Source organism: Amphiprion ocellaris, chromosome 8 (genome assembly GCF_022539595.1).
Source record: "Amphiprion ocellaris isolate individual 3 ecotype Okinawa chromosome 8, ASM2253959v1, whole genome shotgun sequence".
NCBI lineage: Eukaryota > Metazoa > Chordata > Actinopteri > Pomacentridae > Amphiprion > Amphiprion ocellaris.
The window spans coordinates 1-110,252 of record NC_072773.1 but is presented as its reverse complement, the minus strand read 5'-3'; the positions used below and the strand labels follow the sequence as shown (position 1 = coordinate 110,252).

Sequence of the window (110,252 nt, the reverse complement as noted above, 5' to 3'; positions counted from 1 at the left end):
AACAGGTCCAGGTTAAAATAAGTTACAGTCAGCTTAAGGTTCAGTTTGGATAGATTATGTTTTTAAGTCCAGTTAGCATATAGTTAGCCTCTGATCCATTTAGAGTTAGCTTAAAGATAAAGTCAGTTGAGAATTAGCTTCAGAAACAGTTAGCTTAGAGTTAGCCTGTGGGTTATAGCTCACTTTGAGCTTCAGTAGACTTCATTGTAGCTCCATAGAGTTATACAATAATACAGTTTAGTGGAGAACTACTGAACTACTGTGTGTCTTCTAATGGTCTCATGGGTAATGTAGTCTTTAGATCAGCTTTATGTGACAGTTTATAAAGTTCAGTAGAAGTGTGAGCATGAGTTTGTCCTGATGCTGTCTGATGTCAAGTGGATTACCATTAAAATATAGATTTATAAATAGTTTTATTTTTAAGTTGTTTTATGTTGTTTCACATGTAATGGATTTGATGTAGCGAGCTTTGTGGCTCCGCCCTCAGGTGTGATTTCTGGCTCCGCCCTCAGGTGTGATTTCTGGCTTTGCCCTCAGGTGTGATTTGTTGCTGTCAGGTGTATAGAAGTGAACAGCAGAAAGCAGCATCACTTTATTGACTTTATTTTTGAGTTTCAGCACAGATAGATGAATCATCACCATGACAACAAGCTGAAGTATATGAACACAATGAGAACTGACCAATCACAGAGCTGATGAGCCGTTGCTACGGTTACTGTCCATCACGTGTCTATATTTTTTCTGGTGGAGGGAAGCTGGACTCAGCTTGAAGATGGTTTTAGTGCTACTGCTGCAGGAAACCAACCAATCAGAGAGCTGCAGACTGTGATGTCAGAGGGGTTTTGGTTTAGAGGCTCGGTGACGTTTGATTAGAAATTTTCCACAAAGCAACAAAAGAGTCGTGATTTCTGACAGCTTCCTCTCCTCTGTTTCTCCTGATTTCAGCAATAAGCGACTGATCAGGTACATTTTCACAACAGCAGCAAAAAACAACAAACGATACAAAAACTGAACGGTGACCAGCAGAAATCTACTCCCTCAGGTACTGAACGATCTGATCCAGCAGCTCCTGGGGGTCGTAGTTCAGGGCAGCTCTCCTCTGGCGCCTACGGCTCCCATGATTCAGTTCATCGGCGGTTGCCATGGTGTCGATGCGTTTCATCCTCTGCAGCCCGGCGGCGTGGGGGCGGAGCTTCTGCTCATCCTCGTCGTCCTCCAGCCTCTTCACCCTGAGGAGAGGGGGGTCGTTGCTAGGTGATGGGGAGGGCACATCATCAAGGGAACGGCGGGTTCTCCTGTGGGCGGAGCTAACAGGTTCACCTGCTGACAGGTCCCGCCTCATCCTGCGACCAGAGACCAGCGGGGCGTCACTAGGGCCAATGCTGGACAGTATCCTAGCAACCAGGTGTCTGGAGAGGAGACAGCCATCTTCAGTAATAAATAAATTAATTGACATTTTACATCGAGAAATCAGCACTTCAAGAAGGACTCACCTGAGCATCATTAGTGTCAACTATTAATTAATCCTGAACTTTTTTATCCTCTACTGATGAAGCTTCCAAAGACAGATAAAGTCTGAAGAAGTCCAGAAAAAATGGTTTATTGACAAAAGTAGCAGCAAAAGTTGAAATATTTGGTGGAAAAGTTATGATTAAAAAAATGACATGATGATGAGAAAACAATGAATTTAATACGTGTGTATTCTTTCAATCCAGATCTTATTTTTGCTCTTTTTCTTGCTTTGTTCTTTCCAGTGGTGCTTTAAATCTTTTGAAACTAGTTTTTCTGTGTTGATCAGATGTGATGGATCACCTGAGCATGTCCTGCTCTCTGCTCATCACTCGTCCGTCCTGCTGGAGTCTCTCCTGTCTCGCTCTGTCCAGCAGCTTCTGGACCAGCTGAGGCTCCATCCTGACAGGTAACAGGTGAGTGTTCAGACCTCCACTTCCTGCCTGATGCTCTACATGCACCTGAACAGACTCACCTGTCCAGCAGAGCCTGAGCCAGCTGTGGCTCCAGGAGACCCCACCACAGCGCCGGGGGCCTCCCCATGCTCAGCCCCCGTCCCGTCTCATCGTAGTCCGGAGGTTCAGGACCCTCATCCTCCTCCTCCACCACCTCCACCACCTCCACATCACCTGGACCCACCAATCCTGCGTTCTCTGCCTCGCTCAGGAGGCGGAGCAGAGCGGCCAGGTAGGCTGTGGATGCAATTGATTGGTTTCTCTAAACAAACATACTGATGATGACAGTAGAAGAATAAAGACAAAATACTGGAATGAAAAAAACAATATTTCTAAAAGTCCTGATGGCAGAAAAAACCTTGAATTAGTTTGACTGTAAAGATCATAGAATTTACAGTTACAGATGGAGGAAGGCAATAATCCACATAAACTCAAATATTTTCTCTAAATGTTCATTTTTCAAGTAAAAAAATAAAATTAGTTTTTTGGAAATAAAAATATTGGATATGTTGAATCTTATAAATCTAGAAACTCAGAAAAACATGTAATATTTTTAAAATCATTCTGACAGAGGCCATTAGATTTAAATACTCTGTTTAGTTTAAACCTTCTACCTGCTCGCTGTTCCTCCTCCTGTTCCCTCCGCTGGTCTTTTTCCACCAATCGGTGCAGAGCATGATCTAAGCCCCTCCCCCTCCAGTCGTCTGATTGGTAGTACAGGTCATTGGCTCCGCCTCCTCTCTGATCGTCATAGGGCAGCAGGTTACGGAGGTCTCCGCGCTGACGTCTGACTCCGCCCACTGATAGATCCAGGCCACGCCCCCCATCACGGTCTGCAGGTAGAGGCTGAGCAGAAAGGTGGAGTCAGAACCCTGCTGTTCATAAACCCCACCACAGGGAGGCGCTCTGGAGCAGCTAGTTTCAGTTTCTGAACCATTTAGGAAGAACGGGGACGCGTAATATTATTATTATTATTATTATTATTATTATTATTATTATTATTATTATTATTATTATTATTAGAATTATTATTATTAGATAGATAGATAGATAGATAGATAGATAGATAGATAGATAGATAGATAGATAGATTAAACCTTTATTGATCCCACAGCGGGGAAATTTACAATGTAACAGCAGCAAATGGAACAGAATAAAAAGGAGAGCAGCACACAATGCACACAATGCATAGATATAAATATTTTCTCCTTCCAGAAGAAAAAAGTACAATATTTACAGCAACATTCTTATGAAATTGCACAGCATCATTATGTACATTTTTATTGCACAGTTTGTAAGTGGGTGAACTGAACTACTGGGAGCTTGATTGTAAAGTCTGACTGCAGCAGGAAGGAAGGACCTGCAGTATCTCTCCTTTAGACACTGCAGGTGAAGCAGTCTGACACTGAAGGAGCTGCCAGTGATGATACTGTGTCCTGCAGGGGGTGGGAGGTGTCCTCCATGGTAGACAACAGCTTTGTCTTCATCCTCCTGTCTCCCACCACCTCCACAGGATCAAGGGTTCAGCCCAGGACAGCGCTAGCTTTCTTTACCAGTTTGTTTAGTCTCTTCCTGTCTGTAGGCGTGATGCTGCTGCTCCAGCAGACCACTCCATACATGATAGCTGATGCCACCACAGAATCACAGAAGGTCCTCAGAAGTGCTCCCTGCACCCTGAAGGACCTCAGTTTTCTGAGCAGGTGGAATCTGCTCTGACCTTTCTTATAAAGTGCGTTGGTGTTTGTAGTCCAGTCCAGTTTGTTGCTTAAGTGAACACCCAGGTACCTGTAAGAGTCCACAGTCTCAGTGTCCGTTCCCTGGATGTTCACTGGTGAAGGAGAAGTGTGTCTGTTCCTGCTATAGTCCACCACCAGTTCCTTGGTTTTCACTGCATTGATCTGGAGGCAGTTCAACAGGAACCGGTCCACAAAGTCCCGGTTAAGTTCTCTGTAGTCCTCCTCATCTACGTCCATGATGAGGCCGACGATGGTGGAGTCATCAGAGAACTTCTGAAGATGGCAGTTAGTGGTGTGATGGGAGAAGTCTGCTGTGTAGAGGGTGAAAAGAAAGGGGGCAAGGACAGTCCCCTGGAGGACCCCGTACTGCAGACCACAGTTTTGGACACACAGTCCCCTGTAGGACCCCGTACTGTAGACCACAGTGTGGGACACACAGTCCCCTGTAGGACCCTGTACTGCAGACCCCAGTGTGGGACACACAGTCCCCTGTAGGACCCCGTAATGCAGACCACAGTGTGGGACACACAGTCCCCTGTAGGACCCCGTACTGCAGACCACAGTGTGGGACACACAGTCCCCTGGAGGACCCCGTACTGCAGACCACAGTGTTGGACACACAGTCCCCTGTAGGACCCCATAATGCAGACCACAGTGTTGGACACACAGTCCCCTGTAGGACCCCATAATGCAGACCACAGTGTTGGACACACAGTCCCCTGTAGGACCCCATAATGCAGACCACAGTTTTGGACACACAGTCCCCTGTAGGACCCCGTACTGTAGACCACAGTGTGGGACACACAGTCCCCTGTAGGACCCCCTACTGTAGACCACAGTGTTGGACACACAGTCCCCTGTAGGACCCCCTACTGCAGACCACAGTGTGGGACACACAGTCCCCTGTAGGACCCCGTACTGCAGACCACAGTGTGGGACACACAGTCCCTTGCCCTCACAAACTGTGGCTGGTTGGTGAGGTAATCCAGCAGCCACATTGTGAGGTGGGAGTCTACTCCTGTCTGCTCCAGCTTGTCCCCCAGAAGCGCAGGCTTGATGGTGTTGAAGGCACTGGAGAAATCATAAAACATGATTCTCACAGTGCTCTTCGTCTTCTCCAGGTGAGAGAGACATCTGTGCAGGAGGTAGATCAGTGCATCATCAACCCTGATGCCGGGCTTGTAGGAGAACTGCAGGAGGTCCAATGATGAGCTCACCAGGGGTCACAGATGACAGAGGACCAGCCTCTCCAGGGTCTGTCACCGGCCTGTAGTGGTTGAGGTCCTTGGGGTGCGAGATCTTTGGTACCATGCAGGACATCTTCTACAGCTGTGGTTCTCTCCCCAGTTTCAGGCTCAAGTTGAAGACGTGCTCCACAATCCTGCTCAGCTGTTCTGTGCAGCACTTGAGGAGCCTGGAGCTGATGCCATCTGGACCCGTAGCCTTCCTGATCTTCAGCCTGCTCAGTTCTCTCTTCACCTGGGATGTCGATAGGGACAAGTTGGTGCAGGGGGGTTGTGTGCAGGTTGTGAGTGTGGGGCCCTGTGGGGGAAGGGAGGTGTGATGGTAGGAGAACTGTGGTGGAGCCGTAAGGAGGGGGGATGCAGTGGGGGTGGTGCAGTCAGCACGGGGTGCAGACAGATGAAATGGTGGCCGCTGCCGGGTGGACTGGTCCGGGGGAGGGGTGGCTGCCTGTTCAAACCTGTTAAAGAAGGTGTTCAGGTCATTCACCCACTCCTGGTCCTGTCTCAGTTCAGTCTTGGGATCATTGTGGCCAGAGATGGTCTTCAGGCCCCTCCAGACCCCACTGACATTGTTCTGCAGCAGCTGACCCTCCATCCTCCTCCTGTAGCTGCTTTTCCCCTCCCTGATCTTCCTCCTCAGCTCTCTCTGTGCAGACCTCATCTCCTCCTTGTCTCCTGACCTAAAAGCCTTCCGTTTGTCCTTTAGGAGAGCCTTTATGTCAGGAGTAATCCAGGGCTTGCTGTTGGCAAAACAGCGTACAGTCCTGGTGGGCACAGTGGAATCCACACAGAAGTTAATGTAGTCCATGATGCAGTGAGTGAGGTTGTCGATGTCCTCCCCATGATCCTCACAGAACACTTCCCACAAGGTCGTTTCAAAACAGTCCTTGAGAGCCTCCTCAGCTTCCTCGGACCATCTCTTGACTGTGCGGGTGACAGCAGGCTGTCTGTGTATCAGAGGTTTGTACACAGGAAGGAGGTGAACCAGGTTATGGTCGGATTTGCCAAGTGGTGGAAGAGGAGATGATGTATATGCCTCCTTGGTGTTGGCATAGAAAAGGTCCAGTATTTTTTTGTCTCTGGTGTGGCAGGTGATATATTGTGTAAAGGTGGGTAGTCTGGACGATGTAGAGGCATGGTTAAAGTCCCTGGTAATAAGGAAGAGGGCCTGTGGGTGCTGTGTCTGCAGCTTGCTGCAGCTTGCTAGTTACTGAGTGTAGGACATCACAAGCAGAGTTAGCGTTAGTGGAGGGGGGAACGTACGCAGCTATCACGATAACATGCGAGAATTCCCTCAGCAGGTAGTATGGTCTCATGCTAACAGCTAACAGTTCAGTGTCCTTGCTGCAAAGTTTTTCCTTGATAGTGATGTGCCCAGGGTTACACCATCTATCATTAAACAAACACAGCCAGTCCCCCTCCTTTCCTCTTACCGCTCTCCTTCGTCCGGTCTGCCCGCAGCAACTGAAAGCCGTCCAACGCAGCGTTAGAGTCCGTTGTTACCTCCGTTAGCCAGGTCTCCGTGAACAGCATGATGCTACACTGCCGGTATTCCCGCTGGTGTCGTGTTAGCGCCGTAAGCTCATCCATGTTGTTGCCGATGGATCTTACGTTCCCGGTGATGACTGAGGGGAGGACGGGTGTGTACCGTCTCCTCCTGTTGCGGCGTTCTGCATAGTGATGGTCCTCTGACACCCGAGGCTTCGACACATGCGCTGTAGCTCATGAAGCAAACGTATCGAGCCACTGTGCTGAGGCGTGGTTTGGTCACGTGACTCGTGATGTTTGAATCACTTCAGTGACGTTTGAAGCACTCAAATGCTTCGAATCACCTGATTGGTTCGGTTTGTTATGTGAATCTCTCAGCGGGATCGAGTGTCCCGGGATAGGAGATCCCTATTTTGTGTTGCTCATTTGAATTGTTTTTCGCAGAGTAGGTTGGTTTTTTTGCTGTTGTTGCCGTGATTTGCTTTGAGAGAGTAGTATGTCAGATTTAGTATTTCGTAGAGAATAGATAGATAGACAGATAAATAGATACTATATATATATATATATAAATATATATAAACATATATATATATATTTATATATACATAAACATGTTTTTATTTTATATATATATATATATATATATATATATATATATATATATATATATATATATATATATATATATCCCAACTCACACCCCCATGACACAACACCTGGCACAGAACCTTGTCAGGTGCTTAGCTGACAGACTACAAACCAAAGAAAAAACAGTTCACTGGCTGTTGCTACACTTGTGGCTCTGCAGTTCAAAACTTTTGGATTCACCAATCAGAGTGGCAGCCAGTGTGAAAGAACGTTTAATAACAGAATGCACAACAATTAACATAAAGAATGCCAAGCAGCAGTCATCTACATCACAAGCACCACCGCAGCCTCGTCCTCCATCACCAGCAGCACCTTCCACAGGTATTTTTTTTCTCTTCTGAATAGGGAATGACTGACATTTCTGGTGATGATGATGATCTTCAGTATTTTTCAGTTCAACTGTGGAGCCTATTGGACGAAGACGCAAGTAGAGCCTGGCAAATGCAAAGCGCCACAGCGAATGCAATTGTAGAAAGAATGGCAGACCCACTGGCAACCCACAAAACCGCTTACCCAAACTTGTACAATGGAGCCAAACATTTCCTGTGTACCTCAGCCTCATCTGTGCCGTGTGAACAGGTTTTTTTTCTAAGGCTCCATAATAATCCATATAATCTTTATTTGCACCAGCCCCATGTGAAAATGACATCAGTCTGTATTTGTAGAGCATCTCATGAATGTAGCAGCACCGTTTAAATGTTTCATAACACAGAATATAAGTGAAGAGTATATAGGGTTACAGACAAACATGGCAAATAAGAAACGTGCTCTTCAATAGTTATTGTCATTATTATTACTAGTAATATTATTTTTGTGTCCACTAGAACCCATACAATCATCTAGTGTAGTCAAAGAGGAACGTGTGCATGGCGAATCAAATCCAAAACAATCCATGAACCGACCACGTCTTGATTGCACTTCATTTTATTGACCACTAGATGTCCTACTCGAGCACTCTGTGTCATTGAGGCCTCGAGTAATGAACCATGTTTTGAATGAAGTGTTGAAGCTTCAACAAAGCTTCGATCAGCCATCACTAGTTCTGCCCCCGCACGGCTTCCCCTTCTCCTCCTCTTTAGCTCGGGGGGGACATCAGGCCTCTCAGCGGTTAGCCTCGCAGTGCTACGGAGGGCTAACAGCTGGTCTCGAGAGTAAACAACGGGCTCACTGCTGCGCGCTGGGTCTGCTATCACCGATGTGGACAGCAGATTCAAAAACAGAAGAAAAATCAGAGCAAACTGCGCTAATTTCATGTCCATTATTGACACTAATTACTAGTGCAACTTCCAAAAAAGAAAAAAAAAGAGAAGGCAAGAGGAAAAGAAAGTAAACAGAAAAGAATACAAAACGAGCGAGAGCTGCTGTAACTAGCTGCCACTAGAGCGACGCCATCTTGAATGGATAATATTAATAATAACTATAATTATTATTATTAATATTATAGTAGTAGTAGTAGTAGTAGCTGTAGTAGTAGTATTAGTAGTAGTATTCTCAGAAAAATACCTGCATGGGCTCCAGTTGAAGTATTTCAGATTTCTTGATAAAAACTGTATTTTACTTATAAATGAAACGTTTCTCTTTGATGCACTGATTCTAACCGATGAATCGTCTGTAATTTTATTTGCATTTTATCTTTAATTTCTTAATTTAAATGTGAATGTTTTTGCTCTGTGTAAACATTTTTATTTTATTGTACCGGTGTGCTGATTCTGATCACAGGTCTGCTAGAAACAGCTTCTATTAGATTCCACATGTATTGATTCTGTTTGTTGTGTTAAAACACAATGTTATATGGAATAACACAACATTTTATAGAATAACACAACAATTTATAGAGTAACACTACACAGCCTGCTGCAGCTGTTCTGTCCTTGTGTTCAGCAGTGATTCCAACAGTAACGTGATAAAAGACATGAATGTTGGACATCAGAGTTCAGCTCAGCAGGAAACCAGCAGCTGTGAAAAACCTCTGGAGAAACACAACCATCCATCTGATCATAGATTTATGTCCACATCTGTATCTGATCACAGATTTATGTCCACATCTGTATCTGATCATAGATTTATGTCCACATGTCCACAGATGTGTGTAAAAACCTCCTTCCATTGATTTCCTGTTCTTAGAGATATTTTACCTTAATGTCACCAATAAGTGCTGCAGAATCTGTAGTGTTGCTGTCCAGATGTGGTGAGTACTACAGTACCAAGTCGAAGAAGGAAGTGACAGTATTATTCCATCTACACTCAGCGGCCACTTTATTAGGAACACCTGTTCAATAACTTGTTAAACAAACAGCTAAGCAGCCAATCACACGGCAGCAGGTCAACACATTTCGTCATGTAGATGTGGTCCAGACGACCTGCTGAAGTTCAAACGGAGCATCAGAATGGAGAAGAAAGAGGATTTAAGGTGCTCTGAATGTGGCTGTTGGTCTGAGTATTTCACAAACTGCTGATCTTCTGGGATCTACAACCATCTCCAGAGTTTACAGACAATGAAAAAGAGAAACTCTCCAGTGAGCAGCTTGTTGATGTGGAGGTCAGAGTGTAACGGTTAGAGTCCATATAGACACTGACTTCACATGTCCAAAAGAAAATAATGTCCACAGAAAAAATAAGGCCTAGTTATTGTAACATAAATTTCTTAGAAACGCAGAAAGAAAAAGGCTGAGGATGAATGGGCTGGGATCTAAGTTATGGTCAGACTGTCTCCTCCTGGTGGGCCACACCTTCCTCGACATATTTATATCTGCTGAGGATTTTTAGTTTATTTCTATATAGAGTGCCTTTTTCTATTTTCTATCTACAGCTGGGAGTCACCAGTCAGAATCTCGCTGTGAAAACATAGTGACAATAAAGATTCTTGATTCTCCCCGACAGCCTCTCTCGGTTTTAGCCTCATTCTTCAGCCATGAGATGTTCTTCGCTCAAGAAAAACAGAAATGAATGAAAGGAAACAGTCCTCTGGCTTCTACTGGAGAATGGACATACTGGTGGAGATGATAGAAAGACAACAGGAACTCAGATAATCACTGGTTCCAACCAAGGAATGCAGAATACCATCTCTGAAGGACAACAACCTTGAAGAAGATGTTCTACAGCAGCAGAAGACCACACTGTGTTCCTGTCAGCTAAGAACAGCAAACTGAGGATACAATTCACACAGACTCAAAACTGGACAATAGAAGATTGGAGAAACATTGCTGGTCTGATGAGTCTCCATTTCAGCTGCGACATTCAGATGGTCAGAATAAACACCATAAAGCATGGTGGTGTAACCATTACAGCTGGTGTAATGGTGTGGAGGATATCTTCTAGATATCTTCTGCTGGTGTAATGGTGTGGAGGATATCTTCTAGATATCTTCTGGTGGTGTAATGGTGTGGGGGATATCTTCTAGATATCTTCTGGTGGTGTAATGGTGTGGGGGATATCTTCTAGATATCTTCTGCTGGTGTAATGGTGTGGGGGATATCTTCTAGATATCTTCTGGTGGTGTAATGGTGTGGAGGATATCTTCTAGATATCTTCTGGTGGTGTAATGGCGTGGAGGATATCTTCTTAGTACCAACTGATCATAGTTTGAACTCCACAGTCTACCTGAGTATTGTTGCTGACTATCTCCATCCCATAATGACCACAGTGGACCATCTTCTGATGCTACTTCCAGCAGGATAATGCTCCATGTCACAAAGCTCAGATCATCTCAAACTGGTTTCTTGAACATGACAATGAGTTCTCTGTTCTCCAACGGCCTCCACAGTCACCAGATCTCCATCCAGTAGAACCTTTAGATGTGGTGGAACTGGAGATTCACATCATGGATCAAATCTGTGTGATGCTATCATGTTAATATGGACCAAAACCTCTGAGGAACGTTTCCAACACCTTGTTGAATGTATGACACCAAGAATGAAGGCAGTTCAGAAGGTGGTAGGAGGTCCAACCTTTTACTAGCGAGGTGTACCTAATAAAGTCGACAGAGAGCGTGTGTACAAAGAAGAAGAAGAATTCTACAGTTCTACAGTTTCATTTGTCAGGAGCTTTTATCCACAGACGTCCATCTGAGAGCAGATCCACCACATGAAGGATCTAGTGAGGAGGAACCACCTGGAGAAGATAGACCTACCAGGTGTGCTAACAGGACATGGAGTCTACAGGAAGTGTGGGACCTGACAGGAAGTAATTGGTTTATTCTTTGCTTCCTGCAGTCTGTCATGTTAAAGGTGTTCAGTGAACATCTGGTTTTAGTCTTAAAGACTGAACAGAGTTTGGTAACTGAAGGACTTTAGAGTTTTCTGCAGCGATCTTAACAGTGGGGTGACATTCAATTCAATTCAATTCAGTTTTATTTATATAGCGCCAATTACAGTCAAATTGTCTCGAGACGCTTTACAGAACCCATATGCCTGAACCCCCAGAGCAGCCCTAAGGAGACAGTGGCAGGAAAACACCCTTTTAACAGGGAAAAAAACCTCGAGCAGAACCCGGCTCTAATGTGGGGGAACCATCTGCTGCTGGCCGGACAGGTTGAGAGGAACAGAAGAGGTAGAGAGGTAGAGATAGAGGGGTAGAGGTAAAGATAAAGAGGTGGGGGGGACACAAGGACCATAAAACACACAGTTTAATACATGCATGATAAGACAGATGATGCATGCAAAGTACAACTAACATGGAAACTGATTATAGTTTACTGCTATGGTGTACGGCTCTGACATTAAATATACTACATATATAGCTGGTGATAAATTCAAAAATATGTAGATGAGCAAATCAAGTATAGTGAGGGTGATGCAGAGTAGATTGGTGGAAATGGGCAGCTGGAGTTGGGAGAACAACCACAGATCTGAAGCATCCAGCTCTGGGACCAGGGACACTTGGAGAAAGGACTCAGGGAGAAACAGAGTGAGTGTAATGCAATAATGGTATATATAGTAAATACATAGGTAGATAGAGAAGGGCTCAGTGCATCCAGAGAGGTTCCCCAGCAGTCTAGGCCTATAGCAGCAGAACTAGGGGCAAACTAAAGGGACGTCAAGAGGGGAAGTCAGTTGTGCAAATGAAAACACCAGCTCACCCCGTCAGGGTCCCCCAGTCAGCCCTAACTATAAGCTTTGTCAAAAAGGAAGGTTTTAAGCCTGATCTTAAAAATAGAGAGGGTGTCCACCTCCAGAACCCAAACTGGGAGCTGGTTCCACAGGAGAGGAGCTGATAACTGAAGGCTCTGCCTCACATTCTACTTTTAGAGATTCTAGGAACAACAAGTAAGCCTGCAGTCTGAGACACGAGATGTTTCTGGATGGAAACCAGACATTCTGCTGCGTTCTGGATCATCTGCAGAGGTTTGACCTCCATCAAGGTAAGGAGCTGATCATAGAGACCTGGACCAGGAGCTACATGTTCAGACTGGAAGGGTCTGATCTTCCTGATGTTCTACAGGATGAACCAACATGACCGATCAGCAGAGGACTCATGAACCTTGGAGGTTAGATGGTCATCCATCATGATGTCAAGTTTCTGGAGGACTTTGTGGGTCTGAGTTGATTCCAGCTGGAGGTTGGTTTCTGGTTGAATAGAGGGACTGGCTGGGAGGACCAGGAGCTCAGTCTGGGAGAGGTGGAGCTGAAGGTGGAGTTTGTTCATCCAGATATCTGCAAGGATGATGCGATCCATGTGGTCTTTTGGGGGAACGTCAGGAAGAGCTCAAGAAGAAGAAAATGGTGCAAACACGCCAACATGTGACATCTTAAAGAGCAGAATATCTACCTGTTGACACAGATCCTAAAGTGTGAACATGGACTGAGTGAGTTACCTGTCCAGGTGAGGTCAGCCTGCAGAAACAAACCACACCTGAATGAGGTCCACTGATGTCAGACTCACAGGTGAGTTTACCTACTGGCTGTTCTCACCTGCACACTTCCTAATGGAACCTGAGCAGATCTAGATCTAGAACCATCTGAGCAGGTCCAGGTGTGTTTGTTAAACCTTTTAGATCTAAATTCAGGTGTGAATGAAAGAGTTTTATATTCTCTCAAAATCTCACCTCCATTAACCACAAACTGCTGACTCACTGCTCAGGACCAGTTAAACCACAGGAACAGAGCAGATTGTTTCCATGGCAACAGCATCACACAGCCAGCTTTCTTTGACTTACTTTCAATGAACTGGTGATTGAACTACGCCAAACCTAAATGCAACCACAATCTAACCGTAACTGAACCAAGCCTAACCAAACTCAGCCCAGAATGTAGCCTACATCTAACCCAGAACAGGGACCACTAGTCTGGAACTGTTTCCTGAACTGATTTCAGCCATAATTGTTCAGTAAATGAGTCCAGTGGAGACGTCCAAATCTGTTTGTTTTGATCCTTGTTGTTCTTTGGTTCCATCAGGAACCTGAAGAACAGATAAAGAGCAGGTTGATGAATTAGGCTGAAATGTAATCTTCATTAGAGGAGAAGAACATAAGAAGTTTCCATGGATGATGATCCAGCTACATCACAGCTAGATCTCCATGGTAACTGATGCTGAGGAGCTCCATCTCCAACCTGCTGATCTGAACGTTCCTAGTGTAACCCAGGCCATGTAGGGCTCCACTTCCGGTGCCGCTCTTATTTTCCCGGGCCAAGTTCCTTTTACATAGCCCGGTCCCATATGCCACTTCCTGTCTGTCACTGCTCTGCACTCAGCCCTGTCACAGCACCACGCTGTATCTGGCGATTGTTTGACTTTCCAAAACTGCTCCGAACTCCGACTAAAAGTAGCAATTGGGCTAAAACAGCTCCACGAAACTCTTCATCCTCTCATCTACCTCTCTGGCGATCGGTGAGTGCGTGCGTCGCATAGTTTACTTTAAATGATTTATCAATACAATGTGTTGCGCTGACTTTCACCCTAACAATTGCAGATACATCTCCCCGTATCCCGGCGGATCCTCATATTAAACCCCCCCCGTGTTCGCACTACTCACCGGTGAGTCCTCGATTCTTGCGGTTGTGTGATTTACGTTTGTTTATACCGTAAATCTTAATGCTGCTCTGCAGCTAGGTTAATGCTAACGTAGCATGTAGCTTCAGCCGGCTAGCGCGGCTATTTATGTGCATATTCTTTCAGTTCTAGCCTTATTTGTTAATCTACTCCGGCCGAATCGTAGGCAACATTGTAAATACTTAAAGCAGTGCCTCACTTTCTGTTAGTTTAGACTTTTAGGTCACTTTTTGTTACTTTTGAAACCGGGTGCCCCCGCAGCCATCTTTGTTTTGAATGGATGCGGATGCATTCACACGAATGAGATTTAGACCTGTTGCGCAACAATACTCCCAATACTTGAAATGAAGTAATTGTATATTTAATACAATTTAACACAAGGCCCGAGGCCTATTTGAACTTAAAGTGCACTTTTATACATTTGACTTTATACATTTGACTTTACACCTTTGAAATTAATTCACATTTAGATATTAAACTTGTAATGAAGCTTCATATTAGATCAATGGATGTAATGTCTATTCACATTGAATAGAGTATCTAAATGCTGTGCATTATAGCATTTCAGTGGTTTTGGTTATTTAAAACTGTATTTATTTTGGTTATTTATTTTGTAATTTACTTTTACTGATTTATTGTCAGGGCTGCACAGTGCCGTAGTGGTTAGCACTTTTGCCTTGCAGCAAGAAGGTCCCTGGTTCGCGTCCCGGCTTTCCCGGGATCTTTCTGCATGGAGTTTGCATGTTCTCCCTGTGCATGCGTGGGTTCTCTCCGGGTACTCCGGCTTCCTCCCACAGTCCAAAAATATGCTGAGGTTAATTGATTATTCTAAATTGCCCGTAGGTGTGAATGTGAGAGTGCTTGTTTGTCTTTGTATGTGGCCCTGCGACAGACTGGCGACCTGTCTAGGGTGTCCCCTGCCTTCGCCCGAGTCAGCTGGGATAGGCTCCAGCACCCCCCGCGACCCTAGTGAGGATTAAGCGGTGTATAGATAATGGATGGATGGATGGATGATTTATTGTCTTGGTTTATTTTATTGCTTTACTAATTGGGATTTTTTCTTCTGACTTCTGTTTTAGGTCAGGTTTTTTTTTTTAGGTTTTTCTTGTTTGTTTTTTTCCCCCCCCTCCCTTCTGGAATTAATTCTCTTCGATGGAGAGCTATCCCGTCCCCTACCTCCTGCTGTGGTAGGACACCTTTTGTTGTTTCAACGAACCTGGATCAAGGATTGTTTTGTTTTGGACACTGAACTGAAAAAAAGACTTTGAATTCCGAACCTCTCAAAAAGAGTCTTTGAATTGAACTTTGAGCTGTAATTCCCGACCTGGTGATCTTTTGTTTGGTTTTGAACTTTCGAACTGTATTGGTTTTTGTTTATAATTAATATACATAATATAATATTAATACCATAACTAATATTATATTATACTATATTAATTGATTATACCTGTTTATTATCTATATATTTATATTATACATACCTCATACTATTTCACCCTTACTATTGTTATTCTGGTTATTATACAATACCTTTTATTTATACGCAAATCCAACTACAAATTTTGGAAAAAATATATTTACGAAACTTAAATCAACTGTGTCTGTCCATTTTTCATACCCTTTGGCTCCAGCAGACGAACCTGGTCTGATCACTTATTATAACATCTACTTGCAGTCAGTTCCCTAGCCCCTAGGGCGTTACACTAGCTCTGATGTGTCAGTGATCAATAATCAGCTGTATTGATCAGTAAATCAATATATTAACATGATGATCAGTTTTCTAGCAGCATTCCTGTCCTGCATCATTTACAGCAGCAGAACTTTAAAGTCCTCATTTTATTTTCCTCCTGGCTCTACATTAAACTACCTGCTGACTGAAGGAGGAACCTGATTGGTCCATTTACTGCAGAAGAGTCACATGACTCCTTAACCTGCTTTAATGTGAACAGAGTGAAGCAGAACACCTGGAGACCAGGTACAGGTAGAAACACCTGATGTCTGACTGGAGTTCAGCTTTAGTTCAGCTGCTGACAGAGAAAGTCTGGATCTGCTGGACCTGATCCTGGTTCTGGTCTCTGGTGGTTCTGGTCCCTGGTGGTTCTGGTCTCTGCTGGTTCTGGTCTCTGCTGGTTCTGGTCCCTGTCCGTCTCCATCAGGTTGGACCAATCCATAGTAATAATGTGGAGGTGTTCACAGACTGAAATAATGAATGAGTGGTGGAGGATGTTTTCTGACAGACTGGTTTTGTGGAACTGATGGTTCAACTTCTCACTGCGTTTCTTCTCTGACCTTCTGTCTGTTTTCACTGAAAAAGTCCAACAGTTTAGTTTTCCAAAGGCTGGTTTGTCGTCAGCTTTATGTTTTTATTGATTATGAATGACCTGCTGAGATCAGCCATGTCAGTGTTTTTACCTTTTGTTCTAAAATGCTTCAGATTGTTCAAACAAATGTTTTTTTTTCCTATTTTAGTCGCTGAGTCATGATGTTGGTGTTTTCTGCTCCAGTCATTGGTCGGCTGCTGCAGTTTATAAAATGGTTCAGGCAAGTTTCCATAAATGATCAGAACATGAAACTGGTTTTTACTCCAGAACACAGCAACAACATGGACAGAATCACTGTTAAAATCTGTTAGCTTCTATTAGCTTCTGTTTGCTTCTGTTAGCATCTGTTAGCTCCTGTTAGTTTCTGTTAGCATCTGTTAGCTCCTGTTAGCTCCTGTTAGCTTCTGTTAGCATCTGTTAGCTCCTGTTAGTTTGTTAGCGTCTGTTAGCGTCTGTTAGCTTCTGCTAGCTTCTGTTAGCTTCTGTTAGCATCTGCTAGCATCTGTTAGCATCTCTCCTGCTCTCTGTGCTCATTAAACTACATCTTAATCCAGCTAAGCTACATTAAAGCTGCTCTCATTTCCAGATGTTTCTGTTGTCAGGCAGCAGAACCAGGATGAAACAGAGAAACTCATCCAGACCACATGCTAACATGCTAACCAGCATTAGCTTCATTTAGATTTATAATGTTGATAACAAACACAAGAGTTAAAGATGACGGCTGGATTCAGGCGAATTTACAGAAAAGTCAAAGCTGCTACAAAGTCAGAAAACAGTCAGAAGTTTCTGTAGCGACTCTGAGCTCTAAAACATCTAAAATATCTAAAACATCTAAAATATCTAAAATATCTTAAACATCTAAAATATCTACAGTGTCTAAAATATCTAAAATATCCTCCAGATCCAAGTTGAACTTTTTCTCTTCATTCATACAAACTTCAGTAATAATTTAATAAATCATTTATTTCATCCTGTTGGACTTTCAGTTTAACTCTGGTCTTTAATAACTTTAATAATTAGATTAGTTCAGTACTCATGAGAATAATTAACAGAAACGTACTGTAGTAGTAGTGTAGTAGTAGTAGTGTAGTAGTAGTACTGTAGTAGTAGTATTGTAGTAGTCCTGTAGTAGTAGTACTGTAGTAGTTCTGTAGTAGTAGTCCTGTAGTAGTAGTGGTACGGTAGTAGTAGTCCTGTAGTAGTAGTACTCTAGTAGTAGTAGTCCTGAAGTAGTAGTACTGTAGTAGTAGTACTATTGTAGTAGTAGTACTGTAGTAGTCCTGTAGTAGTAGTCCTGTAGTAGTAGTCCTGTACTAGTAGTAGTACTGTAGTAGTAGTACTGTAGTAGTAGTACTGTAGTAGTCCTGTAATATTAATCCTGTAATAGTAGTCCTGTAGTAGTAGTACTGTAGTAGTCCTGTAGTAGTAGAACTGTAGTAGTCCTGCAGTAGTAGTACTGTAGTAGAAGTACTATTGTAGTAGTAGTACTGTAGTAGTCCTGTAGTAGTAGTCCTGTAGTAGTAGTACTGTAGTAGTACTGTAGTAGTAGTGCTGTAGTAGCAGTCCTGTAGTAGTAGGAGTACTGTAATAGTCCTGTAGTAGTAGTCCAGTAGTAGTAGTCCTGTAGTAGTAGTCCTGTAGTAGTGTAGTAGTAGTACTGTAGTAGTACTGTAGTAGTAGTACTGTAGTAGCAGTCCTGTAGTAGTAGTCCTGTAGTAGTAGTCCTGTAGTAGTAGTCCAGTAGTAGTAGTCCTGTAGTAGTAGTACTGTAGTAGCAGTCCTGTAGTAGTAGTAGTACTGTAGTAGTAGTCCTGTAGTAGTCCTGTAGTAGTAGTCCAGTTGTAGTAGTCCTGTAGTAGTAGTACTGTAGTAGCAGTCCTGTAGTAGTCCTGTAGTAGTAGTCCTGTAGTAGTACTGTAGTAGTAGTACTGTAGTAGTAGTACTGTAGTAGTAGTAGTACTGCAGTAGTCCTGTAGTAGTAGTACTGTAGTAGTAGTCCTGTAGTAGTAGTCCAGTAGTAGTAGTCCTGTAGTAGTAGTACTGTAGTAGTAGTCCTGTAATAGTAGTACTGTAGTAGTAGTCCTGTAGTAGTAGTCCAGTAGTAGTAGTCCTGTAGTAGTAGTACTGTAGTAGTAGTATTGTAGTAGTCCTGTAGTAGTAGTACTGTAGTAGTCCTGTAGTAGTAGTAGTCCTGTAGTAGTAGTAGTCCTGTAGAAGTAGTCCTGTAGTAGTAGTACTCTAGTAGTAGTAGTCCTGCAGTAGTAGTACTGTAGTAGTAGTACTATTGTAGTAGTAGTACTGTAGTAGTCCTGTAGTATTAGTCCCGTAGTAGTAGTCCTGTAGTAGTAGTACTGTAGTAGTCCTGTAGTTTTAGTCTTGTAGTAGTAGTACTGTAGTAGTAGTCCTGTAGTAGTAGTAGTACTGTAGTAGTAGTAGTAGTACTGTAGTAGTCCTGTAGTAGTAGTCCTGTAGTAGTAGTAGTACTGTAGTAGTAGTATTACTGTAGTAGTCCTGTAGTAGTAGTCCTGTACTAGTAGTACTGTAGCAGTAGTACTGTAGTAGTAGTACTGTAGTAGTCCTGTAATATTAGTCCTGTAATAGTAGTCCTGTAGTAGTAGTAGTACTGTAGTAGTCCTGTAGTAGCAGTACTGTAGTAGTAATGTAGTAGTCGTACTGTAGTAGTATTGTAGTAGTAGTCCTGTAGTAGTAGTCCTGTAGTAGTACTGCAGTAGTAGTCCAGTAGTAGTAGTCCTGTAGCAGTAGTACTGTAGTAGTAGTAGTGTTGTAGTAGTACTGTAGTAGTAGTCCTGTAGTAGTGGTACTGTAGTAGTCCTGTAATAGTAGTCCTGTAGTAGTAGTAGTCCTGTAGTAGTACTGTAGTAGTCCTGTAGTAGTAGTACTGTAGTAGTCCTGTACTAGTAGTCCTGTAGTAATAGTAGTCCTGTAGTAGTACTGTAGTAGTAGTACTGTAGTAGTAGTAGAACTGTAATAGTCCTGCAGTAGTAGTACTGTAGTAGTAGTACTGTAGTAGTCCTGTAGTAGTAGTCCTGTAGTAGTAGTCCTGTAGTAGTAGTACTGTAGTAGTACTGTAGTAGTAGTACTGTAGTAGCAGTCCTGTAGTAGTAGGAGTACTGTAATAGTCCTGTAGTAGTAGTCCAGTAGTAGTAGTACTGTAGTAGTCCTGTACTAGTAGTCCTGTAGTAGTAGTAGTCCTGTAGTAGTACTGTAGTAGTAGTACTGTAGTAGTAGTGGAACTGTAGTAGTTCTGCAGTAGTAGTACTGTAGTAGTAGTGGAACTGTAGTAGTACTGTAGTAGTAGTACTGTAGTAGTCCTGTAGTAGTAGTCCTGTAGTAGTAGTAATGTAGTAGTACTGTAGTAGCAGTCCTGTAGTAGTAGGAGTACTGTAATAGTCCTGTAGTAGTAGTCCAGTAGTAGTAGTCCTGTAGCAGTAGTACTGTAGTAGTCCTGTACTAGTCGTCCTGTAGTAGTAGTAGTCCTGTAGTAGTACTGTAGTAGTGGAACTGTAGTAGTCCTGCAGTAGTACTGTAGTAGTAGTACTGTAGTAGTAGTACTGTAGTAGTAGTGGAACTGTAGTAGTCCTGCAGTAGTAGTACTGTAGTAGTAGTACTGTAGTAGTCCTGTAGTAGTAGTCCTGTAGTAGTAGTACTGTAGTAGCAGTCCTGTAGTAGTAGGAGTACTGTAGTAGTCCTGTAGTAGTAGTCCAGTAGTAGTAGTCCTGTAGTAGTAGTCCTGTAGTAGTAGTGTAGTAGTAGTACTGTAGTAGTACTGTAGTAGTAGTCCTGTAGTAGTAGTACTGTAGTAGTAGTCCTGTAGTAGTAGTACTGCAGTAGTAGTCCAGTAGTAGTAGTCCTGTAGCAGTAGTACTGTAGTAGTAGTAGTAGTGTAGTAGTAGTAGTACTGTAGTAGTAGTACTGTAGTAGTAGTACTGTAGTAGTCCTGTAGTAGTAGTCCTGTAGTAGTAGTCCTGTAGTAGTAGTAGTACTGTAGTAGTAGTACTGTAGTAGTAGTACTGTAGTAGTAGTAATACTGTAGTAGTCCTATAGTAGTAGTACTGTAGTAGTAGTACTGTAGTAGTCCTGTAGTAGTAGTCCTGTAGTAGTAGTACTGTAATAGTAGTACTGTAGTAGTCCTGTAGTAGTAGTAGTACTGTAGTAGTAGTCCAGTAGTAGTAGTCCTGTAGTAGTAGTACTGCAGTAGTAGTAGTCCAGTAGTAGTAGTCCAGTAGTAGTAGTAGTAGTCCTGTAGTAGTAGTCCTGTAGTAGTCCTGTAGTAGTAGTACTGTAATAGTAGTAGTACTGTAGTAGTCCTGTAGTAGTAGTACTGTAGTAGTAGTCCTGTCGTAGTCCTGTCGTAGTCCTGTAGTAGTAGTACTGTAGTAGTACTGTAGTAGTAGTACTGTAGTAGCAGTCCTGTAGTAGTAGTAGTACTGTAATAGTCTAGTAGTAGTACTGTAGTAGTAGTTCTGTAGTAGTAGTAGTATTGTAGTAGTAGTCCTGTAGTACTGTAGTAGTAGTACTGTAGTAGTAGTAGTACTGTAGTAGTAGTCATGTAGTAGTCCTGTAGTAGTAGTCCTGTAGTAGTCCTTTAGTAGTAGTCCTGTAGTAGTAGTAGTACTGTAGTAGTAGTCCTGTAGTAGTTCTGTAGTAGTAGTCCAGTACTAGTAGTCCAGTAGTAGTAGTACTGTAGTAGTAGTACTGTAGTAGTAGTAGTCCTGTAGTAGTAGTCCTGTAGTAGTACTGTAGTAGTAGTACTGTAGTAGTAGTCCAGTAGTAGTAGTCCTGTAGTAGTAGTACTGCAGTAGTAGTAGTCCAGTAGTAGTAGTCCTGTAGTAGTAGTAGTAGTCCTGTCGTAGTAGTCCTGTAGTAGTACTGTAGTAGTAGTACTGTAATAGTAGTACTGTAGTAGTCCTGTAGTAGTAGTACTGTAGTAGTCCTGTAGTAGTCCTGTCGTAGTAGTCTTGTAGTAGTAGTACTGCAGTAGTAGTACTGTAGTAGTAGTAGTACTGTAATAGTCCTGTAGTAGTAGTCCTGTAGTAGTAGTCCTGTAGTAGTCCTGTAGTAGTAGTCCTGTAGTAGTAGTCCTGTAGTAGTAGTCCTGTAGTAGTACTGTAGTAGTACTGTAGTAGTAATAGCATTGTAGTAGGAGTCCTGTAGTAGTCCTGTAGTAGTACTGTAGTAGTAGTCCTGTAGTAGTAGTAGTCCTGTAGTAGTAGTCCTGTAGTAGTAGTCCAGTACTAGTAGTCCTGTAGTAGTATTACTGTAGTAGTAGTACTGTAGTAGTAGTAGTCTTGTAGTAGTACTGTAGTAGTAGTACTGTAGTAGTAGTAGTACTGTAGTAGTCCTGTAGTAGTAGTACTGTAGTAGTCCTTTAGTAGTAGTACTCTAGTAGTAGTAGTACTGTAGTAGTAGTACTCTAGTAGTCCTGTAGTAGTAGTACTGTAGTAGTAGTCCTGTAGTAGTAGTACTCTAGTAGTAGTAGTCCTGTAGTAGTAGTACTCTAGTAGTAGTAGTAGTACTGTAGTAGTACTGTATGCTGGACTACTGGAAGTCTGTCAGGTTTCCCATCATGCTTTGTGCTCATCAGCAGTTTAAAGAAAACAAACGTGACGGAAATCTGTGATAATCTGTTTCTGTTTCGAACAAAGAAGAAGGTTAGCATGTATACTTTGTGTACCGCAGGTACAGGTGTGTGTGTACCGCAGTTGTGTGTACTGTGTGTAGATTATGTAAATATATTTTGCCTAAAACTAATTTCCCCTCAGTTCAGTTTAATTAGTTCTGGAAGCTTCACACAGAGAAACCAAAATATAGACATTTACAGTGTTTATGCTGAGCTAACACTGTCCTCACACACACACACACACACACACACACACACACACACACACACACGCACACACACACACTCAGCAGTGTGTCAGGAGACCTGCTTCATCCTGGACATATGGTCCTGTTGCCATAGCTACCGTCTTCCATCGCCATGGCGACAGCAGCTGAAATGAAATGATCTCTGATTGCAGCCTACACACACATACTCATGTTGCTATCTCTGTGAGGACCGAGAACAGTATCTCCTGATCAATACCAATAATAAACAACTAATCATTAAAATGGAACAGAACACACACACACACACACACACACAAACACACACACACTTGCAGATACGTGTGTGATGTAACCGAGATGACAAACATCAGTATGAAGTTATCGGGACAACAAATCCATGATTTAACATGTGACACACATGTAAACTAGTGTGTGTGTGTGTGTGTGTGTGTGTGTGTGTGTGTGTGTGTGTGTGTGTATCTTACCTGGGCGTTGTGGATCAGAGCCGCACTGAGCAGCAGGAGGCTGAGAGACGCCATGATGATGATACACAACAGCAACACAAACACTGAGGCTGCAGTCAGAGAGGAGGAGGAGGAGGTATGAGTCAGGACAGGAGGAGGAGGAGGAGCTATGAGTCAGGACAGGAGGAGGAGGAGGAGCTATGAGTCAGGACAGGAGGAGGATCTGAGCATCAGGACGGAGAGGACATTTGAGGAGATCAGGGACTAGATGAGGACATGAGGGAGAACTCAAGGGGATAAAGACCCACTGGATTAGACCATAAAAAAGGTGATGAGGAAGAACTGTTCACTCATTCATTCATTCACTTCTCTCTAGATTCATTAACACATTACTGAACCCATTCATAGATTTACCCATTTAGTCATACATTCATTGATTCATACATTCATTCATTAATATACTTTCAATAGCTCTGTGATTCATCCAATAACATTTATTCATCCATTCATTGATTCATCCATTCATTTATTGACATTCATTAATATACTGTCATTAGCTCTGTCACTCATCCATTAACATTTATTCGTGTTCATTCACGCTGTCATTAATTAGAAATGCATTCAGACTGGGACAGTTTTTTGTTGTTTATTGAAACTTTGCACTGAATAAACATGGGATGCTGGGGGGTCTCCATAGCAACAAGTTACACACATCATCATTGTCATCAACACTGTCAACACCGTCGTCATGGTTACAGATGCTGAGCAAGATACATAGAAAGGTAGAGCACAGAGGCCGAGAGGAGAACCACAGAGAACAAAGAAATAAGAAAAAAGAGGATGAAAGATGACAAAACAAATTCAAAAGAGCATGTGTTAGAGAGAGAAGAAGAATAGACAGGTAATGACCAATCACACACACACACACACACCTGTACAGGTAACAGGCAGAATCACACTGATCATCAGGTACTGAACAACACGAGCAGAAAACACGTCAACATGCGAGGAAGATACCAACGCTAAAACAGCTTCACTGTCCAGAAAAACATCCCAGAAGAAAAAGAGCAGGAAGTTACTGATGCAGAAAACATCCCAGAAGAAGAGTTTTTTTTCAGACCTTCCCAGAAAGACTTTTTGATTGGCTGAGAGTTGAAGACACACAACAACAATCTGACCCAAACATCCGTCTTGACATTGAAACTGAAGGTTTTATTTTATTTTACATGAAGGTGGCCAATTTGTTTCCAGTTGTTTAGTTAATCTAATGTTAACCACTGACATGAAAATGTAGCTAACAGACTGCAGGAACCTACATTTTAACAGACACAGTTTGATGATTTAGTTTTATCCATTTTGTCCTAAACTTGATAAGGCCTGCTAAGCTGTGTTGGCTAATGCAGTCTTCAGTTGACAAAAGATGAGTTCATTTGAATGTTAGTGGCTAGCATAATTCAGGAAATCTAATAATTATATAACATAATTCAGGAAATGTCAGGGCAGCTGGACAAAGCCTTGCTAAGTTCACTAACACTCACTAACCACAGTGACTACAGAAGATAAGCGTAAATTTCCACCTCATTTAATTATAGATGTGACTCGTTTTGTTGAAGTAGCCCAGCCATATTTAAAATGATTTTAATGAAGTTATTTATTTAACTCAATCATTCTAAATGATAAATAAATGTATTAATTATCAGCAGGTGAATATTTTATGTGTCTACGCCCAGCTCACGTTAGGATTGAAATGTAAAATTTACTATGTTGCTTCTAGGAACATTTGTTGTCTTTGCTTCATTTCTGACTGGAATTAATTTCAGCTCAACTTAGTTTTATTTCTAAAGCACCACAGTTAGCTCAGGGCACTTCTCGTAGTTATTCAAAGAAACTCAACTAATTTGAAGTTTCTTTTTGATTCCCTCTGAGCAGCAACAGTGGGAGAAAAAGTCCCTTCAATAAAGAGAATATTCCAGAAGAACCAGGCTCAGAGACAGCAGACATCTGCCTCCACCAGTCGGGGTGAGGGTAAAGGTGGAGAACAGATCGGGATCTGATAACTTTCTTTAATAGTTGGTTTCTGCCTGTTTTCTGCATCTGGTGATTTTTTTCTTTTCTTTTTACAGTTTTATTGTGTTAGTTTTGCTGCATTTTTAAATGTTATTCTGGTAGTAAATCCAAAAGCCGGATTGTAGTCTGAACTTGTGGATCATTAGTCTATCAGCCTTACCATCAAGTGTACGCTATACAGTATATAGAGAGTACCAACTATATACTATATATATACTACAGTATTGTTCATTAAGTCAGTGCCCTGAGATGACTTCTGTTGTGAATTGATGTTTCATAAATAAAGTTCAGTTGAAGTGAACTCAGTTTTGACCAGATGTGCTGCAGGTTTTATTATTATTATTATTATTATTATTATTATTATTACTATTATTATTGGGTGTAAATGTTGGGATGAATCAGTAGAAATGAGTTTCTGATAAAGGTTCAGATGGATGTTGGATGGATGTTGGTGCAGCAGGAATGGAACAGACACAGACTGGAATGACCAGGAGCCATTTTGGATCCAGTTTCCACCTGGCATCACTGTGAAGCTGCGGTCCAGAGTGACATCACTTCCTGTCTGGATATTTACATGCAGCAAGACATAGGGCAGATGGCGAGGAGGTGATGCCACACTGGATCTGGTTTGAATGTGATTTGCTGTAAACCCAGAATGAACAGCTTCACGGCCTGCAGGTGTGAGAAGGGGTGGGGCTTATAATAGGAAGCAAGAAGAAACAGTTGAGTCTATATTATATATTTGTTCAAAGTGATATCTATACAACACAAACATACACTCTCTCCACACATTATGTACTTTAATATGAATTACTCTTATCAACATGAATTTAGAGGGTTTCTGTTTGTCAGCGTTGTTGTTTGTTGTTTTGGTGGTTTATTCAAGTTGTGGCTTTGTTATTTATAACTCTGTTTTTAATCATTGTAGTGAACATCTAACCCTCCCTCACCCACCCCACCCACTAGCTCTGCTGACTGACAGGAGTGGTGCATTGTGGGTAGGTTGCAGACGACCCACAGTTGGTTCATTCCGATGCTTCCTGTGAAAGAAAAACAAACATGAATTTATCAGAATCATCAAGAAAATATGGATAAATAAATATATTTGATCATGTCTTTGAAAACAAAGATGTTTGATTTACAAAGTTGATTCAAGAAAGTGCATCATATGAACACAACATCTGTAACACTATAAAGTTATTAAACGACTTCCTGTGCAGGAGCAGCAGCGCCCCCTGGAGGCCTCTACAACCTCTACTTATTGGTCTATTAGTTACATCCATCCATCCATTATCTATACACCGCTTAATCCTCACTAGGGTCGCGGGGGGTGCTGGAGCCTATCCCAGCTGACTCGGGCGAAGGCAGGGGACACCCTCGACAGGTCGCCAGTCTGTCGCAGGGCTACATATATAGACAAACAAGCACTCTCACATTCACACCTACGGGCAATTTAGAATAATCAATTAACCTCAGCATATTTTTGGACTGTGGGAGGAAGCCGGAGTACCCAGAGAGAACCCACGCATGCACAGGGAGAACATGCAAACTCCATGCAGAAAGATCCCGGGAAAGCCGGGACGCGAACCAGGGATCTTCTCGCTGCAAGGCGAAAGTGCTAACCACTACGCCACTGTGCAGCCCTCTATTAGTTACACAGAAAGAAAAATGTATGTATCAGATTATAGAAAAGTATTATTACAGGCAAAAACATTGTTTTTCATGATTTCAGAGATATTTTGCTTTAATGAAGATACACTTTTAGGAGTTTATTGTGCTTTCATAGTAAAAAAATAACTGTCTTGATGTCAGTTCATTTGCTTCCATGGTGATATGGTATCTGTTGGTTAACAAAGCTAACTGATCCACAACACAGGAGGTTTTCCTTCTAGTGACCCAGAAATCTTCAGCAGCTTTTCCACAAACCAAACATCACAGTTCTAATTCTGTCTCGTCTCTCATGGCTGCTTATAGAACAGTTCTTTGAAAAAGGAATGCAGAAAATATGTACTTTTTGTGGTTGTTGACTGTTTTCTGATTTGTGAAGTGATAGAAAACAAAACTCCTTCTTCCAAAGTCGGTGATTTTAATATGAACAAAATTTAACAAGAAAGTTGAAGCTGGATTTTTGTAATGTTGATATTTCTGTTATGGAAGTGAGTGACTGGAACATCTGCCTTTGGGCTCACCTGTTTGGTGTCAGCTCACATCTGATTGGAAAAGGAGGTGGGCGCCCCCTGCTGGCCGTAGCCCTGACTGTAGTCTGCATCCTGCAGGACACAAGCAACACAAGTCTTATTTTTGATTATCAAGTCATCTGCTGACTATTTTTTATCGAATAACTTTCTGAACTCCAATCTTTACTGGGTATTTTTTGCCCCTGAGGGAAATTCTCAGGTCTGAATGCAGATGAAATTTTCTAAATTTAGTCAAAATATTTTCCAGAGCTTGTTTTTGGGTCCTAAATAACAAATAAATTTTGAACTAAATCTCAGATGAGGCAGCAAAATATTTCTAAATTCAGTTTTCAGACAGTTCTCTACTTAAAAATTGCGAGGTTGTCTCCATACTATAAGTGTTGTGAATTGGCACTATATATATAAAAAAAATATCAGAAATGACATGGACCGACCCAGTGCCTTCAGTGCAGTCTGACAGAACGGCAGAAACAAAAAAGCTTGTTATTTTCAAAAAGAATGTAAAAAAAAAAAAAACACAAAAAAAACAAAACAAGAAACAACATGTTGATATGTAACATCATAGTAGCTAAAACACTAAATGATGCAGAGGAAATGTGAGCTGTGACGTTCTTGGAACCTCAGTTTGTTGTTGAAGGTTTGAAGTCTTTAGAAGCAGCTCTGCTAGCAGTTTTCATTTCTTTCCAGCATTTGTGCTAAGCTAAGCTAATGCATTCCTTTTTAGGATCTGATTTTTTTTTGTAATTCTTTATTTTTCTTAAGTGGAGCAGAACATAGAGTACATTATACATACAGTGTTTCAATTAGTATCCACTTTTTTTGTTTTGTAAACTAAGATAATAAAATAAAATAGAATATAAAAGAAAAGAGAAAAGAAAAAAAACAAAGTGCAAAAACTTAGAACAGATTGAGAGAGATAGAACATTGTGCACAATGAAATTTCAGAAGTAAGAAAACATAACATGAATCACTAAGCTTAATAGTCCAAATAGATCATGTGATCTCAACAAAGTCTGCTTGAATTAATTTTACATGTCTGACCCAGTTTCTCCATAATTTTACAAATAGTTTCTTTTAAAGTCTGATTGAAAATGTTATTGACTCCATGATATATACCTCTTTTACTATATTTGTCCACTCTGATATAGTGGGGGGCTCAGGAAGCAGCCACCGCCTTGTAATGGCTTTTTTAGCTCCTGCTGTCAAAATTAGAAAAAGGTATTTATTTATTGAGCTGTGTAATTTGTTATAGTTTCCCATAAATACTGTGGAAAACTGAAAAGGAAAATTATTTACCCTGAATATGCTAATTAATTCTTTGTGTAAGTCAAGCCAGAAGGACTGTAACTTTGGGCATTCCCAAAAAATATGCCAATGTCCAGCCTCCTGGGCCCCACACCGTCTCCAACAGCAAGCTGAACCTGTACCAAAGTGAGCTGATTGCTTTGGAGTTATAAAAAAGCGCATGAGGCATTTCCAGTTAAATTCTCGCCATTTTTGCGAATTCGAACATTTCCACTGTAATTTACAAATGTCCAACCAGTCTTCATTTGTAATTTGAAAGTGACCTTCGTTCTCCCATTTCTCTTTAATATAATGTGTTGAGTGTGGCTGCTTTGACAAAAGCCCTTTGTAAAATCTACCGATCATCCCTTTGATTAGAGTATTTTTATAAGCCTTCAAAAAAATATTCAATACTGGATCGTGTAAATCTGTTTTGGGGACAATATTATGTAAAAAGTAATTTCGCAACTGAAGATATCTAAAAAAGTCAGAATTACAGAGCTGATATTGGTTTTTCAAGCTTTCGAAGTCCTTCATTTGTCCGTTGTGCGTAAGTGAAAAAAAGGTTGTCACACCCTTTGGAATCCAAAGTTTAAAAGAGTTGTCAATTAGGTTTGGTTTGAACCCAGGGTCAAAGGCACACCATTGTATTATCTGCAGTTTGTCATCTAGATTATATTCCCTTTTTATTTTGCCCCATATTTTTAATTGGCTAATTATCCATGGGTTTTGAATTGTGTTGATATATTTATCTAAATTTGTGTAAGCCAAGACAGCCGACATTGGGGGTTCTTTGATTATGGAGAGCTCTATTTCTTTCCATCTAGCATGATAATTTGGTGAACACACATAAACAAGGGGCTTTATTTGGGCAGCATAGAAATATCCTATTAAGTATGGTAGACCCATGCCCCCCTCTTCTTTTGGGAGTTGTAGTGTTTTATATTTGACCCTGGGTCTTCTGCCTTGCCAGATAAATCTGGAAATAATTTTATCGATTTTTGAAAACTCTTTTTGAGAGATTTCCACAGGAAGTGCTTGGAATAGAAATAAGTACCTTGGGAGAAGGTTCATTTTCACACAGTCAATTCTGTGGCTCAGGCTGAGAAAAGAGACAGAATTCCACCTTCCAATGTCATTTTTAATTCTTGTTAATAAGGGGCCATAATTTAATTCTGCTGATAGAGAAAGGTCCTTTGGCAAGTGGATACCTAAATACTTCAGGGATTGTTGATTCCATTTAAAGGGAAATTTCTCCACTAATTGTTTTGGTGGGGAATAGTTGAATGTCAAGAGCTGAGTCTTTTGTATGTTTAGTTTGTAACCGGAGTATCTGCCAAAATTATGTAAAATATTCATTAGTTCTGGAAGTGTGTTAGTGGGTTCTGATACATAGACTAAAACATCATCAGCATATAAAGCAGCTTTATGTTCAACTCCGTTTATTGAGATACCCTTAATGCTTTCTGCCTGTCTTAACCATTGTGCAAGTGGTTCTATATATATTGAAAACAGGAGAGGGGAAAGAGGGCAGCCCTGCCTCAAACCTCTTTGCAGTGTAATGGGATCTGACAAATGTCCATTAATTTTAATTTTAGCAGTTGGTTGTGTATATAGTGTACGGATGACTTGAACAAAATTATTATGCACCTCCAGGCGACTCAAAACCTTAAATAAAAAGGCCCAACTCACTGAATCAAAAGCTTTTTCAGCGTCTAGACTCACCAGAAGAGCCTCTAATTTATTTTGTTGAATGTGATTGAGAATATGTAAGGAGCGCCTAATGTTATCATGAGTTTGCCTCTGCAGAACAAAACCAGTTTGATCGGCGTGTATGAGAAATGGGAGTAAATTCTCTAATCTTTTTGCAAGGATGGCTGTAAATAATTTATAATCGACATTTAACACAGAAATAGGTCTATAAGACCCGCATTCTAACTTATCCTTTCCCTCTTTTGGGATAATTGAGATGACTGCTTCTTTCCATGAGGGTGGCATCAATGAATTTTTAAGAACAGAATTAAAAGTTTTTAAAAGAATTGGTACTAATTCTTTTTGGAATGTTTTGTACCAGTCTGAAGGAAATCCATCTGGACCAGGTGTCTTGTTGGCTTTAAGCCTGGAGATGGCGCTGTTAACTTCCTTCTCTGTTATCTCAGCAGTCAACCTATTATTGTCCTCTATTGATAATTTAGGTAAATTAAGGGAACCAAGAAAGGTCTCTATTTTTAAATCATTTTCTAAAGGTGGTTGTGTATATAAACTTTTATAGTATTTTACAAATGCTCCTTGTAATTCCTCTTTATTATAAAGAACATTGCCTGAATCTGGGTCTTTAATTTTATAAATTGTACTATCTGCCCTTTCTTTTTGCAATCGTCTAGCCAAGATTTTTGCTGCTTTGGGTCCGGCCTCATAATATTTTTGCTTTACAAAGACCATTTTCTTTTCGACATCTTGTGTATACATCAAATTTATTTCATTCCGTACTTTCTTAATCTCATTCAATAAATCACGGGACTGTTTATTTTTATGTTGGAGTTCTAAATCTTTTAGTTTCCTGTTCAGGTCTAAACGTCTTAATTGTTTTTTTTTCTTATCAAACGCACACCACGATATTATTTTCCCCCGAACTACTGCTTTCAAAGTATCCCAAACAAAAGAGGAATCCACCTCTCCTGTGTCATTAATTTCCAGAAACTGTATAATGTCATTTCTCACCTGAGCCACAAAACAAGGGTTGTTTAAAGCACTTGTGTTGAGTTTCCATAGAGTGTTATGCCAAGTGTCCTCAATACGTAAAGTGCAAATCACAGGAGCATGGTCAGACAGATCAATAGAACCAATATCACAATTGGTAATCCTGTGGCGATCTCTCTTGAACACAAAAAAATAGTCTATTCGTGAGTATGTGTCGTGTGGGTGTGAGTAGAAGGTATAATCTCGACTTGAAGGGTAAAAATCTCTCCAGAGGTCTAATATACCCAATTCTGTTATTAGATGATTCACCTTCTTATGTATAGCCGTTGTAGTTACATTTTTTGATGTGTCTAGGTCTGGATTAAGATGAATGTTCCAGTCACCCCCACAAATAACTAATCCTGGCGCTCCGACCATTAAATCAAACACCTTTCTGTAAAAGAAAAAGTCACTCCCGGGTGGCGCGTAAACATTACAAATGGTTATTATTTGATTATTAATCTTTCCCGAGACTAGAATGTATTTTCCTTCCTTATCAGACTGCTCTGAAATATATTCAAATGGTATTTTGTGTGATATTAATATTACAACACCTCTTCTGCGGCCATTTTTATATGAGGAGTAATACGCTCTAGTATAACCCATTCTTTTAAGCTTCTCATGTTCTGATACAGAGAGGTGCGTCTCCTGTAACAATACAATTTGAGCATCTTCGCGCTTTAACTTTGACAATATTTTACTTCTTTTGACTGGATTAGAGATGCCCTTCACATTAAAAGAGGTTATCTTAATGTCCTGTGTGTTCATGTCTTGATACAAAGTAGAATGTGCACAAAAAAAATCTCTCCCATAGAACGAGTAATGAACAAAACATTGAAATCAAATAAAAATGAAAAACCGAAATGTCATTCCAAGGTTGAGGCTCAAAAAGGGGAGCCCTGTATGGCCTTAAGATGTTTAGGTCCAAATAGGGAAAAATCTCACCTCTAAGAGGGAGGGCCCTAAAAGGATCTGATTTTAAGTTGATGAAATTTCTAGATGTGTGAAGCTCAGAGAAAAATGAACATCTTACATGTCTAATGACATCGGTCATTTTTAAACAGTAATCCAAACCAGCAAATCACAGCCCTTCTGCTGAACTCCTCCCCTTTAGAAATTACCTAAGCAGCAGTTGGTCAGCTCACCTGGTTGTATCCTTGCTGGCTGTAGTCAGGCTGGTAGCCTCCCTGGTTGCTGGTGTATGGGTCTTGTTCATACGCCCCCTGTTGGCCGTAGGCATCTGGGGCAGCAGGTTTAGGCTGAGGAGGCGGAGCCCGCATGAAGGGTGCAATGATGCCGGTCTCCTTAAAGACGAACCACAGGTTTCCAGCCCACAGCACCAGGTTAATGAAGCCAAATGCCTGTGAGACAACGTGATGACTGTTGTTCATCTCATCAACATGCTGTATTCCTCTCTAATGTTTCTAAACAAACATCCTTTAAAAATTCAGATGTAATATGAGACTCACTCATGTTCAGGGCAACCAAAAAGATACCTACAGAGAATGCCTCTTGGAAAGTGAGGACGTCTGTTTGGAAAGTGGGGCGTTCATTAACGTGATGCCACAGTGAGCAGGTGGACATCACCAAGAGGAAACACAGCAAACACACCACTACTATAAACAACAGGACCAACCTCATCCCAGCCTGCTGAATCTCTGCCTGAACACCACTTACTTCCAGTGCAAACTCTAGCCGCAGGTTCAGATGTGTGGACAACGCCTGGGTCAGAATCAAAGCCCAGAAGTAGAAGCCTTCACAGAGCATCAGATGCAACAGCAAGTTCACTAGGGAAGGTGTAAGTAGTAACAAAGTGCCTTTTTGGACGAAACCTCAACACTGAAGTCTACAGAAAACCTAAAACACAGACCAATATCTACTGTTTGATTTCCACCACCCACTGGAACATCAGCAGATTTTGTCAGAACCTTAAACCACTGGGCCGAAAATGTTCAGAGGCAGAAGGAAATGAGAAGGAACCCACTCACATTAGGAAAGCACTGAAGAATCGTGGTTCCTCCCAACTGGATAATAGGGCTAGTGCTATGGTTGGCCCTAACCCTGCTGCTACTGAAAGATTAGCATCACAGCAAGCATAGACTAACAGGAGGAACAACATCATGATTCCATATGTAGCTGGAGTATCTGAGAAACTATAGACAAACCCAACATACCAGCAACACTCTGAGACACAAACTGGTACATCCTGAAGACAAAACACCAATCAGAGGCTGAGGAGTGATGTATCTGCAGACTTTCATACAGGAGAACAAACTACCGGAGAGCCAGTTTCTCTGGACCACATTCAGCATCCAGCTACATTTGAAGTATCAGAGACACTCTGAAGACAGTAAAGTCCCATGCTGGACCGAAAAGAAGGGTTGAGAGAAGAATGAAGGAAAACATCTGACTGGAACAGCATCTTTAAACAGAGGAGGATCTACAGCTCCACCTGAGTTCCATCATCGTTGACATCATGGCAGATTCATTCATTATGGAAGCTGGTAGCTCTACGACCATTACTGCTGCTGTTACTGTTGGACCACCTGGTTTCACAACCATTCACACCTGGAGACAGGTGTCCTGGATCATCTATGGCCATGTGAACTGGAGCATCTGGGATGAGAGGTGAAACGTCTTCAAGAACCTAAAGGAGAAGTCCAGTTGCTTTCTGCTGAAGCTTGTAGGAGCTGCTTCACTTGGGGGTATTTTTGATTTATTTAGTTTTAGTAGCACCCACGACCCTAATGAGGACCAAGCGGTGAATAGATGATGGATGGATGAATAGTTTTAGTAGCTCTTGTTCGACTGCTTGTGTTTAAGACTGGGCCCAACACTATCGTCACAATATCTAAGAAACACAATGACAATGTAAACTCCAAAGTGCAGTGCAAGGGTAATGTTCTCTAGTGAGTTCATGTATTGTTTTGTTTCTTTATGGTGGAAATACCTTTAATAATAAAAAGCAAAACCAGTTGACAGTTCCAAATATAATGGAAAACACCTGGCTCGGTAGTACTTGGAGCTCATACTTCATATTTTAGAGTTAAAAAAATTAACACTCTGATGAGACAGTCTTACCACGGAGGTGTTGAGTCCGGACATGACCGGGTCATGGACTTCACGGCAGCTGTTCGCTGTGCGTTCCGGATCACAGGCAGGGATCATCGTAATGACATTGTCGGGGTCAGTGGCCGTCTTTACGTCGGACAGACCTTTGGCCCAGGCAGCCGAACTCACCAGCCACATGAAGGTAAACACTCCGGTCACTCCAAGGTCCTGAAGCAACAACACACAGCATGTTAGGGAGGAACATTTCCCAGAATGCAGCTTGGCGTTAAGGTGGCTGCACTTACGATCAGCGGGCCCTTGTTGTTCTCCTTGTACTTTTCAAAGAAGAAGATGTAGATGCTGAGAGCCGCCATAGAATAGAGGAAGGCAAAGACGCCGATAGTGACAAAAAACTCAGCGGAGGAGGAGTAGTCACCAACGAGGAAGAAGCGCTTCTTGTTCCCATCCTTACAGGTGGGTGCGTTAAAGTACACCTGGTGAAGTCTGACAGGAAGAGTTGAGTTGTGAGAGCATCTCAACACCTGTTAACTGTCAGGTAAGAAGGACAGGAACCTGCTACAAGCACACACGTGAACTGAATTGTTGGTACCCCTCAATTAATGTAAGAAAAATCCACAATGGTCACAGAAATAAGTTGAATCTGACAAAAGTAATAATAAGTAAAAATTCTATGAAAATTAATCAATGAAAATCCGACATTGCTTTTGAACTGTGGTTCAACAGAATTATTTTAAAAAATAAACTCATGAAACAGGCCTGGACAAAAATGATGGTACCCCTAGAAAAGACTGAAAATAATGTGACCATAGGGACATGTTCAATCAAGGGCCGTTTCTCAACTCTAAGTACGCAAGTTCGTACTCGCGTACTTGGCGAGAACGGACTTGCGAGAACGCGAGAACACATCAAGGCTAAAGTGCATTTGGAATACCAGCGTACTTGATGACGTCACCGCCTCGGTTCATCCATAGACAGTCTATGGGTTCAGCTGCTTCAGTTATTTTTACCGTGAAAAACAACCAAATGGAACAGAAATAATAACACAGCCTTGCATGTTCAAGTTTTAATATTAAAACAATTACTGTATATATATATATTCAGGGTTGTGAGATTGTCATAAATCTTTTTTTTTAATGTTGTAGAGCCGCTGTTTTATTGACAGCTGTAGTTTGTGATGAACTGAACCGTCTCATTCTCAGTTCTATCAGTGGATCCACTAAAACTTTTCAGAAACTCATTGCTGAAAAAATATTAAACCTTCACAAGGACACCTCCTAAACAGGGTTGGATGGTTTAGTTTTATTATTAACATTAATAAAATACATTAGTCTACGTTCTACATCCAGAGCTGCTGTTTGTCCTCCAACATCCAGAGGTTTATAGTCTGACAGATACACAAACATCACTACACTTTAATGTGATCACCAGGACTTCTGTATGCTGAACATCACTGATTAATGGGAGAATATTTCATGTCAACTACTGTACTCAGAACCTGAATACAGGTGAGCTCTTCTTCTGCCTGTCAGGTAATAAAACAGAAACCTTTTCAAACATCAGCAACATCTGATCAAACAATTCTGATGTTAGAGGAACATTTACTTCTGGCTTCAACAATTCATTTTTTGAACACAGTTGAATAATATTTAATTGCAAAATGCTTCAATACAATTCAGCATTTTCTATCCTTCAGTTTTCATGAACAGCATCATGCTGGTCCAGATGCTGAAGATGGAGCTGCTGATGTTCTGTCTGTGGAGTCTCCCAGCAGTCAGTGAGGATCCGGGTTTCTTCAGATGTCCCTGGAATAAAATATTGCTTAAATGTTATTTTTACTGCACAGTAACAGTCATAAGAATAGAACAAAGTTGTACTACAGGTAATGAAGACAGACAATAATTCAGAAGAACACAGTCAGCGATCGCGTAAAACAAGAACAATATTATGTTATGAATATTAACTTTAACTTCTTTCAAGCCCATTTTTCTCTGAACAGTGAAAAAATACACCACGAGGCCAAAGTGTGACCATTAGATGATCACAAAACTACTTATATCCCTGTTTAACAGCTATAGAACCGTCAGAGAACCACTATAGAACCGCTATTGAACCGTCAGAGCCAGCGGCAGATTTCTAAAAGTCTTGCCGATATCAGGCTGCTCTCTGACCGGCCGCTCATAGCCGTCTAACCTGGACGGTCACATCTCTGAAACTGTTGGAGTAAAGTTTTAATCAGGCATTATCTGGATAAACTGACCACATATTTGATGTTTACACAACTACTTTCTCGCCTGAAATCATCGGAAAACTACATTTTGTATCATAATAACAGTAGTATTCCCAAAAAAACTTGTTACCTATGTAAGTTTCCTCCTCGGTCTTACCCGCTGGTCGGCGCGAAATGCATTATGGGTTATTTGGCCGCCCTAAGTTCACACAATTCTGGTCCGATGCAGTCTCGATAAATGTGGGCGGAGCCAGAACAAGGCACATCATCTCTATGTTCACAGACGCAAAAATGAAGCATATGAAGAAAAGAACACTGTCCCTACTGTGGAACATGGAGGAGGTTCTGTTATGTTCTGGGGCTGCTTTGCTGCATCTGGTACAGGGTGTCTGGAATCTGTGCAGGTACAATGAAATCTCATGACTATCAAGGTATTCTAGAGAGAAATGTGCTGCCCAGTGTCAGAAAGCTTGGTCTCAGTCACAGGTCATGGGTCTTGCAACAGGATAATGAGCCAAAACACACAGCTAAAAACAGCCAAGAATGGCTAAGAGGAAAACATTGGATTATTCTGAAGTGGCCTCTATGAGCCCTGATCTAAATCCTATTGAACATCTGTGGAAGGAGCTGAAACATGGCGTCTGGAGAAGGAACCTTCAAACCTGAGACAACTGGAGCAGTCTGCTGATGAGGAGTGGACCAGAATACCTGCTGAGAGGTGCAGAAGTCTCACTGACAGTTACACAAATGGTTTGATTGCAGTGATTGCCTCAAAAGGTTGTACAACAAAATATTAAGTTAAGGGTACCATCATTTTTGTCCAGGCCTGTTTCAAGAGTTTATTTTTTAACATAATTCTGTTGAACCACGGTTCAAAAGCAACATCTGATTTTCATTGGTTAATTTTCATAGAATTTTTATTTATTATTACTTTGTCAGATTCAAATTATTTCTGTGACCATTGTGGGTTTATCCAGCAAGATCGTGAGCCTAAACACTCCTTAAAGCTTTGACTGGGAGACCAAAGACGACAAAGGGGTGTTGACTGTCCAATTTAAGTCTTTACTAAAATTCTTCAGCTGATATTTTAATTCATAAAGAAGCAGTTTGAATTCATGGGCAACAGCAGTTGACATTAAAGGATCATTTCAGCCTGACCAAGTGAACACATTTCAGGAAGCTTCTCTGCATTTATCTCTGTAGCCGGGCAGCATTTGTTTTCTTTCTTCTTTCAGAAGACTTCACTATTTGATCAATATGAAATGAGTAACAACAAAAAAGTGAAAGTTCTAGTGTTAAAGTTTTTCTTTCATAACTAATGTGTAGTGATTTTTTGATTTTTATTCTTGTGTGTTCTTTAGACCTATTTGTGTGTAAAGCTTTAACACACATCGTATTAGCAGATTTTATCCAGTAGCTGTGATATTTCACATTTATGATACCTATGTTTCATAAAACCACGATAAAATGTTTGTATTGGAAAATCTTGCAAAAAAAAGAACTTCAAAAAGTCAAAGTTTCAGTGTTTGCAAAGATGATTTGTGTTCTGACCTGAATGGATACTCAAACTCCACGTCTATACTCAGATCACTGTCTGTTCGGTTCTGACACTCCACCGCCATCCGGAACATCCCAGAATAACTGCCGCAGGTGGAGAAGGCAAAGATGGCAAAGAACTGGAGGAGGAAGAACAACTAAAACAGTCAGTAACAGTGCAGAGATTATTTAAGGATCCTTCTGGCTAATTTCAGCCTCCAAAAAAAATCAGTTTTTTTGAAAAATAGTTGGAGCGTGCACCTTTTGTTCCCATTTACACTTATTTGTGTTTTCAGTTGCTGTTTTCTGTTGGTTCACATGTTAACACAGATCAGTATGTCAGTTACCACATGTAGATCTCCAGTTCTCTAAATGTCTGTTACTGATTTCTGTGTTTCCTTTCAGTCAGACTAACTTGTTTTATCCTGAATTTCTGCATTAGACGAGGAGAAATTAGTGTGACTCATGTTGAGAAACAACAGATGAACAGAGAAAACACAGCGGGATGAAAAAATACCACGATCATCTGTTTATGTGATAACATCCTATGAGGCATTTCAGGCTTTTCGTCGTGGATTCTGCAACATACAAAATGGTTGTTGGTGGAGGTTTGTGAGGAAGCCTGTAGACTACTCCAGGCTTTGGCTTTTTAGTTAATAAATTATTTATTCTACACATAACTCTGCTAAAACAAACTATAAAAGATCAATCAATCATAATGCATCACCAGTGTAATTATGATTTATTCTTCATGCCAGGTTCTCAGGAAGCTGCTCTGAGTGTGACTTCAATCAGATGAGGTGTTCGCTCCTGCAGGAAGATGACTCATCCTCACGTCTATCTTTAGTGTGAAGCTGGAATCAAACCCACACTGGCTCCGCCCACCTCTAATGCTGACTTAGCAGGCATCAGTAATGTCGTTCAGATTTGTTGATTTTAGTGATTTAATGGCATTTGAAAAGTTCACAACATAGACGTCTCCAAACGCTGGGTTTGGTTCCTGGTGATGTTCTACCAGACCCATATTGCTGATGTCTGCACTTCCTGCTGCTTCTTGGAGCATTTTCCCCTCAGTTCTGTCTTCAGCAATTGAAATGCAGCTGAACTGGATTCAGGTCAGGTGACTGACTCGGCCTCTGCAGAACCTTCCACTTCTTTGCCTTAAGAAATTCTTTTTTTTTTGGCAATTTGCTTCAAGTCGTCGTCCATCTGCATCGTGAAGAACCGTCCAATGAGCTCTGAAGAACCGTCCAATGAGCTCTGAAGAACCGTCCAATGAGCTCTGAAGAACCGTCCAATGAGCTCTGAAGCATCTGGCTGAAGATGAGCAGATAATATTTTATGAAATACTTCAGAGTTCATCCTGCTGCTTTTATCTGCATCAACATCATCAGTAAATATCAGAGAACCAGGTCCTCTGACAGCCATACATGACCACACCATGATACTACCTCCACCATGCTTCACTGATAAGGGGACCATGATGCTACCACCACCATGCTTCACTGATGAGGTCATGATACTGCCACCACCATGCTTCACTGATGAGGTCATGATGCTACCACCACCATGCTTCACTGATGAGTTGGCCATGATACTACCACCACCATGCTTCACTGATGAGTTGGCCATGATACTAGCACCACCATGCTTCACTGATGAGTTGGCCACGATACTAGCACCACCATGCTTCACTGATGAAGGGACCATGATGCTACCACCACCATGCTTCACTAATGAAGGGACCATGATGCTACCACCACCATGCTTCACTGATGAAGGGACCATGATGCTACCACCACCATGCTTCACTGATGAGGCTATGATACTACCACCACCATGCTTCACTGATGAGTTGGCCATGATACTACCACCACCATGCTTCACTGATGAGGGGACCATGACATTACCACCACCATGCTTCACTGATGAGGGAACCATGACATTACCACCACCATGCTTCACTGATGAGGGGACCATGACATTACCACCACCATGCTTCACTGATGAGTTAGCCATGATACTACCACCACCATGCTTCACTGATGAGGGGACCATGATGCTACCACCACCATGCTTCACTGATGAGGCTATGATACTACCACCACCATGCTTCACTGATGAAGGGACCATGATGCTACCACCACCATGCTTCACTGATGAGGCTATGATACTACCACCACCATGCTTCACTGATGAGTTGGCCATGATACTATCACCACCATGCTTCACTGATGAGGGGACCATGATACTACCACCGCCATGCTTCACTGATGAGTTGGCCATGATACTACCACCACCATGCTTCATTGATGAGGTAACCATGATACTACCACCACCATGCTTCACTGATGAAGGGACCATGATGCTACCACCACCATGCTTCACTGATGAGGCTATGATACTACCACCACCATGCTTCACTGATGAGTTGGCCATGATACTATCACCACCATGCTTCACTGATGAGGGGACCATGATACTACCACCGCCATGCTTCACTGATGAGTTGGCCATGATACTACCACCACCATGCTTCATTGATGAGGTAACCATGATACTACCACCACCATGCTTCACTGATGAGGGGACCATGATACTACCACCGCCATGCTTCACTGATTAGTTGGCCATGATACTACCACCACCATGCTTCACTGATAAGGGGACCATGATGCTACCACCACCATGCTTCACTGATGGCCTGGTATCTTTGGATCTTGAGCAGTTCCTTTCCTCCTCCAGACTCTTCTCTTCCCATCATTCTGGTCCATGTAGATCTTTGTCTCATGTGTCCACAGGATGTTCCAGACCTGCTCAGGCTCTTTCAGATGTTTTTGGTGAACTCTAATCTGATCTTCCTGTTTTGAGACTCACCAATGGTTTCCACCTTGTCTTGAACTCTCTGGATTCACTATGGTGAAGTCTTCTCTTAGTTGTTGACTTTTACCTCCTGGAGAGTCTCCTGGATCTGACCAGATGTTGTGAAGGGTTCTTCTTAACCAGGAAAGGATTCTTCTGTCATCCACCACTGGTTTTCTCGGTCTTCTGGGTCTTTTGGTGTTGCTGAGCTCACCAGGTCCTTCTTTCTTTTTGAGAATGATCCAAACAGTAGATTTGTCCTCACCTGATGTTCCTGCTCTCTGATGGGTTTGTTTGTTCCAGCCTAATGACGGCTTACTTCACTGACAGTGATGCTCTTTGGACTTCATATGGAGAGTTGATCTTATCAGATTCCACACTTGAAATGAACTCTAGACCTTTAATCTGCTCCTTGTAGATGAAATAATGAGGGAATAACTCACACCTGGCCATAGATCAGCTGAGCAGCCAACTGTCCAGTTACTTTTGGTCCCTTCTAAAGGTGGAGGGTTCGTCTAGAATGTGTTGTAGCTCCTCCACCGTTCACCTGATGTGGATGTAAATACTCAGATTAAAGCTGAAAGTCTGACCTTAAAGCACATCTGGATGGTTCCATATAAATCTACTGTGGTGGTGCACAGAACCCACAGGATGATAACTGAGTCAATGGCCACATATTTATGGAGCTGACTGTATGTGGGAGGAGGAACTCATGCTTCTGTGCTGTGTTTGTGGGTATTTGTGGTGCAGGTGTTGGTAAGATGAACTCACCCATTCTAAGACCTTAATGAAACCCAGAGGAACCTTCAGCACCCTGAACTGACCCTGGGCCACCAGCTGAGGACAGAAAGACACGGTTATTTTCACTTAAACAAATTCAGCAAATATAACAGATGCTGGTCCTCAGGATCACTGATACTGACAGCAAAGTGAAAATCAGAGGCAGTGGCATCAGTGATCACAAAGCAAACACAAACACACAGCATCAGTGCTGAATTAGAAGGTTTAAAGCGGCAAAGCAAAGCAGGAGGTCAGGGGACAGAGGGAGGAGCTTGGGGTTGATGGGTGGACTGATAAAACATTAGACTTTAACATTGACTGCTGTTTGTTTCCTGTTTCACAGTGAGAGTCAGCATTGTTTCTTTTAACCTTAATTCCCTGTTTATTATCGAAACCATGACAACAAAGGTCCTCCAACATGAACAAAGTCCTAATAATAATAATAATACATTTTATTTGTAAGTGCCTTTCTTGAAACCCAAGGTCACTTTACAGGAAAAACAAATACAACAGAACAGATAAAAACCATACAAAAGATTAACTGTTTGACAGATATTTTCATCTCCAGGCCATGCAACAACAATGAGACATTCTAAAAAAAACAAACCCTTAAAAAACATATTAGAAAAAGTCACAATGCCATAAACAATGAGGGAGAGATCTTAAGCTAAAGTACAGTGTGTGTGTGTGTGTGTGTGTGTGTGTGTTGTGTTTGTTATACATCAGTGTGTGTTTTAAATTGTGTTTTATTGTTTTTCTTTGTTTATTGTGAATTCTTGTGTAACTGCTGCATAACAAATTGCCCTTCAAGGGACACATAATAAAGTTGAAGTTGTAGATTTGAGCTGAGGTCAGAGTTCAGTTCTGAGTACTTGAGGAAAGAAGCTCCTCTTGAGTCCCTCCGTGTTCTCCTTGATGTTCCTCAGGTTCCAGCCACTCAAAGAGTCCATTGCTGGATGCTGTGGGTTCTCCGGAATCCTGTTTACCCTGCCCTGATCTTCTGGTGTAGCTGTCTTCCAGGTTCCCTCTGCTGACCTCAGAACCATCTGCAGGGTGTCCGGTCCAGTCGGTGCTGTTCCTGAACCACTGGGTGATATTCCCAGTCAGTGTCTCCACCACTCCATTAAAAAATGTCCTCAGCTGTCTGAGGTGATGAAGGCGCTGCCTGATGGCCGGTATTTGGACCAGACAGATCCTCAGAGATGTTCACTCCCAGGTCCTGAAGCTGCTTATCCTCTCCACAGGGACCCGTTAATCCTCAGTGTAGTTCCTCTGCTGGTTTCTTCCAAAGTCCTCCATCAGCTCCTTGGTTTTGCTGACGTTCAGCAGCAGGTTGTCCTTCTGATTTCACCATGATGGGTCCATCAGAGCCAACCTCCTCCGCATTCGTCTGATCATCATTGGTTCTGATCCGACCACAACTGTCATCAGCAGATCTCCAGTGATGTTAGAGCTCCTTTACATGACCACACGGCCATGGAAAGAAGAAGATCAGAGGGCTGAGGACTCACCTCTGGGGGCTCTGGTGTTCAGGTCTGGAGATGTGTTTACCCACTTGGACCACCTGGGTTCTAATGGACAGGAAATCCAGAATCCAGTCCCAGGGAGGTGCTCAGACCCAGACTGGACAGCTTGGAGTAGAGTTTAGAGGTGCAGTTGTCCTGAAAGCTGAACTGAAATCCACCAACAGCATCCTCACATCATCCCCTCCACCTGTCCAGGTGGGTGAGGGTGGAGACCAGAACCTGAGAGATCATCATCAGTGGATCTGTTTGGCCGGTAAGAAAACTGAAGGATTCAGGGACTCAGGGAGCAAAGACCAGATCAGCTTCCTGATTAGTCTCAGAACACTTGATGACTTCAGAGCTACTGATCACTGAAGCTGGAGAGACATTTGATGGTAGAGGACCAATAGCAGCTCTTTTAAGACAGGTGGGAACCAGTCAGTGATCAGGGAGAGGTTGGACAGAGGAGGAGTGAACACTGGAGCTGGTAGGACTTCAGCATCTTCCTGGACACCATCTGGACCTCCTGGTGCTGACTCTCCTCAGTGTTCTCCTCACATCTCCTTCTGAAACAGTGACTTCCTGTTCTGCTCTGGCAGCTAATGACCTGTTAGCCGTATTTAAAACACACACACACACCCCAACACACACACACACACACACACACACACACACACACACACACACACACACACACACACACACACACACACACACACACACACACACACACACACACACACACACACACACACACACTGGCTGTCCTCAAACTAAACCTGGTTCTGATGGAGTTTGTTTCTGTCACTGAACATCTGCTCTGGAACAATCTTTGAATTTGTTGTTTGTTTTCTGTACCAGTCCAGGATTTTCACCTCACTGCATAACGTACCTTCAGATAACTTGTGTTTTTTGTTGCTGTATAAATAAATCTGAATTGAACTGAATAAAAATGTGTCATGAAGAAGCTTTTTACATAATAAACAGACAGACAGAAATGGCATCATGTCCTGTGTTCAAACAAACAGATCAATGATTCCTGTCAGGTTTTAGTCTGTTGTGATATTTAATATTCACGTTCCACATCAGTGGGTCTCTTTCTGTCCATGACACCAGAGTCGATTAAAAGAATCAATAAACAAACCAGCAGACTGTAGCTATGCTGAGTATAAATTATTAAATATGCTTCACATCATGTGGTTATTATAGAAACATTTTTACTATAAAATCTACCAGCTGGCACATTTCAGCACGAGTGAAAGTCATTGGAATAGATTTGATATGTATCTGATACATACTTATCTATTATTATATTATATTATATTATATTATATTATATTATATTATATTATATTATATTATATTATATTATATTAAATTATATTAAATTATATTATATTATATTATATTATATTATATTATAGTATATTATATTATATTATATTATATTATATTATAACCATAAACACCAGTTAGTATTTACAGCAAGATTTCAGAACCTTCTTCCTCCTGGGTCTGGTTCTGGTTCTCCAACAGGGAAACATTGAGAGTTTTCAGGTTGAACTGCAGGCAGTGTTTCCTCAGAGAGGAGAGGAGATGAGGATGGAAACTAATTATAATTTTAACAGTTAAATATCTACTGTATGTGTAACAGCTGTGGAAACATGGCGGACATGAGGATTCCAGTTTTTTGCTTTTTTTTTTTTAACCTTTTTGTAAAATACATTTTCAAATAAACCTTTTTAAAGACATTAAACTTTTTTTTGATTTCCATCCTTCTAGCTGTGTCTTACTAACTGAATTCAGGTTCTTCTTGTTTGGCTGCAGCCTGATGAAAACTAGTTTTTCCCTCAAAACCTTCAGGTTCCTTCAGCTAGACTTCAATGATAATTCTAGTTTATTTCATCCTGTTGTCTTTCCCATTAATGTTTCTGTATTTTTCATGTTAACGTTGACTTTCCAACTCCCAAGTAGAGATTCAGGAAGCATTAGTTTTCATTCCAAAAAGCCCTGCAGTTTTCCAGAACACCAGGCTTTGTTGTCCATCTGGGATACCTGCTGCCTGTAACATTTAGCAGCTTGTAAGTTCAGCTTCTATTTGGTCATAAATGAAAGTGTTCTGTTGTTATTACAGCTGAGAGCATCATGTAGATATTCAAACCTCAGTACTGAGCTACATCTAAAGATAACAGGAGCCTCTTTAAAGAATGAAAGCTATGTAGTTCCTGTGTGACTGAGTTGAAGCCACTGGTCCTGGGATGTTACCTGGAGAACATCTGGAACACTAAATTCACCAAAAGCTGCAAAACAACCATGACGAGAAAACAACAGAATATTGTAGAAAAAATAACGGAAGACAAGAGCAGAGCTGCTCTAAGAGTGAAAAATAAAACTAAGAGCTTTTCTGTTGGTCTCCATCTTACAGCAGCTGATGAAGAGGAGGAGGAGGGAGAGGAGGAGGAAGAGGAGAAGGAGGAGGAGGAGGAGGAAGATGAGGAAGAGGAGGAGGAGGAGGAGGAAGAGGAGGAGGAAGATGAGGAAGAGGAGGAGGAAGAGGAGGAGGAAGAGGAGGAGGACGATGAGGAAGAGGAGGAGGAGGAGGAAGATGAGGAAGAGGAGGAGGAGGAGGAAGAGGAGGAAGAGGAGGAGGAGGAGGAGGAGCAGGAAGAGGAGGAGGAAGAGAAGGAGGAGGAGGAGGAAGATGAGGAAGATGAGGAAGAGGAGGAGGAAGAGGAGGAGGAGGAGGAAGAGGAAGATGAGGAAGAGGAGGAGGAGGCGGAGAAGGAGGAGGAGGAAGAGGAGGAGGAAGATGAGGAAGAGGAGGAGGAAGATGAGGAAGAGGAGGAAGAGGAGGAGGACGATGAGGAAGAGGAGGAGGAAGATGAGGAAGAGGAGGAGGAAGAGGAGGAGGAAGATGAGGAAGAGGAGGAGGAAGAGAAGGAGGAGGAGGAGGAGGAGGAGGAAGATGAGGAAGAGGAGGAGGAAGAGGAGGAGGAGGAGGAAGATAAGGAAGATTTTTATTTTATTTAACCTTTATTTAACTAGGAGAGATCCCATTGAGATTAAGAACTTCTTTTTCAACAGAGTCCTGGCCAAGATAAGCAGCAGCAAATACAAAACACAGTTATGAAACTACACAGTTAAAACACGATTAAAATACGGAGGAAAAAAAATAATAACAATAATAAGTTTACAAACAAGTTATAAAAAACACGTGCAAGTTGTGGAGATGGCCTCAAGAACTCGCAGTTTTGATTTAAAGAGGAGGAGGAGGAAGAGGAGGAGGAAGAGGAGGAAGAGGAGGAGGAGGAGGAAGAGGAGGAAGAAGAGGAGCAGGAGGAAGATGAGGAAGAGGAAGAGGAGGAAGATGAGGAAGAGGAGCAGGAGGAGGAAGAAGAGGAAGAGGAGGAGGAGCAGCTGAACTCAGGTGAACCCTCATACCATCGGGTTAAATAACGGATCAGTTCAGCAACTAAAGCGGCTCCAGTTCTACATCAGGATGAAGCAGGAAGAAGAACAACTCCTCCTCTTCATCATCATCATCATCCTCCTCCGGCTGCCATTTTACACACACACACACACACACACACACACACACACACACACACACACACACACACACACACACACACACACACACTATGTGATGAATTTGACGCACGCGCAGCTGCTGAAATATTCACGTTTACAGTGTTTTTGTTTGAGCCTTCAGGCAGCGCGAAGGGCTCCAGTTGCCCACCGACCTCCTGCAGTCCGCCTGAAAACACCGCTATCCTCCCTCCATCCTCTCCTCCATCCTCCCCTCCATCCTTCCTCCTTCCTCCATCCTCCCTCCATCCTCCCCTCCATCTCTCCTCCATCTCTCCTCCTTCCTCCATCCTCTCCTCCATCCTCCCCTCCATCCTCTCCTCCATCCTTCCTCCATCCTCTCCTCCATCCTCCCTCAACACAAACATGGATCTAGTTTCGGGTTCGGCTCGGTTGGATTCTCCGGTGCCTCCTGAAACCGAGCATCCTCCCGGAGCCGCCTCCTGCTGCCCGGACGCGGCCCGACAAACGGATGCTTCACCGGGACACAAACACCACCGAACCGCTAAACGGACCCAGCCCGAACCCAGAGAGGAAAACCGAGCCGAACCCGGAGCTAACCGGCAGAACCAAAGCTGATGTTGACGGAGTTCGTACCTGATTTACGACGTCCATCCTGCCGCCCGTCGAGAGGAGAAGATGGAGGGAGGAGGGGGGGAGGGGAGGAGACTAGACACGTCATTTATTTATTATTTACTGTTGACGCCGGAGAGTGATGCTCCGACAAACCAACAAACAATCGAACAAACAAAGAAAACGTAAATTAAAGTAATTCAGCAGATTTAAAGTACTGCTGTATAGTGAGTGGTGACGTCACGTGTTGATGATGACTGGGACCAGTAAATATTTATGTAGATATCATGTGACCCGAACAAATGAGATGCGTAAAAATCATTTATTTATATTTTCGAGCTTGAAAATGTTTACAGAAATCAGAAAGTGTTGGGTTGAAACCTGAAAATACACACGCACAGCACAGGAAGGAAAGACAGTACTCACGAGCTCAGATCTTTTACTTGCAGCAAGGGGAGATAGAGACTGTATGCACTGCTGTATGCACCGCTGTATGCACCGCTGCATCCACCGCTGCATGCACTGCTGTATGCACCGCTGCTGCAGCCTTCCTTCTCCGAAGAGTCTGTATCTCCTCTGCGTCTTTTATTTAGTTTCAAACAGTCATGTAACATGGGGCGGCATCATACGTCAGCATAAGATGTATTAACAGAGAAAGTGTCAGAGAAAGTGTCACATGCATTATCTTATCATATGGAACACGTTAACCCTGTTCTCTACTGTGAGTACATACAGGTTACAGTTAAAATATACATGTACTTCTCAACAAGAAGTGCTTACATATGCATAGAGATACCTTTACAGTCATTCAGTGATAACCACAATGAACCTAAATATAATTCTTCCAACAGAAAATCACACAAACACATCCAGCTATCTATCAACATACATTAATGCACATACATGTAAAAATAAACACACATGAAACTTTATTGATTACCTGCTGAAGGACATTTACAAACCAGTAATAATCCAGTTACATCATACAGACTTTTTATCCACTGTGCATTAGCACCTTCACTCTTTGCACTTCATTATTTTCATTCATTCTTGTATATTTTTCAGAATCACGCTAAATCTACTTTCAGTTTCTGCTGTGGATTTTTTCAGTTTATCAGAACATGTTTGTTTTAATTTTTTTCCTTCTTTTGCTGTGAGGTTTTGTAAATTGTTGGAGGATTCTTGAAGCAGATTTTTTGACATATTTCGGCTTTACTTCCTTCATAACGCTGTGTTTTTGCCATGACGGAGCAGAGGAGATGAGTGACGCAAGTCAGCAGAGAAAAACCAACAAGGAGGTGATTTCTGATAAACATCCAGTCGATCAGTGAGTCCAGCATCCACCGTGTCTGAGCAGCATTCAAGATTCAACAGAGGAACACTGCACAGGTAGACCTCATAATTAGAATATGGTGGGAAAGGTTCAATATTTTCCATCAGACGTTGTGTCGTGGTTTCTCTTAGACCTCAAAGATGTGCAGATGTTGAAGAAAACATCCGTTGACACTGTTGCTTTTATGATACAATTTATTACATAAATAAGAGAGCATCTGAACAGGCACCATGGTCTGCCTGTGGAGTTTCCCAGCCAATACGGAAATCCTGCAGAACAATGGGCTAGTGGTCATTCTATAACCTTTGGTGACGTATGAAGTCACAACATCTGGTCTCTGTTAGAAGACTTGGTAAAAACAGGAAACAGGATACCCCCCTTCGACCAGCCTGTAGGCTCTGTAGGGTCCATCCATACAGTGGGCCCCTAAGTCAACACTACATTAGGTTTCTTGAGCAGAGAAACACATTCCAATGAAATTAGTTTCTTATGTCTTTAAGTTCCCTTTGTGGTAAACAACTCCTATCAGAACTCATATCCGATCAGACACTTCAGTTGCTCAAAGTTAAAGTGAAATTTGTTCTGGACTATTACTACTATATATATATATATATATATATATATATATATATATATATATATATATATATATATATATATATATATATATATATATATATATGTATATATATATATACACACACACCATATTCAGACATATTTCAAGTCTTGATTTGTTTGAACTTTGATGATAAGAGGACCTGGGCCAGCCTTGATGGGGCAGGAGGTGAGGAGCTGGCCGCTGTTCTGCCCCCACACTATGTTAGGGTTAGCTAATTTAGCTAACTGTAAAAATGCTTTAATACACAAGAAATATATATAATAAATATAAAATTCATAAACAGTACCATACTTTCTTTGAAAGATTTCATTTTTTAAGAGGACTAAATTTCCTCACAAAACATGAACAGATGAAAAACACAGTGCCTCTCCTCCTCCTGATGTTCTTCAGTGGAGCTGATCAGCTGCAGGTCCCATTAACAGCACCATGCCGGTCCAGATGTTTCAGGCTCTATTAACAGCACCATGCCGGTCCAGATGTTTCAGGCTCTATTAACAGCACCATGCCGGTCCAGATGTTTCAGGTTCTATCAACAGCACCATGCCGGTCCAGATGTTTCAGGTCCCATTAACAGCACCATGCCGGTCCAGATGTTTCAGGTTCTATTAACAGAACCATGCCGGTCCAGATGTTTCAGGTCCCATTAACAGCACCATGCCGGTCCAGATGTTTCAGGTTCTATTAACAGCACCATGCCGGTCCAGATGTTTCAGGTTCTATTAACAGCACCATGCTGGTCCAGATGTTTCAGGTTCTATTAACAGCACCATGCCGGTCCAGATGTTTCAGGTCCCATTAACAGCACCATGCCGGTCCAGAAGCTGCAGGTCCATGGATGGATGCTGATGTTCTGTCTGCGAGTCATCAGATGCCCCTGGAATAAAATGTTGCATTAATATTATTTTTTATGCACAGTAACAGTCATAAGAATAGAACAAAGCTGTACTACAGGTAATGAAGACAGACAATAATTCAGAAGAACGCAGTCAGTGATGGAGTAAGACATTTATTAATGATATAAAGTTCTGAACATGAACTTCTTTCAAACCAATTTACCTGTGAACAATAAAAAAAATACATTGAGGTCAAAGTGAGACCATAAGATAAAACGTGAAACTACTAATATCCCTGTTTAACTGCTATAGAACCATCAGAGAACCGCTATAGAACCGTCAGAGAACCGTCAGAACCAGTCTGGACCAGATCAAATGCTCTCATTGGACTACTGACTGTCCAACCGGAATGCTCACAGCTCTGAAACCGCTGCAGCACATTTTTAATCAGGCTTTATCTTTATCAATCGATTAGAGATTTGATGTTTATACAACTACTTTATCAAAACTATGTTTTGTGTCACAATAAAAGCAGTATTTACAAAATATTTGTTACCTCTGACAGTTTTCTCCTCAGCCTTTGCCGCTGGTCTAAATGGATTATGGGATACCTGGCTGCCCCTGATGATCCTCCATAATGTGGGCGGAGCCAGAACTCATGCAGGTATTTCATCCTGATCAGATGCTACTTAGAGCTGGATCAGTTCTTGGTTTCCAACTGATGACGTTTCACAACAACACAAGTATGGACAAGTAGAAAAATGTCTGGTGACAGCATAGACTATATAAAGATGGACGTAGCTCCTGGCTCCAAAAATGAAGCCTACCCAGAAGTGTCAGAAACTTGCAATATCACACCGTCCGCCAGGAGCTGGCTCCAGAAAGCTCCATAGACCCCAATTCATCACAGGAAAGACTAAAATTTGACAGACTGCGTTTCTACGGCTCAGGATTTTTTTTCGTTAGCTGTTATGGTCAAAATGAGAGATCAGGTGGCCGATCTTAAAATAATTCAATATTTAATTTTATACAGAGCCTTAAAGTTTGCAAAGTCAGGGGGCGGGGCTACCTGGTTGACAGCCTGGTCTGGAATGATTGACAGGTCCTATGGAGGAGGCATCTGAGACGCTCATTCAGCTCATGGGCCTCAAACTCGTGGCATCAAGGTTTGGTGTTAGCGCGACCCGCCCGCTTTTCTGATACGCTTTCACCTAATTGCTGAGACAGCACTGAAAATGAGCGGCAAAGCGCCACTAGCTGGATTTGAACTCATGACCCGCTGTACCGAGGTCAGCCGCTCAACCTGTTGAACTACCGGGGAGAGCGGCCAATCTGCCTTTCTGCAGAGCTCTTCAATGCTGCGCTTGCCCTGGGCTTTTTACATTATCTGCAGAGGTCCCTCCTCTGTGGCGGGGGTTAGGGTACAGAATCCCTGCGACTTTATATTTATTTTATTATGTATATATAGGAAAGGAGGGAAGGGATCAAAACTATGCGCATCGACCAGACGTCTCTGTGAAATGGACGAAGCGAGATGCCGAGCTGCTAAACATGGAGACGGAGGACACTCACGCTACGGGCTCTGAGCAAATCAGAGCCCAGTGCTGTATTTATTTCGATTTGATATTCTTTGAATATGTTTTCACCCTTTAAGCACCAAAGTCGCAATATTGCGTCAAGCAACATTGCTGAACATTGCTGCAAATATGGTGCCTCGTGTAGTTACTACTTTACACCAGGAGATGGCAGACATCTGGGAATTCAATCTGAGCATCATTTGTGGGCGTGTTTTCATTCAAAGTTTTGGAGTTTATAGAGTTTGAAAACTGCCCCCCGGTCGAGGAGCTGAAGGTCGCAGTCGGCGCGTAACAGAGCACAAGACAGCGCGAGAAAACTCACCATGCTGAGAGGTCTGTTCACCGACAAAGTACTTCATCAAGTAATGGCTGACTCAGATTCTGAAGAGGGATATTCACCCTCTGATGAAGATGTTCAGTCGTCCAGTGAGACAGAAAGTGACGCTGCGTCTGTGCTTAATGGCAGCGAGTCCGTGCGCCATGACAGTCCACAAGCAGCACATACTGGAGCCGATGCTTTGCTTCACTGTGTCCAGGGTGGCAGGAGGGGACGTGGTGGGTGTAGCAGGGGTGGCAGGAGGGGACGTGGTGGGTGTAGCAGGAGGGGATGTGGTGGGTGTAGCAGGGGTGGCAGGAGGGGACGTGGTGGGTGTAGCAGGAGGGGACGTGGTGGGTATAGCGGGGGTGGCAGGAGGGGACGTGAGGGGACGTGGTGGGCGTTGCGGGGGTGGCAGGAGGGGATGTGAGGGGACATGGTGGGTGTAGCAGGGGTGGCAGGAGGGGACGTGGTGGGTGTAGCAGGAGGGGACGTGGTGGGTATAGCGGGGGTGGCAGGAGGGGACGTGAGGGGACGTGGTGGGCGTAGCGGGGGTGGCAGGAGGGGATGTGAGGGGACATGGTGGGTGTAGCAGGAGGGGACGTGGTGGGTGTAGCAGGAGGGGACGTGGTGGCCATAGCGGAGGTGGCAGGAGGGGACATGGTGGGTGTAGCGGGGGTGGCAGGAGGGGACGTGGTGGGTGTAGCAGGAGGGGACGTGGTGGGTGTAGCAGGAGGGGACATGGTGGGTATAGCGGGGTGGCAGGAGGGGACGTGAGGGGACATGGTGGGCATAGCGGGGGTGGCAGGAGGGGACGTGAGGGAACATGGTGGGTGTAGCAGGAGGGGATGTGGTGGCCATAGTGGAGGTGGCAGGAGGGGACGTGGTGGGTGTAGCAGGAGGGGACGTGGTGGCCATAGCGGAGGTGGCAGGAGGGGACGTGGTGGGTGTAGCAGGAGGGGACGTGGTGGCCATAGTGGAGGTGGCAGGAGGGGACGTGGTGGGTGTAGCGGGGGGGCGTGGTGGGCGTAGCGGAGGTGGCAGGAGGGGACGTGGTGGGTGTAGCAGGAGGGGACGTGGTGGGCGTAGCGGAGGTGGCAGGAGGGGACGTGGTGGGTGTAGCGGGGGGGGCGTGGTGGGCGTAGCGGAGGTGGCAGGAGGGGACGTGGTGGGTGTAGCAGGAGGGGACGTGGTGGGTGTAGCAGGGGGGCGTGGTGGGTGTAGCAGGAGGGGACGTGAGGGGACATGGTGGGGGTGGCAGGAGGGGATGTGGTGGGTATAGCGGGGGTGGCAGGAGGGGACGTGAGGGGACGTGGTGGGCGTAGCGGGGGTGGCAGGAGGGGATGTGAGGGGACATGGTGGGTGTAGCAGGGGTGGCAGGAGGGGACGTGGTGGGTGTAGCAGGAGGGGACGTGGTGGGTATAGCGGGGGTGGCAGGAGGGGACGTGAGGGGATGTGGTGGGCGTAGCGGGGGTGGCAGGAGGGGATGTGAGGGGACATGGTGGGTGTAGCAGGAGGGGACGTGGTGGGTGTAGCAGGAGGGGACGTGGTGGCCATAGCGGAGGTGGCAGGAGGGGACATGGTGGGTGTAGCGGGGGTGGCAGGAGGGGACGTGGTGGGTGTAGCAGGAGGGGACGTGGTGGGTGTAGCAGGAGGGGACATGGTGGGTATAGCGGGGTGGCAGAAGGGGACGTGAGGGGACATGGTGGGCATAGCGGGGGTGGCAGGAGGGGACGTGAGGGAACATGGTGGGTGTAGCAGGAGGGGATGTGGTGGCCATAGCGGAGGTGGCAGGAGGGGACGTGGTGGGTGTAGCAGGAGGGGACGTGGTGGCCATAGCGGAGGTGGCAGGAGGGGACGTGGTGGGTGTAGCAGGAGGGGACGTGGTGGCCATAGTGGAGGTGGCAGGAGGGGACGTGGTGGGTGTAGCGGGGGGGCGTGGTGGGCGTAGCGGAGGTGGCAGGAGGGGACGTGGTGGGTGTAGCAGGAGGGGACGTGGTGGGCGTAGCGGAGGTAGCAGGAGGGGACGTGGTGGGTGTAGCGGGGGGGCGTGGTGGGCGTAGCGGAGGTGGCAGGAGGGGACGTGGTGGGTGTAGCAGGAGGGGACGTGGTGGGTGTAGCAGGGGGGCGTGGTGGGTGTAGCAGGAGGGGACGTGAGGGGACATGGTGGGGGTGGCAGGAGGGGATGTGGTGGGCGTAGCAGGAGGGGACATGGTGGGCGTAGCAGGAGGGGACATGGGTGTAGCAGGAGGGGACATGGTGGGCGTAGCAGGAGGGGACATGGTGGGTGTAGCAGGAGGGGATGTGGTGGGCGTAGCAGGAGGGGACATGGTCGGCGTAGCAGGAGGGGACATGGTGGGTGTAGCAGGAGGGGACGTGGTGGGTGTAGCAGGGGTGGTCAAAACACCGCTAATGGTGAGGGGGGTAGCAGGGATGCAAAAAAACGTGGAAATAGCAGCAGACGTGGGAGAAGCCGCAGGAGAAAATGCACTGATAATAGCGGCGGAGGCAGCAGTGGCGTTCATGGCCCCGCCGTAAATGACGGTGATGATGGCTGGGTTTGCTTGAGAGATGAGAAAGAGTATCACAAGTGGCTCAAACATTTAGATGAGCCTGTTGGGTATCGTGGAGACAGGAATCTGGCAAATTCCGAGCCAAGCAATGCCATCTTGATCGATAAACATCTGTAAAAGTTATGTAATCCATATGTCCGCTGCCTGGTGATGTCATAATATGCAAATTAGATGAGTGAATTTACTTCCATCACAAACTTTGGGTCTTACTGATGATTTTACTCATTTACAGTTTTCCTTTATCTCTAATCATTTTCAAGTTACAACCTTTCGAAAAAGTGATATCAAAACTGAATATTTTATTGAAAAAACTGTGGTGCCTAAAGGGTTAATTACTATTTTTTATATTGTTTTCAATTTGTTTGGCTAGAAAATGCTTATTTTACCGCAAAAATAATTTAAATAATAAATATATAAAAAGACATATACTGCAAAATAGCTCAGGCTCATGACAGCTTCCGGTGGCGTCTGTGGTCAACTTCGCCAACGCGAATTATGGGTCTTGTCTACAAATGCTACATAATACTGGCGGGCCAGAGTTTGACACCTATGTACTAGCGTAACCTCCTCTCAAAATCCTACAGTTTGAGGAGTGAATCAGAGCCCATTCAGACACACTGAAATGTCCAACCCCTTGATAATTCCCTCGAAGTACCGTAACACACGTGACATAATGAGGCTTTGCTCTCGGTAATCACGTGATTGTGGGCGTGCCGAAGCAGGTGTCTTTAGCTTAAAAGCAGCACTGTCAAGCAAACTGGCTGGAGCGGCATCAGGAATAAATTGTGAGTGTTTTCAGCTGAGGTAAGTGGTAAATGCAGGAGGATAATCTAGAAAATTATGCTTTGCAGTGTTTCATGTTTACATGTTTTGTGTTGTCTTCGTCCTCTTATGTGGTGGAAGCAGACTTCTTCTTCTCTAGTTTATCACTAGAATAGACCAGGTAGACGTGTGTTTGGGATACACTACCCCCTGCAGTTTTGGAGCAGACGCGCACGGAGTATGGATTTCCGTGCAGCTGATTTCCGCGCGGCTCGTTCGTGCGGAAAGTATATTCCAGCCTAAAGGCTGGCCTAAAGGCTGGAATATACTTTCCGCACGAACGAGCCGCGCGGAAATCTGCCGCACGGAAATCCATGCGAGAGAAAGTGTGTGTGCATTTATACTCCGTGCGCGTCTGCTCCAAAACTGCAGGGGGCAGTGTATCGCAAACACACGTCTACCTGGTCTACTCTAGTAATAAACTCGAGAAGAAGAAGTTTGCCATGGTTTACACCACTTACAACACGGCATTTTACCGAATAAAAGCATTTCAGCAGTTAGTTTTAATTTCACACCATGAATACTTCATAACCCGGTTACCATGGTGATCTCTGTGTGATGAATTGTATAAGTTCACGTATTTCTAGACTTCAGCTACGAGTAGATCCTGGCCCTCCGCCATGTTTTTCCATGCGGCTCTGTCCGCGTTGGTTAGAAAAATGTGGAGGTGCGCGGAGCGGAAATTTTCCGCACGGAAAGGCCGCTCGAGGGGGCGTGGGTGCGAAAATGACGTAATTTTTCTGCACGGAGCCGCATGGACCTCGCGGACGCGGTAAGCATAAAACAAGCTTTAAGCGGGTGTTGTTGTAGCGCGCGTGCGCCTTCCCCTGTTTGTTTTTTTTTGTTTTGGTTCCCACGCTCTGGGGGGGTTGTCATTAAAAGGCCAGACCGGTTACTGCCTCTGTTCGCCTGACAATAAACGGAGATCTGCCATCTTTTCTCCAAGGAATATTCAGTCTCTGCATCTTTCTCAGCTCACCACGCTACATTGGTGGCAGCGGTGCTGCGACTGGACTCACTTTTCTGCTTATTTTGATGGAGACTATTTGTTCGGACAATATGTTTGGAGGCCCTAAGGACGAGGACGACTATGGGAAGTACGGAGCTGCATGGACTGAGGAGGTCTGTAACATGAAGGTAGACCTTCCCACTCCGTTTTGCGGAGATGGACGTAAGCTATTCGCCACTTGGATAAAGCAGTTTGAGGCCGCCGTGAGCGCTTAGACCCGGGGCGGGATGAGCCGGAGCTATGCCGCTACCCTGGCTGCTGTTTTACCGACCAGGCTGGATGGTGCTGCATTCCTCCTGTGGGACAGCCTTCCCCCGTCCGTACAATGTGACTTTGAGAGTATTAAGGAGAGACTCAACGAGGCCTTTGAACAGAAGCAGTTTCTATTGTATTTTCAGACGTGTGTTTCGGCTCGTCCCTGCCAAGCTAATGAGAGTTTGGAACTTTATGCGGCGGACATTTCAAGGCTGGTTGCTGAACCATTCCCAGAATATGACATGGCGGCACAAAATGGTGAGAAGTTTCGGCGGTTTCTGGCTGGACTGGACCCGGGTCTGCGTGCCAAGTGCCACGAGCAGGGAGCGAGTGATTTGGAAGAAGCCCTCATGATAGCGGGGCGGTGTGAGCGGGCTAGAATGGCTCTCGGTGTGGGCACACAGACTAGCCCTTATTCCCCTGCGACCCCCCCGGCTACACATGCGGCTGTGGCCTCGCTCTCCTCGGCTGAGGAACCTGGACTAGACGACGCTGGTATGGCGGGCAAGCTTCTCAGTGCTGGGGAGAGTCTTACTGCTAGGATGGATAAACTGCAGACTGATATGGCGGATCTCAGGGCAACGTGACAGGACTGCTACGGGCCACGCGTGGACCGGCGTATTTTCTGTGCATGTGATTGTGGTGGAGTTGGCTGCAGATCTGCCACTGAGGAGCCTCCAGGAGCCCGCTCTCCCCGTGACGGCCCGTGGAATGCTGAGGAGTGGTCCCCCAGGTCATCTACTTCTGCATCGCGTCGCGGGAACAGGAGTCTACAGCGGGGGCGTTTCTCCGGTGAATCACCGCAGCGGACGTGGCGTCCGGTTCCTGTCGCCATCCCGGCGTTCACCTTCTCCTTCCCCTCTTGGACAGAACCAGGGAAACTTCCAGTAAGTGATGCTGAGCCCCGACCATCAGTTACGTCTTCTCAGGGTCACGGAGGACACCCCACAGCTGTGGTAGATACTCCTACTGTGGACTGCTGCACTGCTGGTGAGTCAAAATGTACCTCTCATATCAGAGGGTCGATTGAGAATGTTGACGTGGTTATACTGATTGACTCTGGTTCTACTGTGTCTTTGATATCGGAGGACTTTTTTTTTTTTTTTTTAAATTTTTTTTTGGCCTTTTTTATCAGCTTTTTATTAGATAGGCACAGTGAGAGAGAGACAGGAAACAGGGGAGAAGAGTTGGGGAAGACATGCAGCAAAGGGCCGCGAGCGGGAATTGAACCCGGGCCAGCTGCGTCGGGGACCAGCCCTTGTACATGGGTCGCTCGCTCAATGCGTTGAGCTATACAGGCGCCCGATATCGGAGGACTTTAAGATGTCGATCCCATCTCTGCGTAAATGTGTGTTAAGCAATAACTACATGTTTGGACATGCCGTGAATGGACAGTTGTTGGACACACTTGGGACTATGACTGTTTCTATCTGTCTGGGGGACATCAATGTGGAGCAGACTGTGCGTGTTGTCAGAGGAGCTACTCAGAAGGATCTGTTGGGTTTTGATTTTCTGACTGAATTTAACGCTGTCCTGCATGTTGGCCATAGTTTGCTCTGTCTGCGTGAGGTGGACGTTCCGTTATTACATGCTAATGATCTTATCCCTAAGTGCTGTAATATCACCATGTCTGCTGATGTCATTATTCCACCCTACAGTGAGATGGTTGTTCCTGTGCAGGTGACGGCTCCTCGGTCCACAGAGCCCCACATTGACTCGTATAATGGTTATGTAGAGCCAGAGCCTCGTGACAACATGGAGTTGGTGGTTGTACGTTCAGTGGCGCCGGTTAAAGATGGGCTCACTGTCGCGCGGCTGCTGAACCCAACAGACCACGAGCTGCAGATGCACTCAGGTTCACATCTAGGGGTTCTTTACCATGTTGATGAGAATGACATTTATGTGCCTGCTGACTGTGTTGACTCTGACCAGCAGCCCGTGACCCTACCTGACCTTACAGACGGTCCCCTGACTGATGACCAGAGACAGCAACTGCGCTCCTTGTTGGGAAAACACCAGGATGTTTTTCGTCCAGGGCGTGGTTTTACAGAGGCTTCGGGTGTGATAAAACACATTAACACTGGTGACCACCCACCTGTTATGCGACGTGCTTATCGGACTTCCCCTGACAAACGTAGGGAAATGGACAGGCAAGTGCAGCGGCTTTTAGCTGATGGAATCGTCGAGGAAAGCTGTAGTCCCTGGTCCTCCCCTGTGGTGCTTGTGAGGAAGAAAGAAAATACGTGGCGGTTTTGTGTTGATTACAGGGGCCTGAATGCTGTGACAGTGAAAGATTCTCACCCACTGCCAAGGGTAGATGACACACTGGACGCCCAGGATGGGGCTACCTGGTTCAGCACATTGGACTTCTCTGATGGGTACTGGCAGGTTGAAGTAGCGGAAGAGGACCGTGAGAAAACGGCCTTTACTACTGGCCATGGTCTCTATCAGTTTCGCTCCATGCCCATGGGGCTCACCAATGCTCCCGCAACCTTCCAGAGGTTTATGGAGCTGGTGCTCAAGGGTCTTCCCTGGCATATCTGTATGGTGTATATTGACGATATTTTGATTTACAGCAGGTCATTTGATGACCACATTGCAGCTTTAGAGGAGGTGTTTTCCAGGATTGGTGCAGCAGGTTTACGGTTGAAGGCTAAGAAGTGTCAGTTAGCCCGTGACCATGTGGTGTTCTTGGGCCATGTGGTCTCTGCTGAGGGGTTGCGGCCCGATCCCAGGAATACATGTAACGTGAGTGGCTGGCCTATTCCACGTTCTTTTTTTTTTTTTTGTAACTTGTATTTTATTAAATTTTATAACACAAAAAAGGCGGTAACAACAAAATGGGTTGCACATTAGTTATTTTGCTTATTCTTTGTCCATTTTGTCCATTTTTTGTTCATTTGTGGTTCTTGTAGTCTCAGTCGATGGGTTAGTCTCTCCATTGTAAATATGTCCTCGATTGTTGCCATCCACTGTTCCTTTGAAGGGACAACGGTTTGTCCCCATTTCCTTGTTATACATTTCTTTGCTGCAATTAACATTATCTTTACCAAATATTTATCACTTTCATAAATAGAACCATCGGTAAAGTTGCACAAATAGAGCAAATCCGGTTTCAATGGTATTACATAACCCAAAACTTTAAATAAAACCTTACAGATATTTTCCCAAAATTCTGAAAGTTTCGGACATTTCCAAAAGATATGTGAATGGTCAGCATCTACTTCCCCACATTCTCTCCAGCAATTCTGATGTCTCTTTAACTGTTTACTTTTAGACTTTGGTGTAATAAAAAATCGTATAAGATTTTTCCAGGCAAACTCCCTCCACATCCGAGAGCTTGTGGTTGTATGATGACAACTCCACATGTTCAACCACTCATTTTCTTGGATTGTTATATTAAATTCTTTTTCCCACTTTGCTTTTGCTTTATGTGTTGTGTGTTTATTGATTTTTATTAGGGCTTTACATAGAATTGAGATTATCCTAACATTACTGTCTTTGTAGGCTTTAGTCATTATTTGAACAATGTCACTCTCTTCCATGGAGGGAATCACCTGGATTTCTTTATTATGATAGTCTCTCATTTGAAGATAACGAAAGAAATTATATTTTCCAAGATCAAACCTTTGTTCCAAATTCCAAAAGCTCTCCAGCTTCCCATTGTTTTCCAGAACACACCAAGCTGTAACTCCTTTTGTTGCCCAGTTTTTATAAGTTTGGTCAAACTTAGCTGGTGCAAATTTATCATCATGACCGATCCATTTCAATTTGTTAGTTTGTCTTTTAATTCTGTGTATCTTAATTATTTTAAACCAAACATTGAAAGTATGATTAGTTATTGGATCTAAATGAATTTTATTTTTGTCATACATTTCTTTGTCTCCAAGGAAGCTTTGGATTGGTTGTTTTAGTGATCCAGTCTCAATGTCTTTCCATCTACTACAGTAGAATGGATTGCACCAGCAATATATGTATTTTAATTGTGCAGCCTGATAGTATTCTTTCAACTTTGGTAACGCCATCCCTCCTTTCTCTTTGGGAAGCTGGAGAGTACCATACTTGACCCTTGGTCTCTTACTATCCCAAACAAACCTAGGGCCTCATTTATAAAGCTTGCTTATGCACAAAACAGGGCTAGAAAGTTACGTACGCCACTTCCAACGCAAAGGTTGTGATTTATAAAAATAAACTTGGCGTGAGAATATGCGCACTGGTGCGCCAACATTGATGCTTGCTTACGGACATTTTGGAGACAGAGGGAACGGCAGTGCCAGACGGTGAGGTGGTGAATTGAAGCCAGATTTATCTCAAACCTTTATTGTGTGTGTTATGCAGCATTTACAATAAGACCGAAAGTACGTTTCATTTTTTAACAAGATCTTTAATAGAGGCGGCAATGTCAGACAGGACCTCACACATGTTCATTACTGTGCGTATTTGCTGGAGCTCATCCCGCACTTCATTTATGGCACCGATGGTGTCCCTTTGTGATTGTAGGACTCTGTCTGTCAGGCCCCGACCACTTCTGGGTGTGCCATGGTCCTGTACTGGGACAGCCAGGCCTTCATCCACGGTGACAGGACACGCTGTGGTCGGAACCTCCTCGTCAGCCAGCGTTTCCAACTCTAGAGTGACTGAGGACAAAAAGCATAAGTTCACTGCTTTTTTACAAGTCCATTTAAATATCTAATACATTTAATAAACAGATAAAACTGTACTTTACCGGTCTCCTCTGTGGGCTCTGCCAAATCAGTGTCTCCTTCCTTCTCTGACACGATTCCACACATGCTGGCCATCCCGAGGATGGATGCTATCCTGCTGTCCAGCGGTGTGGGCTCGGGTTTGCTCCTACCCCCACCTGTAGCAGACATGCTTTGGCGATGGCATGTCACTCTCTTCTTGGCCTCCACCTTCAAATCAGACCACTTCTTTTTCACCTCTGCCACAGTTCTCTCTGTGGAACTCACACTGTTGACAGAGGTGACAACGTGTTGCCACTCAGTGCCTTTTCTTTTGTTAGTGATGCCACTACTATGACCACCAAACAAAATACTCTTCCTGGCCTCCACCTCATCCACAAGCACCTCTGTCTTGGTCTCCGAAAAATTTCGTTTTCTTTTATCTGCCATGACTGAGCGTAAAATGCCGTGGATCAGCAGCTTGTTTATATGGAAATACATTCATGAGTTACTTTGCATTGACCATTCATGGTAAAATGTGGGTGTGTCGTGGGCGGGATGTGAGGCAGAGCCACCTGCGCAATTGTAGCAGTCACTCTGGAATAGTGATGAACAGACACCTGCCCGTCACAATCAGTCACAATCAGTTGCAGTCAGTCACTTCCATATTATTGGACCTTCTCACAGTCACTCTCAACACCTCAGCCAATCACCTCTCACACCTGGAATCCACCCCTGTTCCTTTGTTTGAAGCCCATCAGCTTCATTCAGTCACAGACAGTCACTGAACAGCAGGATCACCCCACAGCACTCATCTCTGGAAACCATTCACTTTTTACAAGCCTGGAAACCTGGAAATCACAGCATCAAAGAGGACATGAGTTCAAACTCCTGTTAAGCATGTTGGAAGTTGGTTAATATTATGCCATGGCTTATTATAATACTCATGCTAATGCTAACAGGCCTGCAACTGCTTTTGGATTTCTGGATGCCACCCACCTGAACCCACATTGTGCTGAACATTGAATATTGGTGAGCAACTAATATGACGAATGACTGATGATGATGATAATGATGATGATAATTATTAAGCCTGTCTGCTGAACAGGTTAGGCTTGAACTGATGGCGAGCTACCCTGGACCACACTGGACAACCGTCTGACACGTTTCACCCCTTCACCCACCCCACTCATTGGCAGGTCTAAAGCCCCACAGCTTCATCCCTTCCAGAATGGTGTGGTAGGACTTTGTTGGATTTGTTGGACTTTGTTGGACTTTGTAGGAATTTGTTGGAACTGTTTATTGAATCAGCTTATCGTTCACTTCAACCAGGAATTGTCAGTGGACTATTGATAATTGAACTAAGCACATAGTCACTTTATATTGTTGAAAGTGAAACTGCTTATTCTTAATTGGATTGATTGAAGGACAGGTGAAGGTTGATTTTTTGATTTTCTGATTCTGATTTTCTGTTATTGTTTTGAGTTTTGTATTATTATTTTGATCATTGTTTTTGCCTTGATATATTCAAGTGTTTTCTGTTGATTATTTTTAATACATTATCGGTAAACAAATTTTTGTGTTTGTCTTCATTAATTTTCACACAGCTCCCAGAGCCGAACCTTATCACAGCCTAGCCCATAGCCCAACTAATGGTAGTCTATTTCCATTTGCAAGTGCTACACAATCTTCCAGCTGGAGTGTGATTTATAAATAGGAAACTGCGTGCAATTGTGCATACGCACGGTTTTATAAATCAGAATATTTTTTGGCGTACACCTATTTCAGATTTTCGACGTAGTCAAACTTTTAGTCTGGATCCTACGCAATGTTTTATAAATGTGGCCCCTGGATATTAATTTATCCCATGCTGTAAATTGAGTTTGGGTGACCTCTACTGGTAAGGCTTGAAACAAAAACAGGAATCTAGGTAAAATGTTCATTTTTACAGTTTCAACTCTGGAACTTAAATCCAAGGGCAAAGTTGACCACCTTTCTATGTCTTTCAGTATATTTTCTTGAACTTGTAAATAGTTCTTTTTATTTAAATCTTGAAAATTTTGTGTCACTTCAATTCCTAAGTATTTAATTGATTGCATTTTCCAATTAAATTTATAAATTTTTAAAAATATTTTAGAGGGTTCATAGTTAAAGGTTAATATTTGAGTTTTTGAAATATTTATTTTATATCCCGACAAATATTTAAATGTTTCTAATAGCTTCATCAATGCAGGTAATGATATATCAGGTTGTACGAGGAATACTATAACGTCGTCAGCAAAAAGGCCAATCTTGTGTTCTACTCCATTTATAGTGACTCCTTTTATTTCTCTATCTTGTCTCACAGCTTGTGCCAGGGGTTCAATAAAAATTGAAAAGAGCATAGGCGAAAGCCCACACCCTTGTCTCGTTGATCTCTGTAAATAAATTTTATCTGTGAGATTTCCATTGATTTTTATTCAGGCATTTGGTTGGCTGTATAATGTTTTTATCCTATTCACTGATTTGTTACTAAAACCCATTTTTTGTAGGACAAGATACAGAAAGTTCCAATTTACAGAGTCAAATGCCTTTTCTGCATCAATACTCAAAAGGACCGTGCTTCTTTTCTCTCTCTGTGCTTTTTCGGTGATATGAATAGTTTTTCTAATATTGTCATGTGTCTGGCGATCCCTCATAAACCCAGTCTGATCTTCATCAATTAATTCTGATACAAAAGTATTTAATCTTCTAGAAATGATTGACGTATATATTTTAGAATCAATGTTTAGTACTGAAATTGGCCTGTAATTAGAGCGGCATTCCTTATTTTTCCCTGGTTTAGGAATAACCGATATTATTGCTTCTGACCATGATGCTGGCATTACACTTTCCTTTAGAGTCCAATTTATTGATTTACAAAGCAATGTTGCTAACTCATTTTTAAATACTTTGTACCATTCAGCCGGAAAGCCATCACTTCCAGGTGATTTATTATTTTTTAAAGAATTGATTGCTTTGGTAATTTCTTCTTTGGAAATTTCAGCTGTCAATATATCATTTTGCTTTGTTCCAATTGCTGGAAGGTCCAATTGTTGAAGGAAGTGCATTTTTTCCCCTTCACTTGCGGATGGAGGTTGTGTATAGAGATGTTCATAAAACTTTTTGAAAATACTTTCAATTTCTTCTGGGTTTTGAGTGACAGTATTAGTACATGGATCTTTAATTTTACTGATTGTATTTATTGCCTGCTGTTTTCTTAATCTTTTGGCTAAAAGGTTTGTTGATTTTGGTCCCATTTCGTAATAGCTCTGTCTGAAATACATATGTTTTTTTTCCATATCATCCTCCAATATAGTATTTATGGATAAATCTGTGGATGTTCTCAGTCATCCAGGTCATGATAAGTCTCAAGCAAGCATAAGTTATGGCAACTGGACTAACCTCGTGTGAGTCGAAAACGTTTCACCTCTCATCCAAGAGGCTTCTTCAGTTCTGAAAGCCTGGTGGAGAGTACCAGATATTTATCCACCAGGAGGGTGGTGGCAAAAACAAGTGGACAAAGACCCGAAACCAATAGACTCGTTAGGTGTTAATGTGAGTCGTTAGCCTTTGATGGGCGGTCGTTACCCCTCCCAGCCCTCTAGGAGGGTGGTTGGGGGTCACCTGACTGCAGGTGGGAATGATGGCTGCACCTCCTTGGGAGGGCTCTAAGAACGGCGTTGTAAGTGGGAGACAAGTGGTGTCTGAGGCCCCCTCCTCTGTTCAAAGATGGCCGTTCTAGTTTGACATGAATGGCTTCTTTTACCCCTCTCTCAAACCATCTGTCCTCTCTGGCTAGAACGCGCACCTTGTGGTCATCAAAGGAGTGCCCCTTCTCCTTGAGGTGGAGGTGGACTGCTGAGTCCTGGCCTGTGGTCGTGGCCCTCCTGTGTTGTGCCATGCGCTTGTATAATGGCTGCTTAGTCTCTCCAATGTACAGGTCAGAGCATTCCTCATTGCACTACACTGCGTACACCACATTGCTCTGTTTCTCCCTTGGAATTTTGTCCTTGGGATGGACCAGCTTTTGCCTCAGAGTGTTGCTGGGCTTGAAGTGTACTGGGATCTGGTGTGTGTTAAAGATCCTCCTGAGTTTCTCTGAAATTCCTGCCACATAGGGGATGACAATGTTGTTTCTCTTTTTGTGGTCCTCGTCTTTCTTATCCTCCCTGCGCTTTTTTGCTGTTTTGATAAAAGCCCAGTTTGGATAGCCACAAGTTTGAAGAGCAGAGTGAATATGTTTGTGTTCCCTTCTTTTTCCATCTGCTTCTGATGGGATGTTCTGTGCTCTGTGCTTTAAGGTACGGATCACCCCCAACTTGTTTTCTAGTGGGTGGTGTGAATCAAACAGGAGGTACTGGTCTGTGTGAGTGGGTTTTCTGTAGACCCCAATGTTGAGTTCCCCATTGGTTTCAATGCGTACCACGCAATCTAGAAATGCCAGACAGTTGTCTTGGACATCCTCTCTTGTGAACTTGATGTTTTTATCCACCGAGTTGAGGTGTTCTGTGAAAGGTTCGACCTCACCCTTCCTGATGGTGACCCATGTGTTATCCACATATCTGAACCAGTGCCTCGGGGAGTGGCCACTGAATGTTCTCAGTGCCACAATCTCCATTTCTTCCATGTACAGGTTAGCTACAATGGGGGATACAGGGGATCCCATGGCACAGCCGTGTTTTTGCCTGTAGAAACCGTTGTTGTACTGGAAATAAGTGGTGCTGAGGCAAAGGTTAAGGAGGTCACACACCTGTTCGGGGGAGAGGTTGGTCCTCTCAGACAGAAAGTTGTCAAGCAGCAGTTTTCTCTTTACTGTCTGTATTGCATCTCCAGTGGGAATGCAAGTAAAAAGCGAAGTCACGTCATATGAAACCATAGTTTCCTCAGGGTCTAAGCTGATTTTCCTGACCTTGTTTGTAAAGTCCATCGAGTTCCTTATGTGGTGGGGGGTGTCCCCCACCAATGGGGAAAGGATGGTGGCAAGATACTTAGCAATGTTGTAGGTCACAGAGTTGATGCTGCTTACAATTGGTCTCAGAGGGGCGCCCTCTTTGTGAATTTTTGGCAGTCCGTATATACAAGGGATAGCATCGCCTGGATAGAGTTTGTAGTACAGGGCCCGGTCGATGATCTGACCTTTCTCCAGTTTTTGCAGGCAGTTAACCACTTTGAGTTTGTAGGTGTTGGTGGGGTCTTGTTTTAGGGTCTCATAAGTTGCTGAGTCACATAGGAGGCTGCTGACCTTTGAGTGATAGTCAGCTGTGTTAAGGACAACAGTACATCTCCCCTTATCTGCAGGTAGGATTGTGATGTTGGGATCCTTCTGCAGAGTTATCAGTGCCCGTTTCTCCTGTGCGGAGATGTTGGACGGGGGTAACTTGGCACTGGAGAGTGCTGCCGACACCTTAAGCCTGATCTGTTCCGCCTCTGTCTCTGACAACCTATTGTTCCTAATGGCCGATTCTGTGGCCGTCACCCAGTCCACCACCGGTAACTCATCTGGTGTGACTGCAAAGTTCAGTCCTTTGGCAAGGACCCCCCGCTCGGCTGGAGTGAGCTCTCTGTCTGACAAATTCTTAACCCATTTGTCATAGGTGTCCAGTTCCGCTGTTTTGCTCTGTGTGGCCGCCTGGGAAGGACTGCCATCAGTCCTTCCTTCAGAGCTCTGTATTTTGGCCCATTCTTGTCCCCCCCTGGAACTATAGAACCGGGACTCAAGGTTCTGAAATTTCCGTGTTTGCCTTTCTTTGCCTTTAGCATGCTGCGCCATCTGTGCTTTCTCCGTGTGCTTGGAAACGGCTTCCCAAACATGCCCAGGAAGGACTGCCTCCAGCCCTTCCTCCAACGCATCAATTTTCGATCGTAGGACATCGATCGTAAAATGAACCTGTCTAACTCTCTCATTGAGGAGTTGGTTCTGTGCCCTCTTTAGGATGCTTTCTGCTTTGTGGCCTTTCACCGTGGAAGTGAGCCATAAGCTTTTGGGAAAGATCCTTTTTTGCCTGCAACGCAGGTTGAACCGCAGGTGGTTCCTGTAATCCGCCACTTTCCTCGCCAGTCTCTCATACTCCCGCACCCTCCGCAGGGTGTCCGCCCCAAAATGAGTATGAATAAATCTGTGGATGTTCTCAGTCATCCAGGTCATGATAAGTCTCAAGCAAGCATAAGTTATGGCAACTGGACTAAACTCGTGTGAGTCGAAAACGTTTCATGGATGTATTTATGGATGTTTTAGTATCGCAAATCTGCTTATAAATTTCAGATGTTTTTGTTTTTAAAATTTGCTGTTCCAATTCTTTGAGCTTTCCAGAACACTTTTCGTATGTTTGCATTTTAATTTTTTTTAACCAAGTTGTTTTAGATATTATTTTTCCCCTGATCACTGCTTTCAGAGCATCCCATACGATAGTTGGATTCACTTCCCCATTGTCATTTTGTTCAATATATCGTTTAATTTCTTCCTTGACTTCTTTTACTGTTGCTTCATTGTTTAAAATACTCATATTTAGCCTCCAAAATGTCTGTTTTCTTCTGCTGGATACATTGATTTTCATATAAAGAGCATTATGATCTGATACATCTGCACATCCAATTTTACATTCATCTACTTTATATACATCTGATTTGTTTACCAAAAAATAGTCAATTCGTGAATGTACCTTGTGACTTGCGGAATAATGGGTAAAATCTTTTTTAAATGGATTAAGTGTTCGCCACATGTCAATCAATCCCAGTTCCTCCAGTGATAATTTAACAAATTTAGATAAGGATGCTTTGCTTTTTTGAGTACTTGTTGTGTCAAGTTTATGGTTCAAAATAATATTTAAATCACCACCACAGATCAAAGTTCCTTCTACTTCGGTCACTAAAATATTAAACAGTGATTTAAAGAATTTTTTGTCACTCTCCGGTGGGGCATAAACATTCACTATAGTGATAACCTCCTCCTCAACCCTTCCCTTTACAATAACGTACCGGCCTTCTTTTTCTTTAATTTCCTTTTCAAAGTTCAAGTTTGTTGAATTAGATACCAGAATTGCTACACCTCATTTACGATCCTGTTTATATGAACTATAGTAAGTATTTTTGAATCCCAACTTTTTTAATTTCTCATGCTCATCATCCTTTAAATGCGTCTCTTGTAATAGAGAAAACTGTATTTTTTCTTTTTTCAATTTTTGTATAATCTTCCCTCTCTTCTTGGGTGTAGTTAGACCATTCACATTCAATGAAATTATATTTAAAGTATGCATATGTTAGCAAGATTCAAACAAATATGTGTGCACCCAAATAAACTAAAACAATCTGAAAATAAAAAAGGAATTGAACATTTTGAACACTGAACATGTGACACACATGATGGAGATGTTACTAAACCTCTCCAAATCGCCCTGTTGGTGGGTGGGCAGGGATTCCCCACAAAAGGTGAGGGCCTGCATCTAGACCCTATCATGAATCCTATAGAAGGATTTGATGGGCTAGTAATGTCCAACATATACTGCAAAAACCTCGTTGGGTCGGCATTTCTGATTACCATATTGTATTGTAAATCACAGCAGGGCACAAATAAATAAGATTATCAAAATTTGTCAGTTATCAAATTATCAAATTAGGCATAACATCCAGTGGCTGAATTGTACACAGAAGACTCTTGTTACCTCTATAAATCAGTTCCAAGTCTTACAAAGGTCTCTGAAATTCCCTCAGCTTCTCCAGTGTTCGACGTGCAGTCCCACTCGCATATTCTCCGCCACCGGCTCGTTGCCACTCTGTCTCCCGCTGGACCGAGGTAGCACTATCATCACGCTCCTCTGGCAGGTTCACGTCGTAACCTCTAGCTCTCAAATCCAGTGCAGCGTCTCTGGCGTTGTAGTAACTTTTAACACCATCTCTCCAAAACACACGTAGCCTAGTGTAAGGGGTCTGGAAGCGAGTGCCTCTTTCTTTCAGCACTTTTTTGATGTCACTGTATGAGCGCCTTTTCTGCACTATCTCCGGGGGAAAGTCGTGGTCGAATTGGATTAGCTTGTCTGCTACTTGGATTTTCTTCTGCCAGGCTTTTTTCAGAATCATTTCTTTTATTTCAAATGACAGAAAGTTGACCACTATTGATCTTGGTCGCTCACCTTGTTTTGGCTTAAACGGGGGTGTTCTATGTGCCCACTGAATGTGCAGCTTGGTGTTATCCGGTAAATTCAGCTCCTTCTTGAAAAGCTGATCCAAGTATGCAACCATTGAGTCTTTTTCACTGTCCTCCACTAGGCCAAACACCCGTATATTATTTCGTCTCAATCGTGCTTCTTGCTCGGTGATCTGGTTTTGCATTTGTCTTGTGTGTGTTAGCATCCTCTGAATTGTAGCCTTAGCATCTGTGTTCCACTCCTCTAGCTCAGCAATGCGGGACTGGGCCTCTGCCAAGCTAGTTGCCTGTTCTGTCAGCTCTTCTCTGCTTTCTTGGAATCTCCACTCCATGTCTTGATGAAGTGATATTATGTCTTGTTTAATTTCGGTTTTAATCAATGTCAATTCACTTCTTATTGCAGTTTGAAAGTCACGAATCTCGGTGCTAATCTTTGCTAGCCCCTCGAGAACTAGCTTAGCATGACGTGGGTCTGCCTCGTTGATTTCCTCCATCAGATCCTCTTGGTTTTTTTCTTCATTTTCAGCAGCTGCCGACATTTGTCTTGTAACGCCTTCTTTTCGCGGCCCTGCTCCACTCATGATATAATATCCAGCAGTTTCGCGTCCACTTTTGGAGTTTAGTGGAGTTCTAGTTCACCGACCTCAGGGAGGTTTTAACTTTGCGTGCGTACTGTCCGCCATCTTCGATCATCCGCTTACTGGTCCGGCCTATTCCACGTTCTGCCACTGAAGTCCGTGCCTTTCTTGGCCTCTGCTCATATTACAGGAGGTTTGTGAAAGATTTTGCTCTTCGTGCCTCTCCTCTTGTACACCTTACTGGGAAGAATGTTCCATTCCAGTGGACTGCGGAGTGCCAGGGGGCATTTGAGTTTCTGAGAGACACTCTTTGTGCTGAACCGGTGATGTGCCATCCTGATTTCACACAGCCTTTTGTTCTCTACACCGATGCGTCCCAGGTTGCTATTGGCTCAGTGCTAACACAAGTGATAGATGGACTTGAGAGAGTTGTTGCATATGCCAGTCATGCTCTCACAGCAACAGAGCATCGGTGGTCAACATATGACAGAGAGTTATGGGCTATTGTATGGTCGGTCCGCAATTTCAGACATTACTTGGGCCTATGGCATTTTACTATTGTTACGGATCACAAACCTTTGCTTGGCCTGAGGTGGCTCCCCATTGATAATGACAGGACAGGCCGGCAGAGTCGCTGGGCGCTGGAGCTGGACCCGTATGACTGGGTGATTGTACATAAGAGTGGAGTGCATCGCACTAATGCTGATGCTTTGTCTCGCTGCCCTGAAGCCCCCGGGCCACTGGTAATCTCTGGGACACAGACTGTGACTGTTGTGGATGACAAGTCTGGTGCTGTGTGTGGTGTTGAGACTCCATTGGAGGGTCCCTCGGAAGCACCAGACCTTGGCCTACCCACCTCTCCTGAGCATGCTGTGACGGATGACGAGGCTGTGATCCAGTCTCTTTTTCATGACGGGTCAGACATTAGGCGCCTCCAACAGGATGATCCAGACATTAAATGGGTTCTGGAGTGGCTCAGGGAGGGCGAGAGGCCTCCTAAAGGGAGACTTAAAGGTAGTAGTCGGGGTCTCAAGATTTTGTGGCATGAGTTTCCTCGCCTGACTGTGTTTGATGGGATTGTGTGTAGGGTTTTCGCACTAACAGATGTGGAGGAGACTCGTCAGGTTGTTGTGCCTTCTGCCCTGGTTTCTGAGGTTTTACGTCACCTGCATGGTGGCCCCTTGTCCGCCCACTTAGCAGTTGAGCGTACCGTGGCCTGTGCGCATAGTGTGTGCTACTGGTCCTGTATGTATCGTGACATTCGGGAGTGGTGTGACCAGTGTTATGCATGTCAGAGACGCAAGTCCCCAGTGCCCCACCACAGGGCTCCAATTAGGACTTCCTTAGCTCAGCGCCCCTTTCAGCGTGTTGCAGCGGACATACTGGAGTTGCCCATTACCTCAAAAGGCAACCGGTATGTGTTAGCTGTGGAGGACTATTTCACAAAGTTTGTGAATTTGTATGCAGTTGCTGACCAAAAAGCTACTACGGTGGCTGAGTGCCTTTTCAGCTTTGTCATGGAGCATGGTGTGATGGAGTTGCTTCACACTGACATGGGGAGGCAGTTTGAATCTGAGGTGGTTAAACAATTGTGTGTGATGTTGGGTGTGAGGAAGACACATACCACGCCCTACAATCTGAAATCTGATGGCATGGTGGAGAGGTTGAATAGAACTGTCATTGATCAGCTTGCAAAGATCCTGTTGGTGTGTGAAGGTGAATGGGATTCCTTTCTACCGCAGGTTGCTTTTGCTTACAATACGAGCATGCACTCCAGCACAGGATTCACGCCCTATTTCCTCACTCATGGTAGGGAAGCTCGTGTTCCTGTGGAGGTGTTATTAGGTCCGCGACTGCAAGTTGACCAGGTGCACGACTCTTTAGATGACTTTGTTCTTTCCCTCCGCAGACGCTTGGACACTGCTTTTCAACTGACTCGAGACAACAGTGTGACAGCAAGTGACAGAGTGCTTACTATGACGCTAAACAGAGACACTGTCCTTATGATGTAGGTGATTTGGTGTGGTTAAATGATCCGACTGAAAGCCGCCGCAAACTAGCACCACACTGGAAAGGTCCATATGTTGTTCGACAGAGACTGGACAGGGATGACATGACTGGGGTTACATATGTCATTGGTAGCCCTTTTGAAGATGAAGCTCCCCTCCAGACTGTTCATTATGACAGGCTGCGCCGTTACTGTTTGCCCACTACTTTCCCGTTGGCTGGCCCGGCAAAATCAGCCACTTTATGTTCACTTCCACAGGTGCCCCTGGATCCTGTTCTGTTATGTGATGACCCTCTGGGCCGCACCCCCTCATCACCAGAGAGGGGGGATGTGACTGATGGGTCTGGTTCGGGTGAGCTTCCTTTATGTATGGGTGCCCTAGTACATGTTTCTCGTGCTGGATGTCACATGAAGGCACCTGCTCGTTACAATGATTATGTGATGATTTGAGTGGAGTCTTCATGTGTATCCATTTTCCATGTTTTGTTTTGTTTTTTTTGTTTCATGTGAAATGGGGACATTTCTAGTTGAAGGGGGGGGCAAATGTAAGCGGGTGTTGTTGTAGTACGCATGCGCCTTCCCCTGTTTGTTTTTTTTCTGTTTTGGTTCCCACGCTCTGGGGGGTTGTCATTAAAAGGCCAGACCGGTTACTGCCTCTGTTCGCCTGACAAACGGAGATCTGCCATCTTTTCTCCAAGGAATATTCAGTCTCTGCACCTTTCTCAGCTCACCATGCTACATAAGTTTCTCCTTTAAAGATACAGAAGAGTAAGCCATTAAATCACTGCAGTAGGAACACAGACAAATTATTAGTTACTAGAAATTGGAATAAAGGGAAAGAGCATACCATAGCAGTGGTGCTGCTTCTAAAGTAGCCAACCAGCTTCCTTGCTTTGGCCCGGATGCCAGAGAGCACAGGGTGCTGGTCAAGTGCCTTCTTCACGGTAAGATTCAGTGTATGTGCAGTGCAAATATGGTGCCGAAGCTTCAACTGTCTCACACAGGCAACCATATTGGGAGCACCATCAGTGACCATGCATGTCACCTTATTGGTGATTCCCCATTCCTGCATCAGAGAAGCTTTCACACAAGCTACATTTTCAGCAGTGTTTGATTGGGGGAATGCCTGCACTCCTAGCAGCACTGAACTGAGCCTGGTGTTCTCACCCACAAAATGACATGCAACAATGCAAATGGCATGTTGATGGATGTCCACATGTCAGAAGTTAGGCTAACAGCATCCACCTTTTCCACTTTAGCCTTAGCCTTCTCCTTAGCTGATTCATACTTGCTCCATCATGGCCTTCAGAGCCTAAAGGAAAAAATATGTACTGCTGAATTGTTAGACATACAATAAAGTTCTCATTTGTTTCATGCATGCACCCATACATACCTGCCTTGTAGGAAGAACATAATTGGGATCCAATTTGGACACAAATGCCCTGAATCCAACATCATCCACAATACTGAAGGGCTGTGTGTCCTTCCTTGTTTTCTGGTGGCTGGTTAAAAGAGAATAAATACAGTGTCGGTTACCTGTCTTTATTTGCACAATACACATAAGTCAACATGGAAAAATTGTGATAGTGTGTTTGTAATATTGTAATGACTTACCTTGGCTGGGTGAAGCTCCAGTTTCCTCCTTATTCTCATGCAAGGCTCGGTAATGCCTTAGCATTAATGAGGTGTTGTTATTGTACCCCAACTCCTTGGAACACAATAAACACCTCACCTATGAATAAAATAAGAAACAGTGAAAAATACAGTTCTTGATAAGCAAACCTAATGTGTGTGTAATGTTAGATTTAGCTTACCTGATTTGGTGTTATCAAATCAAAATGTTCCCATACAGGCGAAATCCTCCTCTTCCTAGCTGGCTCCATAATCCTATCTCCTATCCTTCTCTCCTCACTCTCCTGAATCTCCAAACTATCTCCAAACAATATGAGCGCTATCCAAACTCTCGTACCCAAACTATCAAAACTCTCAACTGACCGCAACTCTCTATCAAAAACCCAACATTTTGAACGGAGCCTGAGGGGTTTATATTGCTGTCAAACCTCATGGCAAAATCTGAACCACTTTCCGAAGCAGTCATGTGGTTCAGCCAGGCAGCGAGGCTTCAGATGTCATCATTTTTGTCTCCTCCCCTAAACGAAGAAAGCCTCGATATGCGCTTCGTGGAAACGCCCCCTCCATTACTCGACACAGGCTTTGAAGCCTCGGCACCTCTCGTAACATCACTACCAGTTAGCTGACGGAGGTTTTGTTAAGCTAATAACTTGGTACTTGTGTAACTTATGTGTCCAAATTGGTCGTAGAATTTTGGACAGATGGCACAAGTTCAGTAGGTAATTGTTAGAATATCCACCCGAGCAAGTTATCAAGTTTTTTTCTTTAAGAAAATGGAATGAACACGCAAACTTAGCTACAACTAATGAATGCTACTTAGAATGTTACTTAGAATGCTACTTGGCTACTTAGAATGTTACTTAGAATGCTACTTGGCTACTTTAGAATGCTACTTAGAATGCTACGTGGCTACTTAGAATGCTACTTAGAATGCTATGTGGCTACTTAGAATGCTACTTAGAATGCTACTTGGCTACTTAGAATGCTACTTAGAATGCTACTTGGCTACTTAGAATGCTACTTGGCTACTTAGAATGCTACTTAAAATGTTACTTGGCTACTTAGAATGCTACTTAGAATGCTACTTGGCTACTTAGAATGCTACTTAGAATGCTACTTGGCTACTTAGAATGCTACTTAGAATGCTACTTAGCTACTTAGAATGCTATTTAGAATGCTACTTGGCTACTTAGAATGCTACTTAGAATGCTACTTGGCTACTTAGAATGCTACTTAGAATGCTACGTGGCTACTTAGAATGCTACTTAGAATGCTACTTGGCTAATTAGAATGCTACTTAGAATGCTACTTGGCTACTTAGAATGCTACTTAGAATGCTACTTGGCTACTTAGAATGCTACTTAGAATGCTACTTGGCTACTTAGAATGCTACTTAGAATGCTACTTGGCTACTTAGAATGCTACTTGGCTAATTAGAATGCTACTTAGAATGCTACTTGGCTACTTAGAATGCTACTTAGAATGCTACTTGGCTACTTAGAATGCTACTTAGAATGCTACTTGGCTACTTAGAATGCTACTTAGAATGCTACTTGGCTACTTAGAATGCTACTTGGCTACTTAGAATGCTACTTGGCTACTTAGAATGCTACTTAGAATGTTACTTGGCTACTTAGAATGCTACTTAGAATGCTACTTGGCTACTTAGAATGCTACTTAGCTACTTAGAATGCTACTTAGAATGCTACTTAGCTACTTAGAATGTTACTTAGAATGCTACTTGGCTACTTAGAATGCTACTTGGCTACTTAGAATGCTACTTAGAATGCTACTTAGCAAACTTGGCTACAACTAAGGAATGCTTGAAAACGTTGGCAATAAACTATAAAACAGAGATATTACTCAGTGAGAGTGTTCTCGCAGCGACTATGGAAACTTCAGCATCTAAATGCAAATTTTCAAAAGGATGATGTTAAAAGATAATATTCACTGGAATAGATCTAATACATGTGATGATCAGGACCACATGAGACACATGCAAAATATTAACTGCGCTGTATTCTAATGCAAGGGTGAGAGCTTAAAAACCTAAATTGCACCATACATGCATTTCTAACATTTTAAATGAATAGATGAAGTAGTACTAATAAAACCGATTATTTCTGAGAGTAGTGGGACATTTCTCTAAATTAACTGACACAGAAACCAGGTTCATGGCTCAGAAGCAGCATCTGAACTCTCCACATTCTGCAATGAAGTTAAAGAAATAATAGAAAATAAACCTTAGGTCAGACCTGCAGCATAATGTCTATCCTAGACTGCAGCCTTTGCAAATTAGCACTTGCATAGCTTCAAAATTTGATGGCATATCAAATATTTGTTCAGCCCTAATGCCCATAAATCAAATATTTTTGGATTAATCAACAACCAGAAATGTAAAGTTTGTCATAGCTGACATTTGTGTACTTATGAGGACAATAGTAAGTCACATGTTGCCTCTTGGTCAAACATTTTCATCAAACTGGAGTCATTGAAATGGGTAATAGTCCACAATAGGTTGGAGGAACTGGAAATGAGTTCAGCCATTTCCAATTCCTTGAAAGTCTTAGCTGACCTAAGATTATTTGACCAATAATGCTTTCATAGTCCTTGTTTCATAGCTGACATCCTGATCAGTTTTTCCAGCTCCAGGGCCTTTTTTTTAATTGTGCATACAGGCTCACTGGCATGACTCATTGGAACAGAGCCATTTAGCCAAATTTCACACTTCTGGGTTCTCTAGCCTGAAAAAGGCTAGTTTTTCAGATCTGACATAAATTTTTGAGTGTGTTGTTTTTATTCACATTGTGCTAGATTGTTTGACAGCAATTTTCTTTACATATGTTAATAGTTGTGGCCAAAATATTGACTGAAGTAAACACTTTACAGGAAAAATAAAATTCTGAGTGCCCTCAGTTTTGATGATGGCACTGAGGTCAAAAAGAAGCGGGCACTCAGGAAATAAAGAAGGATGGTTCCATGTAGGACATTAATCCCAGTCTTTAAAAATGTAAACAAGAATGCAGTTTAGTGTTGTAGAAACACAATGTTTGGGAAATGGAGTTGCACTGTTGCATCTTCTGACTTAATTTATTTCCACCTACTTTTCATCTGGGCTCCAGTCCTTGTGAGCATGACTGACAATGACTGATCAAAGTAAATAATCTCAAAATGCACATAAATCTATGAAAAATCTCTGTGAAAATTTTAAACAAACTGGGACTTGGCCTATTTACTGTTGTGGTTTTAATCGTGCTGTCTTGCTGCCTGTGATTCTATCAGTTAATGTTCAGCTTGTTGAGTTCGCTTTGTACTTCTTTGTGCCACAGCCTGGAAAGACCAACTCTCCAGTATGTCTTAATTATGTCAGTATCTATTATATGCCAGTATCTATTGTGTTAACTGTGTAATTACACAATGTGGCCTGAAGTCAAAAGTGTATCAACATGCCCTTCGGCCCTCTCGGTAAACCAAACTCATCAGAAACTTGGACTTTGCAATGCGTCATACTTTTAGGAAATGTGGGACATGTTGCTGGCGTTTGGGTAAAAAGTAGTTTTCGATGTCCCAAAAATGACTCAAAGTTTGTACAATGTCATATTTGAAACAGTCCAGAACAAACCTCAAGTAGGGTTCACCCAAATTCACCACAAGTTTAGTCATTTTCTTTTCTGTTCAGATAGGGTTATCTAACCCTTTATATTATTGCAAATATCGCAAATTCATAAATATGCAATTTCGATTCTGTGTTTATGAAATTATTCTAGTGAATGGCCACGGGAAGTTCTAAACTCCCGTTTCACGCTTGTTTTAACAGGAAGCGATCTGGTTGAGGCCGAAAAGACTGGGATTAAAATCGTAGAGTCTCCTTATATCGTATTCTTCAAAGACATGCCAAAGTACTTCAAACCAGGCCTGCCTTTGGACTTCACAGTAAGGATCATCATGTGTCATTTTTGAATACAAGTGTTGCTGAAATAAAATGCGTCAAGTCACAGAGATGAATTCTGGCCATCCCATCCAGATCCAAGTGAGCCACCACGATGGCTCCCCGGCCCGCAACGTCCCGGTCAAGCTGAATTTGCTGGAGACACCGTGGGTCGTCTCCTCCGGCATCGCCAGAGCCTCCATCAACATGCCCAGCGATCAGCGTGCACAGACCATCACTGTTCGTAGGACTGCATGCTGCCTTTACTCCAACAGAGCTCCCATCACTGGATGTGATCCAGTGATAGGAGCTCCGTTGGACTGAACATTGTGTTAGTGTAGAGCTGAAATGATTAGTAGATTGTTTGACTGGTAATTCGCAGAAAGTTAGTTAGGAACAGCTCTGATGACTAATAAGCACATTAGAGCTCTGATGAGCAAATTAGTTAGGGTTATATTGTTTTTTTTACCGTTAAAAGTATTCTTGACTGAGATTTTTTTTAATGTCACAAGTTTGTATTGTTGATTTTTGGTGCTTTATGTTATCTGCTTATGATGCTGGCTGTGGGACAATGGGACATCCAGTTTTGGGTTTATGAGGACAAAACTGCCACAAACTTTCAAATGTTTTGTATTTCATCTGCTTTGCAGGCAGAGAGCACACAGGCTGGCCTCAGACCTGAGCAGCAGGCCAAACAACAAATCACTGTTCAGCCCTACGTGACTTTCACCTCGCGACAAAGAAACTACTTGTACATCTCCACAGGAACCAACACAGTGTCTGTAGGAGACAGACTGTCCCTGAAGCTCAGCATATCTCTTGTTGAGCAGACATAAAGAGAATTTGTCAAACACATCACCTACCTTGTGAGACACACAAGTTTTACACCTGGAAATCAGAAGATAAAGCTGAATGAAACCAACTCTGAATTAAATGCTGTCTTTCTCTTCAAAACTCTGCCAGGTGCTCAATAAAGGCAAAATCATAACTGCTGAGCGCATGAATGTCACTGGCCAAGTGGTCACCAGTGTTGTACTGTCAGTCACACCAGAGATGATGCCATCGTTTCGCTTTGTGGCATTCTACAGTATTCCCTGGCTTGCACTTGAAGAGGTGGTGTCAGACTCCATCTGGATAGATGTGGCAGATTCCTGTGTTGGAGGGGTGAGTGTTCAACTCAGTGTCTAAGGTGGCAGACAGAGTGACTGTTCCATATCTGACAACGTTTCACTTTTCACTTGTAACTCTGGAATGAATTTGAATGAATGAATTGAATGGTCAACATTGTGAACTTTCCTGGCAATCAACAAGTCTCATGGAAAGGCTGAAACCAACAATGAAGCGCACAGACTGCAGTCATTACTGTTTCACTTGGTGGGCCGTATTTCCTGATGATGGATACTCTGCAGAGCATCCAAACATAGTCCACTGTTGCTTTTGTGAAGACATGACTGTATCATTGTGAGCTAATTTGGACTCCTCTCATCTTTATTGTTTGACTGTTTGCATTTTTTTTGTTGTTGTTGTATGTGGCAAGTGATGTGTGGTATGAAGCAAGAAAAGTTGTACAAACCAACAGGGTAATTAAAAGTTTGGTTTATTGCTGTGTTCATTTTCTCTTACAGCTCAAAGTCGGGCCAGTGGACGGCATTTGCAGAGACTATGCGCCTGGGAAGAGCTTCAGGTTTCAGATCAGAGGTGACCCGGGTGCAAAAGTCAGCCTGGTGGCTGTGGACAACGCTGTGTATCTTCTCAACGAGGACAGACTCACACAGAGGAAGGTGCGTGAATTTCTATCTGAGAGGGTTTGGGTTGATAAGTTGTCCTCAAGAACTTATCATCATGAGGACAACTTCTATCATCGATAGAAGGGTTTAAAATAGAATTGACTTTACTCATAAAACAATCTCCACATTTTTCTCAGATTCTCCATTTTCCACATTGTGCCACATTTTGTTGCCATAGAACCAAATAGCAACAACAAGAACTAATGCCTTCTTTGTGAATATGCACAATACTTCTAAAAGTCAGTTTTTAATTGACATGATTTAATACACACTGGAATGCAGTGGGTTTAATAAGTCTAACCCGAACAGGCATCATTTTAAAATATAAAGTCATGTCACCTCATTCTTGATTAACCTTCTGCTCAGATTTGGGACGTGGTGGAGCACGGAGACATTGGCTGCACCCGTGGGGGAGGCCGGGATGCTAAGGGGGTGTTTTCAGATGCCGGACTGATGCAAGACTGATGCAGGACTGATGCAGGACTGATGCAGGACAGATGCAGGACCGCTTTACTCCTCCAGTACCGGGTTCAAAACTACAACCAGACAAAGTATGTACGAGCATGGAACAGCTGTCTGTTCTGTTTGGAGAATTTCAGCCGTTTCTCACTCGAGCAACTTCCTGAGTTGACACCATCGTACATGCTGTTAACGTGTTTACATGTGAAGGCAGATACGTACTTGTTTTAGATTCTCCATTCAGGCTACTGAGCAAAACACAGAGTAGTTCACAGGAATCATCATGTACTGTAATACTGGTGATTTTAATGATTTTAATTCTTCTTCTTCTTATTGTTTTTTTTCCTCCATATTTTAATCATGTTTTAACTGTGTAATTTCATAACTGTGTTTTGTATTTGCTGCTGCCTATCTTGGCCAGGACTCCCTTGAAAAAGAGGTTCTTAATATCAACAGGATCTCTCCTGGTTAAGTAAAGGTTAAATAAAATCAAAATGGAAAAAAAAATAATGATTTAGTTGTTTTCTTGACTGGTGCTCCTATACATAGTAACACCAGTAAAGAAACACACCAAAAAAAAAACTATAGTGAACATTGAAAAACATCATAAACTAGCTTTCATTAGGAAGTAGCTGTCAACACTTTGAATCCAGTTTTCCCCTTGTAGCAGCTCAAGGCCGTGTTTGCATTGTGTGTTTGCTGAAAGTGAGGCGATCCTGGAGTCGCTTTGGGTGGAGAATAATATACAAACCAACTAATCTCTTAATATGTCGGTTTGTGCCTAATACTGAATATTGTTTTATGTGTGTTAAACATAGGTGATATTCACTTCTGAAAAGTCTGGTACGAAGCTGATACTTCATTTATAGTGTAGGGTTACAACCTATATTCACAAGAGATTTACATTAAAAGCGACCAATGATTGAAAGAGCAAAACCCATATCTCGTGTCAAAAAGGAACTCATCTTAACCTAAATATGTGTTTTCTTGGACTGTTGCTTGCTTTTATAGCAATTTTTGAGCCACTACAACATATCTTCCTTGTGCGCGTTGGGCTTAGGGGTTAGGAACACATTGAGAATCAAGAATCTTTATTGTCATTGTGTTTCCCCACAGCGAAATTACAATTGGTGACTCCCAGCTATATATAAAAAAAAAAATAGAAAAAGGCACACTATGTACAAATACATTTTTTAAAAAAATACTTAAAAGATATAAATATGTAAACATTCTTAGTGCACATGAGCAGTAGGATGGGTGATAAAGTGCAGTCCAGTGCAAGACTCAGTTCTTTATTCCACATAGTGTATCTGTTGTATGTGTAGGGGGGAAATGGATTGGACAGCTCTTGGATAAAAACTGAAACAGTATGGGTACCACAGAATGATAAAACTGTTCAAAAAAGCTGTGATGAATCTGTTTATAATTGTGCATCTTGTCCATTGAATCCTAAATATCATTCCAAGGTAACACTGGTTGGACAAAAGCACAACCAGTGCAATGAAACAATGAAACCTTGTGTAAGGGTTTTTGTTTAGTTTTTCCTGTTTTTCCTCTCATCTCCGCAGCCGTGCAGTGTCCAGGCAGTACCAGAAGGAGACGCTCTGCTGAACTGTTGAAGCGTAAAGCTCAGCTGGGTGAGTGTCCCCTCATCATGATTTGTTTAGCCAAGAACAAGCGGAATGAGCACTTCTCCCACCTGACGGGTGATTTGCACTAACTGAGATTAGTCGGTATATAATTTCTGCACATCTTTCAGTGCTTTCTACCTTTAGGCTGACTTGTTGTGTATAGTGATCTCATAATAATAATAATAATAATTCATTGGATTAATTGACAAGCTTCAGGGGAGAAGAACCCACAGCAAGCTGACATGGAAATGTTATGAGACCGTTGTGTTAGAAAGCAGTTGCTGTTTTACACACTAGTGCTTAATATTTATTTGCATTTGGTCTGGAAGAGTCTTTTCCATGTCTAGAAACAAACATTTGTCTTTTTTTCTGCTAAATTTGTAATTTTCTTCACCCACTCTTCACCAACTTTGTCTGGCATTTCAGTCTTTTATTAAATGTGCTCTTAAATACAAAAGAAGCTAAACAGCTGAATGAAACTGGCAGATTTGATAATGATTCTATTGAGGTTCTGCACTAGCAGTTACAAGTGCAATGTATAATGACATTGGACTTTTATCAACTGTTGATTTAGAAAAAGAAAAAAAGAGTTCTGAGGGTTGGGTTTCTTTCTGATGACTGGTTGCTCGTCTCTTGTCCTTGTGCCTTCAGAGAGCCACTACAAGGAGAAGCTGCAGCATTGCTGCTGTAAAGACGGCCTCAGGGAGATCCCGATGCCGTATTCCTGCACGCGACGTTCCCTCTACATCACTCAGGGCTGGGAATGCATCCGAGCTTTCCGATACTGCTGCGCCACTTACAGGGACCAGGTGTTTGACACAGAGATTCCCACCACCCCACCAACCACAACTGCAGCTCCCACCACCTCCTCTCAACCCTGGACTGTCAGTCATACTTCCAGACGAGAGAAAATAACGCTCTCCCGATATAACTTTGGTAATTACTGCACCTCAGCTTTATCAACTGTGTATCCAGTTAGCTGCAAAGGTTTAGTTAGCTGTTATACACAGTTAGCTGGATATTTTGAAACTTTTTAACACAATGGTTTTAAATTTAGTGCTATATTTATCATGTTCACCAGGTTTTAGCAGGCAAACCTTTGCTAACTAACCCTGCTCAACACATTAGTACAGTTGAGACTAACGATTGGCTTTTATCACAAACCAAAGTGTTCGATACATTAATGCCAAATACCAAGACTTTTCATTTAGAGCAAGTTTTGGAGCCCTGGTAGCATGTTGGAGTGATTCACATTCCTACCAGTGGCTTCAGACTTTTTCACTGATTCATAAATAGTGCCACAAAATGCAACAATGTGTCAAGAAAGAAAAGAAGGAAGAATTCGTGCAAATTAACACATAAAAATAATTCCCGAAATTAGCATTGCGAATGTATCAAGAAGGACGAAGCACACCCAAGACGTCTGTTGGACCTCAGGGGCAGACTTACACATATAGAGTTTTGGTGAGAAAAAATCTGTACCTAACTTGAATTTTCTTCTCGTAGACCTCGTAGACCCACCCCCACATATGGACGTATTCAAATAGATTGGGGACGTACACTTTTGTTGTCATCTTTTGTTGTTTGTCTCACGTTTTTGTCGTTCTGTTTCTTGTTTTTGTCGTTTTGTGTTTCCTTTTTGTCTCATTTGTGTTTTTTGTCTTATTTTTGTCAGTTTGTGTTTTGCTTTATTCATTGTTTTTGTGTATCCTTTCTGTGGCTTTGTGTTTTTTGTCTCGCTTGTGTTGTTAGTCTAATTTTTGTCGCTTTGTTTCTCTCTTTTGTCATTTTTTGTCTTATTTTGGTTGTTTGTCCATTTTTTGTTGCTTTGTAACTTGTTTGTCCAATTTTTTGTCCCTTTTTTGTTGCCTGTGTCATTATGTTGTCATCATGTTTCCATCCTCTGCAGGAACGCAGACAGTTCATAGTGGCAAGCCTGAACTGGAGTTAGTTGTGCCAAACTCTGTGTCTCTCTCCGTCAGTGACCAACAGCCGATGAGGATTAAAAATTAACTTCAGTGATATGACTGATTCCTAATTCCTCCTCTTCCTTTCTTTCCAGGCAGTGTGTGTTGGCAGACAGCATTGATAACTCAATCAGCGAGGACTCTCTGGCGTCTCTGATCCGAATGCCTGGTGGCTGTGTGGAGCAGAACTTGGCCTCCATCACTCTGCCACTCATTTCCACCCTGTACCTGGACCGAAGCAACAGCTGGGAGAGTGTAGGAGTGCAACGCAAGGCTGAGGCTATCCAATACATCAGGAGAGGTGAAACAGAGAGAGAACACAGGAATAAGTGGATTTGTTACAAGTCAAACAGGATATCTACTAGAAAATGAAATTAATAAAATAGGTAAACTGGATGGGCATAAATAAATGTATTAATTTTGTGGTGTATGTGGAAAAAAAGGATGGATGGATTGTTGGATACATAGCTGAACAAAGGGTTAGCTGATGGATGGATGGATGATGGATGGATGGATGGGATCAATGGATATTTGGATGGATGGATGGAGGGACGGATGGACGGACAGACGGGTGGGTGGACGGATGATAATCAGTTTATTTCAAAGATGAATTATAGCCTCTTCGGTAGTTAGATGGTTTGTTAGCTAACTGGACAGAAAGATGGATGATTTTGGAATAAATTATTCTTTCACAGTGCAAGTCAAACTTTCTCAATCCTTGTATCTTTTCTTTGAATTCTTTTGTGTTGTTTTCAGGCTATGAGAACCAGCTGGCATACAGAAGGAGCGGTGGCTCCTGTGTCTCTGTACGGCGGATACGGGGCACAGGAGCAAGCACATGGTACTACCTAAATATTATATTTTCCGTTTCTAATCAACTCTCTCAACTCACGAGCTAAGAGTATTTCAGTTTCATTGGTGACATTGAATTTGTTTTTTTCAGAACCCAAGAGTTGGGTTTATCCAATAATGTGGATTTTAAGCTACACTGGACAAAAAAAAAAAAAAAAAGAGTAAATACGTCCATGCATAAAATGAACTACTGGAGAAAACTAATTTAAACCACTTTGTCTGATAAACAGTGTACGTTAGATCATAGGTGAGTGACTAAATGTTGGCTAATCTGAGGCTACCTCAATGTCAGGATCACAGCGTACGTGGTGAAGGTGTGGCTGATGATGGCCATTTTGCCATCATCGGCATCAACGAGCAACAAGTGTGTGACCCTCTGCTCTACCTGGTGAAGAATAAATTCCGGCATAGAGAGAAAATCTACGTAGAAGACAACCCCGTTTACAGCACGACCATGACTGTAAGACACTTACACACGCACTCTAAATACACCATGTTTAGCTCTAGTCCTTGCTTCTTTTCCCATGTAAATTATTGGAATTCATTGTTATCCAATCCTCTGTACCTTTTGTATTCAAGGGCCATAAACGTTATATTAAATAGTAAAAACAGAAACAGCTGTGACATCTGAGGCCGTTTTGTTGCTTGATGACTTGATAGTCACTTAATCTTAAGCTAACCCCCCAATTTTTTAAACAAATGATGCTTAAGATTAAAAACTATACAAGCAATAACCCTATAAACAATAACAAGATCACACTGGTCATATATCTTTTGAGTATAGAGGCCTGTCTTTAAATCAGTGTCTGTTGATGTTAATGTGGAGTTTGCATGTTGTCTCGGTGTTTAACCAGATGCTGCAGCTCTCTCCCACACTGCAAAGACATGCAGGTCATGGTAACGGACCTCTCTTAATAGTCTGAATGCAACGTGAATGTGAAGATGAATTGTTGTTTGTCTACTATATGAATGATGGGCAACCTGTGCAGGGTGAGCACCACCTCTCCTCCATTTTCAGCTGGGACAGGCTCCAGCCAGACACAGGCATAAAAACTCAATTCTTCTTTAAAATGCACATTTTCATTTAAAGGTTGAATGAGGAAATCAGGTATTATCAGGTAAAATAATTGGAAAATATATTTTTTGTCATCTTTTTTTAAAAAAAAAACTTTAAGCAAAGTTTACTTTAATTCAATGCAGCAACAAGTGTAATCTATAATTTCTCTATAATTACTCTGCTGACTGACTAGAGTCGATACAGAACAGGTGTTTGGAGTTCACTTTAAAAGGCATCATGAGAAACATAAAACATTACAAGCTGAGGCTGACATGCAAAAAGTAGGCTGAGGAGTAAATATATAAAAATCATGGGATTCACAACTTAGAACCAACTTGACGTGATGTCTAAAAGCTTTCCAGAGTTTATTCAAAGCCTCTTTTTGCTATCCATTTCTCCAGGGTGGTCTCTGTGGTGACGACCCAGAGACAACTCTGACCGCCTTTGTCCACATCGGTCCCACATTTGTCCACAATGCGCTCAAGCAGGCAGGGATCCACTGCAGCAGTCCAGGTGTAAATGTGGAGGTAATTATGGAAGTCAGCATTATTGTTAGTATAGCAGTTGTCTTTAGTCTTCTGTGCATTATTATTTTTATAATGAGAAGTGATTGTATCAAAGCTATCATCTGCCTGTCTGCTGTAGGAAGCCATCCGTTCAACATGAGCCTACTTGAAGAGAGCTCTGACGAAGCCTGTGGGGAGAGGAGACCATACACGGTGGCCATCGCCTCTTATGCCCTGGCTTTGGACGGCTTGCCCACCACTCTTCATGAACTTTTACTCAGAGGTGCAGCTCCAGGTATGCCTTGTTTCATTTGTCCAAAAAAAAGGCACATACAACTCTCATCTGCTAGAACTTTGAGTTTTCACATTTTATTTTCTGGAGAGAACTAAATCCTTCCTCCAAAGTCCTTAAAATGAAATTCATCTTTTCATCTGAGTCTTGGCAGAAATGGAATCTTGTGTTATTTTCCCCCAACATATCAAACTATCCCTTCAAGTTGCTTCAATTCTTTAATCAGTGGTTTTTAAACTGCATTTTTTTCCCTGGTGCAATTAGTTTATTGAATTCAAATGTCAGATCTCACTATTGTTGAAGTCTGGTGCACAAGAATTAACAGAGGAATTTGATAAATTATTTCAGAATGCATTTGCCGCTGCACAAGGTTCAGGGTTTGGATCAGGCAGGTTAGTGACAATTACTGATGCTGTCTCTTTCAGATGTGCACTCTGTCTGAACTAGCATCCTGCTCACTTTTCTGTAAAAGTCACAGTGGCTTAGTCGGGAGTACCAATGGCCCTTTAGCAGTTCCATGTCATCACTTCCAACGTGACACAAGTCAAAAGGCATTAACAAAAGAGCAAGCACATGATGCATACTTTGTGTGAAGCTATGTAGGGAAGACTTTTCCACTATTCAGGGCCAATAATGCTCCAAAAATATTACAGAGAGCACTAAAGACACAGTTTCCTTCCAAGGTGTCAAAAAGATGTTCTAGTTCATTTTGCTCTACAGTGTTAGGGTTACAGTGTCATTAACCTGAAACTGAGGTTAATGACACTTGCCAATAATAAATGTAATCTGGGTTTTGACAAAATATTAACACGAGCTGAAGTTTAGTTGGTTGCTTCCAGCTGTTTGTGGGAGTCTTTCCTATGAATTTATTAAATTTTCTGCAACATAAGGAGTTTCTCCAAATCGAGAAAGCTGCGCACATTAACGCATGAGGCACAACAGCAGCCACTTCATTAATTATACTTTTAATCATAAATTATCCTGACATGGAAACTGGTTGGATCAGGATCTAATGTAAGTCATACTGTGTATTTTTAGTTGGGGTTCAGCATATTCGGGAGAGAGTCACAGTTTAACAGACTGATGAAGCCAGCAATATTGATTCAAAGGTCATTTTGTTTCTTTTGGTGTTTTGTTCGAGGTTAACACAGTTGCTCCACATGAGAAAGTTCCTGGATATAAAGGGGTTTGCAAGGTCAAGACCTAAGGATAGTGACGTTTCAAGGTCTCAAAACAGATAATAACGGATAATAACCCCAACTAACGCACACAGCAAGTTCCTATAATTCTTTCTCACTCCTCTAGGTTTCAGCCACTGGCTTGACAGGGAAAACCACTTGTTCATGCTGGAGGCGACCGGCTATGCCCTGCTGGCTCTGGTCAAGTGGGGACGAATGGAGGAAGCTGCTGCACCCTTCAAATGGCTGAACAGCCAGAGAAGAAAAGGAGGAGGCTTCGGCTCCACTCAGGTACCAGCATTGAAATTCTGTCAGCTGAAAGACAGAGGGCGTAATTTATGTCCACCGTAATTTACTTTACCTATGTTATTGTACGCAATATTAAATATATTTAAATATATCTAATATCGAAGCCCTGTGCCCGAGACGGTGGTCTCAGAACTCTCAATCAGGCTTGACTAGTCACATTAATTCAATGGCAATTAAGTCATTCAGGAAAGAAGATGTTTTTAAAATGTGTGAAATGAAACACGCTACTGTCTGTTTTTCCTCTCATAGCCCACCATGCTGGGTGGTGGTCTCTGCGTCAAACACCTGGTCAGAGTACCTGATACACAAACCCCCTCCTGATGACCACAGTCTGGATGTAGACGTCAGGATAACAGGACGCAAGGAAATCCGCTACCATTTTAACCCGAAGACAGCCTATGCTGCTTGTACCTCCAGGGTGAGAGACAGTCAAAGAATGTCCATTCAGATGAGTTAAAAGCTGAAAGTTGACACAGCTTACAGTTGAGTTTTAGAACACTGAACGGTGAGTTTGGAGGGCATCAGTTCATGTGGTTTTTCCACATGCATTTCACAGACAATCTTCTTCTCTGTTCGCAGTTGCCTGCTAATCTTGATTTGGAAGTAGAGGCTCGAGGAAATGGACAAGGAATACTAGAGGTATTATCACGATACATAAGAATGGACTTGTAGAATGTTGTAGAATGACATGAATGGAGTATGGGGTTACTAACCAAGACTGACCTCATTCGAGTCTCACTTTCATGACGTGCTGAAACCGCAACAATCCATTCTAAATGTATTTCAGAAATATCACAAAGACCTTGCCGCTAAGGGCTTTGTTTATGAGTACAATACTTATACGCTACTGTCTGCTTTTCCTCTTATGTTTGTTTGTTGTTTTCTCCTCTGTGCCTCTTACACGTGGTTTTCTTTCCAGTACAGGGAAAGACAACCACGGGTTGTGACCTATTACAATCAGCTGCATGAGGTGGAAGAGAAAATGCCCTGCAAGCACTTTGATCTCAACGTCACTTTTGAAGGATCCAGCGGTAGATCAAATTCTCACACTATATCACATATTTTACACGACGTCCTTCAGACGGGTGAAAAATTAAAGCAAATGCACTTTAGCAAAAAAAAAACAAAGCATTTAGACTGCTGACCTGAGTAAATTTAGTAAAATGAATTTATAAAACACTCGCATACAATCTCTTAAAATACATACGTTTTGCATACATCACAATGCAAGGACTGTGTGTGCTCGTCTTCAGGGACTTTTTGTTAGTATTATTTTTGTTAAGATCAAATGAATACATTATTGTTAAGATCAAAATAACACATTGGAGCATAATTACATCAAATACACTATTACATACGCTCTAGCCCACCATATAATATATACAGCTGTACATTAATTAATGCTTTGCTACTGTCCCGGACCAGAAAAGCCTCCAGCAGATGTAGAAAAGTCAGACAAGATCAAGTAGTTGTTGTTGTTATACGTGTACACGACTGTGCAAAACGTTAGATCGGCAGCAATATCGACTACCTTATTACAAATTGCAGGGCACAGTTTCACAGTTTCACAGCTTTGGGTAGTTCAAAATATCTTGTGCCAGTTCCTCTGTGGACTGACACTCTGTACATTATCTGATAGGTACTTTATTCATTCCCTTAGGGAGATTCAAGGTATGCACGAACTCACGTGTTACATAGAAGATAGAGGGCCACTGTGCGAATGAGCATGCAACAGACATCCCAAATCTGCCTAAAATGCTGGTGTTTACAGAGGTGAGCTTAAAAAACTTTTAGTATTTACAATAAAGTGCAAATTGGTGTTATTTGCAATAAAAATAGAGCATGATAAGAGTTCATAATACAATAAGTATAGTATTTGAAGTACAAACGATGTCAGAGCTCTGTGGAAGAACATCTGTTGGTCTGCAGATGCAGGTACATCTGTTAGTCTGCTGCTGCAGGTAGTTCTTCATGGATTCTTGGTGTGCCTCAGTAAAGACTGATTCCTCTGGTTTTTCTTTCAAACTCATTTTAAAATGCTGCTGCTCACATGCTCAAAGACTTTAATCTGATCAGTGACTGATTGTACGTTATGCCTTTACATGAACAATGTGACAGCAGCTGATTATAGTCGTATATTCATCGTGCCCTTTGTCAGTGCTGTTCTTTTTCTCATTCACAGCAGGGCTCTAGGACCCAGAGACGTCAGGATGGTGGTTCTTGATATCAGTCTACCAACTGGATTCACCCCAGAAAACTCTGACCTGGAGATGGTAATCACCTTCTAGTGCTAGTGCAGAAAAATCTGAAAGCTTGTGTCAATGGTGTATTTAAGTGTCTTTAAAATGAATGTAGTATTTTAAATAAAAGTTTGTAAAAAGTTTACTACATCATGATAATGACCTTCTAATGGATGAGACATGAATGATCACATGTTTAGGACGGCGGCGTTGCTAACTAGCTAACAGCTGACTCTGTTTATGTGTGTGTCCAGCTGTCCAATTCAGTGCATCGTTACATCAGTAACTTCCAGATTGTAGACAACCTGAGTGACAGAGGCTCCCTGATCATTCACCTGTTCAAAGTAACATCACTGTATTTATAATTATTATTCTATATCATATCATTTTATGTTATTCATATGCTTTTCTTTTTTTCCAAGAAGCAGGTTTCTTAATGCTCAGTAAATAAGTCTTTATGACCACAGTCAACAATCTGAGGCAGTTTTAGGCTATTACACAAAACCAGCTTATTGGTACCAAAGCCACGGTTCAGAACTCAGACTTGCTAAATCAGTGTTAGTGTAGTGCAGTGTAGGGCTGCAGCCAGAGTACTGACGATAGTTAGCAAGAGAGATCATATTTCTCCTATGCTGGTTTCTCTTCATTGGCTTCCTGTGAAATGTAGAATAGAATTCAAAATCCTTCTTCTGACATATAAAGCTCTTAACAACCACTCTCCATCATATCTTAAAGACCTGATAGTACCATATTATCCTAGCAGAACTCTTCGCTCTCAGACTGCAGGCTTACTTGGAGAAGTGACCTGTAACGTCTCTCTAAAAGTAGAATGGGAGGCAGAGCCTTCAGTTATTAGCTCCTCTCCTGTGGAACCAGCTCCCAGTTTGGGTTCTGGAGGCGGACACCCTCTCTAATTTTAAGACCAGGCTTAAAACCTTCCTTTTTGACAAATCTTATAGTTAGGACTGACTGGGGGACCCTGAGGGGGTTAGCTGGAGTCTTCCTCTTGGACGTCCCTTAGTTCTGCCCCTAGTTCTGCTGCTATAGGCCTAGGCTGCTGGAGGACCTCTCTGGATGCACTGAGCCCTTCTTTATCTACCATTATATTTAATATATATATATATATATATATATATATATGTATGTATGTATGTATGTATGTATGTATGTATGTATGTATATATATATATATATATATATATATATATATATATATATATATATATATATATATATATATGTATATATATATATATATATATATATATATATATATATATATATATATATATATATATATATATATATATATATATATATATATATATACACCATTATAGCATTACACTCACTCTGTTTCTCCCTGTGTCCTTTCTCCGAGTGTCCCTGATACCAGAGCTGGATGCTTCAGATCTGTGGTGGTTCTCCCACCAACTGGCCTAATCTCCATCTGTGGGATGCTGCTGCTGCTGACCTTCCTCCAGCCCACTGCTTCCAGCTGCCCATTTCCATCAATCTACTCTGCATCACCCTCACTATACTTGATTTGCTCGTCTACATATTTTTGAATTTACCACCAGCTATATATGTAGTATATTTAATGCCAGAGCCATACACCATAGCAGTAAACTATAATCAGTTTCCATCCCAGAGGGATATATGCGCAGATTTTTTTAAATACCATGTAGAAGACTATATACAGGAAGATGAGGTATCAGTTCTTGCACATAGATATACAACAGTCCTTTATTACTCCCCAGGTCAGGGGAAATTTCCAGTGTTAGAGCAGCAAAAATCTTTCAGAGCAACACTAACTACAGTTTACTACAGTAAAGATAATTATAATAACAATAAAATATACAAGAATGAAAAATGAATAAATACAGTATTACTACACTATAAGTGACATCAGCATAAAGTGGCTTGTGGAATACATGTAATTGTAAAAGTGCAGAAAATGCCAGCAGTGCAAGGAGTTGTGGAGATTTTCTCAAAACAGGTGAGTCCTGTGAATATGACCAAAATATGAGATAAAACTACCAGAAACATGTACAAAACGACCAAAATATGATTGGTTGATAATGTATCAGTGTTGTTATTGATTATTGATCGGTTGCAGGGACAGAGATTTGTGTCTGAGTCTCTGCTGTCATCTAATCTCTCTCATGTAAGATCATGTCACAGGAGGGGGCGCTACTGGCCTCTTGTGGACACAGGCGGTAACGACACGACATTATTATAAACTGTATAGCTGGCGACATTACAGATGAGCAGCACTTCCTGTTAATCTTCAACGTAAAAGCATCTTTCTTTATTGTACATTTTATGTCAAAAGTATTACTAAGCGATTTTGGTCGATTCAGAAGGATCTCTGGTGTAAACCAAGTCGTATTTGACGACAGCTAGCCTCTCCACTTGCTCCAATTACTTTTGTTATAGTCCGAGTCACGTCCAAACAGGAAATGAATCCACAATGTAGCTAATGACAATCTATAGCTGCATCTCCGTGATGGCAGCGTTAGCGAGCTAGCAGCTAATCAGAAGCTAGTGACAAGCTCACTCCAGCGCTACAAGCAGCGTCTCTTTAAAAGGTGCTGATCACGCTATCAGGCTGAAACGTGAGACCTGGGACAGGAAAAGGAGCTAGAGCGCTGTGTCTTGCAGAGGATTTATTTTAGAAATACGCATGTTAAGATATTAGTCCGTGTCATAGCAAACCCTCGTTAGCACTTCCGCTAGCTCGGCTAACACTTCCGGTCACGAATGCATTTGTACATTAGCTATAACGTGTTCATTTTTGAACGTATAGTGACAACAAACACAATTTGAGACTGTAGACAAGCTAGTGGTCCTTAAATAGATTTTGTTTCATACTGCAGATTCTTCTGAGTCTCACAAAACCACGTTTTAGCATAATAGCATTACGACAGTTTTACGTTGAAACAGGAAGTGCTGCTCCTCTGTAATGTCGCCAGCTTTGCCTCAAATAATAATAGTGTCGTTACCGGCTGTGTCCGCCAGAGGGCAGTAATGTGTACAGTAAAGATTTAGTGACTTTAGGGATCATTTTGACTGTTTTTATGGCTATTTTTGCTTCAGTTTGTTCATGTTTTGTCTCATATTGTCACTTTAGTGACTTTAGGGGTCCTTTTGCATGTTTTTATGGTTATTTTTGCTTCAGTTTGTTCATTTTGTGCCTCGTATTGTTACTTTAGTGACTTTAGGGGTCAATTTGCATGTTTTTATGGATATTTTTGATTCAGTTTGTTCATTTTTTGTCTCATATTATTACTTTAGTGACTTTAGGGGTAATTTTGCATGTTTTTATGGCTATTTTTGATTCAGTTTGTTCATTTTTGGTCTCACATTGTTACTTTAGTTACTTTAGGGGTCATCTTGCATGTTTTAATGGCTATTTTATTATTCAGTTTGTTCATTTTTTGTCTCATATTATTATCATTGCAGAGGCTCATAGGTAACGTGGTTCTGAGGCAGCCAGGAGCAGAGGCTCATGGGTAACGTGTCTCTGAGCCAGCCAGGAGCAGAGGCTCATGGGTAACGTGGTCCTCTGTTTCCAGTCTTTATGCTAAGCTAGGCTAACAGTTCTAACCTCTTTCCAGTCTTTATGCTAAGCTAGGATAGCTGTTTTCCTCTGTTTCCAGTCTTTATGCTAAGCTAGGCTAACAGTTCTAACCTGTTTTGTCTTTCTGCTAACCTAGGCTAACAGTTCTAACCTGTTGTGTCTTTCTGCTAACCTAGGCTAACAGTTCCCACCTGTTGCCAGCCTTTGTGCGAAGGTAAGCTAACAGTTCCCACCTATTTCCAGTCTTTACTAGACTAACAGTTCTAACCTGTTTCCAGCCTTTGTGCAAAGCTAAGCTAACAGTTCCCACCTGTTTCCAGTCTTTGCTAAACTAGGCTAACAGTTCTAACCTGTTTCCAGTCTTTGTGCTAAGCTAAGCTACCTTGGAGACTATTTGTCTGTGAGTAAAACGTGTACATAAGCACAAATAGAAATGTCATGTTAGAAGTTTCTGTTATAATTTGTCAAATAGTTGAAATATGTCATACAGTGTTGTTAGAAAGCCCTCATATTTTGATCATGATGTTGTATGGGTTGCGTTATAGTTGTATTTCCTCCCTTGTTGAGCTAATCGGATGTTTGTGTTTTTTTTACGTAATGTCCTTGAACGCACCTCGTGTGTAGCTTTTCTCCATGTTGCAGCACAGTTGTTAGCTAGTTCTCTCCTGTGCACATGTCTGAACTGGATGCATGTTGCATTTTTTCTTCCTTAACCTGCTGTGTGTAAATGATGAAGGTGAGTGGTCATGTGTTCCACCAGTAGAGCATGATTATGCACTGTTTAGTGTTACTTGTTGATCGTTTAGTGACACTTTACAGGACGGACGTTAGCTTAGCAATTAGCCCACCATGTTGTCTGTCCCAGCGGGTTTGGCTACATTGCTACCGTCATGTGATTGAAATGCTGAGCCATGCATAATATTTTGCCCTTCGTTATTGTGTTTATGTGCATTTGTGTTACTGTTTCATAGTATAATTATTATTGTGGTTACATTTATGCTGAATGTCTTACTGATTCAGTATTCCTGTTTGTGATGTTTCAGAACCACAGCTAGCCACAGTTATCCACAAGTAGCCACAGTTGTCTACCAGTGCAGCACAGAGTTATCTGCAACAACAATAAACATCATTAACCTGGAAAGTCTGGCTGCCGTGTTCTTTAACGGGCACACCTTCATACCTTGTGCCACTCTGAAAATACCTACCTGGAGAACCCTCACTAGCGGTTAGAGGGTTAGAGTTGGAGTTATATGTCGGTGAACGGTTTCTGTCGGGTTCGGTACATGTCTAATACGTGCTGTGTTCATGAATGTGTCAGTGCTTGTATAGTGATTTATTTTCTTTTCTCTGTTGTTGTTGTTGTCTTTTGTCTATTTCAGTTTTACAATATTGACCTGAGTCAAGCTCAAGTAAACCACGCAAACCAAGCAAGAAAAGTTGTACAAACCAACAGGATAATTAAAAGTTTGGTTTATTGCTGTGTTCATTTTCTCTTACAGCTCAAAGTCGGGCCAGTGGACGGCATTTGCAGAGACTATGCGCCTGGGAAGAGCTTCAGCTTTCAGATCAGAGGTGACCCGGGTGCAAAAGTCAGCCTGGTGGCTGTGGACAACGCTGTGTATCTTCTCAACAAGGACAGACTCACACAGAGGAAGGTGCGTGAATTTCTATCTGAGAGGGTTAGGGTTGATAAGTTGTCCTCAAGAACTTATCATCATGAGGACAACTTCTATCATCGATAGAAGGGTTTAAAATAGAATTGACTTTACTCATAAAACAATCTCCACATTTTTCTCAGATTCTCCATTTTCCACATTGTGCCACATTTTGTTGCCATAGAACCAAATAGCAACAACAAGAACTAATGCCTTCTTTGTGAATATGCACAATACTTCTAAAAGTCAGTTTTTAATTGACATGATTTAATACACACTGGAATGCAGTGGGTTTAATAAGTCTAACCCGAACAGGCATCATTTTAAAATATAAAGTCATGTCACCTCATTCTTGATTAACCTTCTGCTCAGATTTGGGACGTGGTGGAGCACGGAGACATTGGCTGCACCCGTGGGGGAGGCCGGGATGCTAAGGGGGTGTTTTCAGATGCCGGACTGATGCAAGACTGATGCAGGACTGATGCAGGACTGATGCAGGACAGATGCAGGACCGCTTTACTCCTCCAGTACCGGGTTCAAAACTACAACCAGACAAAGTATGTATGAGCATGGAACAGCTGTCTGTTCTGTTTGGAGAATTTCAGCCGTTTCTCACTCGAGCAACTTCCCGAGTTGACACCATCGTACATGCTGTTAACGTGTTTACATGTGAAGGCAGATACCTACTTGTTTTAGATTCTCCAGTCAGGCTACTGAGCAAAACACAGAGTAGTTCACAGGAATCATCATGTACTGTAATACTGGTGATTTTAATGATTTTAATTCTTCTTCTTCTTATTGTTTTTTTTTCCTCCGTATTTTAATCATGTTTTAACTGTGTAATTTCATAACTGTGTTTTTATTTGCTACTGCCTATCTTGGCCAGGACTCCCTTGAAAAAGAGGTTCTTAATATCAACAGGATCTCTCCTGGTTAAGTAAAGGTTAAATAAAATCAAAATGGAAAAAAAAAAATAATGATTTAATTGTTTTCTTGACTGGTGCTCCTATACATAGCAACACCAGTAAAGAAACACACACAAAAAAACTATAGTGAACATTGAAAAACATCATAAACTAGCTTTCATTAGGAAGTAGCTGTCAACACTTTGAATCCAGTTTTCCCCTTGTAGCAGCTCAAGGCCGTGTTTGCACTGTGTGTTTGCTGAAAGTGAGGCGATCCTGGAGTCGCTTTGGGTGGAGAATAATATACAAACCAACTAATCTCTTAATATGTCGGTTTGTGCCTAATACTGAATATTGTTTTATGTGTGTTAAACATAGGTGATATTCACTTCTGAAAAGTCTGGTACGAAGCTGATACTTCATTTATAGTGTAGGGTTACAACCTATATTCACAAGAGATTTACATTAAAAGCGACCAATGATTGAAAGAGCAAAACCCATATCTCGTGTCAAAAAGGAACTCATCTTAACCTAAATATGTGTTTTCTTGGACTGTTGCTTGCTTTTATAGCAATTTTTGAGCCACTACAACATATCTTCCTTGTGCGCGTTGGGCTTAGGGGTTAGGAACACATTGAGAATCAAGAATCTTTATTGTCATTGTGTTTCCCCACAGCGAAATTACAATTGGTGACTCCCAGCTATATATAAAAAAAAAAAATAGAAAAAGGCACACTATGTACAAATACATTTTTTAAAAAAATACTTAAAAGATATAAATATGTAAACAGTCTTAGTGCACATGAGCAGTAGGATGGGTGATAAAGTGCAGTCCAGTGCAAGACTCAGTTCTTTATTCCACATAGTGTATCTGTTGTATGTGTAGGGGGGAAATGGATTGGACAGCTCTTGGATAAAAACTGAAACAGTATGGGTACCACAGAATGATAAAACTGTTCAAAAAAGCTGTGATGAATCTGTTTATAATTGTGCATCTTGTCCATTGAATCCTAAATATCATTCCAAGGTAACACTGGTTGGACAAAAGCACAACCAGTGCAATGAAACAATGAAACCTTGTGTAAGGGTTTTTGTTTAGTTTTTCCTGTTTTTCCTCTCATCTCCGCAGCCGTGCAGTGTCCAGGCAGTACCAGAAGGAGACGCTCTGCTGAACTGTTGAAGCGTAAAGCTCAGCTGGGTGAGTGTCCCCTCATCATGATTTGTTTAGCCAAGAACAAGCGGAATGAGCACTTCTCCCACCTGACGGGTGATTTGCACTAACTGAGATTAGTCGGTATATAATTTCTGCACATCTTTCAGTGCTTTCTACCTTTAGGCTGACTTGTTGTGTATAGTGATCTCATAATAATAATAATAATAATTCATTGGATTAATTGACAAGCTTCAGGGGAGAAGAACCCACAGCAAGCTGACATGGAAATGTTATGAGACCGTTGTGTTAGAAAGCAGTTGCTGTTTTACACACTAGTGCTTAATATTTATTTGCATTTGGTCTGGAAGAGTCTTTTCCATGTCTAGAAACAAACATTTGTCTTTTTTTCTGCTAAATTTGTAATTTTCTTCACCCACTCTTCACCAACTTTGTCTGGCATTTCAGTCTTTTATTAAATGTGCTCTTAAATACAAAAGAAGCTAAACAGCTGAATGAAACTGGCAGATTTGATAATGATTCTATTGAGGTTCTGCACTAGCAGTTACAAGTGCAATGTATAATGACATTGGACTTTTATCAACTGTTGATTTAGAAAAAGAAAAAAAGAGTTTTTCCACATGCATTTCACAAACAATCTTCTTCTCTGTTCGCAGTTGCCTGCTAATCTTGATTTGGAAGTAGAGGCTCAAGGAAATGGATAAGGAATACTAGAGGTATTATCACGATACATAAGAATGGACTTGTAGAATGTTGTAGAATGACATGAATGGAGTATGGGGTTACTAACCAAGACTGACCTCATTCGAGTCTCACTTTCATGACGTGCTGAAACCGCAACAATCCATTCTAAATGTATTTCAGAAATATCACAAAGACCTTGCCGCTAAGGGCTTTGTTTATGAGTACAATACTTATACGCTACTGTCTGCTTTTCCTCTTATGTTTGTTTGTTGTTTTCTCCTCTGTGCCTCTTACACGTGGTTTTCTTTCCAGTACAGGGAAAGACAACCACGGGTTGTGACCTATTACAATCAGCTGCATGAGGTGGAAGAGAAAATGCCCTGCAAGCACTTTGATCTCAACGTCACTTTTGAAGGATCCAGCGGTAGATCAAATTCTCACACTATATCACATATTTTACACGACGTCCTTCAGACGGGTGACAAATTAAAGCAAATGCACTTTAACAAAAAAAAACAACAAAGCATTTAGACTGCTGACCTGAGTAAATTTAGCAAATTGAATTTATAAAACACTCGCGTACAATCTCTTAAAATACATACGTTTTGCATACATCACAATGCAAGGACTGTGTGTGCTCATCTTCAGGGACTTTTTGTTAGTATTATTTTTGTTAAGATCAAATGAATACATTATTGTTAAGATCAAAATAACACATTGGAGCATAATTACATCAAATACACTATTACATACGCTCTAGCCCACCATATAATATATACAGCTGTACATTAATTAATGCTTTGCTACTGTCCCGGACCAGAAAAGCCTCCAGCAGATGTAGAAAAGTCAGACAAGATCAAGTAGTTGTTGTTGTTATACGTGTACACGACTGTGCAAAATGTTAGATCGGCAGCAATATCGACTACCTTATTACAAATTGCAGGGCACAGTTTCACAGCTTTGGGTAGTTAGGGTTAGTTCCTCTGTGGACTGACACTCTGTACATTATCTGATAGGTACTTTATTCATTCCCTTAGGGAGATTCAAGGTATGCATGAGCTCACGTGTTACCTAGAAGATAGAGGGCCACTGTGCAAATGAGCATGCAACAGACATCCCAAATCTGCCTAAAATGCTGGTATTTACAGAGGTGAGCTTAAAAAACTGTTAATATTTACAATAAAGTGCAAATTGGTGTTATTTGCAATAAAAATAGAGCATGATAAGAGTTCATAATACAATAAATATAGTATTTGAAGTACAAACGATGTCAGAGCTCTGTGGAAGAACATCTGTTGGTCTGCAGATGCAGGTACATCTGTTAGTCTGCTGCTGCAGGTAGTTCTTCATGGATTCTTGGTGTGCCTCAGTAAAGACTGATTCCTCTGGTTTTTCTTTCAGACTCATTTTAAAATGCTGCTGCTCACATGCTCAAAGACTTTAATCTGATCAGTGACTGATTGTACGTTATGCCTTTACATGAACAATGTGACAGCAGCTGATTATAGTCGTATATTCATCGTGCCCTTTGTCAGTGCTGTTCTTTTTCTCATTCACAGCAGGGCTCTAGGACCCAGAGACGTCAGGATGGTGGTTCTTGATATCAGTCTACCAACTGGATTCACCCCAGAAAACTCTGACCTGGAGATGGTAATCACCTTCTAGTGCTAGTGCAGAAAAATCTGAAAGCTTGTGTCAATGGTGTATTTAAGTGTCTTTAAAATGAATGTAGTATTTTAAATAAAAGTTTGTAAAAAGTTTACTACATCATGATAATGACCTTCTAATGGATGAGACATGAATGATCACATGTTTAGGACGGCGGCGTTGCTAACTAGCTAACAGCTGACTCTGTTTATGTGTGTGTCCAGCTGTCCAATTCAGTGCATCGTTACATCAGTAACTTCCAGATTGTAGACAACCTGAGTGACAGAGGCTCCCTGATCATTCACCTGTTCAAAGTAACATCACTGTGTTTATAATTATTATTCTATATCATATCATTTTATGTTATTCATATGCTTTTCTTTTTTTCCAAGAAGCAGGTTTCTCAATGCTCAGTAAATAAGTCTTTATGACCACAGTCAACAATCTGAGGCAGTTTTAGGCTATTACACAAAACCAGCTTATCGGTTCCAAAGCCATGGTTCAGAACTCAGACTTGCTAAATCAGTGTTAGTGTAGTGCAGTGTAGGGCTGCAGCCAGAGTACTGACGATAGTTAGCAAGAGAGATCATATTTCTCCTATGCTGGTTTCTCTTCATTGGCTTCCTGTGAAATGTAGAATAGAATTCAAAATCCTTCTTCTGACATATAAAGCTCTTAACAACCACTCTCCATCATATCTTAAAGACCTGATAGTACCATATTATCCTAGCAGAACTCTTCGCTCTCAGACTGCAGGCTTACTTGGAGAAGTGACCTGTAACGTCTCTCTAAAAGTAGAATGGGAGGCAGAGCCTTCAGTTATTAGCTCCTCTCCTGTGGAACCAGCTCCCAGTTTGGGTTCTGGAGGCGGACACCCTCTCTAATTTTAAGACCAGGCTTAAAACCTTCCTTTTTGACAAATCTTATCGTTAGGACTGACTGGGGGACCCTGAGGGGGTCAGCTGGAGTCTTCCTCTTGGACGTCCCTTAGTTCTGCCCCTAGTTCTGCTGCTATAGGCCTAGCCTGCTGGAGGACCTCTCTGGATGCACTGAGCCCTTCTCTATCTACCATTATATTTAATATATATATACCATTATTGCATTACACTCACTCTGTTTCTCCCTGTGTCCTTTCTCCGAGTGTCCGTGATACCAGAGCTGGATGCTTCAGATCTGTGGTGGTTCTCCCACCAACTGGCCTAATCTCCATCTGTGGGATGCTGCTGCTGACCTTCCTCCAGCCCACTGCTTCCAGCTGCCCATTTCCATCAATCTACTCTGCATCACCCTCACTATACTTGATTTGCTCATCTACATATTTTTGAATTTACCACCAGCTATATATGTAGTATATTTAATGCCAGAGCCATACACCATAGCAGTAAACTATAATCAGTTTCCATCCCAGAGGGATATATGCGCAGATTTTTTTAAATACCATGTAGAAGACTATATACAGGAAGATGAGGTATCAGTTCTTGCACATAGATATACAACAGTCCTTTATTACTCCCCAGGTCAGGGGAAATTTCCAGTGTTGGAGCAGCAAAAATCTTTCAGAGCAGCACTAACTACAGTTTACTACAGTAAAGATAATTATAATAACAATAATATATACAAGAATGAAAAATGAATAAATACAGTATTACTACACTGTAAGTGACATCAGCATAAAGTGGCTTGTGGAATACATGTAATTGTAAAAGTGCAGAAAATGCCAGCAGTGCAAGGAGTTGTGGAGCTTTTCTCAAAACAGGTGAGTCCTGTGAATATGACCAAAATATGAGATAAAACTACCAGAAACATGTACAAAATGACCAAAATATGATTGGTTGATAATGTATCAGTGTTGTTATTGATTATTGATCGGTTGCAGGGACAGAGATTTGTGTCTGAGTCTCTGCTGTCATCTAATCTCTCTCATGTAAGATCATGTCACAGGAGGGGGCGCTACTGGCCTCTTGTGGACACAGGCGGTAACGACACGACATTATTATAAAGTGTATAGCTGGCGACATTACAGATGAGCAACACTTCCTGTTAGTCTTCAACGTAAAAGCATCTTTCTTTATTGTACATTTCATGTCAAAAGTATTACTAAGCGATTTTGGTCGATTTAGAAGGATCTCTGGTGTAAACCAAGTCGTATTTGACGACAGCTAGCTTCTCCACTTGCTCCAATTACTTTTGTTGTAGTCCGAGTCACGTCCAAACAGGAAATGAATCCACAATGTAGCTAATGACAATCTATAGCTGCATCTCCGTGATGGCAGCGTTAGCGAGCTAGCAGCTAATCAGAAGCTAGTGACAAGCTAACTCCAGCGCTACAAGCAGCGTCTCTTTAAAAGGTGCTGATCAGGCTGTCAGGCTGAAAGATGAGACCTGGGACAGAAAAAGGAGCTAGAGCGCTGTGTCTTGCAGAGGATTTATTTTAGAACTACGCATGTTAAGGTATTAGTCCGTGTCATAGCAAACCCTCGTTAGCACTTCCGCTAGCTCGGCTAACACTTCCGGTCACGAATGCATTTGTACATTAGCTATAACGTGTTTATTTTTGAACGTATAGTGACAACAAACACAATTTGAGACTGTCGACAAGCTAGTGGTCCTTAAATAGATTTTGTTTCATACTGCAGATTCTTCTGAGTCTCACAAAACCACGTTTTAGCATAATAGCATTACGATAGTTTTACGTTGAAACAGGAAGTGCCGCTCCTCTGTAATGTCGCCAGCTTTGCCTCAAATAATAATAGTGTTGTTACCGGCTGTGTCCGCCAGAGGGCAGTAATGTGTACAGTAAAGATTTAGTGACTTTAGGGATCATTTTGACTGTTTTTATGGCTATTTTTGCTTCAGTTTGTTCATGTTTTGTCTCATATTGTTACTTTAGTGACTTTAGGGGTCCTTTTGCATGTTTTTATGGTTATTTTTGCTTCAGTTCATTTTGTGCCTCGTATTTTTACTTTAGCGACTTTAGGGGTCAATTTGCATGTTTTTATGGATATTTTTGATTCAGTTTGTTCATTTTTTGTCTCATATTATTACTTTAGTGACTTTAGGGGTAATTTTGCATGTTTTTATGGCTATTTTTGATTCAGTTTGTTCATTTTTGGTCTGACGTTGTTATTTTAGTTACTTTAGGGGTCATCTTGCATGTTTTAATGGCTATTTTATTATTCAGTTTGTTCATTTTTGTCTCATATTATTATCATAGCAGAGGCTCATGGGTAACGTGGTTCTGAGGCAGCCAGGAGCAGAGGCTCATGGGTAACGTGTCTCTGAGCCAGCCAGGAGCAGAGGCTCATGGGTAACGTGGTCCTCTGTTTCCAGTCTTTATGCTAAGCTAAGCAAACAGTTCTAACCTCTTTCCAGTCTTTATGCTAAGCTAGGATAGCTGTTTTCCTCTGTTTCCAGTCTTTATGCTAAGCTAGGCTAACAGTCCTAATCTGTTTCATCTTTCTGCTAACCTATGCTAACAGTTCTAACCTGTTTCCAGTCTTTATGCTAAGCTAGGGTAGCTGTTTTCCTCTGTTTCCAGTCTTTCTGCTAACCTAGGCTTACAGTTCTAACCTGTTTTGTATTCCTGATAATCTAGGCTAACAGTTCTAACCTGTTATGTCTTTCTGCTAACCTAGGCTAACAGTTCTAACCTGTTTTGTCTTTCTCCTAATCTCGGCTAACAGTTCGAACCCGTTTTGTCTTTCTGCTAACCTAGGCTAACAGTTCTAACCTGTTTCGTCTTTCTGCTAACCTAGGCTAACAGTTCTAACCTCTTTCGTCTTTCTGCTAATCTAGGCTAACAGTTCTAACCTCTTTCGTCTTTCTGCTAACCTAGGCTTACAGTTCTAACCTGTTTTGTCTTTTTGCTAACCTAGGCTAACAGTTCTAACCTGTTTTGTCTTTCTGCTACCCTAGGCTAACAGTTCCCACCTGTTTCCAGTCTTTGCTAAGCTAAACTAACAGTTTCCACCTGTTTCGTCTTTCTGCTAACCTAGGCTAACAGTTCTAACCTGTTTCCAATCTTTATGCTAAGCTAGGCTAACAGTTCCCACCTGTTTCCAGTCTTTGCGAAACTAGGCTAACAGTTCTAACCTTTTTCCAGTTTTTGTGCTAAGCTAGGCTAACAGTTCCATTTGTTTCCAGTCTGTGTGGTAAGCTACGCTAACAATTCTAACCTGTTGTGTCTTTCTGCTAACCTAGGCTAACAGTTCTCACCTGTTGCCAGCCTTTGTGTGAAGGTAAGCTAACAGTTCCCACCTATTTCCAGTCTTTGTGAAACTATGCTAACAGTTCTAACCTGTTTCCACTCTTTGTGCTATGCTAAGCTAACAGTTCCACCTGTTTCCAGTCTTTGCTCAACTAGGCGAACAGTTCTAGGGTTAGGGTTAGGGTTAGGGTTAGGGTTAGGGGTTAGGGGTTAGGGTTAGGGGGTTAGGGTTAGGGTTAGGGTTAGGGTTAGGGTTAGGGGTTAGGGTTAGGGTTAGGGGTTAGGGGTTAGGGGGGTTAGGGGTTAGGGTTAGGGTTAGGGTTAGGGTTAGGGTTGGGTTAGGGTTTGGGTTTGGGATTAGGGATTTCTACTTTAGTTGCACAGGCCTGCTAACTTGGAGTTGAGGTAAGAAATGATGTATATATGTGTGCTTGTATGTTGAGATGTAATATATGTATGACTGTGGTATTTGTGAAAGTGTTCCTAGTGCCGTATTTTAAGGGTTAAAGAAAAAGGTTAGGATTAGGGGTAAAGGTCAAGGTTAAGGTTAGGAGTGGATGAGAGGGCCAGAGTTATGTTGACAGTTAGGGGTAAAATTTTAGGATTGGGATTAAGGTTAAGGTTAGGGTTAGGGATAGAGGTTAGGGTTACGGTTAGATATGTAAGGTGGTCAAAGATCATTCAGTCCTGTGGGTATGGTGGTAATTAATTTGGTGATCCAGATTTTTTCAGTTCTTTTTCTCTGTCCAGGAGTCCAGTGGTCATTGGACTCAAGTCCAGAGATGATCAGAAAACTGGTGGAATGCTGTTGAAAGTGAGTAACTAAGGGGGTCTGCTTTTTGCCTTCCCTAATGTTATGTAAATGTTGTTTTAGTCGGATTTGAATACTGAATTGTGTCTCCCCAATGTAATGTTTCCTACAGAAAGTGCATGTGATGATGTATACTATATTGGTGGTGTGTAATGAAAATGATCCTAGAATCGGAAATGTTTTTTTGGAGTACGGATTATGTATATGTTTCCTGGGTCTGTAGTAATCTGTTAATGAAGTACAAGGAAAGGGTTTATGGTCCATATATTTAGATTTAATCAGAATATTTTGTAAGTTGTGATTTTTCCTGTAGGCTGAAATGATCCTGTGATTCTGTAGTGCCGGATGTTGAGGTTGTATAGTGGTAAAGTTATGTTTAAGTAAACGATGGAGACCTGTAATTTTATGTGAGAAATTGGTAATTAGAGGTATGAGATGTGGAGACATGATCGATTGGGGTGGTAGTAATTGTTTTGGTTGTTGTTTATTATGTGTAGGAATGGGGCTGGCCTCTTGCTTAGTCGAATGGAGATGGAATATGGAGGGGGGGCCAGTCAGGGGCGAGGGCTGTTCCAGATTAGGTTGGAGTGGGAGATCCACTTGGGTAGAGCGAGTGGGAGCGAGAGTAGCCAATGTATTGGTTTTTATGGAGCGTAAGAAGCGTTTGGAATAGCCTCGAGTTCTTAGACTTTTGAAGAGGGTCTGGGTTGCCTGATTAAAGTCCATGAGGTTAGAACAAATGCGGTGATATCTGATTAATTGAGATTTTATTATGCCTTTGAATGTATGTTTTGGATGGTAACTGGCTTTATGGAGGAGTGCGTGCGTGTCCGTGGCCTTAAAGTAAACTTTGGTATGAATCTGTTTGTGTGTAGTGTTAATTGGACGGAATGAAACTGTGGTATCCAAAAAATTGACCTGATTAGGATCAATAGTGTATTTAAGTCGGATGGAGGAATGGTGGTTATTGAGTGTGTTTATAAAATCCGGGAAAAGAGTAATGTCGTGTGGCCAAATACCAAATATGTCATCAAGGAACCGGAGGTAGATTGTAGGTTTGAGTGTGCATTTGATTAGGGCCTCTCGCTCCCACTCGCTCATATAGAGGTTGGCGTATGAAGGTGCGAATCTCTGGCCCATGGCCGTCCCGTGGATCTGAAGGAAAATTTTATCTTTAAAGAGAAAGTCATTATTGGTCAGGCATATTTCTAATAATTGCAGGAGTTCTTGATCTGGTCTGGAGTCATCCGGGAATCTATTGAAAACTGAAGAAATTGTTTGCAGTCCTAAGGTGGTATTGATATTGGTGTATAAATTGTCAATGTCAATTGTGAAAAGATGGGAGTTGGTTGGAACTGTTAAGGGCCTAATGATTTCCAAAAAATGGTAAGTATCTTTAATGTAACTCGGGTGTTTAGTGGACAGGGGGCCTAGGAAGTGGTCAATATATTGGGAGATGTTGTAAGTGGAGCTGTTGCAGTCAGAGACAATAGGTCGACCGGGAGGCACTTCGAAGGGAATAGTCCAAGTGGAAGGTTCCTTATGTATTTTGGGAAGAAGATAGAAAATACGGGGGCGTGGGTTGTTTGGTCCAAATAGATAGTCTTTTTGTTTGGCGGTAATGCGTTTCTGGGTGTATAATGACTGTACAATGGTCCGGAGTTTAGCCTGTGTCTGTGGTTGTATTGTGTTATCCAGAAGTTTATAATATTTTGTGTTTCCAAGCTGTCTGTGGGCCTCAATTAAGTATTGTTGTCTGTCCATGATTACAATTTTAGAGCCTTTGTCCGCGGGTTTGATAATGATGTTGGGATTTTGTAGGAGTTCTGTCATGGCTTTTCTTTCAAGCTGCAAGAGGTTATCCGGTACATCTGTTGGGGGGCGAAATCTGTTGAATGTCTGTCTATCCATTTTGATTAGGTGTTGAGTTTTTTTGTGTAACTGGCCCCAGTCAGGTTCCCATTTGGAGGGATGTATGAACGGAGTAGGAGTAGTATTTTTACGGAGATGGAAATAGTCCTGGATCTTAATACGTCTATGGTAATTGTGAAGGTCCCTTCGAAGTGTCTCCCAGTCGAAGTCGGAGGGTCGTGGAATGAAAGAAAGGCCTTTGTTCAATAATTGTATCTGTGCGGAAGAGGGAGTGAAAAGAGTAGAGAGATTACAGATTGTTGAAGAGGAGTTCCAGTCTATGGATTGGTTGGTTTTCACTGGTGGAGGTTGTTTAATGGATCTACATGAGTTTGTATATGTATTACAGTCCGGGTTGGGTTTTGTGCCAATCATAAATTTAGTTGATTGCACCAGTTATTGAAGATTTGTTGTGCAGTAGACCGGGTCCAATGGATGTTGTCCCGTTCTGTGAAGAAGGTGTCATGTGGAATTTCTGTTAAAACGGGGTATTGTGTTGCCATAGTATTGTTGATAAGTTTAAGGTTGCTTTGTTGTGTTGGAGTAAGTTTAGATGAATAGTTCATGATTGGGAAGTAGATATCTGCGTTGGGAAAGACCATTTCTGCTGTCCTGAAGAGTGTTTTGAGTTGTTTAATGGAGGTTTGTTTTGCATCCTGGTCCTTGTTATTGATTCCAATGGAAAAGATAACTATTTTGACTGATGGATCAGGTGGAGTTTTTTTACAAATTTCTTGGAAGTGGTAACTGTTTGCTCCAGGATAGCTATCCAGTTGGACCTGTGGGTAGTTATGTGGAGGGATTCTGTTAATATTTGAATCACCTAGAACAAGAATTGGTTTGGTGGCTTTAAATGACCAGGCCGCAATTTTCCTGTTAGAACCCACCAGGTGGTAGTTGGGTCTGTATTTGCCAGGGGGAGAGGAAAGCAATGGTACTGTTCTGGAGGGAGAATGGAAGTCAGTCTGGGGGGCGTGAGATGTAGTAGCTGTGCTCAAAGGATTAGAGTCCAGGTTGCGCTCTGAAGTCTCCAGGGAGGGGAAAAATTTGGAATTCTGTGGGAGTGAAGGGGTACAAGGAGTATCAGGAACTAATTCTGGTAGAGTGGTGGAATCCCGGGGGGAAGTAGAATTAAACAGAGTGAAGGGGGCATTCTGATTCAGGGGGCTAGACTTGGCGCCATCATCAGGAGAAGAGGGAGGAGAATGAATTTGCTCTGAGTCGGGAAGTGAAGTTGCACTAATTAGAGAGGGGAGGTTGGTAAAGGTAGTAGTAGTGATGTCAGGTCTACAAGTAGGTGGAGTAGCACCTTCTTGGTCTCCCGAGGGTAAATGCGATGGCAGAGTGGAAGAACGTGGAGATAAATTAGCTGTAATAAGCGTATGTGATGCCTGGTAGGTCTGCTGTGGAAGCGGAGGCCCACCAGTTGGAATTTTTAAGGAGGGCTCAGATTGGGTTTTACTAGTGGCATGAGTAGCCTTTAGCTGCCCATTCATCATTTCTGCCTCTCCTAATAGTGGAGTTTTGTCTTTGGGTGGGATCCGCTGCCCAGCCTGGCCAACCTGAATTTCGGCATCACCTGTTTGGGAAAATTGAGAAGAGGTGAGAATATTATCAGACGTAACCACAGATACATTCGAGTGACTATTCAGAGTTAGAGTGTGTAGGTTGGAAATTTCACTAACCCTAACCTTAGGGGTTAGGGTTAGGGTTAGGGTTAGGGGTTAGGGTTAGGGTTAGGGTTAGGGTTAGGGTTAGGGTTAGGGGTTAGGGTTAGGGTTAGGGTTGGGTTAGGGTTTGGGTTTGAGGTTAGGGGTTCCTACTTTAATTGCACAGGCCTGCTAACTAGGAATTAAGGTAGAAGATAGTGCATGTGTGTCTGCATGCCTATTGGGATGTAGTTTATGTATGGCTGTAGTAGTGGTGAAAGTAGTGGCGTGATTGTAGTAGTAACTTATGTGAAGTAATGATTATTAAGAAAATGTGTATGTTGTGTGTGTGTGTGTGTGGGGGGGGGGGGGGGGGGGGAGTTTTTTTTGTTCTTTGTAAGTCCATATTTTTAGGGTTAAGGTTAGGATTAAAGGTTAGGAGTAGAGGTTAGGGTTGAATATAGGATTCGGGTTAGGGTTAGGGATAAAGGTTAGGGTTAGATTTAGGTAAAAGGTACAGGGTTAGGGTTAGGGGTTGGGATTTAGGGTTAGGATCATAAGTTTAGTTGACTGCACCAGTTATTAAAGATCTGTTTGGCTGTGGATCGGGTCCAATGGATGTTATCTCGTTCTGTGAAAAAAGTATCATGTGGAATTTCTGTTAGAATAGAATATTGTGTTGCCATGGTATTATTGATTAGTTTGAGATTGCTTTGTTGTGTTGGAGTAAGTTTGGATGAGTAATTTATGATTGGGAAGTAAATGTCTGCATTAGGGGAAAACCATCTCTGCTGTCCTGAAAAGTGTTTTAAGTTGTTTAATGGAAGTTTGTTTTGCATCCTGGTCCTTGTTGTTGATTCCAATGGAAAAGACAACTATTTGAACTGATGGGTCTGGTGGAGTTTTTTGCAGATCTCTTGAAAATGATAGCTGTTAGCTCCCGGATAGCTATCCAGTTGGACCTGTGGGTAGTTATGTGGGGGAATTCTGTTAATATTAGAGTCTCCTAAATGAGAATTGGTTTAGTGGCTTTGAATGACCAGGCTGCAATTTTCCTGTTAGAACCAACCAATGATGTTGGGTCTGTATTTGCCAGGAGGAGAAGAAAGCAGTGGTACTGTTCTGGAGGGAGAGTAGAAGTCAGTCTGAAGGGCGTGAGATGTAGTAGCTGTGCTCAAGGGGTTAGAGTCCAGGTTCCGTTCTACAGTCTCCAGAGAGGGGAAAAATTTGAAATTTTGTGCGAGTGAGGGGTACGGGAGTGTCAGGAATTAGCTCTGGTAGAGTAGTTGAATCTGAAGGGGAAGTAGAATTAAGCAGAGTGAAGGGGGGCATTCTGATTCAAGGGGCTAGACTTAGCGCCAGCATCAGGGGGAGGAGGGAAGAACATGAATTTGCTCTGTGACAGAAGATGGGGTTGCATTAGTCAGAGGGGGAGGTTGGTAAAAGTAGTAGTAGTAATGTCAGGTCTGTAAGTAGATAGAGTACCCACTTCTTGGTCTCCTGAATGTAAATCAGATGACAAAATGGAAGGAGGTGGAAATACATTATCTGTATTAAGCGTATGTGATGCCTGGTAGGTCTGCTGTGGAAGCGGTGGCCCACCAGATGGAATTTTTAAGGAGGGCTCAGGTTGGTTTCGCTAGGCACGAGTAGCCTTTAGCTGCCACTCATCATGTCTGCCTCTCCTAATAGTGGAGTTTTGTCTTTAGGTGGGATCCGCTGCCCAGCCTGGCCAAACCGGAATTCGGCATCACCTGTTTGGGATGATTGAGAAGAGGTGAAAATATTATCAGAAGTGACCACAGAAACATTCGAGTGACTATTCAGAGTGAGAGTGTGTAAGTTGGAAATTTCACTTGGTCTTCTACAGGGAGGGATAATTTGGGCCTCCACCGTAATAGTCCGTTTAGTGCTCAAAGGTGTAGGGGATATATGTTGAGCAGGATAAATGGGGGATATCTGGGGGTAGAAAGAAATGTATTTTGTATTTCCTGATTTGGTAAGGGATCCCAAAAAATTCTTTTGGTTTCTTTGTGGTAGAGGTGTTGAAGAGGTTGGTTCGACAGAAGTCTGTTTAGCCTGTGTAGTTGTCTGGTCCCTCCATGTTTGGTCCTGTTTGTACCAGGGAGTGGAATATATTTTTTATTGTATAAATTGGTTGTTTAGTGTCACTTAGGTCTTGTTTGGGGTCTGTTAGAATATTTTGTTGAGTTTCCTGAAGAGGGCTTGTTTGTATAGTCCTAGTTACTTTCGTCACGGTGGTTGTTTGTGGAATAAGTGTGGGCCTAA

The 110,252-nt window shown here is 42.4% G+C and overlaps 2 protein-coding genes, 1 long non-coding RNA gene and 1 pseudogene across 11 annotated transcripts; 2 read left to right on the top strand and 2 right to left on the bottom strand.

Moving 5' to 3' along the window:
- Positions 1-587: 587 nt before the first annotated feature.
- Positions 588-22,879, bottom strand: pcsk1nl (proprotein convertase subtilisin/kexin type 1 inhibitor, like). The gene is made up of 5 exons (XM_023270597.3): positions 22,724-22,879; positions 2,579-2,810; positions 1,985-2,201; positions 1,813-1,911; positions 588-1,409 (listed from the first exon to the last, which is right to left on the bottom strand). Exons 1-5 carry the CDS (start codon positions 22,775-22,777, stop codon positions 1,031-1,033), a joined length of 981 nt encoding a protein of 326 aa, XP_023126365.1. The 5' UTR covers positions 22,778-22,879; the 3' UTR covers positions 588-1,030.
- A 455-nt stretch (positions 22,880-23,334) lies between these two features.
- LOC111568791 (synaptophysin-like) lies at positions 23,335-47,655 on the bottom strand. Of its 2 annotated transcripts, none has more exons than XM_055012842.1 (8): positions 47,560-47,655; positions 41,459-41,524; positions 37,841-37,965; positions 34,347-34,545; positions 34,072-34,269; positions 32,136-32,351; positions 26,959-27,039; positions 23,335-25,809 (listed from the first exon to the last, which is right to left on the bottom strand). In XM_055012842.1, the coding sequence occupies exons 1-7, from the start codon at positions 47,650-47,652 to the stop codon at positions 26,974-26,976; spliced, it is 963 nt and encodes a 320-aa protein (XP_054868817.1). In that variant the 5' UTR covers positions 47,653-47,655; the 3' UTR covers positions 23,335-25,809; positions 26,959-26,973. The 2 variants fall into 2 exon arrangements, with proteins under 2 accessions (XP_054868817.1, XP_023126366.1); XM_023270598.3 differs by lacking the exon at positions 47,560-47,655 and adding an exon at positions 47,158-47,250.
- Positions 47,656-47,762: 107 nt separating this feature from the next.
- Positions 47,763-90,804, top strand: LOC111584906 (venom factor-like; annotated as a pseudogene).
- Positions 90,805-92,656: 1,852 nt separating this feature from the next.
- On the top strand, positions 92,657-102,900 carry LOC118471291 (uncharacterized). Of its 8 annotated transcripts, XR_008602445.1 has the most exons (8): positions 92,657-93,295; positions 93,500-93,537; positions 94,823-94,978; positions 97,013-97,081; positions 97,711-97,770; positions 98,051-98,162; positions 99,301-99,388; positions 99,610-102,893. It is a non-coding gene; the product is annotated as an uncharacterized LOC118471291 (long non-coding RNA). The 8 variants fall into 8 exon arrangements; XR_008602446.1 differs by lacking the exon at positions 93,500-93,537 and having other exon boundaries at positions 92,661-93,295; XR_008602443.1 differs by lacking the exon at positions 92,657-93,295 and having other exon boundaries at positions 93,305-93,537.
- The last annotated feature ends 7,352 nt before the right edge of the window (positions 102,901-110,252 follow it).

What these genes read in the sequence shown, in the direction of transcription:
- pcsk1nl (XM_023270597.3), bottom strand. Translation starts at nt 22,777, where the DNA reads ATGGCGTCTCTCAGCCTCCTGCTGCTCAGTGCGGCTCTGATCCACAAC. An exon ending in CTCTGATCCACAACGCCCAG is followed by an intron (nt 2,811 to 22,723) that starts GTAAGATACACA and finishes CTTTCTGCTCAG; the next exon opens with CCTCTACCTGCAGACCGTGA. An exon ending in GCTCAGGCTCTGCTGGACAG is followed by an intron (nt 1,912 to 1,984) that starts GTGAGTCTGTTC and finishes GTTACCTGTCAG; the next exon opens with GATGGAGCCTCAGCTGGTCC.
- LOC111568791 (XM_055012842.1), bottom strand. Translation starts at nt 47,652, where the DNA reads ATGCAGCGGTGGATGCAGCGGTGCATACAGCGGTGCATACAGCAGTGC. An exon ending in GAGTTTGAGTATCCATTCAG is followed by an intron (nt 34,546 to 37,840) that starts GTCAGAACACAA and finishes TCTTCCTGTCAG; the next exon opens with ACTTCACCAGGTGTACTTTA. An exon ending in ACAACAAGGGCCCGCTGATC is followed by an intron (nt 34,270 to 34,346) that starts GTAAGTGCAGCC and finishes TTGTTGCTTCAG; the next exon opens with GACCTTGGAGTGACCGGAGT.